Raw genomic sequence first — 144,179 nt, 5'->3', positions numbered from 1 at the left:
GCCATCTCTGTCGTGGGATGTGCGTACTTTTGTGCAGTCCTGTGGGATTTGTGCTCGGGCTAAGCCCTGCTGTTCTCGTGCCAGTGGGTTGCTTTTGCCCTTGCCGGTCCCGAAGAGGCCTTGGACACATATCTCTATGGATTTTATTTCAGATCTTCCCGTCTATAGAAAAAAACAAAAAACTAATCTAAACAATAACTTTATTTCAAAACCATTGGATTAAAAACTAGTACGACACCCCAACTCCTCATGGTAGGAGTGGGTCTATAAAAGCCTGGTTCGGTAGGAGAAGGGCAGAGATGAAGGGAGAAAATGATGGGATAAAAAATCCTATATATATCCCTAACATGTACTCCCTGCCTAACTGCGGAGGTTGGCACCCTCTTGGACGCAATATGGCGCCCCCGCTCCTCGACGGCTTGCCCTAAATGCCCTACAAATCCCTTAATGTGATGATGTCTAATACAATATACCAACACCACACTCACATACCAAATACCAGGTAAAAAATCACCAACGCACAAGCCCAGCCGGGCTGGTCTGACCGTACAGAGCCCTACAACCTATAGTACTCTGTTAATGGCTAAGGCTAGACCGCCCTAAGGAGTCCCTAACCAAGAGTCCCTACCTATCAGCGGAGGTTGGCACCCTCTTGAATGCAAATGGCGCCCCCGCTCCTCGGCGGCTGCCCCTGTTGACCCCTACTAAGTCCCTACAAACGTAGGGGGATCCTACACACAGGGGGTGCCTAAGGGGCTAAACCGGTGACCCGTAGCTCTGAACCCTTCTAGCTTCGGACAGACCATAAAAAATACACACAGCAATACACAAACTGATATTAACAACACTATATATAAAGAGTATATTGCTGAAAAGACGACTTTAACATAGGATGGTAGATGCAAATAACAATAACACCTCTACCACATTGGTATATGTACATGAGTAAGGATATTTTTTCTAAAAGGTATTACCAAAATCATATCCCCAACGTCGATAGCTGGAATATACAGGGAACCTTACAGACACTCACGTTCCATATATGCCTATAGCACGTCTATAATTGGTGAAAATGTCAAATTAATAAAATTAAAAAACCCAATCCACTTATCTGCGGTCAGGTTCTGCCTCTACGCGTTTCCCCCCCATGATATGGTTCCTCAGGAGGCATATGGGAAATTAGACTTCCGTGTGTATAAGTCACATCGGAGATGCATGCTGTGCCCGGTTGTAGGTGCAGGGAGTACACCGGCCAAAACCCCCCCCTTAAATAGTCCCCTCCTTTAGGGTAAAAAACAGGGGCTATAATCCATATAAGCAAACCGCTAATCAAGTCGTCCCATACATGTAATGAAATGTGGTGCCCCACAATACCTGTGTACATTCTCAGCCACCATTACAGCGCGGCCCATCGGCGTTCTCTCACAGCGCATGCGCCGTCCCCAGTCACTAGAGGTCGAAATGCCCGATATGTGACTGCGCATGCGCCCGGCCGCCATTTTCCTGTGTATCGTCTCGCACCAGGAAGAGACTGCGCAGGCGCCTGGCCGCAATTTTACTGCTTATCACCTCGCTCCAAGGAAGGACTGCGCAGGCGCCATACTTCCAATATAGAGCCTCATATCAAAAAGGTCCCTACCTTGCTCCTAAGATGTTAACATTAATCAGGCGCCATATTTCCAATATTGAGCTGCATGTCTAAAGGTACTTACATCGCTCTTAAGTCGCTGACATTAGTCAGTGACCCTGCGCCGCCCAAGCAAGACACAGTTCATCAGTCCTCCAAAAATAGCCGCACTGTTTGTCATTTACGTTAACCGCTGAATCCAGCCCCATTTCGATATATCCCTGCGCTTTAACACAGGAGTAGGGCGGCCCGGTCACGTCCATTCAAATCAGAGTGCCAAAAAATACAGTAGTCAAAAGGCAATAGCCAGCATCATTAGCCCAGACCTATGAGATTGGGCTCTCTTAGCATCCACCGTGGGACCATGCTTGCCTCTATTAATCTCAAACCCCATATGTCCATAATTAAGAACATAGACATAGCTGTATGTACATATTATGTCCATAATTGAGAACATAGACATAGCTGTATGTACATAAAGCCCCAATAGTATCTCAAAAAAATGATATTCTATGATACATTATACATGGGCTCTTATATGGAATTGGTACCACAAGACGTATTCTCTAAAGCTGGGCAAACATAATGTGAAGTAAGTGTGCTTCTACACAGAGTTGTTATCACAAAACTTGATCTATAAAACTGGGAACACATAGTCCATACATGATGGTATATGATTCAGACGACGTACATCTACACCCACAACAAACTAGTCCTAAACCACTGATATGACGATAAATTGGAGTGCACATAAATAGTGGATAAACAAAACACCCCCCAATATTTAAACAGGTTTACTGCAAACCATCTAATAGGCCTGCAGTACTGTAAGGTTGGTATCAGGGAAAAACGGGAGCAAAAGACAAAATCGACGTAAACAATTCACACAAAGCAACCATAGGTTAACCGCTCATTCAGTCCTCCAGGGACCACTGACCCCATCCTAAAAATCCACTGATTTCCTACAGTGAATACAGGTTCTTGATCCCGCGCACCCCGATGATTCCGACCTTCTATGCCCTCCCCAAAGTCCATAAAGGTCTTTCCCCTCTAAAAGGACGCCCTATAGTCTCGGGTGTTGGTTCACTGAGTCAGAATGTTGGTATTTATATAGATAACATCTTACGTCCGTTTGTAACATCACTACCCTCATATGTGCGGGACACGTCAGACCTACTCCAGAAGATTGATGGTATTGTGGTGGAACAGGGAACTATTCTAGGCTCAATAGATGTAGAAGCCTTATACAGCAGCATTCCCCACATTATGGGTTTGAAGGCACTGGAATACTATCTGGGGACTAGGGCCATTTTCTTTGAGAAACACAACAAATTTGTGGTAAAGTTGATGGAGTTTGTGCTAACCCACAATTATTTCCTGTTTGACGGTAAGTACTTCCACCAGCTCAGGGGGACCGCGATGGGCTGCTCTTGTGCGCCCTCGTATGCAAATCTCCTCCTGGGCTGGTGGGAGGAAACCGTAGTGTTCTCTGGAGTAGATGATTGGTGGACCAACAAGATATCGGCTTGGTATCGTTATATAGACGACGTCTTTGTCATATGGAGAGGTACGGTAACGGAGTTCAACAGTTTTGTACAAGGGTTAAACAACAATGATTTTGGTCTCAGATTCACGTCAGAAAGTGATAGGTGTGAACTCGCTTTCTTGGACGTGAAAATCACCATCAATACCAATGGGATGTTCGATACAAGACTGTTTCGAAAACCAACAGCCACGAATGCCCTTCTGAGGTGGGAGAGTCATCATCCGGCTCCCCTTAAGAGGGGTATTCCTCGTGGCCAATACCTGAGAACGAGGAGAAACTGCTCCAGCCCTGCTACCTTCAGGGCACAAGCGTATGATCTGAGGGAGAGGTTTCGGGATCGGGGCTATCCGGATGAGGTGTTAGATCCGGCCTTCAGAAATGCTCTAGGTAGGGAGAGAAGAACTCTCCTACAGACTAATGAGAAACCAGAGGCTGACAACATCACGAGGATTATTGGAACTTATGACAATCAGTCCAACCAGGTTTTTAGTGTCCTCAAAAAACATTGGAGCATTCTACAGCTGGATGAGACTCTGGCAGGTCTCATCCCGGATAGACCCCAGATCAACTTTCGTAGGGGACGATCCTTAAAGGATCGACTTGTACATAGTCACTACAAAAGATCTAAACGCGAAGGTACTTGGTTGGATAGACGCATTAACGGTACATTTAGATGCGGCAACTGTTCCTTCTGCGACTATGTGGCACCAGGCAAAAGCTTTACTAGTGCATCGAGTGGTAGACTCTTCTTTTGCAGGGATTTCGCCAATTGTAAGACTATTGGTGTGGTCTATATGGCTACATGTACATGTCCGAAAAATTATATAGGAAAGACGAAAAGGGAACTTAGAAGGAGGATTGGGGAGCACTTAGGAGACATAAAAAATTCCAGAGATACCCCGGTAGCACGGCATGTATGGGAGACACACCAGGGTGACAGCAGGGTTCTCTCCTTTTGTGTTCTAGAAGTGGTAAAGCAAAATGGAAGGATAGGTGATTGGGATAGGGTTATCCTTCAAAAGGAAACCCAGTGGATTTTTAGGATGGGGTCAGTGGTCCCTGGAGGACTGAATGAGCGGTTAACCTATGGTTGCTTTGTGTGAATTGTTTACGTCGATTTTGTCTTTTGCTCCCGTTTTTCCCTGATACTAACCTTACAGTACTGCAGGCCTATTAGATGGTTTGCAGTAAACCTGTTTAAATATTGGGGGGTGTTTTGTTTATCCACTATTTATGTGCACTCCAATTTATCGTTATATCAGTGGTTTAGGACTAGTTTGTTGTGGGTGTAGATGTACGTCGTCTGAATCATATACCATCATGTATGGACTATGTGTTCCCAGTTTTATAGATCAAGTTTTGTGATAACAACTCTGTGTAGAAGCACACTTACTTCACATTATGTTTGCCCAGCTTTAGAGAATACGTCTTGTGGTACCAATTCCATATAAGAGCCCATGTATAATGTATCATAGAATATCATTTTTTTGAGATACTATTGGGGCTTTATGTACATACAGCTATGTCTATGTTCTCAATTATGGACATAATATGTACATACAGCTATGTCTATGTTCTCAATTATGGACATATGGGGTTTGAGATTAACAGAGGCAAGCATGGTCCCGCGGTGGATGCTAAGAGAGCCCAATCTCATAGGTCTGGGCTAATGATGCTGGCTATTGCCTTTTGACTACTGTATTTTTTGGCACTCTGATTTGAATGGACGTGACCGGGCCGCCCTACTCCTGTGTTAAAGCGCAGGGATATATCGAAATGGTTCTGGATTCAGCGGTTAACGTAAATGACAAACAGTGCGGCTATTTTTGGAGGACTGATGAACTGTGTCTTACTTGGGCGGCGCAGGGTCACTGACTAATGTCAGCGACTTAAGAGCGATGTAAGTACCTTTAGACATGCAGCTCAATATTGGAAATATGGCACCTGATTAATGTTAACATCTTAGGAGCAAGGTAGGGACCTTTTTGATATGAGGCTCTATATTGGAAGTATGGCGCCTGCGCAGTCCTTCCTTGGAGCGAGGTGATACGCAGTAAAATTGCGGCCGGGCGCCTGCGCAGTCTCTTCCTGGTGCGAGACGATACACAGGAAAATAGCGGCCGGGCGCATGCGCAGTCACATATCGGGCATTTCGACCTCTAGTGACTGGGGACGGCGCATGCGCTGTGAGAGAACGCCGATGGGCCGCGCTGTAATGGTGGCTGAGAATGTACACAGGTATTGTGGGGCACCACGTTTCATTACATGTATGGGACGACTTGATTAGCGGTTTGCTTATATGGATTATAGCCCCTGTTTTTTACCCTAAAGGAGGGGACTATTTAAGGGGGGGTTTTTGGCCGGTGTACTCCCTGCACCTACAACCGGGCACAGCATGCATCTCCGATGTGACTTATACACACGGAAGTCTAATTTCCCATATGCCTCCTGAGGAACCATATCATGGGGGGGAAACGCGTAGAGGCAGAACCTGACCGCAGATAAGTGGATTGGGTTTTTTAATTTTATTAATTTGACATTTTCACCAATTATAGACGTGCTATAGGCATATATGGAACGTGAGTGTCTGTAAGGTTCCCTGTATATTCCAGCTATCGACGTTGGAGATATGATTTTGGTAATACCTTTTAGAAAAAATATCCTTACTCATGTACATATACCAATGTGGTAGAGGTGTTATTGTTATTTGCATCTACCATCCTATGTTAAAGTCGTCTTTTCAGCAATATACTCTTTATATATAGTGTTGTTAATATCAGTTTGTGTGTTGCTGTGTGTATTTTTTATGGTCTGTCCGAAGCTAGAAGGGTTCAGAGCTACAGGTCACCGGTTTAGCTCCTTAGGCACCCCCTGTGTGTAGGATCCCCCTACGTTTGTGGGGACTTAGTAGGGGTCAACAGGGGCAGCCGCCGAGGAGCAGGGGCGCCATTTGCATTCAAGAGGGTGCCAACCTCCGCTGATAGGTAGGGACTCTTGGTTAGGGACTCCTTAGGGCGGTCTAGCCTTAGCCATTAACAGAGTACTATAGGTTGTAGGGCTCTGTACGGTCAGACCAGCCCGGCTGGGCTTGTGCGTTGGTGATTTTTTACCTGGTATTTGGTATGTGAGTGTGGTGTTGGTATATTGTATTAGACATCATCACATTAAGGGATTTGTAGGGCATTTAGGGCAAGCCATCGAGGAGCGGGGGCGCCATATTGCATCCAAGAGGGTGCCAACCTCCGCAGTTAGGCAGGGAGTACATGTTAGGGATATATATAGGATTTTTTATCCCATCATTTTCTCCCTTCATCTCTGCCCTTCTCCTACCGAACCAGGCTTTTATAGACCCACTCCTACCATGAGGAGTTGGGGTGTCGTACTAGTTTTTAATCCAATGGTTTTGAAATAAAGTTATTGTTTAGATTAGTTTTTTGTTTTTTTCTATTATTGATACTAATTCTGGGTTATCAGAAATTGTACTTTTTTCAGATCTTCCTGTCTCTCAAAAGATGTCAGTCATTTGGGTGGTCTGTGATTGCTTCTCTAAGATGGTCCATTTGGTACCCTTGTCTAAATTGCCTTCCTCCTCTGATTTGGTGCCATTGTTTTTCCAGTATGTGGTTCGTTTACATGGCATTCCAGAGAATATCGTTTCTGACAGAGGTTCCCAGTTTGTTTCGAGGTTTTGGCGAGCCTTTTGTGGTAGGATGGGCATTGACTTGTCTTTTTCCTCGGCTTTCCATCCTCAGACTAATGGCCAGACCGAACGAACCAATCAGACCTTGGAAACATATCTGAGATGCTTTGTTTCTGCTGATCAGGATGACTGGGTGTCCTTTTTGCCTTTGGCTGAGTTCGCCTTTAATAATCGAGCCAGCTCGGCTACCTTGGTTTCACCATTTTTCTGCAACTCTGGGTTCCATCCTCGTTTCTCTTCAGGGCAGGTTGAGTCTTCGGACTGTCCTGGTGTGGATACTGTGGTGGATAGGTTGCAGCAGATTTGGACTCATGTAGTGGACAATTTGACTTTGTCCCAGGAGAAGGCTCAACGTTTCGCTAATCGCAGAAGCTGTGTGGGTCCCCGACTTCGGGTTGGGGACTTGGTTTGGTTATCTTCTCGTCATATTCCTATGAAGGTTTCCTCTCTTAAGTTTAAAACTCGTTTTATTGGTCCGTATAGGATTTCTGAGGTTCTTAATCCTGTGTCTTTTCGTCTGACCCTTCCAGATTCTTTTTCCATACATAACGTATTCCATAGGTCATTGTTGCGGAGATACGTGGCACCTATGGTTCCATCTGTTGATCCTCCTGCCCCGGTTTTGGTGGAGGGGGAGTTGGAGTATATTGTGGAGAAGATTTTGGATTCTCGTGTTTCAAGGCGGAAACTCCAGTATCTGGTTAAGTGGAAGGGTTATGCTCAGGAAGATAATTCCTGGGTCTTTGCCTCTGATGTCCATGCTCCCGATCTTGTTCGTGCCTTTCATATGGCTCATCCTGGTCGTCCTGGGAGCTCTGGTGAGGGTTCGGTGACCCCTCCTCAAGGGGGGGTACTGTTGTGAATTCTGTGGCAGAGCTCCCTCCTGTGGTCACAAGTGGTACTTCGGCTGGTTCTCTCTGTGAGCTTCCGTTGGTGGAGGAAAGTGGTACTGCGGCTTCTGAGTTTCCTTCCTCAGGTGATGTGGTGAAGTCGTTAGGTGCTGCTCTATTTAACTCCACCTAGTGCTTTGATCCTGGCCTCCAGTCAATGTTCTAATATTGGACCTGTTTCCTCCTGGATCGTTCCTGTGGCCTGCTGCTCTGCATAGCTAAGTTCCTCTTTGCTATTTGTTTGCTGTTTTTTCTGTCCAGCTTGTCAATTTGTTTTTATTCTGCTTGCTGGAAGCTCTGGGACGCAGAGGGTGTACCTCCGTGCCGTTAGTTCGGTACGGAGGGTCTTTTTGCCCCCTTTGCGGGGTTTTTGTAGGGTTTTGTGTTGACCGCAAAGTTACCTTTCCTATCCTTGCTCTGTTCAGAAAGTTGGGCCTCACTTTGCTAAATCTATTTCATCTCTACGTTTGTCTTTTCATCTTAACTCACAGTCATTATATGTGGGGGCTGCCTTTTCCTTTGGGATATTTCTCTGAGGCAAGGTAGGCTTATTTTCTATCTTCAGGCTAGCCAGTTTCTCAGGCCGTGCCGAGTTGCATAGGGAGCGTTAGGCGCAATCCACGGCTGCCTTTAGTGTGGTTGGAGAGGATTAGGGATTGCGGTCAACAGAGTTCCCACGTCTCAGAGCTCGTTCTTGTTTTTTGGGTTATTGCCAGGTCACTGTATGTTCGCTGACCTCTATGTCCATTGTGGTACTGAATTACCTTTCATAACACTTGTCCCCAGGATGGAAAACAGGAGAATTGAGATGCCTTTTATCTGCATGCCTCTTCATCCTATGCTGAGCTAGATCGAGAGTAGACTTGGTCTCCTGCCAGACCCTGGAGAATTCTCTAGACAGAAGATCTGCCGCCGCCACAGTAGAGACAGGAGGAACCGGTAGAGGAAGACCAGGATGTTGTCCGTAGATGACAAAAAATGGAGATTTGGTAGAAGCTTCTCTGGTGTGATTATTATAAGAAAACTCGGCCCATGGTAGTAAGTCAGACCAATCATTCTGATGAGCATTGGTGAAGAGCCAAAGATAACTAACCAGGATCTGATTGGTACGCTCCACTTGGCCGTTGGACTGTGGATGGAAGGCCGAAGAAAAATCAAGCGAAATGTTCAATGACTTACAGAGTGATCTCCAGAATCGAGTGGTGAACTGAACTCCACGGTCAAATACAATGTGCTGTGGAAGACCATGAATGCGAAAAATATGTTGAACAAAAATCTTCACCAATTCAGGAGCCGACGGCAGACCAGGGAGAGCAATGAAATGTGCCATTTTAGAAAAACGGTCCACAACCATGAGGATGACGGTACAACCACAGGAACGAGGCAGATCAGTTAAGAAATCCATTGCAATATGTTGCCATGGAGCAGAAGGCACCGGAAGAGGAAGAAGGAGCCTGGAAGGTGACCACCTGGGTACCTTGTTCTTGGCACAGGAAGGACAAGAGACGACAAAAGCTCGGACATCCTTCAAAAGACTCAGCCACCAGTTGTAGCGAGATATTAGATCAAGAGTTTTCTTGAAACCGACATGGCCTGCTAGCTTGGAGGCATGTCCCCAGAGTAACACACGTCTCCTGTTCCTCTCAGAAATGAAAGTCTTACCCGGAGGTAAAGAGGTCATAGAGACCGGAGCAAGTGTGATGATTCTAGCAGGATCAATGATGTGCGAGGATTCCTCCTCAGTGTCCACCGACAAGAAGGACCTGGATAGAGCGTCAGCTTTGAAGTTCTTTTCTCCAGGCAGGAAGCGAAGTTCAAAGTCAAATTGGGCAAAGAACAAGGCCCACCTGGCCTGTCGTGGATTCAGTCGGTGCGCAGAACGGATGTACGCCAAATTCTTATGATCCGTAAAGATGACAAATGGATGTAAGGCTCCTTCCAACAGATACCTCCACTCCTCCAATGTCAATTTAATGGCCAATAGTTCTCTGTCACCAATGGAACAATTTCGTTCAGAAGACGAGAAACTCTTGGAGAAGAAACCACAGGGCACAAGACGACCAGTAGAGAACTTCTGAGAAAGCACAGCTTCGGCTCCGATAGCAGAGGCATCACCCTCTAGGAAGAAGGGTTTATTAGCTTTCGGGGCGATGGACTAAAGGGGCGGAGGCTTCTTTGAGAGAGTGGAAAGCCCTTTCAGCCTCTGCTGGCCAAAGATGAGGATTCACGCCCTTCTTTATCAAAGAGGAGATGGAAACTGACAAGGAGGAGAAGTGAGGAATAAACTGCCGATAGTAATTCGCGAATCCTAGAAAACGTTGAATCGCCTTAACCCCAAGGGGACGTGGCCAGTTGAGTATGGCAGAAACGTTACCCGGATCCATGCACAGACCAGAATCGGAGATGATGAAACCCAAGAACGGCAGGGACGACTGTTCGAAGGCACATGTCTCAAGTTTTGCATACAGACGATTCTCCCTCAGATGGAGAAGAACTTGCCACACATGTCTCCTATGAGAAAGCAGATCCGGTGAAAACACAAGGATGTCGTCCAGATACACCACAACACAGGTGTAAATTAGGTCCCGAAAAACATCATTTACCAACTCTTGAAAAACTACAGGAGCATTACATAAGCCGAAAGGCATCACCAAATACTCATAATGACCATAATGATCTGGTGTTAAACGCAGTCTTCCATTCGTCGCCGGAAAGAATTCGGATCAAGTTGTAAGCTTCTCTGAGATCCAGTTTAGTGAAGATTCGTGCTCCACGCAGACGATCAAAAAGTTCTGGGATAAGAAGAAGTGGATACCTTTTCTTAATGGTGATGTTATTGAGGCCATGGTAATCAATGCAGGGACGAAGGGAACTGTCCTTCTTGACGAAGAAAAAAACCAGCTCCTGCAGGTGAGGAGGACTTCTGAATAAAGCCTCTGGCCAGATTCTCTTGAACGTATTCAGACATGGCTTGAGTCTCGGAGGGTGACAGAGGAAAAATACGACCTCTAGGAGGAGTAGAGCCAGATACAAGATCTATCGGACAGTCGTATGGGTGATGCGGAGGTAAGACTTCTGCTTCCCTTTTGTTGAAAACGTCCGAAAAAGAGTGATAAGTCGCGGGTAGATTAGCTAGTTCCGAAGCCGAGGGAGAGAAACTAGCAGGCTTGATGGGAAGTAGGCATCTGTTTTCACAAAACTGTCCCCAGGATAGGACATTTCCAGTACGCCAGTTCAGAATTGGTTCTTGATTTCTTAGCCAGGGGAGTCCTAAAAAACCGCATGGGATAAAGACGGTAAAACATAAAATGCCAACTTTTCTCAATGTAGAGCTCCAATTTGAATCTCAATCTCCTCGGTGATGGAAGTAACGACCTCCCACAAAGGCTGACCATCGACCTTAAAAAATAGTGAGGAAAGAATGGTTGTAGATGACGAGGAAAAAGCTAACATATTAAACACCTTCTTCTCCACGGTATTCACGGTGGAAAATGAAATGCTAGGTGAAATCCCAAGAAACAATGAAAACCCTATATTAAGGGTCACCAATCTAACCCAAGAAGAGGTGCGAAACCGGCTAAATAAGATTAACCCCTTCCCGACCCATGACGCCACGTAGGCGTCATGAAAGTCGGTGCCATTCCGACCCATGACGCCTATGCGGCGTCATGGAAAGATCGCGTCCCTGCAGATCGGGTGAAAGGGTTAACTCCCATTTCACCCGATCTGCAGGGACAGGGGGAGTGGTAGTTTAGCCCAGGGGGGGTGGCTTCACCCCCTCGTGGCTACGATCGCTCTGATTGGCTGTTGAAAGTGAAACTGCCAATCAGAGCGATTTGTAATATTTCACCCATTATAACGGGTGAAATATTACAATCCAGCCATGGCCGATGCTGAAATATCATCGGCCATGGCTGGAAATACTAGTGTGCCCCCACCCCACCCCTCCGATCGCCCCCCCACCCCCCCGATCTGGCCGGTACACTGCTCCGGCTCCCCTCCCCCCCGTGCTCCGCTCCCCCCCGTGCTCGTGTCCGCTCCCCCGTGCTCCAATCACCCCCCCCGTGCTCCAATCACCCCCCCTGCACTCCGATCCACCCCCCGTGCTCCGTTCCACCCCCCCGTGCTCCATTCCAGCCCCCCCGTGCTCCGTTCCACGCCCCCCGCGCTCCGTTCCACCCCTCCCGCGCTCCGATTCCCCCCCCGTGCTCCGATCCCCCCCCCGTGGTCCCACCCCACCCTATCATACTTACCGATCCAGCCGTGGTCCCGTCCGTCTTCTCCCGGGCGCCGCCATCTTCCAAAATGGCGGGCGCATGCGCAGTGCGCCCGCCGAATCTGCCGGCCGGCAGATTCGTTCCAAAGTGCATTTTCATCACTGAGATATAATCTATCTCAGTGATCAAAATAAAAAAAATAATAAATGACCCCCCCCCCTTTGTCACCCCCATAGGTAGGGACAATAAAAAAATAAAGAAAAATTTTTTTTCCACTAATGTTAGAATAGGGTTAGGGTTAGGGGTAGGGTTAGGGTTAGGGGTAGGGTTAGGGTTAAGGTTAGGGCTAGGGGTAGGGGTAGGGGTAGGGTTAGGGGTAGGGTTAGGGTTAGGGGTAGGGTTAGGGGTAGGGCTAGGGGTAGGGTTAGGGTTAGGGGTAGGGTTAGGGCTAGGGTTAGGGTTAGGGTTAGGAATGTGCACACGTATTCTGGTCCTCTGCGGATTTTTCCGCTGCGGATTTGATAAATCCGCAGTGCTAAACCGCTGCGGATTTATGGCGGATTTACCGCGTTTTTTTCTGCGCATTTCACTGCGGTTTTACAATTGCGATTTTCTATTGGAGCAGTTGTAAAACCGCTGCGGAATCCGCACAAAGAAGTGACATGCTGCGGAATGTAAACCGCTGCGTTTCCGTGCAGTTTTTCTGCAGCATGTGCACAGCGATTTTTGTTTCCCATAGGTTTACATTGAACTGTACACTCATGGGAAACTGCTGCGGATCCGCAGCGTTTTCCGCAGCGTGTGCACATACCTTTAGAATTAGGCCATGTGCACACGGTGCGGATTTGGCTGCGGATTCGCAGCAGTGTTCCATCAGGTTTACAGTACCATGTAAACATATGAAAAACCAAATCCGCTGTGCCCATGGTGCGGAAAATACCGCGCGGAAACGCTGCGTTGTATTTTCCGCAGCATGTCAATTCTTTGTGCGGATTCCGCAGCGTTTTACACCTGTTCCTCAATAGGAATCCGCAGGTGAAATCCGCACAAAAAACACTGGAAATCCGCGGAAAATCCGCAGGTAAAACACAGTGCCTTTTACCCGCAGATTTTTCAAAAATGGTGCGGAAATATCTCACACGAATCCGCAACGTGGGCACATAGCCTTAGGGTTAGGGTTGGAATTAGGGTTGTGGTTAGGGTTAGGGGTGTGTTGGGGTTAGTGTTGTGGTTAGGGGTGTGTTGGGGTTAGGGTTGTGATTAGGATTATGGCTACAGTTGGGATTAGGGTTAGGGGTGTGTTGGGGTTAGTGTTGGAGTTAGAATTGAGGGGTTTCCACTGTTTAGGCACATCAGGGGTCTCCAAACGCAACATGGCGCCACCATTGATTCCAGCCAATCTCGTATTCAAAAAGTCAAATGGTGCTCCCTCACTTCCGAGCCCTGACGTGTGCCCAAACAGTGGTTTACCCCCACATATGGGGTACCAGCATACTCAGGACAAACTGCGCAACAATTACTGGGGTCCAATTTCTCCTGTTACCCTTGTGAATCTAAAAAAATGCTTGCTAAAACATAATTTTTGAGGAAAGAAAAATGATTTTTTATTTTCACGGCTCTGCGTTGTAAACGTCTGTGAAGCACTTGGGGGTTCAAAGTGCTCACCACATATCTAGATAAGTTCCTTGGGGGGTCTAGTTTCTAAAATGGGGTCACTTGTGGGGGGTTTCTACTGTTTAGGCACACCAGGGGCTCTGCAAACGCAACGTGACACCCGCAGACCATTCCATCAAAGTCTGCATTTCAAAAGTCACTACTTCCCTTCTGAGCCCCGACGTGTGCCCAAACAGTGGTTTACCCCCACATATGGGGTATCAGCGTACTCAGGAGAAACTGGACAACAACTTTTGGGGTCCAATTTCTCCTGTAACCCTTGGGAAATAAAAAATTCTGGGCTAAATAATTATTTTTGAGGAAAGAAAACGTATTTATTATTTTCACGGCTCTGCATTATAAACTTCTATGAAGCACTTGGGGGTTCAAAGTGCTCACCACACATCTAGATAAGTTCCTTTCAGGGTCTAGTTTCCAAAATGGGGTCACTTGTGGGGGGTTTCTACTGTTTAGGCACATCAGGGGCTCTGCAAACGCAACGTGACGCCCGCAGAGCATTCCATCAAAGTCTGCATTTCAAAACGTCACTACTTCAATTCCAAGCCCCGGCATGTGCCCAAACAGTAGTTTACCCCCACATATGGGGTATCACCGTACTCAGGAGAAACTGGACAACAAATATTGGGGTCAAATTTCTCCTGTTACCCTTGGGAAAATTAAAAAATTCTGGGCTAAATAATTATTTTTGAGGAAAGAAAACGTATTTATTATTTTCACGGCTCTGCATTATAAACTTCTATGAAGCACTTGGGGGTTCAAAGTGCTCACCACACATCTAGATAAGTTCCTTTGGGGGTCTAGTTTCCAAAATGGGGTCACTTGTGGGGGGTTTCTACTGTTAAGCCACATCAGGGGCTCTGCAAACGCAACGTGACGCCCACAGAGCATTCCATCAAAGTCTGCATTTCAAAACGTCACTACTTCACTTCCGAGCCCCGGCATGTGCCCAAACAGTGATTTACCCCCACATATGGGGTATCAGCGTACTCAGGAGAAACTGGACAACAACTTTTGGGGTCAAATTTCTCCTGTTACCCTTGGGAAAATAAAAAATTGCAGGCTAAAAGATCATTTTTGAGAAAATAATTTTTTTTTTTATTTTCATGGCTCTGCGTTATAAACTTCTGTGAAGCACTTGGGGGTTCAAAGTCCTCACCACACATCTAGATTAGTTCCTTTGGGGGTCTAGTTTCTAAAATGGTGTCATTTCTGGGGGATCTCCAATGTTTAGGCACACAGGGGCTCTCCAAACGTGACATGGTGTCCGCTAATGATTGGAGCTAATTTTCCATTTAAAAAGCCAAATGGCGTGCCATCCCTTCCGAGCCCTGCCGTGCGCCCAAACAGTGGTTTACCCCCACATATGGGGTATCAGCGTACTCAGGACAAACTGGACAACAATATTTGGGGTCCAATTTCTCCTATTATCCTTGGCAAAATAGGAAATTCCAGGCTAAAAAATCATTTTTGAGGAAAGAAAAATTATTTTTTATTTTCATGGCTCTGCGTTATAAACTTCTGTGAAGCACCTGGGGGTTTAAAGTGCTCAATATGCATCTAGATAAGTTCCTTGGGGGGTCTAGTTTCCAAAATGGGGTCACTTGTGGGGGAGCTCCAATGTTTAGGCACACAGGGGCTCTCCAAACGCGACATGGTGTCCGCTAACAATTGGAGCTAATTTTCCATTCAAAAAGTCAAATGGCGCGCCTTCTCTTCCGAGCCCTGCCGAGTGCCCAAACAGTGGTTCACCCCCACATATGAGGTATCGGCGTACTCGGGAGAAATTGCCCAACAAATTTTATGATCCATTTTATCCTACTGCCCATGTGAAAATGAAAAAATTGAGGCGAAAATAATTTTTTTGTGAAAAAAAATTACTTTTTCATTTTTACAGATCAATTTGTGAAGCACCTGAGGGTTTAAAGTGCTCACTAGGCATCTAAATTAGTTCCTTGGGGGGTCTAGTTTCCAAAATGGGGTCACTTGTGGGGGAGCGCCAATGTTTAGGCACACAGGAGCTATCCAAACGCGACATGGTGTCCGCTAACGATGGAAATAATTTTTCATTCAAAAAGTCAAATGGCGCTCCTTCCCTTCCGAGCCTTACCATGTGCCCAAACAGTGGTTTACCTCCACATGTGAGGTATTGGTGTACTCAGGAGAAATTGCCCAACACATTTTAGGATCCATTTTATCCTGTTGCCCATGTGAAAATGAAAAAATTGAGGCTAAAAGAATTTTTTTGCGAAAAAAAAGTACTTTTTCATTTTTACGGATCAATTTGTGAAGCACCTGGGGGTTCAAAGTGCTCACTATGCATCTAGATAAGTTCCTTGGGGCGTCTAGTTTCCAAAATGTGGTCACTTGTGGGGGAGCTCCAATTTTTAGGCACACGGGGGCTCTCCAAACGTGACATGGTGTCCGCTAAAGAGTGGAGCCAATTTTTGATTCAAAAAGTCAAATGGCGCTCCTTCCCTTCCAAGCCCTGCCGTGCGCCAAAACAGTGGTTTACCCCCACATATGAGGTATCAGCGTACTCAGGACAAATTGGACAACAACTTTCGTGGTTCAGTTTCTCCTTTTACCATTGGGAAAATAAAAAAATTGTTGCTAAAAGATAATTTTTGTGACTAAAAAGTTAAATGTTCATTTTTTCCTTCCATGTTGCTTCTGCTTCTGTGAAGCACCTGAAGGGTTAATAAACTTCTTGAATGTGGTTTTGAGTACCTTGAGGGGTGCAGTTTTTAGAATGGTGTCACTTTTGGGTATTTTCAGCCATATAGACCCCTCAAACTGACTTCAAATGTGAGGTGGTCCCTAAAAAAAATGGTTTTGTAAATTTCGTTGTAAAAATGACAAATCGCTGGTCGAATTTTAACCCTTATAACTTCCTAACAAAAAAAAATTTTGTTTCCAAAATTGTGCTGATGTAAAGTAAACATGTGGGAAATGTTATTTATTAACTATTTTGTGTCACATATCTCTCTGGTTTAACAGAATAAAAATTCAAAATGTGAAAATTGCGAAATTTTCAAAATTTTCGCCAAATTTCCGTGTTTATCACAAATAAATGCAGAATTTATTGACCTAAATTTACCACTAACATGAAGCCCAATATGTCACGAAAAAACAATCTCAGAACCGCTAGGATCCGTTAAAGCGTTCCTGAGTTATTACCTCATAAAGGGACACTGGTCAGAATTGCAAAAAACGGCAAGGTCTTTAAGGTCAAAATAGGCTGGGTCTTGAAGGGGTTAAAATAGATAAATCTCCGGGTGCGGATGGCATACACCCACGAGTACTAAGAGAACTAAGTAGTGTAATAGATAAACCATTATTTCTTATTTTTAGGGACTCTATAGCGACAGGGTCTGTTCCGCAGGATTGGCGCATAGCAAATGTGGTGCCAATATTCAAAAAGGGCTCTAAAAGTGAACCTGGAAATTATAGGCCAGTAAGTCTAACCTCTATTGTTGGTAAAATATTTGAAGGGTTTCTGAGGGATGTTATTCTGGATTATCTCAATGAGAATAACTGTTTAACTCCATATCAGCATGGGTTTATGAGAAATCGCTCCTGTCAAACCAATCTAATCAGTTTTTATGAAGAGGTAAGCTATAGGCTGGACCACGGTGAGTCATTGGACGTGGTATATCTCGATTTTTCCAAAGCGTTTGATACCGTGCCGCACAAGAGGTTGGTACACAAAATGAGAATGCTTGGTCTGGGGGAAAATGTGTGTAAATGGGTTAGTAACTGGCTTAGTGATAGAAAGCAGAGGGTGGTTATAAATGGTATAGTCTCTAACTGGGTCGCTGTGACCAGTGGGGTACCGCAGGGGTCGGTATTGGGACCTGTTCTCTTCAACATATTCATTAATGATCTGGTAGAAGGTTTACACAGTAAAATATCGATATTTGCAGATGATACAAAACTATGTAAAGCAGTTAATACAAGAGAAGATAGTATTCTGCTACAGATGGATCTGGATAAGTTGGAAACTTGGGCTGAAAGGTGGCAGATGAGGTTTAACAATGATAAATGTAAGGTTATACACATGGGAAGAAGGAATCAATGTCACCATTACACACTGAATGGGAAACCACTGGGTAAATCTGACAGGGAGAAGGACTTGGGGATCCTAGTTAATGATAAACTTACCTGGAGCAGCCAGTGCCAGGCAGCAGCTGCCAAGGCAAACAGGATAATGGGGTGCATTAAAAGAGGTCTGGATACACATGATGAGAGCATTATACTGCCTCTGTACAAATCCCTAGTTAGACCGCACATGGAGTACTGTGTCCAGTTTTGGGCACCGGTGCTCAGGAAGGATATAATGGAACTAGAGAGAGTACAAAGGAGGGCAACAAAATTAATAAAGGGGATGGGAGAACTACAATACCCAGATAGATTAGCGAAATTAGGATTATTTAGTCTAGAAAAAAGACGACTGAGGGGCGATCTAATAACCATGTATAAGTATATAAGGGGACAATACAAATATCTCGCTGAGGATCTGTTTATACCAAGGAAGGTGACGGGCACAAGGGGGCATTCTTTGCGTCTGGAGGAGAGAAGGTTTTTCCACCAACATAGAAGAGGATTCTTTACTGTTAGGGCAGTGAGAATCTGGAATTGCTTGCCTGAGGAGGTGGTGATGGCGAACTCAGTCGGGGGGTTCAAGAGAGGCCTGGATGTCTTCCTGGAGCAGAACAATATTGTATCATACAATTAGGTTCTGTAGAAGGACGTAGATCTGGGGATTTATTATGATGGAATATAGGCTGAACTGGATGGACAAATGTCTTTTTTCGGCCTTACTAACTATGTTACTATGTTACTATGTTACTATGACAGAAGCTATTTGCCCAGGAACCTCCAAGGATCTGACAGGAATCCCAAGCTTATCGACCAGCTCAAGTTGATCAAAATTCCCAGCCGCACCAGAATCTACATAAGCCTCAAGAGAGAAGCGACTGGAACCCATGTGTAAAATGACAGCCAAAATTAAATGTGGAGAGGAATCATGACTACCTAGGGAGGCCTCTCTTACCTGACCTAGGCGGAGGCATTTCCCAGCTTCTGGGGACAGGAATGCAGAAGATGAGAAGCGCTGCCACAATAAAAGCATAAACCCTGTGCGATTCTCTCCTTTCGGCGTTGTTTAGCAGGTTTGAGGCGATCTACCTGCATAGGCTCAGGGGAAGAAGAGGAAGAAGCTGAAGTGTTTTGGGAAAAAGAAGTACCTCGAGTAACAGAGGATAAACGAGGAGGTCTCCTCTCTCTGACAACCTCACGAGAATGCTCCGGGAAGCGCAAATCAATGCAAGTCACCAAAGAGATAAGGTCATCCAAAGCAGTATCCTGCCCTGTCAGCTCATCCTTAATATGAGAAGACAGTCCTCGCCAAAAAGCTCCTACCAAAGCCTCATTATTCCAACCTAGATCAGAAGACAGCGTCCAGAAACAGGTGGCATATTTAGCTACAGAAAGGGTCCCCTGATTAAGGATGAAATAGGACTCAGTAGTCGATACCAGATGGCCAGGTTCAACAAACACCTTGCGAAAAGTGTCTAAAAGGAGAGCAAGTTGAGAAAACACAAGATCATCTCACTTCCAAAGAGTGTTCACCCAAGCCAAAGCTTCGCCCTCCAAATGGGACACCACAAAATCCACCTTAGCTCGGTCAGTAGGGTACAGTAGCGGGGATAATTCAAAGTGTGACACTGATTGAGAAACCCGTGACATAATTTAGGATCCTCACCATATCAAGGTGGCCGGCTAGACGGGGCAAGGGCTGTGGAGCGGATGCTTGTACAGGAACAGAAGCGGTATTCTGAAGGGAGAGAAGCCGATTATCGACAGAGGCCATAAAATTCAAAATATGGGACTAAGTGTCCCATTGTTGACTTAACTCTTGCTGAAGAGCCGCCAACTGAGAGGCGTTACCAGGGTCAGTAGACTGTAACGCTGCGAGAAGAGACTCCATGTTCTTGAGAAAGGACATGATTCTAGTCTGGTTCTCCTGTAAAAAAAGTAACTCCTTTTGAGTGGAGGAGACACGAGCGGGGTCCATGGCCTGGTGATACTGTGACAATTCTAAGAGGGAGAACGAAAAGTGGACCCTCTAGACCGCCACGACAAACCCCCCATGGATGAGCAGACCAGATAGACCGCCCCTATACAGGGAGAGTTAGTGGAAAGCCCGTGAGGACCTATCGGCATGGAAGCTGGAGGACCGGGACGGGAGAAGACCAAGAAGAGGCGGAGACGGTAGGACCACAGGATAGGAGACTACTGCAGGGACACAGAACTGGTGTGTATGACAGGGACAAAAGGATAGCAGGAACACTGCAGCAACAGAGACAATGATGAAGCAATGATAAAGGTACTGCAGCGGTATGGGGACTGACGGAGGTATTGCAGTGACACAGGGACTGACGGAGGTGCTGCAGTGGTACAGGGACTGATGGAGGTATTGCAGTGCCACAGTAACTGACGGAGCTAATGCAGTGCCACAGGGACTGCAAAAAATAGTTTTTTTTTTTTTTTTAAATGGACTCGTGAAACATAATGCAGTGCCACAGGGGCTGACAGAGGTAATGCAGTGCCACAGGGACTGATGGAGTTAATGCAGTGACACGGGGAATGACAAGATACTGGAAAGACAGGATTAACCCAAGATCAGAGGGTACGAACTCTTAGAGACCAAGGGCAGCCAGGAGCACTTGAATGAACAAATGATCACCAGGCACAGAGGGACGGCAGGAAGCAGTTCAAATACCTTAAGGCAGCGCGGAACTTCCGGGTACCAGTGTACCAGTCCTCCAGAATGATAGAGAGGATGATAAGGAGCACCAACTTCCGGGTACTAGTCCTCCAGGACCATAGAGAGGACAAAAAGGAGCACCGACAGAAGATTATAGGTGCGGGCACGCAGCTCTGAACCTGGTATGCCCGCGCACACGAGAAGCAGAGGCCGGGAGCGAGTGCAGAAAGGAAGAAGCTGCAGAATGAGTGGCGTGCCGGGACGCAGAAGACAGGTAAGTTTGACAGGGCTGAGGAGGCGGCAGCAGCGGTATGATACAAAGGAGCAAGTGTTGACTGTGCAGAAGGCACTTCTGAGCAGCAACTGGCAGTGTTGGAGCCCATGGTAAATACTAGAAACAGAGTGGAGGCAGAGGCAAAATTGGAGCAAGTTTAAAATCTGTAGTAGTGTGAATGTGGACAAAGCAGGAAAAATTGCCGGACACACTGCAGGGGATCAGCTGACATTACTGAAACCCAATAACACAGGAGCAAGTGTTGACTGTGCAGACGGCACTTCTGAGCAGCAACTGGCGGTGTTGGAGCCCAGAGTAAATACTAGAAGCAGACTGGAGGCAGAGGCATAATTGGAGCAAATTTAAATTCTGTAGTAGTGTGAATGTGGACAGAGCAGGAGAAATTGCCAGACACACAGCAGTGGATCAGCTGACTTTACTGAACCCCAATAACACAGGAGCAAGTGTTGACTGTGCAGATGGCACTTCTGAGCAGCAACTGGTGGTGTTGGAGCACAGGGATTACAGGAGAAACAGAGAGTAGCCAGAGGCCTAATTGGAGAAAGTTTAATATCTGTAGTAATGTGAGTGTGGACAGAGCAGGAGAAATTGCCAGACACACAGTAGTGGATCAGCTGACTTTACTGAAACCCAATAACACTGGAGCATGTGTTGACTGTGTAGATGGCACTTCTGAGCAGCAACTGGCAGTGTTGGAGCCCAGGGATTACAGTACAGGTGGTAGAAACATGAACACAACAGGAGACAAGGATAATGTTGCCAACCAATTATTTAATCTGAAAGACGAATGGCAAATTCCTGAGAGATCCAGGCCTTTTTCATTTTCAGAAAAGTAAGCCGGTCAACGTTATCGGAGGATAGTCGCATGTGACGGTCTGTTAGTACACCACCTGCGGCACTAAAGACGCGTTCAGATAATACACTCGCAGCAGGGAAAGCCAGCACCTCCAATGCATACTGGCTAAGCTCTGAAAGTGGAAGAGCCGTGTGGCTCAGAGGGCAAAACATATAGTCTGTCACCATCTGATGGAAACGTTGCCTCCTGTAGACTGGAGCTGTCTGTGATGGTGTAGACATTTGTGGCGGGGACACAAAACTTTGCCACTTTTGGGCCATGCTAGTCTTGCCTTTTGCTGAGGCGCTGCTTCTGCTCCCTCTTTGTGCAGAGCTCCCTCCACTGCCTCGACGCACTGAGCTGCTTTGTAAAGCATTAGGAGCACTGCTCTCGGGTGGAATGGAGAACATGTTGGAATGCACCAATGTGTCTTGGTACTCCCGCATTTTATGCTCCGGGCTCAGCGGTGTTATGAGGCTTTGTAAGTTGTCCCAGTAGCAAGGATCTAGGAGGGTGTATACCCAATAATCAGCCATGTTGAGAATGTGGGTGATGCGGCTGTGGTTTCTCAGGTACTGCAGCATGAAATCAACCATGTGCTGCAGACTGCCAACTGGCCAAGAAACGCTGTCCCCTGCTTGAGGCGTCATCTCTGCCTGCTCTGCATTTCCCCACCCTCACTCTACATACTGATTATTACTAGAGCATTGTGTACCTCCCTCCTCTGGACAGAAGTCTTCCTCCTCCATTAACTCCTCCTCATCCTCCTCACAAAGTGTCCCCTGCCTAGGACTTTGTGAGGAACCACGTTGCGCAAAATGTCCAGAAGCAGATGGCATTTGTGACTCCTTATCCTCCACCTCTTCCACAACCTCCTCTCTTAGTGCTTGCAGTGTTTTTTCAAGCAGGCAGATAAGGGGGATAGTCATGCTGACTAGTGCATCATCTGCACTCACCATCCACGTGGAATCATCGAAGGCACTCAAAATGTGGCAGATGTCCTTAATAGATGCCCATTCAGTGGTGAAGTGTGAACGGCGTGCAGTGCGACTTGTTTGCGCCTGATGCAGCTGGTACTCCATTACTGCGGCCTACTGCTCACACAACCTCTCCAACATATGTAACGTTGAATTCCACCTGGTGGGAAGGTCACATATGATGTGATGTTCCGGAAGGCGGAATCGGCGCTGCAGAGCTGCAATGTGCGATCTTGCCATGCTGGAATGCTGCATGTGAGCGCACTGTAGGCGGACATTGTGCAGCAGTGGATCAAGATCCGGATAGTCCCTCTAAAAACTCTGCACGACCAAGTTGAGTACATGTGCCAGACATAAGATGTGAGTGAGGTTGCCTAGGCCCAGAGCTGCCACCAGATTTCGGCCATTGTCACACATTACTATGCCTGGCTGGAGATTCGCTGGCACAAACCGCACATCAATCTCCTGCTTGATGGCATTCCAGAGCTCCTGCGCTGTGTGGCTTCGATTCCCCAAAGAGATTAATTTCAATACGGCCTGCTGACGTTTGGCCACGGCTGTGCTCATATCAGTTGTAACAGATAAGCGTTCACGGGTCCATTTGGTGGTAGACTGTGACGGCTCCTGCAGCGCTGATTCAGAAAAACTGGAGCATGAGGAGGAGTCAATTTGTACAGACTGGATTCCTGCAATCCTTGGAGTTGCCAGAACAAGTACAATGCCACACTCAAGATCTGTACCCGGCTCCACAACATTTACCCAATGGGCAGTGAGGGAAAGATATCGTCCCTGTCCATGGTTACTGGTCCACGCATCGGTGGTCAGGTGGGCCTTGCTACTGACGGTGTTTAGTAGCGCATGTTTAATTTTTCCCTCCACATGCTTTTGCAGGGCAGAGAGGGCTTTCCTGCTGAAATAAAAGCAGCTGGGCACGTTGTATTGTGGGACTTCCAATGCCATGTAGTTACAGAAGCAGCACAGACACAGTCTCCACCAGCCTGAATGAGAGCATTTCAAGGGACAGTAGTTTTTCAATGCCAGCATTCAGAGCCTGTGCTCGGGGGTGGTTTGCCGAGTATGGGCGCCATTCTCCCATGCCTGTGCTACCGATGGCTGAAGACTGGCCTGGGAGTGTGAGGATGCTGGGTAACGTGGTGCTGTGGGTGTAATTACATTGTGTGTCTGTACAACAGTGCCAGAGGTACTTCCATGGCGATACTATGAGGAAGCCAAACCAGCTCTGTGTGAGCTGGAAGAAGAATTGGTAGGTGTCGCTGTAGGTTGGCCTAGGTTTTCAGTGTGTCTTTGTAACTCCACCACGTGCTTGGTCCAATATTTGGGGTATTGAGGTTGCTAATAATTTTCCCTCTTTTCACTTTCTGATTACACAGCTTGCATTGGACAAAGCAAATGTCATCTGCAACTGTGTCAAAAAAGGACCAGGCACTGCAAGTCTTGGGAGCGCCCGCTTCGGGTTTTGGAAGAGGCATGCTCCTAATGGGTGCCGAAGTGGAGGCTATAGGCAACAGAGTCTGCCCCCTCCCTCTACCTCCTTTTTTGGCCGTTCAGGGAATCTCTTCCTTAGAGCTGCTCCCACCATCTTCCTGTACCTCACGCCATGATGGGTCAAGGAACTCATCATCAACACGACCCTCTTCACATGACTGCTTCTCCTGGGTAGTCTCGACAGCACAGTATGCACCAGAAAGTGGCACCTGAGTCTCATCATCAGATGCGTACTGAGGTGTGCTGACCGTAGGCACTCGCCCACCCGCCTCTTCAGATTTAGAGAGGCAATGATGTTGCGCATCACTGCATACACTGCTTATTCAAATTCTCGAATTCTGCCTGGCTGGCCCCCTCTTTCCAAGCCAACAGATTAAGAGAACAGAAGTAGAGATGGCTCCTGTACAGGGCTCTCTCACTGCCTGGTCAATTTGGCAGGTGGTGAAGAGACAGATGGGTGCTCTTCAGTGCTCTGGACCTGAGAGGATCTGCAGTTGATGCATTAGCTGCCATTTATTTAACAACGGCTTTCATTTTGTTCGTCCCGCAGCAGTGGGGTATGGCAAACTCCTACAAAGCTGCGCATAAAGGACCGTTCCCTGGTAAAACTGGGGGATGCTGAGTCACTGGCACCCACAGCAGGCACAGAATCCCCATGTCCTCTCCCTGCAGAAACTCCATGCCCATGACCAGGTGCCTTACTCCCTGCCTTCTTCATCTTGGTAGACTGATAAAGATAGGCAGAAAAGTACTAAGGGCTTAGTGTGCTTATTCCTGAACTGCTGCTAACAGGTATATGAAACACTAATTTTATAAATTGTGGACTAGACTTTAATATGAGCTAATGTGGCCTACACAACTGTAAAGTGGAGTGTTTGGAGAACTTTATTAACTTTTTGCTTTTTTCACAAAAAGACATTGAGGCAGTGACACACGCTGAGCCGACTACAACTAGAGGTGGCTGCGGAACACAACTAGAGCGTGAGCTGCACTCAAACACACAGACCTCGCAGACAGCTGTGAACACAACGCTACAAGGCAAAAGAAAGATTCTCATTTCTCAAACAGCGGTTGCTAAAGTAGCCTGGGTAAAACACAATAAAGCAAATCACTAGCTCAAACTATCCCTCAGAGTTAGAACAGCAGCGTCCTGTCCCTAAGTAAATTCACAGCAGAGTGAACCCAAAATGGTGGCGGCGGCTTTGATAGTGCATCATGACATCATTTCAGCAGCCAATCACAGCCATGCCATTAATTAATATGCCTAACATGCATAACAGGATGTGCCCACACTTCTTAGGATTCCTCATTGGCTGAATAAAATCAAACTGGCTCATTGCATTATGGGAACTTCCGATTCCGGTATTCGATATTGTAAAATAATTGGAACTCAGTATCGGAACTCCGATACCGAGAATATCGGCCGATACCCGATATTGCAGTATTGGAATGCTCAACACTAGTAGAGAGTGAAAACAGGTGAAGTTTGCAAATTTTAATGTGAGGAAGTAATTGCCTCTCAACCCGTGGATGTTCGGGTGCAACGGGTTAGACGAACATAAAGTAAAAAGTTCAATTTGGGTCCAAACTTGACCTCAATATTGACACCAGACCCGAGCCTAATAGAAATAAAAAAAGGACTTTAACTGGGAAACCCTTTTCTTTAAAATGTCTGTAAAATGGTCATAGTAAGGGCTAGGGGGCTGCAAAATGAAGCTAAACTGGGGTTAGAGCAGGACAATTGCCCTGCAAACAAATGTGGCTAGGGAAATGATTAAAAGTAAGAAAAAATAAAGAAAATAAAAAATAATAATTTTGAACCGGGAGGCGGAGGTCCAAGTGGAGGAGATGAACTTGGCAGTGTAGGTGGAAGAGGAAGGGGAGGAGTAATGATAATGTTTTATTGTTTTGGTTTTTTTAAATCTAGTTTCCTTCTATGATGGAAACACTGAATGGGTGGATCAGGGAAATGCAATATATACTGCATAGTGTATCTCAACTTCAGCAATACATTTGATAAAGCATCTCATACTATCCTTACTGAAAAAATGACCAAGTATTGAATTGACAAGGCTACTGTTAGGTGGATTCATAACCTGCTCAGTGATTGGACTCAATGAGCGATAATAAATGGTTGCACATCCAATTGGAAAAGTTTTTCAAGTGGGGTACCACAAAGCTCTGTCCTTGCCTCAGTGTTGTTCAGAATTTTAATAAATGATCTAGATAAGGGAACTGAAGGTAAACTAATCACTTTTGCAGACAATGCTTAGCTAGGTGGGATAGTTATCATTAGAGAAAACAGAGAAAGGATTTGAAGGGTTTAGATCAGCTTGAACAATGGGCAGCAACTTAAAAATAGCATTTAACAGGGAGAAATGCAAGATTCTACACCTGGGCAAGAAAAACAAAAATTACATCTATAGACTGGAAAGAATAGAACTAAGCAACAGCTTGTGTGAAAAAGACCTGGATATACTAATTTATCACAGACTGCACATGAGTCAACAGTGTGATGCAGCAGCAAAAAAGGCAAACACAGTTCTAGGATGTATTAAGAGTAGCGTAGAGTCTAGATCACATGAAGTAATTATCCCCTTCTACTACTCCTTGGTCAGGCCTCATCAGGAATGCTGTGTCCAGTTCTGGGCACCACATTATAAAAAAAAACATTGAAAAACTAGAGCAAGTTCAGAGAACAGCTACCATGATGGTAAGTGGATTGCAAAGTACGTTCTACCTGTAACTGTTAAAAGATCTGGGAATGTTTAGTTTGCAAAAAAGAAGGCTACGAGGAGACTTAATAGCTGTCTACAAATATCTGAAGGGATGTCACAGTGTAGAGGGATCATATTTATTTTCATATGCACATGGAAACACAAGAAACAATGGAATGAAACTGAAATGTAGAAAATAAAGTTTGATATTAGAAAAAAAAACTTTTTGACAGTGTGGGTGATCAATGAGTGAAGGAAGCTACCATGACAGGTGGTCAGTTCTTCTTCAATGGAAGTCTTCAAAGAGAGGTTGGACAGACATCTGCCTGATATGGTTTAGTGAATCCGGCATTGAGCAGGGAATTGGACAAGATGATGTCATACTTTGCACTTTTTTGGGTTGAAAGCAATGAGCATCAAACAGGACGTGGCTGTGTTGCTGCGGGTGGTAGTGTAGGAAGAAAGTGGACAAGTTATATCTGTAACTGCTAAGAGGGTTGTGAAGTTGGAGTTGAAGAGTTGAAGCTGGTGTCCATTTTGGTGGACTCAGAGTTAATATAAAATGGACTGAGTCCGGCTCCTAAATTGTCTAATAAATTGGGTACAGTAGTTCAATGCAGTATGTGCTGTAATTTTTTAAAATTAGAATTTGGGAAAGTTATGAAAAGTACTATAAATGTCTGTTCTATTCCTGATGTAGGGACAGGGTCGGACTGGCCCACCAGGACACTGGTGAAATGCCCGTGGTTCCCAGAGAGGAGGAAGAAGAAGAAAAAAATTAGGGACATGGGCCCTTTAAAACTGAAAGCGGCCCAGGTCTGCGCGTGCACACAGACCTGAGTATAACTCCCGACCCACCGCCACGACAAGGGCCGGCGGCACCACCCGGCGAACCCAGGTAAGCACTGGGGTTCCTGGGCAAACGGGGTGGGGGGGTGGGAGACTGTTTTGTTACGGTTCAAAGAATTGTGATGAATAAATAAATGGTCACATGACAATTGAATAAATTAAAATGAATTTACTTAATAAAAGAAAATAAATATAAACAGTCACTCAAAATAGGAAATAATCAATAAAATCATAAGTCATACTTTATATTGGAAAATGGTAGGAGTCAAATCAACCTGCTCTCTCACTGTCCTCACTTATCCAAATCTGTGTCTCTGTGTCTCCTGTCTCAGGCACACCTCACATTGATTTGTTAAAAAACTGTCCATTCAATCTTATCTGAAAGCTTTTGATCTATATCATGGTATGTGTACTGAAGCCTTCAAGCCAAATAGATAAGAACACCACCTGGCATCCCTGGGGGCTTAACAAGTATCTGTCTAATTAACATTTACATGAAACCATCTCATGGGAACAAGTCCATCAATATCTCTATCATTCGTATTAATTAATTGGAGTGTTGAAATCACATAAAACAATGTATAATACAACACAGAGACGAAGCATGTGGCCTATGAGTTGGGAGCCCTGTGCTAGCACTGGCATTGAGGTCCCCTGGCGCCAGCGCTACCATTGGGGACCCCTCTAATACTCACCTCTCCTTGTTCCGGCAGCTGCAGTGTCTTCAGCGCCCTCTGACTCTGTGACGTCTCAGAGCAGAAGATGAGATGATGTCATCACTGCGCGCTATCACTGTCCTGAGCATTGCAGAGACCGGAGAGACGCTGAGTGCATGGGACCTGCAGTGGGAGCGGGAGAGGTGAGGATTTGATTTTTTTTTTCTTTATGTACGCAGCATTATGTGTACTGCATGGAGGAGCATTACATGGGCCCAATGATGTGCTGTGTGGAGGAGCAGGCGGCCCATAATTTACTGTATGGAGGAGCAGGGGACCATAATATACTGTATGGAGGAGCGAGGGGCCCAAAGTTTACTGTAAGGAGGAGCAGGAGGCCCATAATTTACTGTATTGAGGAGAAGAGGGGCCCATAATACTGTGTGGAGGAGCATTGCATGGGCCCCATGATCAGCTGTGTGGAAGAGCTGGGGCCCATAATTTACTGTATGGAGAAGCTTGGGGTCCATAATATACTGTATGGAGGAGCATGTGGGCCCATAATATATTACATGGAGGAACATGGGGCCCACAATATATTGTATGGAGGAGCAGGGGGCCCATAATACTTCATGGAGGAGCAGGAGACCCATAATACTTGTGGAGGACCATTGCATGGGGCCCATGACATTCTTTATGAATGAGCATTATGTGGGGCCCATAATACTGTATGGCGGACTATGTGGTGCCAATAATACTGTATGGGGGATTATGTGCTGCCCATAATACTGTATGGAGGACTATATGGTGCCCATTTATTGTACTATAACTGTATTTTTTATCTGTGCATCAGGAATAGTGGCATGTGTTAAAGGGGAATACTGATCCTTTTTCGCCTGAGGCCCACAAAAACCTGGAGCTGATCCTGGTGGCAACGTACATCAAGAAGAATGTTGGCTGCAGCTGTGACAGGGCGCTCTGCTTTACGACAGGCCGTGCGTTGACGTCAAATAGCAGTTTTGTTAAATGACTCCTGCAGCCTTTAATAGGCCGGCGGCCCTTCAATGTTACTGCTATGTGACATCAGCCTGTCACAGAGCAGAGCACCCTGTCACAGCGGCAGTTGACAGTCATTTTAACGACCACACCAAATTTGAAGCCACAAGAAAACGCTGGGGAACGCAAGAAGGTGAGAAGAATCTCCCCCCTCTCTGATTGGGCAAGGTAGTGGCCATAGGTGCGGACATAGCGGCCCAGGAAGGTAATATTATTAAAGTGAACATAGGGGCCCAGGATGAGGACATTATAACTGGACACTGGGGTCCAGGATGGGGACATTAAATAAAGGGGCCCAGGATCGGGCACCTTATTAAGTAAAGGGGGGACAATTACTGTATGGAGGCCAGGATGAGGAACATACATTTTTGTTTTATGGTGGCAATTGGGGACATATTACTGTAGGGGCCAATCAGGGGACATTACTACTGCTGTAATTTAATTTACTTTTGGGGTTACTGTCTTCACTGGGGGAGAAAAAAAGAGGGTCCTTCTACTGTGCTTGGCAGCACTAGGTCTTTTTTTCTTCATCTGACATAGTGTAGAAGTTGGGGAAAATAGTGGGGAATGTGCTTTAGAAGCGATCACTATAGATAACTGTTATTTTCTGCAGAGACAAGTCCTTACTGGAACAAGTGATTATGGTCTGCCCTCGATGAAGATGAAAGACTTCAATTACAGACGTCACTGGTGAGCCAGTGTGTTACTTGTACTCTTACACTATATACTGTATACTATATACAGAGCTCCTGTGTATAATGTCAATGGTGATCCCTGTATTACCTGTACACTGACACTATATACAGAGCTTCTGTGTTTAATGTCACTGGTGATCACTGTATAACCTGTACACTGACATTGTATACAGAGGTACTGTGTATAATGTCACAGGTTTTAATTACAGTGTTGTTAGCATTTTGGTTTGTATTCATGATCAATATTGTAGTATTCGGTCACTATGTGGTGGTCATTTGTGGTCTAGCCACGGTGTGGCAGTATTTCTCCTTGTATTTGGTATTACTGGGTCCCTATATGCTGGTAATATGTCATATTATTCAGTCATTATATTGTGGTAATATGTGGTTTGGTCATGGTGTGGCCATCTTTGCTCCTTGTATGTAGTGTTTTTTGGTCCCTATGTTGTCTGGTCATGATGTGGTAAATGATGGTCATTTGTTCTCTGATATTAATTAGAAGATTCTTTATTTCCATTAGAGATTAAATACTTTGTACACATTGGCAGAGATGCACTTACAGGGGTTCTCCTGTGAAAAAAATTAATCTCCTCTCCACAGGATAAGCAATACCGTATTGATTGGTGGGGTTCTGACTACTAGGACCCATTCAGCAAAATGTGGAATTTTTTATCCCCTTTAGACTGGAGTGAGATGTCCAACTTGACCACTGATCCATTAATTCCTTCAGTGGCTGCACTTGTGTTTTTCAAGAAGCCCCAAAGAGAAAGAATGAAGCTGCGGTCAGACATCTTACCTGCCGCTCCATTTTAAAATAGGGATAAGTGTCCTATCAACGATAAAACTTCCTTATTCTTCTGATCAGTACAGTTTCTAATGGTTGGACCTGATCGGTGATAACTTGTTTTAACCAAATGACCCCATTAATGTAAACTACCGTAATTATACATCCCAGTTAAGGTGGAGCACAGTAGATGTGCAGGAGCCGCCTGTGTTTTACAGCCGATGCTCCACTATAATCTGGATAATGACTTACAGATTTTTGCGTATAGCTGTTGTGTGGGCCCCTAGAGTCCATTCCCCTGATGGGTCCCAGACACCCCAGTCCGACCCTGTGTAGGGATGTAGGCTATAAGGCTCCTTTCACACATCAGGTTTTTGCCGTAAGGCTAAATCCGGCTATTTTTGGGAAAAAAAAATCCAGCGAAAGCTGTCGTTCGATCTGTTTCTTTCTCATAGACTTGTATTAGCGCCGGATTGCCTCATGCTTTGTTAGCAGCATTAGCAGTTGGTTCCAGTGTCCCCTGATAATGTCATGCATCTGGGTTCAAACTCTTGAGCCTGTGCTTTGTGGTTAGCTTCTCTCTTGTCTGAGCCACATCAAATACATCTTTTCTCCTTGAATTTAGTGTCTGTTATCCTTCCTTCAGTCTTTTTGGGGTAAGAGGTGCTTTCATTTACTCCTTTTGTGTGCCCTACCATATTTTAGGTGCAGCTTTATATACTTCTCCATGCTGATTTTGCTTGCGGGTGAAAGCATCATTTGGATATCCAGCCATATTGCTGAAGTTTAAGCTAGTCCATAAACGACGAGCTAGGGTTTATCCCTTTGTAATTTATGCTTTTTATCCTGCACCTACAGTAGGGAAAAAGTATTTAGTTAGCCACCAATTGTGCAAGTTCTCCCACTTAAAAACATGAGAGAGGCCTGTAAATGACATCATAGGTAGACCACAACTATGAGAATCACAATTGAGAAAACAAATCAAGAAAATCACCTTGTCTGATTTGGCAAGATTTATTTTTCAAATTATGGTGGAAAATAAATATTTTCGTCATTTACAAAAGTTCATCTCAATATTTTGTTTTACATCCTTTGTTGGCATTGACAGAAGTCAAACGTTTTCTGTAAGTTTTCATAAGGTGGGCACACACTGTTGGTGGTATGGTGGCCCATTCATCCATGCAGATCTCCTCTAGAGCAGTGATGTTTTGGGCCTGTTGCTGGGTAACATGGACTTTCAACTCCCTCCAAAGGTTTTCTATGTTGTTGAGATCTGGAGACTGGCTAGGCTACTCCATGACCTTCATAGGCTTCTTATGAAGTCACGCCTTTGTTGCCCTCATGGTGTGCTTGGGATTATTATCATACTGAAAGACAGATCCACGTTTCATCTTTAACCCCTTCAAGACCCAGCCTATTTTGACCTTAAAGACCTTGCCGTTTTTTGCAATTCTGACCAGTGTCCCTTTATGAGGTAATAACTCAGGAACGCTTCAACGGATCCTAGCGGTTCTGAGATTGTTTTTTCGTGACATATTGGGCTTCATGTTAGTGGTAAATTTAGGTCAATAAATTCTGCGTTTATTTGTGATAAACACGGAAATTTGGCGAAAATTTTGAAAATTTCGCAATTTTCACATTTTGAATTTTTATTCTGTTAAACCAGAGAGATATGTGACACAAAATAGTTAATAAATAACATTTCCCACATGTTTACTTTACATCAGCACAATTTTGGAAACAAAATTTTTTTTTGTTAGGAAGTTATAAGGGTTAAAATTCGACCAGCGATTTGTCATTTTTACAACGAAATTTACAAAACCATTTTTTTTAGGGACCACCTCACATTTGAAGTCAGTTTGAGGGGTCTATATGGCTGAAAATACCCAAAAGTGACACCATTCTAAAAACTGCACCCCTCAAGGTACTCAAAACCACATTCAAGAAGTTTATTAACCCTTCAGGTGCTTCACAGCAGCAGAAGCAACATGGAAGGAAAAAATGAACATTTAACTTTTTAGTCACAAAAATTATCTTTTAGCAACAATTTTTTTATTTTCCCAATGGTAAAAGGAGAAACTGAACCATGAAAGTTGTTGTCCAATTTGTCCTGAGTACGCTGATACCTCATATGTGGGGGTAAACCACTGTTTTGGCGCATGGCAGGGCTTGGAAGGGAAGGAGCGCCATTTGACTTTTTGAATCAAAAATTGGCTCCACTCTTTAGCGGACACCATGTCACGTTTGGAGAGCCCCCGTGTGCCTAAAAATTGGAGCTCCCCCACAAGTGACCCCATTTTGGAAACTAGACGCCCCAAGGAACTTATCTAGATGCATAGTGAGCACTTTGAACCCCCAGGTGCTTCACAAATTGATCCGTAAAAATGAAAAAGTACTTTTTTTTCACAAAAAAATTCTTTTAGCCTCAATTTTTTCATTTTCACGTGGGCAACAGGATAAAATGGATCCTAAAATGAGTTGGGCAATTTCTCCTGAGTACACCAATACCTCACATGTGGAGGTAAACCACTGTTTGGGCACATGGTAAGGCTCGGAAGGGAAGGAGCGCCATTTGACTTTTTGAATGAAAAATTATTTCCATCGTTAGCGGACACCATGTCGCGTTTGGATAGCTCCTGTGTGCCTAAACATTGGCGCTCCCCCACAAGTGACCCCATTTTGGAAACTAGACCCCCCAAGGAACTAATTTAGATGCCTAGTGAGCACTTTAAACCCTCAGGTGCTTCACAAATTGATCTGTAAAAATGAAAAAGTAATTTTTTTTCACAAAAAAATTCTTTTCGCCTCAATTTTTTCATTTTCACATGGGCAGTAGGATAAAATGGATCATAAAATTTGTTGGGCAATTTCTCCCGAGTACGCCGATACCTCATATGTGGGGGTAAACCACTGTTTGGGCACTCGGCAGGGCTCGGAAGAGAAGGCGCGCCATTTGACTTTTTGAATGGAAAATTAGCTCCAATTGTTAGCGGACACCATGTCGCGTTTGGAGAGCCCCTGTGTGCCTAAACATTGGAGCTCCCGCACAAGTGACCCCATTTTGGAAACTAGACCCCCCAAGGAACTTATCTAGATGCATATTGAGCACTTTAAACCCCCAGGTGCTTCACAGAAGTTTATAACGCAGAGCCATGAAAATAAAAAATAATTTTTCTTTCCTCAAAAATGATTTTTTAGCCTGGAATTTCCTATTTTGCCAAGGATAATAGGAGAAATTGGACCCCAAATATTGTTGTCCAGTTTGTCCTGAGTACGCTGATACCCCATATGTGGGGGTAAACCACTGTTTGGGCGCACGGCAGGGCTCGGAAGGAATGGCACGCCATTTGGCTTTTTAAATGGAAAATTAGCTCCAATCATTAGCGGACACCATGTCACGTTTGGAGAGCCCCTGTGTGCCTAAACATTGGAGATCCCCCAGAAATGACACCATTTTAGAAACTAGACCCCCAAAGGAACTAATCTAGATGTGTGGTGAGGACTTTGAACCCCCAAGTGCTTCACAGAAGTTTATAACGCAGAGCCATGAAAATAAAAAAAAAAATTATTTTCTCAAAAATGATCTTTTAGCCTGCAATTTTTTATTTTCCCAAGGGTAACAGGAGAAATTTTACCCCAAAAGTTGTTTTCCAGTTTCTCCTGAGTACGCTGATACCCCATATGTGGGGGTAAATCACTGTTTGGGCACATGCCGGGGCTCGGAAGTGAAGTAGTGACGTTTTGAAATGCAGACTTTGATGGAATGCTCTGTGGGCGTCACGTTGCGTTTGCAGAGCCCCTGATGTGGCTTAACAGTAGAAACCCCCCACAAGTGACCCCATTTTGGAAACTAGACCCCCAAAGGAACTTATCTAGATGTGTGGTGAGCACTTTGAACCCCCAAGTGCTTCATAGAAGTTTATAATGCAGAGCCGTGAAAATAATAAATACGTTTTCTTTCCTCAAAAATAATTATTTAGCCCAGAATTTTTTAATTTTCCCAAGGGTAACAGGAGAAATTTGACCCCAATATTTGTTGTCCAGTTTCTCCTGAGTACGGTGATACCCCATATGTGGGGGTAAACTACTGTTTGGGCACATGCCGGGGCTTGGAATTGAAGTAGTGACGTTTTGAAATGCAGACTTTGATGGAATGCTCTGCGGGCGTCACGTTGCGTTTGCAGAGCCCCTGATGTGCCTAAACAGTAGAAACCCCCCACAAGTGACCCCATTTTGGAAACTAGACCCTGAAAGGAACTTATCTAGATGTGTGATGAGCACTTTGAACCCCCAAGTGCTTCATAGAAGTTTATAATGCAGAGCCGTGAAAATAATAAATACGTTTTCTTTCCTCAAAAATAATTATTTAGCCCAGAATATTTTATTTTCCCAAGGGTTACAGGAGAAATTGGACCCCAAAAGTTGTTGTCCAGTTTCTCCTGAGTACGCTGATACCCCATATGTGGGGGTAAACCACTGTTTGGGCACACGTCGGGGCTCAGAAGGGAAGTAGTCACTTTTGAAATGCAGACTTTGATGGAATGGTCTGCGGGTGTCACGTTGCGTTTGCAGAGCCCCTGGTGTGCCTAAACAGTAGAAACCCCCCACAAGTGACCCCATTTTAGAAACTAGACCCCCCAAGGAACTTATCTAGATATGTGGTGAGCACTTTGAACCTCCAAGTGCTTCACAGACGTTTACAACGCAGAGCCGTGAAAATAAAAAATCATTTTTCTTTCCTCAAAAATTATGTTTTAGCAAGCATTTTTTTATTTTCACAAGGGTAACAGGAGAAATTGGACCCCAGTAATTGTTGCGCAGTTTGTCCTGAGTATGCTGGTACCCCATATGTGGGGGTAAACCACTGTTTGGGCACACGTCAGGGCTCGGAAGTGAGGGAGCACCATTTGACTTTTTGAATACGAGATTGGCTGGAATCAATGGTGGCGCCATGTTGCGTTTGGAGACCCCTGATGTGCCTAAACAGTGGTAACCCCTCAATTCTAACTCCAACACTAACCCCAACACACCCCTAACCCTAATCCCAACTGTAGCCATAACCCTAATCACAACCCTAACCCCAACACACCCCTAACCACAACACTAACCCCAACACACCCCTAACCCTAACCACAACCCTAATTCCAACCCTAACCCTAAGGCTATGTGCCCACGTTGCGGATTCGTGTGAGATATTTCCGCACCATTTTTGAAAAATCTGCGGGTAAAAGGCACTGCGTTTTACCTGCGGATTTTCCGCGGATTTCCAGTGTTTTTTGTGCGGATTTCACCTGCGGATTCCTATTGAGGAACAGGTGTAAAACGCTGCGGAATCCGCACAAAGAATTGACATGCTGCGGAAAATACAACGCAGCGTTCCCGCGCGGTATTTTCCGCACCATGGGCACAGCGGATTTGGTTTTTCATATGTTTACATGGTACTGTAAACCTGATGGAACACTGCTGCGAATCCGCAGCCAAATCCGCACCGTGTGCACATAGCCTAATTCTAAAGGTATGTGCACACGCTGCGGAAAACGCTGCGGATCCGCAGCAGTTTCCCATGAGTGTACAGTTCAATGTAAACCTACGGGAAACAAAAATCGCTGTACACATGCTGCGGAAAAACTGCACGGAAACGCAGCGGTTTACATTCCGCAGCATGTCACTTCTTTGTGCGGATTCCGCAGCGGTTTTACAACTGCTCCAATAGAAAATCGCAATTGTAAAACCGCAGTGAAATGCGCAGAAAAAAACGCGGTAAATCCGCCATAAATCCGCAGCGGTTTAGCACTGCGGATTTATCAAATCCGCAGCGGAAAAATCCGCAGAGGACCAGAATACGTGTGCACATTCCTAACCCTAACCCTAACCCTAGCCCTAACCCTAGCCCTACCCCTAACCCTAACCCTACCCCTAACCCTAACCCTACCCCTACCCCTAACCCTAACCCTACCCCTAACCCTACCCCTAACCCTAACCCTACCCCTACCCCTAACCCTAACCCTATTCTAACATTAGTGGGAAAAAAAAAATTTCTTTATTTTTTTATTGTCCCTACCTATGGGGGTGACAAAGGGGGGGGGTCATTTATTATTTTTTTTATTTTGATCACTGAGATAGATTATATCTCAGTGATCAAAATGCACTTTGGAACGAATCTGCCGGCCGGCAGATTCGGCGGGCGCACTGCGCATGCGCCCGCCATTTTGGAAGATGGCGGCGCCCGGGAGAAGACGGACGGGACCCCGGCTGGATCGGTAAGTATGATAGGGTGGGGGGGGACCACGGGGGGGGGGATCGGAGCACGGGGGGGGGAATCGGAGCGCGGGAGGGGTGGAACGGAGCGCGGGGGGCGTGGAACGGAGCACGGGGGGGCTGGAACGGAGCACGGGGGGGTGGAACGGAGCACGGGGGGGGTGGATCGGAGTGCAGGGGGGGTGATTGGAGCACGGGGGGGTGATTGGAGCACGGGGCGAGCGGACACGAGCACGGGGGGGAGCGGAGCACAGGGCGGAGGGGAGCCGGAGCAGTGTACCGGCCAGATCGGGGGGGTGGGGGGGCGATCGGAGGGGTGGGGTGGGGGCACACTAGTATTTCCAGCCATGGCCGATGATATTTCAGCATCGGCCATGGCTGGATTGTAATATTTCACCCGTTATAATGGGTGAAATATTACAAATCGCTCTGATTGGCAGTTTCACTTTCAACAGCCAATCAGAGCGATCGTAGCCACGAGGGGGTGAAGCCACCCCCCCTGGGCTAAACTACCACTCCCCCTGTCCCTGCAGATCGGGTGAAATGGGAGTTAACCCTTTCACCCGGCCTGCAGGGACGCGATCTTTCCATGACGCCGCATAGGCGTCATGGGTCGGAATGGCACCGACTTTCATGACGCCTACGTGGCGTCATGGGTCGGGAAGGGGTTAATGCCCATTGCTGATGGAAGGAGGTTTGCACTCAAAATCTCACAATATATGGCCCCATTCATTCTTTCTTGCACACTGATCAGTCGTCCTGGTCCCTTTGCAGAGAAACAGTCCCAAAGCATGATGTTGCCACCCCCATGCTTCATGGTAGGTGTGGTGTTCTTTGGATGCATCTCAGCATTCTGTCTCCTCCAAACACGTTGAGTTTTGTTTCTACAAAAAAGTTCTACTTTGGTTTTATCAGACGATATGTGTTATGAACTGGTGGTTTAGGAGCAACATGGGACGAGCTCTGAAGGAGGTGGTACCTGCACTGACCGCAGTCCCTAAGCTCAACACAACACTAGAAGTAGCCGTGGGATGCTCCTGTCACTCCCTAGGCACCTCGTCACAGCCTGAGAACTAACTACCCCTAAAGATAGAAACAGGAAAACTATCTTGCCTCAGAGAAAATCCCAAAAGGATAGATAGCCCCCCACAAGTAATGACTGTGAGTGGAGAGGGAAAGACATACACAGAATGAAACCAGGATGTAGCACAGGAGGCCAGTCTAGCTAGATAGATAAGACAGGATAGATTAATGTGCGGTCAGTATTAAAAACTACAAAGATCCACACAGAGTTTACAAAAATCTCCAAACCTGACTAAAGGGGTGGAGGGTAAATCTGCTTCCCAGAGCTTCCAGCTTAACTGAATTAATCCATACTAACAAGCTGGACAAAACATAGAATGCACAGAATGAATAAGTCCACAACATGTGGACAGAAAAGAGCAAAGCAAGGACTTAACTTTGCAGGACTGGTCAGGATATCAGGGAAATCCAAAAGAGATGTGAATCCAACCAGGAACCATTGAAAAGTGGCACTGGCTGAAGGGAAGAGCCAGGCATAAGTAGCCGAGCAGAAAGACAATCAGTGGAAGCAGCTGCAGACTGCTAAATCCAAGGAGCAGCCATACCACTTAAAACCACCGGAGGGAGCCCAAGAGCAGAACTCACAAAAGTGCCACTTACAACCACTGGAGGGAGCCCAAGAGCGGAAATCACAACAGTACCCCCCTTGAGGAGGGGTCACCGAACCCTCACCAGAGCCCCCAGGCCGATCAGGACGAGCCAAGTGATAAGCACGAACCAAATCGGCGGCATGGACATCGGAGGCAACAACCCAAGAATTATTCTCCTGGCCATAACCCTTCCACTTGACAAGATACTGAAGCCTCCGCCTCGAAAAACGAGAATCCAAAATTTTCTCAACCTCATATTCCAACTCTCCCTCAACCAACACCAGGGCAGGAGGATCAACCGAGGGAACAACGGGCACCACATATCTCCGCAACAAAGATCTATGGAAAACATTATGAATGGCAAAAGAGGCTGGAAGAGCCAAACGAAAAGACACAGGATTGATAATTTCAGAAATCTTATAAGGACCAATAAACCGAGGCTTAAACTTAGGGGAAGAAACCTTCATAGGAACATGACGAGAAGACAACCAAACCAAATCCCCCACACGAAGCCGGGGACCAACACACCGACGGCGGTTAGCAAAACGTTGAGCCTTTTCCTGAGACAACATCAAATTGTCCACCACATGAGTCCAAATCTGCTGCAGCCTGTCCACCACAGAATTCACACCAGGACAATCAGACGGCTCAACCTGCCCCGAAGAAAAACGAGGATGAAAACCAAAATTACAAAAGAAAGGTGAAACCAAAGTAGCCGAACTAGCCCTATTATTAAGGGCAAACTCGGCCAACGGCAAGAAAGCCACCCAATCATCCTGATCAGCAGACACAAAGCATCTCAAACAGGTCTCCAAGGTCTGATTAGTTCGCTCAGTTTGGCCATTAGTCTGAGGATGAAACGCTGAAGAAAAAGACAAATCAATGCCCATCCTAGCACAAAAGGCCCGCCAAAACCTAGAGACAAACTGAGAACCTCTGTCAGACACAATATTCTCCGGAATGCCTTGCAAACGAACCACATGCTGAAAAAACAATGGAACCAAATCTGAAGAGGAAGGCAACTTAGGCAAAGGTACCAGATGGACCATTTTAGAGAACCGGTCACAAACAACCCAGATATCAGACATCTTCTGGGAAACAGGAAGATACGAAATAAAATCCATGGAAATATGTGTCCAGGGCCTCTCAGGCAAAAGCAACCCACTAGCGCGGGAACAGCAAGGCTTGGCCCGGGCGCAAGTCCCACAGGACTGCACAAAAGCACGCACATCGCGCGACAAGGAAGGCCACCAAAAGGACCTAGCAACCAAATCTCTGGTACCAAAAATCCCAGGATGGCCAGCCAACACTGAACAATGAACCTCAGAAATTACCTTACTTGTCCATCTATCAGGAACAAACAGCTTCCCCACTGGACAGCGGTCAGGCTTATCAGCCTGAAATTCCCGAAGAACCCGCCGCAAATCAGGGCAGATGGCAGAAAGAATCACCCCTTCCTTAAGAATGCCAACTGGCTCAAGGACTCCAGGAGAATCAGGCAAAAAACTCCTAGAGAGGGCATCAGCCTTAACATTCTTAGATCCCGGAAGATACGAGACCACAAAATCAAAACGGGAGAAAAACAAGGACCATCGAGTCTGTCTAGGATTCAGCCGCTTGGCCGACTGGAGGTAAATCAGATTCTTATGATCAGTCAAGACCACAACACGGTGATTAGCTCCCTCAAGCCAATGTCGCCACTCCTCAAACGCCCACTTCATAGCCAACAACTCCTGATTGCCGACATCATAATTGCATTCCGCAGGTGAACTCTTTCTGAAAAAAAAGGCACACGGTTTCATCAAAGAACCATCAGAATCCCTCTGAGACAAAACGGCCCCTGCCCCAATCTCAGAAGCGTCAACCTCAACCTGAAAAGGAAGAGAAACATCCGGCTGACGCAACACAGGGGCAGAAGTAAATCGGCATTTAAGCTCCCGAAAGGCCTCAACAGCCGCAGAGGACCAATTCGCCATATCAGCGCCTTTCTTAGTCAAATCAGTAAGGGGTTTAACCACACTGGAAAAGTTGGCAATGAAACGGCGATAGAAATTAGCAAAGCCCAAAAATTTTTGAAGGCTCTTCACAGATGTGGGTTGAATCCAGTCATGAATAGCTTGGACCTTAACAGGATCCATTTCCAAAGACGAGGGAGAAAAAATAAAACCCAAAAAAGAGACCTTCTGAACTCCGAATAGGCACTTAGACCCCTTCACAAATAAAGCATTATCACGAAGGATCTGAAATACTATCCTGACCTGCTTCACATGAGACTCCCAATCATCGGAAAAAATCAAAATATCATCCAGATATACAACCATGAATTTATCAAGATAATTGCGGAAAATATCATGCATAAAAGATTGGAACACAGATGGAGCATTAGAGAGCCCGAATGGCATCACGAGGTATTCAAAATGGCCTTCGGGTGTATTAAATGCAGTTTTCCATTCGTCACCCTGTTTAATAAGAACAAGATTATATGCCACTCGGAGGTCAATCTTAGTAAACCAACTAGCCCCCTTAATCTGAGCAAAGAAATCAGAAGGCAAAGGCAAGGGGTATTGGAATTTGACCGTGATCTTATTAAGAAGACGATAATCTATACAGGGTCTCAAGGAGCCATCCTTCTTAGCAACAAAAAAGAAACCCGCTCCCAATGGTGACGAAGACGGCCGAATATGCCCCTTCTCCAAAGATTCCTTAACATAACTCCGCATGGCGGCATGCTCTGGCACCGACAGATTGAAAAGTCGGCCCTTAGGGAATTTACAACCTGGAATCAAGTTAATAGCACAATCACAGTCCCTATGTGGAGGAAGGGAACTGGACTTGGGCTCATCAAATACATCCTGGAAATCCGACAAAAAGTCAGGGACCTCAGAAGAGGGGGAAGAGGAAATTGACATCAAAGGAACGTCACTATGTACCCCTTGACAACCCCAACTAGTACGCTTAGGGCAATCAGAAATAACATGAGCAGAATCACCACAGTAAAAACACAGCCTATTCTGATGTCTGAATTCCTGCCGTTCTGTTCTAGTCAAAATCCTATCACATTGAATAGGCTCAGGACTCTGCTCAGAGGACACTGCCATATGGTGCACAGCTTTGCGCTCGCGCAGACGCCGATCAATCTGAATGGCTAGAGACATAGATTTGCTCAAACCAGCAGGCGTAGGGACGCTCACCATAACATCTTTAAGGGCTTCAGAAAGACCTTTTCTGAAAATAGCAGCCAGAGCATCCTCATTCCATTTAGTGAGCACAGACCATTTCCTAAATTTCTGGCAGTATAATTCTGCCGCTTCCTGACCTTTACACAAGGCCAACAGGGTTTTTTCTGCATGATCCACAGAATTAGGTTCGTCATACAATAATCCGAGCGCTTGAAAAAATGCCCCTGATTCAAGGGAGAATGCCCAGTCCTGAGGGTCACCACGCAGCAAGGATATGATGATTTTAACTTACTGAATGGGATCACCAGAAGAACGGGGTTTCAAAGCAAAAAACAATTTGCAGTTATTTTTAAAGTTCAAAAACTTAGATCTGTCCCCAAAAAACAAATCAGGAGTAAGAATTCTAGGCTCCAAAGCTGGAGTCGGACAACATAATCTTGGATACTCTGTACTCTTGCAGCAAGTTGATCTACACGAGAAAATAAACCCAGAACATCCATGCCAGAGCATAAATCCTGAACCACCCAGAGATCAAGAGGAAAAAAAAGACAAAACAGAGCACAGAAGAAAAAAAATGGCTCAGAATTTTTTTTCCTTCTTTTGAGATGCATTTAATTCATTTTTGGCCACTTGTACTGTTATGAACTGGTGGTTTAGGAGCAACATGGGACGAGCTCTGAAGGAGGTGGTACCTGTACTGACCGCAGTCCCTAAGCTCAACACAACACTAGAAGTAGCCGTGGGATGCTCCTGTCACTCCCTAGGCACCTCGTCACAGCCTGAGAACTAACTACCCCTAAAGATAGAAACAGGAAAGCTATCTTGCCTCAGAGAAAATCCCCAAAGGATAGATAGCCCCCCACAAGTAATGACTGTGAGTGGAGAGAGAAGACATACACAGAATGAAACCAGGATGTAGCACAGGAGGCCAGTCTAGCTAGATAGATAAGACAGGATAGATTAATGTGCGGTCAGTATTAAAAACTACAAAAATCCACACAGAGTTTACAAAAATCTCCACACCTGACTAAAGGGGTGGAGGGTAAATCTGCTTCCCAGAGCTTCCAGCTTAACTGAATTAATCCATACTAACAAGCTGGACAAAACATAGAATGCCCAGAATGAATAAGTCCACAACATGTGGACAGAAAAGAGCAAAGCAAGGACTTAACTTTGCAGGACTGGTCAGGATATCAGGGAAATCCAAAAGAAATGTGAATCCAACCAGGAACCATTGACAAGTGGCACTGGCTGAAGGGAAGAGCCAGGCATAAGTAGCCGAGCAGAAAGACAATCCAGTGGAAGCAGCTGCAGACTGCTAAATCCAAGGAGCAGCCATACCACTTAATACCACCGGAGGGAGCCCAAGAGCAGAACTCACAAAAGTGCCACTTACAACCACCGGAGGGAGCCCAAGAGTGGAATTCAAAACACATATGATATTCTCCCAATACTCTTCTGGATAACCCAAATGCTTTCTAGCAAGCTTCAGACGGGCCTAGACATGTACTGGCTTAAGCAGGGGGACACGTCTGGCATTGCAGGAACTGAGTCTCTGGTGGCGTAGTGTGTTACTGATGGTAGCCTTTGTTACAGTGGTCACAAGTCCATGCAGGTCACTCACTAAGTCCCCCCGTGTGGTTCTGGGTGTAACAACCCTGCCGGCATCACTGCATGGCCTTCCATTCCCCACCTGCCTGTTACATCTACTCACTCACCCAGTGCCATGCTGTGAGATCTGTCTGCTGCTGGTTGCATGCCATGTGCTTCATGGCAGCCTGCTCTGTGTACACTTCCTGGCTGTGTGCATAGCGGGGCGGCGCCAGCCACTCCGGATTCTTATTGAGACTGTGTGCACCTCCCTAAGGTGCTTCTGGCCAATAGTCTTGAGGCCTCTGATACTTAAGGCATCCTCACCCATTGGAGGATGCCTGAGCAAACTATTCCCCTCAGTTAGCATTTGCTACTGAGCTGCCAGGTCGTGTGTTTCCTGTCTCTGAGGGCTGCACTATTGCAGGCCTTCATCTGTGTTCTGTTTGTGTATCCATGTCTGTTCCTGTCTGTACTCTGGTCTATGTCCGTCCCTGCTCCTTCTTTGTCATTAGTCATTTCCCACTCAGCTGTGTATACCTCTGCCTTATCTTTCTGCTCTGTTCGCCACTGTCTGTGGCTCTGCTTCTCTCTGCTCAGTTCTACCACAACCTGTGGCTCTGTGTCTCTCAGCTTTTCTCTCAGCTCTGCTCTCTGACCTTGCTCCGCTCTCTGTGGCTTTTCTCTACAGCTCCGCTCCTTGCGGTTCCACCTGGCACCGCTCCTTGCGGTTCTACGTCTTTAGCTCTTGGCTCCGCCTCCAGCGTCTCCGCTCTTGGCTCCGCCTCCAGCGTCTCCGCCTCCAGCGTCTCCGCTCTTGGCTCCGCCTCCAGCGTCTCCACTTTTGGCTCCGCCTCCAGCATCCCCGCTCTTGGCTCCGCCTCCAGCGTCCCCGCTCTTGGCTCCGCCTCCAGCATCCCCACTCTTGGCTCCACCATCTTCGCTCTTGGCTCCGCCTCCAGCGTCTCCGCTCTTGGCTCTGCCTCCTGCGGCTCCGTTCTTGGCTCTGCCTTCTCCTTCTCTACTCTCTGCTCTGCCTTCTCCTTCTCTGCTCATAGCTCCACCTTCTACTCGTACTCCGCCTCCTGCGATTCAGCTTTGCTTCCACTCTTGCTCTATCTTAATTCTGCAACTTTCCCTACAGGTCTCTACCTGTTCCTTTATATTCTCCAGTCTGAACAGGTTCTTACCTGTTTCCACACATCCATCTGAATACCAGTTCCTACCAGAGTATCAGTCCTGTCTGCCAGTGCCAGCCATGCCCGCCTGTCTGCCTGAGTGCCAGCCGCGCCCGTCTGCCTGCCTGTATCTCCGTCAAGCCAGTCCGCCCGTCAGGGCCTCTGCCATACCCGTCGGTCAGCCAGTGTCACAGCCGTGCCTGCCTGCCCGTGTCTTGTCCCCGGTGGGATCAGCATCCACAGTCCGACTCCACCCTGGAGTGGTACCTGGTAGCTTCCTATTGCACAAGTCTGACCTCACCATCAGAGGCTCCAGCGAACACCTAGGAAGCTACTTAGTTACGCCCCTTCCAGGGAAGTTCGGTCTGTGGTCCAGTGGGGCCACACCCCCAGGTGCCCGCGCCAACCAGTCTCGGCGCGAGCGTTACACTGGGCTTTTTACTTACCGCTCTTGTGATCATTTTGACCCCACAGGGTGAGATCTTGCATGGAGCCCCAGATCGAGGGAGATTATCAGTGGTCTTTTATGTCGTCTATTTTCTTATTAACACTCCCACAGTTAATTTCATCACACCTATTGCAGATTCAGTCTTCCCAGCCTAGTGCGGGGTTGCGATTTTGTTTCTGGTGTCCTTCGACAGCTCTTTGGTCTTCATCATAGTGGGGTTTGGAATGTGACAGTTTGAGGTTGTGGACAGGTGTCTTTTATACTGATAACAAGTTCAAACAGGTGCCATTACTAAAGATAATGAGTGGAAGACAGATGAGCCTCTTATAGAAGAAGTTACAGGTCTGTGAGAGCCAGAAATCTTGCATGTTTTTAGGTGACCAAATACTTATGTTCCACCATAATTTGAAAAATATATCTTGCCAAATCTGACAAGGTGATTTTTTTGGATTTGTTTTCTCAATTTTGGTCTACCTATGATGTCAATTACAAGCCTCTCATCTTTTATAAGTGGACGAACTTGCACAATTGATGGCTGACTATATACTTGTTTCCCTAATGTATCTTCTGTTTTTTTAGGAAATAGGCAGAATATTTTGTAACAGTACCTACTTAGTCCTTTATTTTTTTATTTAGTGGTTTGTTTTACTCACTATGGAATGTCTTTCTTTTTCAGCACACTTCCCCTCTGTAGGTAAGTTGCAATCTTCTCTGCCATCTGGTTCTGCAGGAGGAATGTGAAGTGCTTGATGACCTCTCATGTAGCATAGGTACGAGTTGGTATCATATAGTCTACGGGTAAAGATATCTCAGCTTATGCATGAACCATTAGTCCGGCGTCACACTTGGCGTAAGACAATACGGAACGTATTATACGTCCGTACTACGCGTTCAATACGCCAAAATGTCCCCGAAAGTTACTTCCGTAGTTAATGCGTTGCTTAGGTGTTGTCGCGTATTTTGCGCATGTGCTTGTGCGTGTGTAATCCGTATGTGATCCGTATGGTGTATTTTTCACGCACCATCACAAAATGGACATGTAACGGTTTTCAGGCCTGCAAATCATTTAAACCATCATTAACCACACTATTTAAGCCCTCTACAACAGGTGGACCCCTCCCATCTGCCCTATATGTTCTCTAGCATATTTTGGCTGTGTTGCTTTGACCTTACAAACATGTCTGACCATGTGTATTTAAGCACAACTCAGCGGGTGTTGCTTCACTGGGTGTTGTCTCGTCGCTTTGGCCAGCCATATCCGGTCAATGTTGATCCGCGAAGGAGGAGACGAAGATTGTGGGTACATCCTCTATTGACCCAACGCCAGAGTAAAGGACATTTCCAGAGACTATATTCACCTTTGAGGGCACATCCTGACAAGTTTTACCTGTATAGTCGCATGTCCATCAGGACTTTTGACATGTTGTTGGAGATCTTACGTCCTGGGCTCACCTATCAGGACACCTGGATGAGAAAAGCCATTTCTGCTCAGGAGCGTCTGCTCCTAACCTTACGGTATGTATTCAACATTCGCACATACTGTATGTTTTTTTTTTTTTAAATGTGTTGTGTCCTACTATGTTTCAGTAACTTTACTTGGACATGAAGCCACAAGCACATAAAAAAAATGGTGTTAATATTCTAGTATAGTAAGAATGTTAAATGAACCTTTTTATATTGTAAATAATGTCATAGTAAATTAAATATACACTTGTGCTTCTTCATGTTTTCTTAGTCCTCATGTTAATGTTTTTTTAAAATTTTTCTTGTATTTCAGCTTCCTGTCCACAGGCTTGTCTTATGCGGGTCTACACCTGGAGTTTCTGATTGGGTGGTCCACAATTTCAGGCATTGTTAGGACAACCTGTTCTCAAATATGGCAGAAACTTCAGGAAGTTGTGATGCCTGAGCCCAAACAGGAGGATTGGCTCAAAATCGCCACTGGTTTCAAAAATACTTGTGACTTCCCTAACTGCATTGGAGCTGTGGATGGGAAACATATCAGGGTGCGTAAGCCGCCGAACTCTGGTTCCCAATTCTACAATTATAAGCAGTTTTTCTCTGTAGTTCGGTTAGCAGTTGCTGACAGTAACTACAGGTTTATAATTGTAGACATTGGGGCCTATGGGCGAACTGGAGACTCTAGGGTCTTCAATTTGTCCATAATGGGTCGGCGGCTACGTGACAACCAGTTGAACCTCCCACCACCACAACAACTCCCAGGCTCCAATGCGGAAGCAGTGCCTTTTGTTTTGGTTGGAGATGAGTCCTTCCAACTGACGAGGCACGTCATGAGGCCTTACCCCAGGCGCAACCTTGACCACCGGCGGAGGGTGTTTAATTTGAGACTTGCCAGGGCACGGAGACTGGTTGAGTGCGCCTTTGGGATTCTTGTTGCCAAATGGCGGGTTCTTCAGTCTGCCATCCAGCTGAGTGAGGCTACAATCAATGAAGTGATCAAAGCCTGTGTAATTCTACATAATTTCACAAGAATACATGATTGTTCCTCTCTAAATTTTGAAGATCACCTCATGAGCAATGTTAGTAGGCCTACCCCATATGTCCCTCCTCCGCGTCGTCCACTTTCTGGCCTCAAAGTTCGTGATGTCTTGACAAATTATTTTTTGACTCCTCAAGGTGCTACTCCCTGGCAAGACTATGCAATTTTGCATGTGTAATTAGTTAGATATATAAAGTTTGTGTTAACCAATTTTGAAACTAGGTCTGTTGTATTTAAATATTTCACATATGGTTATGAGCATATCATGTGTGTGTGATGTAAGAATGAATAGAGCGCATCCAGAGTTTGATTGTTATTAACGAAAATTTTACTTATGTAATTTTTTTTGGGGTTGGTTATTGTTTTGGCATAACCATTTTTTTTTTATCTAAATTCCACATTTTTTTGTGGCCAAAAAAATTAGGAACAACATCCACATTCAAGATTGCTATGTAAGCACAAGCAAAAACAATATTGTCTATACAAATCAAAGATAAAAAAATAAACAAAATGGTTAAATTAAAATTAAAAAACCAAACAAAAAGAAAACAAAAAAAATTACAAGTCCTGGTAGGTAGGTGCTGGAGATGTTGATTGCTCAGGGTCAGCATCAGGTGGCCTTTGTAGGCCCAATTGTCCAGCACCCTGTGCGGATGTTGTAGTGACCTGAGGGACATTAGGCCTGCTATGATGCTGGGCACTTTGAAGAGTGGGGACAGGATTTTGGAGATACCCCTGAAGTTGATGACCATATGGGTGGGAATCATACCCCAACCCAAAATGACCATATTGTCCAAACCCAGGTTGGGACCAGCCTCCAGCACTGGGTGTGGACAAGTGGCCGTATTGGGATGGTTGCTGATATCCCGCCATATGGTGCTGAGGTTGCCATTGTGGGTTCGTTGAGGGTTGGGGTTGAGGTGTTGGCTGACGTGGAGGGGGTGCTTCAGATCCTTGTTGAGCATGCATGCCTTGTAATCTCTGAGGCCGCAGAATATTTTCTGGTGACATCTGCCACTGTTCAATCATCTGCAAAAGATTGTATGGGTTATTTGGGGGGGTGCATGCATCAATAAGGATCTGAAAACACCCTCTCACACGAAGCCTCAACTCCCGCTCTATGGACCGTAAGTACTGGTCAAGGCTACATGTAAATCCCTCTCGAACCCGTGCCAAATAGTTCATGACCCCAGCATCCACGTTTCTCCTGCTTTGGAGAAGCTCTCTCCTACAGCGTGAACGCTGTGGTCTGACTGCAGCCTGTGGGGATCGCTCCAGGGCAACAGTTGGGCTGCTGCTATTTCCAGGGTCATCCTGGCTAGGTGGTGGTGCTGCTGCTGCTGATGCTGCTGATGCGAACTGTGGGGCCTCTTGCTGTTGTTCTGCTGCAGCTGGAGCTGGCTGGCCAGATGAGGAGGATCCTGGAGGGATGGAGCCTGAGGGAGCAGCAGATGGACCAGCCACCTCTTCACCTTCACCAACTGGGTCAATGACCAGTTCAGAGTCAGACCCTGTCTCCCTGTCAGTGAGGTTAGACTGAGTTCTGAAAAAGAAAAATTTATTTAGTTTAAATTTTATTTGGAATCATTTCTCCAACTAAAAAAATTAAATAAGTTTGTGATGTTTTTACTTACGGCCTGAGGTCCATGCTGGGGTTCAGAAAGGTTAGCCGGTCGAAATACACGTATTTCCATTTTTTAGGAGGTGCCCCGGCTCCACTTCTCTCCCGCTGCTGCCTCTCCCTCCTATATTGGTCACTGATACTCCGCCACCTTGTTGTAACATCACCCACTGAAACAACAAAAATTAAACACATTGATTAGCCCATTATGCAAAGTGCTCACACAAGGTGTAATTGACTACACAGATTTAAGTGTAGCATAGAAATAGGCATTTGTGGAGCACATTTAGTAATAAATTTGAAAAATTCACACACTTATGAAGCAAGGCCACAAGGACAGAGTCCGCTACCCTCTATCCCAGAAAGCACAATTACTGGGAAACACTGTTACGGTACCTTCACACTAAACGACGCTGCAGCGATCCAGACAACGATCCGGATCGCTGCAGCGTCGCTGTTTGGTTGCTGGAGAGCTGTCACACAGACAGCTCTCCAGCGACCAACGATGCCGGTAACCAGGGTAAACATCGGGTTACTAAGCGCAGGGCCACGCTTAGTAACCCGATGTTTACCCTGGATACCATCCTAAAAGTAAAAAAACAAACGCTTCATACTTACCTTCGGCTGTCTGTCCCCGGCGCTGTGCTTCTCTGCTCTGGCTGTGAGCACAGCGGCCGGAAAGCAGAGCGGTGACGTCACCGCTCTGCTTTCCGGCCGCTGTGCTCACAGTGAGTGCAGGAAAGCACAGCGCCGAGGGACAGACAGCCGAAGGTAAGTATGAAGCGTTTGGTTTTTTTACTTTTAGGATGGTATCCAGGGTAAACATTGGGTTACTAAGCGCAGCCATGCGCTTAGTAACCCGATGTTTACCCTGGTTACCAGCGAAGACATCGCTGAATCGGTGTCACACACGCCGATTCAGCGATGTCAGCAGGAGAGCCAGCGACCAAAGAAAGTGCTGGCCCTCTAGCCCCGACCAACGACATCACAGCAGGATTCTGATCACTGCTGCGTGTCAAACTAAACGATATCGCTAGCGAGGACGCTGCAACGTCACGGATCGCTAGCGATATCGTTTAGTGTGAAGGTACCTTTAGTAAGGGACACCTATTCAAAACATTACTGAAATCCGTTTATCATGTACAACACCATGTATCTACTGGTGTGCTTTCTATTTCTTTCAGGATTAATTCATAAATTCTTGTTTAGAAATTCAAAGTAGTAAGGGCCTGCTGTTTAACAAGAACATTACATTTCAAACATGGGTGTACTTACTTATTTGTCGCTGTGCCTCACGTGGCTGCTGGTCATAATGTGGGAAGAGGGACCCACACACGCTCCTCCATGCTGCCTCTTTTTAGGCCCTGTTAGCATAGTTGGGGTCTCTTTGGTCCCAGATCACAGGCCTCTCTTGGACCAAAATGATCAGCATGTCGACATTTATTATGCTGGCCATGCTGAATCTCACTCCGTGGAGGCGTGCAGCAGACTTCCGGGTTCACTGTCTGGCTTTTTCAGCTAATTAGCATGTCTCACCTGCCTGATTGAGGCCTTTGCACATTTCCGGACATCTGCCAGTGAGTTGCGTATTTCTCGCAAGTCACACGCATGGTCCGTATGCATTCTGTATTATACGCTCTCCCATAGACTTGCATTGGCATATTTTTTGCGCAATACGTTGACAAACGCAGCATGCTGCGATTTTGTGCGGCCGTAGAACGCCGTATATTACGGATTCGTAATTTACGGCTGATAGGACTAGACCCATTGAGAATCGTTGTGCCGTATGTTATGTGAGTTTTACGCACGTAGTTTCTGCGCTCTTACGTACGTAAAACTCGCAAGTGTGACGGCGGCCTCAGGGACTGCAAGGTTAGGATTTCAAGTCTGTTTAGGAAATTGCAGTTTTTAGTGTTCTACTATTTTCCCGAGTGAGTTGCTACATCATCATAACATTTATCCCAAATGTATTAATTCACAGTCACACAATGAGTGGTGATAGTGAAATTCATACAACAGTTAACTGTATATCACTTGAATCTCGATTTCTATACACAAAGTCAGACTATTACTCCTAATTTCAATATGGTGCATCAGAACTGAAGTAGTATGCAACTCTAATAGTTTGATTCTTTAAACCAGATGCAGAGACACTCCCATGAGAAGGAACTAGTTTTCCAGACTCTAAAACTAACCTTCGTAAGGTTAAGTAGTGTAGGTTCACTGTATATTCACTTTACATTTTCAAGGTTTTTGTTTGTGCTCTACTGCCTCATGTGATAGGTTGCTATGTGCATTTATTATCAAATGATATAAGCATGGAAAGGGAAATCTATTTCTGCCAAACTTGTGCAGTGCATCTTTTTATCATTCAATTTTTTTTGCTAAAGAAAAAAAAAATACACATTTCACCGTGCTGTACTTAGTAACATAGTTAGTAAGGCCGAAAAAAGACATTTGTCCATCCAGTTCAGCCTATATTCCATCATAATAAATACCCAGATCTACGTCCTTCTACAGAACCTAATTGTATGATACAATATTGTTCTGCTCCAGGAAGACATCCAGGCCTCTCTTGAACCCCTCGACTGAGTTCGCCATCACCACCTCCTCAGGCAAGCAATTCCAGATTCTCACTGCCCTAACAGTAAAGAATCCTCTTCTATGTTGGTGGAAAAACCTTCTCTCCTCCAGACGCAAAGAATGCCCCCTTGTGCCCGTCACCTTCCTTGGTATAAACAGATCCTCAGTGAGATATTTGTATTGTCCCCTTATATACTTATACATGGTTATTAGATCGCCCCTCAGTCGTCTTTTTTCTAGACTAAATAATCCTAATTTCGCCAATCTATGTGGGTATTGTAGTTCTCCCATCCCCTTTATTAATTTTGTTGCCCTCCTTTGTACTCTCTCTAGTTCCATTATATCCTTCCTGAGCACCGGTGCCCAAAACTGGACACAGTGCTCCATGTGCGGTCTAACTAGGGATTTGTACAGAGGCAGTATAATGCTCTCATCATGTGTATCCAGACCTCTTTTAATGCACCCCATGATCCTGTTTGCCTTGGCAGCTGCTGCCTGGCACTGGCTGCTCCAGGTAAGTTTATCATTATCTAGGATCCCCAAGTCCTTCTCCCTGTCAGATTTAGCCAGTGGTTTCCCATTCAGTGTGTAATGGTGATATTGATTCCTTCTTCCCATGTGTATAACCTTACATTTATCATTGTTAAACCTCATCTGCCACCTTTCAGCCCAAGTTTCCAACTTATCCAGATCCATCTGTAGCAGAATACTATCTTCTCTTGTATTAACTGCTTTACATAGTTTTGTATCATCTGCAAATATCGATATTTTACTGTGTAAACCTTCTACCAGATCATTAATGAATATGTTGAAGAGAACAGGTCCCAATACTGACCCCTGCGGTACCCCACTGGTCACAGCGACCCAGTTAGAGACTATACCATTTATAACCACCCTCTGCTTTCTATTACTAAGCCAGTTACTAACCCATTTACACACATTTTCCCCCAGACCAAGCATTCTCATTTTGTGTACCAACCTCTTGTGCGGCATGATATCAAACGCTTTGGAAAAATCGAGATATACCACGTCCAATGACTCACCGTGGTCCAGCCTATAGCTTACCTCTTCATAAAAACTGAATAGATTGGTTTGACAGGAGTGATTTCTCATAAACCCATGCTGATATGGAGTTAAACAGTTATTCTCATTGAGATAATCCAGAATAACATCCCTCAGAAACCCTTCAAATATTTTACCAACAATAGAGGTTAGACTTACTGGCCTATAATTTCCAGGTTCACTTTTAGAGCCCTTTTTGAATATTGGCACCACATTTGCTATGCGCCAGTCCTGCGGAACAGACCCTGTCGCTATAGAGTCCCTAAAAATAAGAAATAATGGTTTATCTATTACATTACTTAGTTCTCTTAGTACTCGTGGGTGTATGCCATCCGGACCCGGAGATTTATCTATTTTAATCTTATTTAGCCGGTTTCGCACCTCTTCTTAATATAGGGTTTTCATTGTTTCTTGGGATTTCACCTAGCATTTCATTTTCCACCGTGAATACCGTGGAGAAGAAGGTGTTTAATATGTTAGCTTTTTCCTCGTCATCTACAACCATTCTTTCCTCACTATTTTTTAAGGGGCCTACATTTTCAGTTTTTATTCTTTTACTATTGATATAGTTGAAGAACAGTTTGGGATTAGTTTTACTCTCCTTAGCAATGTGCTTCTCTGTTTCCTTTTTGGCAGCTTTAATTAGTTTTTTAGATAAAGTATTTTTCTCCCTATAGTTTTTTAGAGCTTCAATGGTGCCATCCTGCTTTAGTAGTGCAACTGCTTTCTTTTTACTGTTAATTGCCTGTCTTACTTCTTTGTTTAGCCACATTGGGTTTTTCCTATTTCTAGTCCTTTTAATCCCACAAGGTATAAACCGCTTACGCTGCCTATTTAGGATGTTCTTAAACATTTCCCATTTATTATCTGTATTCTTATTTCTGAGGATATTGTCCCAGTCTACCAGATTAAGGGCATCTCTAAGCTGGTCAAACTTTGCCTTCCTAAAGTTCAGTGTTTTTGTGACTCCCTGACAAGTCCCCCTAGTGAAAGACAGGTGAAACTGCACAATATTGTGGTCGCTATTTCCTAGATGCCCAACCACCTGCAGATTTGTTATTCTGTCAGGTCTATTAGATAGTATTAGGTCTAAAAGTGCTGCTCCTCTGGTTGGATTCTGCACCAATTGTGAAAGATAATTTTTCTTGGTTATTAGCAGAAACCTGTTGCCTTTATGGGTTTCACAGGTTTCTGTTTCCCAGTTAATATCCGGGTAGTTAAAGTCCCCCATAACCAGGACCTCATTATGGGTTGCAGCTTCATCTATCTGCTTTAGAAGTAGACTTTCCATGGTTTCTGTTATATTTGGGGGTTTGTAACAGACCCCAATGAGAATTTTGTTACCATTTTTCCCTCCATGAATTTCGACCCATATGGACTCGACATCCTCATTTCCTTCGCTAATATCCTCCCTTAATGTGGACTTTAGACAAGACTTTACATAGAGACAAACCCCTCCTCCTCTCCAATTTTTATGATCCTTTCTAAACAGACTGTAACCCTGTAAGTTAACTGCCCAGTCATAGCTTTCATCTAACCATGTCTCGGTTATTCCCACTATGTCAAAGTTACCTGTAGATATTTCTGATTCTAGTTCTTCCATCTTGTTTGTCAGGCTTCTGGCGTTTGCGAGCATGCAGTTTAGAGGATTTTGTTTTGTTCCAATCTCCTCACTGTGGATTGTTTTAGAAATGTTCTTACCTCCCATCTGAGTATGTTTTCCTGGGTCTTCTTTGTTCAAGTCTAATGTTTTTCTTCCCGTCCCCTCTTCTTCTAGTTTGAGACTAATCAAATGAGAAAATTGAAAAGTATTACCTAAATTTAGTTTTGAACTGTTGGAAAATAGCATGTGCCCAAGGGAAATACAATTTGCTTGACCAGACTGATAAATATAATTAAAAGTAGTCCTATGTTTTATTAATAAAACTTTAATTTCCATATTCTGCGCAATGCTGTGTTTTACAATTAATTATTTGTCTTGGCCTTTTTGGCATAATTTCTAATTGCATCTTCACGATTAGCTTGTGACCTTTATGTATTGCTTTATTTCTCATATATGGCTAACTTGGAAAACTCACATAGAACAAATTGTTAGTGACTAATTAAAAGTTGATGCAGTGATGCTATAATTACAGTGAAACAAAGTTCATAAATAAATATTATTGATATAATTTAATAATCAATTCAGTTTATTTACTTTAATATTAATTCAATTACTATTCTAACACATTTATACAGCTAATTTTGAAGTGATAGTCATTGTTGAGCCAAATGTGCTGTTTTAATTCACTTAAAACATCATTTTCAGGAGCTGTTCGCTAATGTTAAGTCATAGCTTAAAAAACTACTGACAAGCCAAGTAAGTACTATTGATTATCTTGTGACAATAGCACCTTTCAAGTGGTAGGATAGTCTAGGTAGCAAGTGAATAATCAGTTGGTGTGTTGGAAGCAGCTAAACAACTTTGACAACAGCCAAATTGTGATGGCTAAAGAATTTGCATAATGCATCTCCAGAATAGCAGTTATTTGGGATGTTATCAAAAAGCAGTGATTAGTCCCTACTAAAGTGGTGTAAGGAAAAGTGGAAAAATACAACAAAAATAACATTAGAACTATAAGTCAGACAGACAGTTATGTGCAAAAAGTCTGTAACTGAACGCTTCTAATTATAGAAATTTGGTTACTGTTTTTGTTCTGATGTCAAAAGAATTTTGCCATGTTTTTATTTTCCAGAGGGCCAGATGTATTTTGTTTTTACATTGACTTAGATGTAGGTCTTCCTTTTTGTTTGACAAATAATAGGTTTTATTGATATATTGCATAACACACATAAGTAATAATTTAACGGGAATCTGTCAGTAAGATCTTAGCTGTCTATATGGGCATGCAGGTCACAGGAAGCTGAATATAATTATCCTTTGATTTCTATGATCTAATGACTTATTCCAGAGAAATCCATCTTATATGTAAATGACCTCTTCCAGGCTACGGGGCAGATGGTGCCTGGAGATGACTGTGTCCCTAGAGCTTATATTACATGAAGGAGTTTCCAGTGTGAGACAAATAACTAATGTGACGTTCAAAGGGTGATACCAGAAAGTGGACCCACTAGACCGTGATGACGAACCCCCCACGGACCAGCTGACCAGATAGACCGCCCCCTATACAGGGAGAATTAGGGGAAGGCCCATGAGGGAATATCGCCACGGAAGCTGGGGGACCAGGATGGGAAGAGACAAAGGACTGGCGGAGACGGCAGGAACACAGGATAGGTGAGTACTGCAGCGACACAGAGCTGGAGGGTATGACAGGGACAAAAAGCATAGTGGGAACATTGCCGCAACACAGAGACTGCTGAAGCAATGGTGAGGCACAGGAGGTGACTAGATACTGCTACGGCACAGGGACTGATGGGAAAAGTGCAGTCACAAGGACTGGAGAGTTGCTGTAGAGATACAGAACCGGGTGAGGTACTGCTGAAGCACAGAGACTGGTGAGGTACTACAAAGACAAGAACAACCCGAAGTCAGAGAGAAAAAGAACACACAAAGACTACGGGCGGCCAAGGGCACTTGAGGGCACAAATGATTATCAGGCACAGAGGGGCGGCAGGAAGCAGTTTAAATACCTTAATGCAGTGCAGCACTTCCCGGTACTAGTCTTCCAGAGCCATAGAGAGGATGATAAGGAGCACCAACAGAAGATTAGAAGTGTGCGCACGCAGTTCTGAACCTGGCGTGCGCGCGCGAGTAGCAGAGACCGGGAGCGAGCGAAGAGAGGAAGACGCTGCAAAGGGAGAGGCGCGCTGGGACGCCAAAGACAGGTAAGCATGATGGAGCCGAGGAGGCGGCAGCAGCGGTATGACAACTAACACAGAAAACAATTACATTTGTCTATTTGAAATCATGTATTTTCAGTTCTCTAAGCTCTGCTATATTGCAATAATATTGTAAACCTCTCCGCCTGTGTGATGGAAGCTGAAGCTGAGAGTAACCTGCAGATGTGTCAGGTCTAATCTCACCCAGCTCTGCAGTGAGAACAGGAGAGCAATAAGCAGACATTACTCACCCCACAGGCAACTCTCCCCATGTAAAATAAATTCTGGAGACAGAACTATCTTCTAGGCAGCATCCTCCCCATAGCCTGAAAAGATCATTTACATAAAGTGACAAAAAATGATTTCTCAACAAGCCATCTGATATGAGGCATACAGGTATAACGTTTTCAGCAGTCTATAACCTGTATGCTCATATTAATAGTTCCTTTTAATTTATATAACCTATTACCACAGGAAAAATGAAGAAACAAGGCAAGTCAAGTGCCCTTTTTAACACAATTTTCTAATCACCATAATTACTGCAATAATTGTTTCTTTTACAAGTTGTTATTGCTAAAGGAAGGGACTTCAAATCTGTCTATGTTATTTGCTCAGATTGATTTTTATTTAACAGTCTCTTAACCCCTTCCCGACCTTTGACGCCACGTAGGCATCATGAAAGTCGGTGCCAATCCGACCCATGACGCCTATGTGGCGTCATGGAAAGATCGCGTCCCTGCAGATCCGGTGAAAGGGTTAACTCCCATTTCACCCGATCTGCAGGGACAGGGGGAGTGGTACTTTAGCCCAGGGGGGGTGGCTTCACCCCCTCGTGGCTACGATCGCTCTGATTGGCTGTTGAAAGTGAAACTGCCAATCAGAGCGATTTGTAATATTTCACCTATTATAACGGGTGAAATATTACAATCCAGCCATGGCCGATGCTGCAATATCATCGGCCATGGCTGGAAATACTAATGTGCCCCCACCCCACCCCACCGATCGCCCCCCCAGCCCCCCGATCTGGCCGGTACACTGCTCCGGCTCCCCTCCATCCAGTGCTCCGCTCCCCCCCGTGCTCTTGTCCGCTCCCCCCGTGCTCCAATCACCCCCCCGTGCTCCAATCACCCCCCTGCATTCCGATCCACCCCCCCGTGCTCCGTTCCACCCCCCGTGCTCCGTTCCAGCCCCCCCGTGCTCCGTTCCACGCCCCCCGTGCTCCGTTCCACGCCTGCCGCGCTCCGATTCCCCCCCCATGCTCCGATCCCCCCCCCGTGGTCCCCCCTACCCCATCATACTTACCGATCCTGCCTGGGTCCCGTCCGTCTTCTCCCTGGGCGCCACCATCTTCCAAAATGGCGGGCGCATGCGCAGTGCGCCCGCCGAATCTGCCGGCCGGCAGATTCGTTCCAAAGTGCATTTTGATCACTGAGATAGATTATATCTCAGTGATCAAAATAAAAAAAAATAATAAATGACCCCCCCCCTTTGTCACCCCCATAGGTAGGGACAATAAAAAAATAAAGAAATTTTTTTTTTCCACTAATGTTAGAATAGGGTTAGGGTTAGGGGTAGGGTTAGGGCTAGGGTTAGGGTTAGGGGTAGGGTTAGGGTTAGGGGTAGGGTTAGGGTTAGGGCTAGGGTTAGGGCTAGGGTTAGGGTTAGGGATAGGGTTAGGGGTAGGGTTAGGGTTAGGGCTAGGGTTAGGGTTTCGGTATGTGCACATGTATTCTGGTCCTCTGCGGATTTTTCCGCTGCGGATTTGATAAATCCGCAGTGCTAAACCGCTGCGGATTTATGGCGGATTTACCGCGTTTTTTTCTGCGCATTTCACTGCGGTTTTACAATTGCGATTTTTTATTTGAGCAGTTGTAAAACCGCTGCGGAATCCGCACAAAGAAGTGACATGCTGCGGAATGTAAACCGCTGCGTTTCCGTGCAGTTTTTCCGCAGCATGTGTACAGCGATTTTTGTTTCCCATAGGTCTACATTGAACTGTAAACTCATGGGAAACTGCTGCGGATCTGCAGCGTTTTCCACAGTGTGCACATACCTTTAGAATTAGGCTATGTGCACACGGTGCGGATTTGGCTGCGGATTGGCCGCTGCGGATTCGCAGCAGTATTCCATCAGGTTTACAGTACCATGTAAACATATGAAAAACCAAATCCGCTGTGCCCATGGTGCAGAAAATACCGCGCGGAAACGCTGCGTTGTATTTTCCGCAGCATGTCAATTCTTTGTGCGGATTCCGCGGCGTTTTACACCTGTTCCTCAATAGGAATCCGCAGGTGAAATCCGCACAAAAAACACTGGAAATCCGCGGAAAATCCGCAGGTAAAACGCAGTGCCTTTTACCCGCGGATTTTTCAAAAATGGTGAGAAATATCTCACATGAATCCGCAACGTGGGCACATAGCCTTAGGGTTAGGGTTGGAATTAGGGTTGTGGTTAGGGTTGTGATTAGGGTTATGGCTACAGTTGGGATTAGGGTTAGGGGTGTGTTGGGGTTAGTGTTGGAGGTAGAATTGAGTGGTTACCACTGTTTAGGCACATCAGGGGTCTCCAAACGCAACATGGCGCCACCATTGATTCCAGCCAATCTCGTATTCAAAAAGTCAAATGGTGCTCCCTCACTTCCGAGCCCCGACGTGTGCCCAAACAGTGGTTTACACCCACATATGGGGTATCAATGTACTCAGGATAAACTGCGCAACAATTATTGGGGTCCAATTTCTCCTGTTACCCTTGTGAATCTAAAAAAATGGTTGCTAAAACATCATTTTTGAGGAAAGAAAAATGATTTTTTATTTTCACGGCTCTGCGTTGTAAACGTCTGTGAAGCACTTGGGGGTTTAAAGTGCTCACCACATATCTAGATAAGTTCCTTGGGGGGTCTAGTTTCTAAAATGTGGTCACTTGTGGGGGGTTTCTACTGTTTAGGCACACCAGGGGCTCTGCAAACGCAATGTGACGCCCGCAGACCATTCCATCAAAGTCTGCATTTCAAAAGTCACTACTTCCCTTCTGAGCCCCGACGTGTGCCCAAACAGTGGTTTACCCCCACACATGGGGTATCAGCGTACTCAGGAGAAACTGGACAACAACTATTGGGGTCCAATTTCTCCTGTTACCCTTGGGAAAATAAAAATTTCTGGGCTAAATAATTATTTTTGAGGAAAGAAAACGTATTTATTATTTTCACGGCTCTGCATTATAAACTTCTATGAAGCACTTGGGGGTTCAAAGTGCTCACCACACATCTAGATAAGTTCCTTTCGGGGTCTAGTTTCCAAAATGGGGTCACTTGTGGGGGGTTTCTACTGTTTAGGCACATCAGGGGCTCTGCAAACGCAACGTGACGCCCGCAGAGCATTCCATCAAAGTCTGCATTTCAAAACGTCACTACTTCACTTCCGAGCCCCAACGTGTGCCCAAACAGTGGTTTACCCCCACATATGGGGTATCACCGTACTCCGGAGAAACTGGACAACAAATATTGGGGTCAAATTTCTCCTGTTACCCTTGGGAAAATTAAAAAATTCTGGGCTAAATAATTATTTTTGAGGAAAGAAAACGTATTTATTATTTTCACGGCTCTGCATTATAAACTTCTATGAAGCACTTGGGGGTTCAAAGTGCTCACCACACATCTAGATAAGTTCCTTTCGGGGTCTAGTTTCCAAAATGGGGTCACTTGTGGGGGGTTTCTACTGTTAAGCCACATCAGGGGCTCTGCAAACGCAACGTGACGCCCACAGAGCATTCCATCAAAGTCTGCATTTCAAAACGTCACTACTTCACTTCCGAGCCTCGGCATGTGCCCAAACAGTGGTTTACCCCCACATATGGGGTATCAGCATACTCAGGAGAAACTGGACAACAACTTATGGGGTCCAATTTCTCCTGTAACCCTTGGGAAAATAAAAAATTCTGGGCTAAATAATTATTTTTGAGGAAAGAAAACGTATTTATTATTTTCACGGCTCTGCATTATAAACTTCTATGAAGCACTTGGGGGTTCAAAGTGCTCACCACACATCTAGATAAGTTCCTTTGGGGGTCTAGTTTCCAAAATGGGGTCACTTGTGGGGGGTTTCTACTGTTAAGTCACATCAGGGGCTCTGCAAACGCAACGTGACGCCCACAGAGCATTCCATCAAAGTCTGCATTTCAAAACGTCACTACTTCACTTCCGAGCCCCGGCATGTGCCCAAACAGTGATTTTCCCCCACATATGGGGTATCAGCGTACTCAGGAGAAACTGGACAACAACTTTTGGGGTCAAATTTCTCCTGTTACCCTTGGGAAAATAAAAAATTGCAGGCTAAAAGATCATTTTTGAGAAAATAATTTTTTTTTTTATTTTCATGGCTCTGCGTTATAAACTTCTGTGAAGCACTTGGGGGTTCAAAGTCCTCACCACACATCTAAATTAGTTCCTTTGGGGGTCTAGTTTCCAAAATGGGGTCATTTCTGGGGGATCTCCAATGTTTAGGCACACAGGGGCTCTCCAAACGTGACATGGTGTCCGCTAATGATTGGAGCTAATTTTCCATTTAATAAGCCAAATGGCGTGTCATCCCTTCCGAGCCCTGCCGTGCGCCCAAACAGTGGTTTACCCCCACATATGGGGTATCAGCGTACTCAGGACAAACTGTACAACAATATTTGGCATCCAATTTCTCCGATTATCCTTGGCAAAATAGGAAATTCCAGGCTAAAAAATCATTTTTGAGGAAAGAAAAATTATTTTTTATTTTCATGGCTCTGCGTTATAAACTTCTGTGAAGCACCTGGGGGTTTAAAGTGCTCAATATGCATCTAGATAAGTTCCTTGGGGGGTCTAGTTTCCAAAATGGGGTCACTTGTGGGGGAGCTCCAATGTTTAGGCACACAGGGGCTCTCCAAACGCGACATGGTGTCCGCTAACAATTGGAGCTAATTTTCCATTCAAAAAGTCAAATGGCGCGCCTTCCCTTCCAAGCCCTGCCGAGTGCCCAAAGAGTGGTTTACCCCCACATATGAGGTATCGGCGTACTCGGGAGAAATTGCCCAACAAATTTTATGATCCATTTTATCCTACTGCCCATGTGAAAATGAAAAAATTGAGGCGAAAAGAATTTTTTTGTGAAAAAAAAGTACTTTTTCATTTTTACAGATCAATTTGTGAAGCACCTGAGGGTTTAAAGTGCTCACTAGGAATCTAAATAAGTTCCTTGGGGGGTCTAGTTTCCAAAATGGGGTCACTTGTGGGGGAGCGCCAATGTTTAGGCACACAGGAGCTATCCAAACGCGACATGGTGTCCGCTAACGATGGAAATAATTTTTCATTCAAAAAGTCAAATGGCGCTCCTTCCCTTCCGAGCCTTACCATGTGCCCAAACAGTGGTTTACCCCCACATGTGAGGTATTGGTGTACTCAGGAGAAATTGCCCAACACATTTTAGGATCCATTTTATCCTGTTGCCCATGTGAAAATGAAAAAATTGAGGCTAAAAGAATTTTTTTGTGAAAAAAAAGTACTTTTTCATTTTTACGGATCAATTTGTGAAGCACCTGGGGGTTCAAAGTGCTCACTATGCATCTAGATAAGTTCCTTGGGGCGTCTAGTTTCCAAAATGGGGTCACTTGTGGGGGAGCTCCAATTTTTAGGCACACGGGTGCTCTCCAAACTTGACATGGTGTCCGCTAAAGAGTGGAGCCAATTTTTGATTCAAAAAGTCAAATGGCGCTCCTTCCCTTCCTAGCCCTGCCGTGCGCCCAAACAGTGGTTTACCCCCACATATGAGGTATCAGCGTACTCAGGACAAATTGGACAACAACTTTCGTGGTTCAGTTTCTCCGTATACCATTGGGAAAATAAAAAAATTGTTGCTAAATATAATTTTTGTGACTGAAAAGTTAAATGTTCATTTTTTCCTTCCATGTTGCTTCTGCTGCTGTGAAGCACCTGAAGGGTTAATAAACTTCTTGAATGTGGTTTTGAGTACCTTGAGGGGTGCAGTTTCTAGAATGGTGTCACTTTTGGGTATTTTCAGCCATATAGACCTCTCAAACTGACTTCAAATGTGAGGTGGTCCCTAAAAAAAATGGTTTTGTAAATTTCGTTGTAAAAATGACAAATCGCTGGTCAAATTTTAACCCTTATACCTTCCTAACAAAAAAAAATTTTGTTTCCAAAATTGTGCTGATGTAAAGTAATCATGTGGGAAATGTTATTTATTAACTATTTTGTGTCACATATCTCTCTGGTTTAACAGAATAAAAATTCAAAATGTGAAAATTGCGAAATTTTCAAAATTTTCGCCAAATTTCCATTTTTATCACAAATAAACGCAGAATTTATTGACCTAAATTTACCACTAACATGAAGCCCAATATGTCACGAAAAAACAGTCTCAGAACCGCTAGGATCCGTTGAAGCGTTCCTGAGTTATTACCTCATAAAGGGACACTGGTCAGAATTGCAAAAAACGGCAAGGTCTGTAAGGTCAAAATAGGCTGGGTCATGAAGGGGTTAAAATAAAAGTATTTACTGTAAGTATCCCTGGCTTCATGAATTTTGAAGATGTGAATTTTACTGAAGAATAATTAATAGAATCAAGTTATTCAATTCAATGCAAATAACATTTTTGTAAAATGTTTAAGAATTTGCTGAACATGACGAATTCAAAGAATTTGTGTTATGCTTCATACAAATTACCTAAAATGGCTCCACCACTTTGCAGATTGCAGAAGATTGTATCAGCCATTGAAGGATCCTTCTAATGCCTTAAAACTATCACAGGGTCTTACACAGCCAAATAGGAAGGATTATCATAGCCTGTTATACAGTCAGAAGCAGAAAATGCAGCAACAATTTTTTTGTCAACATGGATAGTGAAAGTATGTGACAGATCACAACTTAATGATATAGATTGGAAAGTAAGCAATGAAACATTGAAAAAGCTGTTCAGAGAGTGTGTACATATTTTTTCTGGGCAATTGGACGCTATAGAATATGTTTGACTTTATGTAAATTGGTGTACTAAACTTCTTGTATTTCTCAGTGAAAACAGAGGACACACAAATACTGTATGGTTGGCATCCAGTTGCTGTCCACTTTTTTGTGAACCAAAAAGGTTTTTCCCTTTTAAGGGTATAGAGTGTAGTAGATATATGTTGTATCTGCAAAAAAATGGGAAGACCTAGAGATGAACAACTTTATTTGAGTGGAATTACATTCTCTTCAAATCTTACAAAAATACATATTCTATAAATTATGTCTAGGCCTGCTTTTAACTGACAAAAAAGGCAGGTAGTTAAGTTATTAGCCCCAAAGGGAAATACAAGCAAAGTCCTAGATAAACCCTTTAAGCGTATTTGGCTAGTAAAGGTTTCAAAACCATTCTTAAATGGCTTGGACTGAACCCATCAATAGATAAATAGATTATATCAAATTTAAGGGAATTCAAAACCATTATTACAAAAAAAATTACTTTAATACGAGGACATATAATTGTTTACGAGTTTGCAAAGGACCTAAGGTAGTTACTAAGCAAATAAAGGCCTCTCTTACTTCAGCAAATGACAATGTTTTTTAGTACACCATGAAGAGTATACTGAAAATTATCGGTGTGCTTGGAAAAATTGTAAGTAGAAAGTCACAGTTGCCCATCTGTAATTTGCTAAAGATCATTTGGACAAGTAAGAAAGCTGATTAAAAAAGTTTTGCTGATGAATGTGACCAAAATAGAGATTTTGGTTTAAATGAGAAGCATTATGATTGGAGAAAGAAAAACTTTGCATTACAGCTTGAGAACCTCGTACCAATATTGGTGACAGTATAATGTTTTTGGTCTGTTTTGATGACTATGGGACATTATTGATTGAACAGCGAAATTTCAATTATACCAGAAAATTCTAAAGGAGTATGTCAGGACATGAGCAGAATCTCACAAGATCATGGGTCAAGCAAGACAACCACGCAAATCACACAAGTCTTTCTGTAAAAGAATTGCTAAAAAAATGATATAAAAATTTGTCAATGGCCAAGTCAAAGTCCTGACCTTAATCCTATTTAAAGTTGTGGAAAGACCTGAAGCAAAACAATTGATGAGATAAAATCCACCAAAATAACACAGTTGAAGTTGTTTCACAGAGGAATGGGCTAAATCATATAAACTAATTAGTAACTGGAAATGTTTAGATGCAGTTATTGCTGCACAAGAAAAATCACAACTCAATACTGAAGACAGAGGTTCACATACTTTTCCCATTCAAAAAATGTCAATATCTAATATATTTGATTTATTTGTTTGAGTAGGTTCTCTTCATTTAATTTTAGAACTGCTGTAAAAATGTGATGAAGTTTAAAGTCAAATTATGCAGAAATATAAAAAATATACGGTGCACAAACTTTCAAGCAATTTCATAATTTGGTATTTTTTTTACAAAACGTTCTCTTGTATTCTTTAATATTTTGAAAATGTATAGTATTTTAATATATTGCTTTATTTAGAAACTATTATGAATAATTATGCAAATATAACAATAAAATCAAACACACCATAATTTAATGAACCAATTGCTACAACTTGAGGTCAAAACATTTTCTCATTTAGTATTGGAGTTCAAATGAGACTATTTTACATAGATTGCCCAATGATTAAATTAATGTCAACATTTTATCTTAATGGAAATAATTTTAATAAAGCAGATGGTTCTATATATTAAAAAAAATTGAAGGCATTCAGGCATTTTCCAACAGTTTTACAATAATTAGCCCTGTTCACAAAGCAGGTCAAGCATGGTATTTTTCCTGATGGTACATGTTAGCTGCAATTAAAAAGGGTAATTATCAGACCTTAAAATATTAATATATGAAAGCTAAAAATGACTTGCTTCCTTTTAATATAACAGATATCCTTGTATTACTAAAAGGTTTTTCATAAATCTGGGCAAAAAACAATCTGTTGTAATAACCTTCATTAGGCAACAATGAATTTCTTTTATTTATCGAAAAAAACTCATCTCAAGTGAATTTATATATCTCACTAATTTTATATACTATTCATAATTATATCAGCAATTGTGTTGAACAACAGTAGCCATACGATTTATTTATTTTGATTACCTACAGTGTGCTCTCATATTCTACAGCACTTTACAATATCAACAGTGTTCTCTTTGAAGCTCACAATCTAAATTTCCTTCCAGTACATCCTTGGATCCAATGAAAATTAGGGCTTAATACTAGAGATGAGCGGATCAGTCCATCGATTTCAAGTTAGTTTTACTGAATTCCACGATTTCATGCAACTTAAAAAATGCTGAGATTCAAATCATAGTTTGTAAAAAAAAATAAAAAACTTTCCCAGCACCATTTACCACACAGCTGAAGCCTCAGACAGCAACAGAATATCACTTTTATTTGCTGTGTGGGCATCCCCATAATGTCTTGCAGTTATGACATCTTACACATTATCATACCTTGTACAGTGATGATCTGTTTTTTTGCCTTCAGTAGCGATGAGCGAGTATACTCGTTACTCTGGTTTCCCCAAACATGCTTGGGTGGTCTCCGATCATTTGTGACTGCTCAGAGATTTAGTTTTTGTTGAGGCAGCTGCATGATTTGCAGCTGCTAGACAGCTTGAATACATGTGGGGATTCCCTAGGAATCAGGCAACCCTCACATGTACTCAGGCTGGCTAGCAGCAATAAATTATGCAGCTGCATGGACAAAAACTAAATCTCCGAGCAGTCACAAATACTCGGAGACCACCCGAGCATGTTCGGGGAAACCCGAGCAATGAGTATACTCGCTCATCACTAGCCATCAGTTTGTAAGTTGCTTTGCTTTGGTCACCGCAACATTGCATTAGAATGCAATAACGGGCAATCAAAAGATCGTAACTGCACCAAAATTGTATCATTGAAAATGCCAGCTCGGCGCTCAAAAAATAATCCCTCATCCAAAGCGAGATCACAAAATATGGAGTCGCTACGGTATCGGAATATGACGTTTTTTTTTTTAACAAAGTGTGGATTTTTTTTCACCACTTAGATAAAAAGAACGTATACATGTTTAGTGTATGTGAACTTGTAATGACCTGCATATTTATGATGGCATGTCAGTTTTAATATTTAGAGGAAAATTTAACCGTGAGCACTACTAGAGAAGGGGTGCTAAGGACCGGTTCCCAAACCACATAGATTAATAGTAAGAGACCTAGCATTCAACTTTAGGTAAGATGCAGCAGGAAAAATTTATTGTAGTAAATACAGGAAAACATTTCGGTCAATTGTGACCTTCATCAGTTACAAGAGATTATTAAATAAAAGCCGATAGCGGGAATTATAATCGCTGCACGATCATATATCAAAATTAGTTCAGCGTGGTTCTTGTAGGCAAACATGCTATGAGCAAATAGGAAGATTCCTGGAGCTGCAGTGCTCTCTGACGTGGCATCCACCACTTGAGACAAGTGTGGGATTGGACCTTTTTTTTGCAATTTCAACATTTTTTCCCTGTTTTCTAGTACATGACATAGTAAAACCAATGGTGTCGTTCAAAACTAAAACTCATCCTGCAAAAAAAAAAGCCCTCATATGGCCATATTGACAGAAAAATAAAAAAGTTATGGCTCTGGGAAGAAGGGGAACAAAAACTGAAAGCTCAAAAACGGAAAAACCTCTCAGGGTTAAAAGGTTAAAAACTGATTTATAACGATTGTCAGTAGAATATTATAGCTATTAAAAAATGCAAATATAATTGCAGATTCACAAAACCACAGAAACTTTGTTCAATGCGGAACTTATTGTGCAAATCAAGAAATAAAGTAAGAGGTCAAATCTGCTTTCTTGCCTCCAGCCACTTGTAAAACAATGAATAACAAAGGTTTTGCATATAAATATAAAATTATATTTATGGATCATAAACATTGTGATATTATATTTGCTTTAGCTTCCTGTGACAGCCAACCAGTTTGTTGCTTTAATATGAAGAATGGAAAATAGAATTTGAATGGACGTTTAGCGGAAATCTCCCACTGCGATTTTACTACATGGAAAATAAATTGGCGCCACAGTACAAAGTATAATATTGTACAAATATTAAAAGCAATGGTAAAATGAACTGTGAAATTATACTGAAGAGCAATCGTAAGCATATCTGTAAGACAGTACTCATATAATAATTACAGTAATGCCATAGAACAAGGGCTATAAGCAAAATGAGGTGACTGTTTTGGTATAGTGCATACATTTACACCAGAAACCAGGAATAATAAATGTTATATAAGGATAGTGATTGCACATAGCTAAGATATGACATTAAATTCTGTTTAGTGTGAGTCAAACCATCGTAACCCTTTTTGATCAATCGAACAAAGTAATAAGTGCTTTGCCACTTTGTCTTCTGTCTACTTTGATCTGCTTTCTCATGAGGCCATTTGGAAGGTCCATTATAATCAATTGTCAGCCTTTCCCTGTTCAGAAAAAAAGCAGCAGGCATCAGAAAAAGGGGCTTGCCAAATTACCATAGTCCTTTCATTGTTTACCAGACACAATGGCTTTTATTTGGCAGCAGCAGTTGCTGTTAACTGTAAAGTAAAAAAAAAAACAGTCAGACCACAAATAATGCGAATTATAAACAATCAGAAATAAATCCTAAGAGATTGGCTGTCAATAGAGCAGCAATGTAAAACTCATATAATTCACTAAGAAAGTAAGTGTCGCGAGGCTGAACGCCCAGGTAGCAGACCTGCAGGACAGGCAGGCAAAGAAGTCAGGGAAGCGGTAACAAACCAGGAAATTCAGAGAAGTAGGCGGAAACATCAGTCCATAGGGTAGGCAAAGGGAAAACTGGGTTCAATAGCAAGGAATACAACTAAACCGACGTTTTCAAGGTACCAGCAGGAAAGCTATATCTGGCAGTCATGGACAGACTGCTCAGAGGTTAAATAGCAAGAACACCACACATGGATCCAGTAGAAAAATAATCTTAATTCCTGAAGTATCAAAATAAAAGATGGAAAGGACACCTGTTTGGCAGACCGAGGTTTTAGCTGAACAGTGCTTATACTGTCCAGCAGTCTTAAAGGCGCACTCCCTAGTGAACCTGGCTGGTGTGGCAGGAGTGTGTTTACACAAGCATGTTATAGTAAGCTGGTATCACAACAGAGCCATTTTCCTTCAGGCATATTGTTCAAGGTTTTCTTTATACATGTAAACTTAAAAGCTCAGATAATTTTGCTTTTATTCTGAAAGTTTTTGCTTTTTTTTCTGTTTTTCATGATACATAGGACTTCATTTTTTATAATACGTGTCCTTTTTTCATATTTTTTTTTTAAAGCATATCATAAAGGGACTCACCACACCAATAATCCAAATAGTGTTTCTTGGTTTGGTATATATGGGTGAAAATGAATGAACAGACCATCTGTTTCATGAATATGGAGATAAAGAGCGCCACATCCAAGAAGTAAAATAGCAAAATCTTCCTTATTGCCTAAAATAAATGTATTTTCATAGGTAAGGTTCACAAAATAGCCATGACAGACTGACATGTTTCTGCATAACAATAACGTCCTTACTCATAGTCTTTACAGTTAGTCTGTCAAGGCTATAATGTTTTTGAAACAATCACAAAGGATTACTAATATATATATTTTCCAATGGAGGCAGAGCCAGATACACAATTTGGACTTTATACAGATTACTTGATTTTATTTTTCTTCTTTTATATTTATTTATTTCATACAACCTTAACCACCAGGTTCTCATTAAAACTTCAATTCCAGGTTGTGAATGCTGGGCCAGTCCTTGATACATCATGCATGGGCCACTACTTGTGTGCCATTATAATAGGTTCTACTGCCAACTACCTGTGTTACTGTTCTTACATTTTTCTACCAATAGTAGTCAATGAAACCCATGTTTGTGCCATCTGAGTGTGGCTTGATTAAAAAAAATTGATGGTGTTGCATTAGTAACATAGTAACATAGTAACATAGTTAGTAAGGCCGAAAAAAGACATTTGTCCATTCAGTTCAGCCTATATTCCATCATAATAAATCCCCAGATCTACGTCCTTCTACAGAACCTAATAATTGTATGATACAATATTGTTCTGCTCCAGGAAGACATCCAGGCCTCTCTTGAACCCCTCGACTGAGTTCGCCATCACCACCTCCTCAGGCAAGCAATTCCAGATTCTCACTGCCCTAACAGTAAAGAATCCTCTTCTATGTTGGTGGAAAAACCTTCTCTCCTGCAGACGCAAAGAATGCCCCCTTGTGCCCGTCACCTTCCTTGGTATCAACAGATCCTCAGCGAGATATTTGTATTGTCCCCTTATATACTTATACATGGTTATTAGATCGCCCCTCAGTCGTCTTTTTTCTAGACTAAATAATCCTAATTTCGCTAATCTATCTGGGTATTGTAGTTCTCCCATCCTCTTTATTAATTTTCTTGCCCTCCTTTGTACTCTCTCTAGTTTCATTATATCCTTCCTGAGCACTGGTGCCCAAAACTGGACACAGTACTCCATGTGCGGTCTAACTAGGGATTTGTACAGAGGCAGTATAATGCCCTCATCATGTGTATCCAGACCTCTTTTAATGCACCCCATGATCCTGTTTGCCTTGGCAGCTGCTGCCTGGCACTGGCTGCTCCAGGTAAGTTTATCATTATCTAGGATCCCCAAGTCCTTCTCCCTGTCAGATTTACCCAGTGGTTTCCCATTCAGTGTGTAATGGTGAAATTGATTCCTTCTTCCCATGTGTATAACCTTACATTTATCATTGTTAAACCTCATCTGCCACCTTTCAGCCCAAGTTTCCAACTTATCCAGATCCATCTGTAGCAGAATACTATCTTCTCTTGTATTAACTGCTTTACATAGTTTTGTATCATCTGCAAATATCGATATTTTACTGTGTAAACCTTCTACCAGATCATTAAAGGGAACCTGTCACCTGAATTTGGCGGGACCAGTTTTGGGTCATATGGGCGGGGTTTTCGGGTGTTTGATTCACCCTTTCCTTACCCGCTGGCTGCATGCTGGCCGCAATATTGGATTGAAGTTCATTCTCTGTCCTCCGAAGTACACACCTGCACAAGGCAAGATTGCCTTGCGCTGGCATGTACTTCGGAGGACAGAGAATGAACTTCAATCCAATATTGCGGCCAGCATGCAGCCAGCGGGTAAGGAAAGGGTGAATCAAACACCCGAAAACCCCGCCCATATGACCCAAAACTGGTCCCGCCAAATTCAGGTGACAGGTTCCCTTTAATGAATATGTTGAAGAGAACAGGTCCCAATACCGACCCCTGCGGTACCCCACTGGTCACAGCGACCCAGTTAGAGACTATACCATTTATAACCACCCTCTGCTTTCTATCACTAAGCCAGTTACTAACCCATTTACACACATTTTCCCCCAGACCAAGCATTCTCATTTTGTGTACCAACCTCTTGTGCGGCACGGTATCAAACGCTTTGGAAAAATCAAGATATACCACATCCAATGACTCACCGTGGTCCAGCCTATAGCTTACCTCTTCATAAAAACTGATTAGGTGTGAGTTCTCCTAGCTAAGAAGGCTTAATCACCAGATCCCCATTGAAACTTCAATTCTAAGCTGTAAATATTGGGCCAGAGCCTGAAACCTCATGCATGGCCCATGGCTGACTGCTGATTCACCAAAATTCTAATGTGGGTCAATTCATGCCACTTTTCATGGTGTCTGCGCCTAACTTTAGCTGTTTCAGAAGCTTTTTGTTACCCTTAAGGTGTTGTCTATGCATTTGATTTTGCCTCACATTAAATCTAATGGGGCTCAGGTAAGTTCGGCGAAGAGCTGTCCATTCGGCGAATCCGAACTGAACCGAACATTGAAAGGTTCGCTCATCTTTATCCATGACATGATTTGGCAGAATCTTAACAGCATTGCAAATGATGTAAGGGTGATGCCCCAGGGTCCTGGTCCTTACAGTGACATTGCTTTCCTCATGGGGAGAGTGATGTTACGCTTGGAGGCAAGGAAGGATAACTGTCACCAGGTAAACACATCCATGCAAAATATTCACACTCCTCGCCACAAGGGGGAGCTTTTGATTCTATTCCTAGGTGACCCCCCTATATATATTGTGGTTTGGAGGGAAAGTTAGGGAGCTGCAGTCAGATAGTGCCAGAGAGCAGACTGGAACAGTCTGAGTCATGCAGAACGTATGAGGCGCAGTGCAGCCACGAGAAAGTGGAAAGAGATAATACGGAAAGCAGAACAGATTACAGTGAGCGTGTAGGAGAGCGAAGCACAGGAGAGTGACATCGTGGAGGACAGCTGCGATTGAGCGATTCCCCTCTGAAGCACAGATAACCGGTAGCCAGAACACCAAGGTTGTAAGGGACTCTAAGACTTACAGCAGAGACCGACAGGACAGCTGAACTGCAAGTTACCTGTCCACCTCAATACTCAGGAGGCACAGTGACACATAGAGCCCGGGTCATGATAGAGACCCTGTAAAAACGCTTGATTCACCTGTCATACGGGTTTGCGTCCTATCCTATATGGGGGAGAGAGAGAAGAACTGTGAGGCCCTTATCAGAAGTCATAGGCAGTAAGGGACTACAAGACCACTGCGCTAGAGGAAGGCTTTCATCTCCACCTGGAAAAGGGGACTCCCAACTTGCCTCCATGCCGGCCGGACTCTGCCTATCCTGTGATCTTGTACCCAATACTGGCGGATACGAAAAAATTGTACACACGACTCTGACTTCATTAGGGAAGCTAAAATCTTGGACCATAGGTTTGAACAGAAAGGTTACCCTAAGAAACTTGTTTGGGATGCTTATCAGAAAGCAAATTCTTTGACACTGAAGGATTGCATTGACAGTATTAGGATGAAATCGATGGATCCCCCCCTTCTAGGACGTCATTTGGCAGGTGGAGTTAAATCACCACTTTTAATCAGTCTCATGTAATGGTTAGGAAGCTTTTCTCAAAATATTGGTTCATTCTGAAGGGGGATCCAGTACTTTCAGGTTACTTACCCCCCCATCACTTAACTATATTTCATAGGAATCATACCTTAGGTAATAAGATTGCACCTAGTAACACGACAATAGTTCCATCCATCTTGAAACCTCGTGTGTCTTCTAATCCTGGTTGTTTTCCATGTGGGAATACCAAGTGCCTCTGTTGCATTTCTATTGGGGAGGGTACACGTAATTTCAGATTAAATACAACAGGTAATATTTTTAGAATCAATTCTTTTGTCAATTGTCAAACTACTTACGTAGTATACTTGATCGAATGTGGCTGCGGTCTGCAATATGTGGGCTGCACCACACAAACGATGCACGCACGATTAAACAAACACTGACAGAATATAAAAAATGGTTTTCTGTTACATAGCGTGTCCAATCACTTTTTATTGGTGCACCAAATAAAATTGGAAATCAATGAAATTAATAATTATTGACTACATAGCCGATCATATGACAGACCGTCTAAACAGCCTAATAAAAAAAGAACACTTTTGGATATTTAAGTTGGGCACCTTGACCCCTGAAGGACTGAACCTTGTGATTGAGAAAGTGACTAACTAGATATTATTTTAATTTTTTATGTTGTTTTTTTTTCATGATTATTTTCAGCATTTTGCTTATTTTTTATTCTGGTTTGTTTTTATTGTGTTTTTATCTGGAGGTATTTGCTTTTGTAAATGTTCTAATAAATGGCTCATGCCCCCCCTTTTTTTTCTGCAATGATATATTTGCATATGTAACTACAACTGTTGATTCATCACCTTGGGGTTAAATACTGCTTCCTTTCTATGACTAATAAACATCCACCCGAAGAAGACGGCGTATGCTGTTGAAACACATTGTGGTTCAGCCCAAACTGGTGTCTGTGTCCTCTATCCTGCAATCCTGTGACCGGCTTTTCTTTTTCATTTGCAAGCAACTTCCCCCGCTGGGGGTATCTGGCTGGAGCTTCGGAGATTCGGGTGCCTATCTTCCCCTTCTTGGGACTCCTGCTAGCGCTCCACTCACAAACCGTTAATCATTGTTCCATTTTTTATCCAGGCTCTGATAGTCCATCCTGTTTGACTATGCTCTATCATGTATCAATATTCTCAGAAATAAGAATACAGATAATAAATGGAAAATGTTTAAGAACATCCTAAATAGGCACTGTAAGCGGTTTATACCTTGTGGGAATGAAAGGACTAGAAATAGAAAAAACCCAATGTGGCTAAACAAAGAAGTAAGACAGGCAATTAACAGTAAAAAGAAAGCATTTGCACTACTAAAGCAGGATGGCACCATTGAAGCTCTAAAAAACTATAGGGAGAAAAATACTTTATCTAAAAAACTAATTAAAGCTGCCAAAAAGGAAACAGAGAAGCAAATTGCTAAGGAGAGTAAAACTAATCCCAAACTGTTCTTCAACTATATCAATAGTAAAAGAATAAAAACTGAAAATGTAGGCCCCTTAAAAATACTGAGGAAAGAATGGTTGTAAATGACGAGGAAAAAGCTAACATATTAAACACCTTCTTCTCCACGGTATTCACGGTGGAAAATGAAATGCTAGGTGAAATCCCAAGAAATAATGAAAACCCTATATTAAGGGTCACCAATCTAACCCAAGAAGAGGTGCGAAACCGGCTAAATAAGATTAAAATAGATAAATCTCCGGGTCCGGATGGCATACACCCACGAGTACTAAGAGAACTAAGTAATGTAGTAGATAAACCATTATTTCTTATTTTTAGGGACTCTATAGCGACGGGGTCTGTTCCGCAGGACTGGCGCATAGCAAATGTGGTGCCAATATTCAACAAGGTCTCTAAAAGTGAACCTGGAAATTATAGGCCAGTAAGTCTAACCTCTCTTGTTGGTAAAATATTTGAAGGGTTTCTGAGGGATGTTATTCTGGATTATCTCAATGAGAATAACTGTTTAACTCCATATCAGCATGGGTTATGAGAAATCGCTCCTGTGAAACCAATCTAATCAGTTTTTATAAAGAGGTAAGCTATAGGCTGGACCACGGTGAGTCATTGGACGTGGTATATCTCGATTTTTCCAAAGCGTTTGATACCGTGCCGCACAAGAGGTTGGTACACAAAATGAGAATGCTTGGTCTGGGGGAAAATGTGTGTAAATGGGTTAGTAACTGGCTTAGTGATAGAAAGCAGAGGGTGGTTATAAATGGTATAGTCTCTAACTGGGTCGCTGTGACCAGTGGGGTACCGCAGGGGTCGGTATTGGGACCTGTTCTCTTCAACATATTCATTAATGATCTGGTAGAAGGTTTACTGTTGTGAATTCCGTTCTTGGGCTCCCTCCGGTGGTTGTAAATGGCACTTTTGTGAATTCTGCCCTTGGGCTCCCTCTGGTGGTTTTGAGTGGAACTGCCGCTCCTTGGGTTTGGCTTTAGCAGCTGCTTTCACTAATCGTCTCTCCTGGCTCTGCTATTTAGCCTTGCTCTAGTCTTCAGCCTATGCTACTTGTCAATGTTTTCTGCTGGATTGACATCTCTGCTTGGATTCTCCTGGTTTCCTGACCAGTTCTGCAAAGATAAGTTCTGGCTTTGCTCATTTCGGTCCACATGTTGTGGACTTGTTGTTCTGTGCATTCTATTTTTGTCCAGCTTGTCATTGTGGATTTTTTCTGTTAGCTGGAGGCTCTGGGAGGCAGATTTGCCCTCCACACCTTTAGTCGGGTGTGGAGATTTTGTAAATTCTGTGTGGATTGTTTTGTGGTTTTTATACTGACAACACAGTATCCTTTCCTGTCCTGTCTATCGGGCTAGACTGGCCTCATGTGCTAAAATCTGATTTCATCTCTGCGTATGTTATTTTTCCCTCCTCTCACCATCAATACTTGTGGGGGGCTATGTTTCCTTTGGCGATTTTCTCTGAGGCAGGATAGGTTTCCTATTTCCATCTTTGGGGGAAGTTGGATCTTGGGCTGTGCCGAGGGGTCTAGGGAGCGTCGGGTACCCCCCACGGCTATTTCTACTTGCGCTGCTAGGTTCGGGGTCTGCGGTCGGTGCAGATACCACCTCCTTTGGAGCTTGTCTCATGTTGTTCCTAAACCACCAGATCATAACAGTTTACACAGTAAAATATCGATATTTGCAGATGATACAAAACTATGTAAAGCAGTTAATACAAGAGAAGATAGTATTCTGCTACAGATGGATCTGGATAAGTTGGAAACTTGGGCTGAAAGGTGGCAGATGATGTTTAACAATGATAAATGTAAGGTTATACACATGGGAAGAAGGAATCAATATCACCATTACACACTGAACGGGAAACCACTGGGTAAATCAGACAGGGAGAAGGACTTGGGGATCCTAGCTAATGATAAACTTACCTGGAGCAGCCAGTGCCAGGAAGATGAGGTTTAACAATGATAAATGTAAGGTTATACACATGGGAAGAAGGAATCAATATCACCATTATACACTGAACGGGAAACCACTGGGTAAATCTGACAGGGAGAAGGACTTGGGGATCCTAGTTAATGATAAACTTACCTGGAGCAGCCAGTGCCAGGCAGCAGCTGCCAAGGCAAACAGTATCATGGGGTGCATTAAAAGAGGTCTGGATACACATGATGAGAGCATTATACTGCCTCTGTACAAATCCCTAGTTAGACCGCACATGGAGTACTGTGTCCAGTTTTGGGCACCGGTGCTCAGGAAGGATATAATGGAACTAGAGAGAGTACAAAGGAGGGCAACAAAATTAATAAAGGGGATGGGAGAACTACAATACCCAGATAGATTAGCAAAATTAGAATTATTTAGTCTAGAAAAAAGACGACTGAGGGGCGATCTAATAACCATGTATAAGTATATAAGGGGACAATACAAATATCTCGCTGAGGATCTGTTTATACCAAGGAAGGTGACGGGCACAAGGGGGCATTCTTTGCGTCTGGAGGAGAGAAGATTTTTCCACCAACATAGAAGAGGATTCTTTACTGTTAGGGCAGTGAGAATCTGGAATTGCTTGCCTGAGGAGGTGGTGATGGTGAACTCAGTTGAGGGGTTCAAGAGAGGCCTGGATGTCTTCCTGGAGCAGATCAATATTGTATCATACAATTATTAGGTTCTGTAGAAGGACGTAGATCTGGGGATTTATTATGATGGAATATAGGCTGGATTGGATGGACAAATGTCTTTTTTGGCCTTACTAACTATGTTACTATGTTACTATGTGATGTGTAAGCTGCCAGGCATTATGATCAAGCCTGTGGATGATCAAATCTTCTGCAATGTCTAAAATAGCAAAAAGCAATGTGTTAGTGTTTGCATGAATGGAATTAAAAATTATTAAAGATGTGGTCCATATGTAGCACTGATTTAATTCTGTCTTTATGTATTTAATGAAATAATATAATTATTTTTTTAATATATCTTGATTTAAAATTCACTATGTTTATCACGCCACTCTATCAAATTGCATTTTTTTTTTTTACAAGAAAGAAGCAAAATCGAAATAAATTATGTGGGGTTCACATTCAGAATGGATGTTCCAGAGTGGTGTTTTTCATCCATTAGAAAACACCTACTGATTAGTTTTTCTCAATATTGAAATCAATCAGCTATTGTGATGGATAGACAGTTTTGTGTGTATAATTATTTTTGTGTGTGTTTAGTTAGGGGTTTGAAAGTAAATTGAGGGACTGATGACAGTGAGCTGGGGCACCATATTGATTATTTAGGGTGCCAACCTCTGTAGTCAGGTAGGCTGACAGACTTATAGGGACCTATTAGGGTCAGCCTAGAATACTGCGTCTGACGCCTCTCACTCAGCCAAACCAGGGGCAGAACCTCAAAACACAGTGTCTGCAAATTGAGATTCTGGTTTGGCTTTAATAATAAGTAATGTGACAAGGATCGTTAAAGGGTCGATATTGACTGCAAGGATTGCTACTTCCAATAGGTAGGTGGCACTAGAGTTCTAGTCCTTTTCCTCTCTGAAGAGACAATTTGAATATTTCCCAGAGGATCATTGCAGCTGTAAGTCTTCTCATCTCAACACGCTTAACATGCCACTCTCTGCAAGGAGAAATTATACTTCTGGATCCTGGTCAGACCCCTCTCACTCAGCCAAACCAGATCTCCACTTTGCATTGACGAGGGGCAGAACCCCAAAACACAGTGTCTGCAAACTGAGATTCTGGTTTGGCTTTTATCCTAAGTCATGTGACATGGCTCATTAAAAGTTTGACATTGACTGTTAGGATTGCTACTTCCAATAGGTGGTGTGACGGGGTGTACGGCAGAGCAAGAAGGGACAACAGGCCGAGGGACGATCCAACGAGATTTATTAAAGCAGGGAGCATACAATATCAAATATCCATAATGTCCTTCAAGTCCACGAGAAGTCCACAATAACTCCAAGTAAAGAAACAGATCTGGAGGTGCTTTCCAGTAATCCCGCACCCAATAAACGCAACAATAGTCCTTCCACGAGTCCAACAGATCCACCAAAATCACACGGATACCGATTGCTTCCTCAGACAGCTTTGGTTCCTTCTCTTCCAGTATCCAACACACTGAAGCTTCCTCTACAGTGGCTGGTCTCCTCGCTCGCACCCATTCCCGGATCTCAGCAGGGCACTTGAAGTAAAACTGCTCTTTTAGGATAACCTGGAGGAAGGTCTCCCAGGTTAAGGCCCCCTCTGCCTCCAGCCAGCGATGACATATTTGTTTGAGTCTGTGGGCATACATCTTGAAAGACACTTCCTCATCACAGGCTAAAGTACGGAACTGAGTCCTGTAAGTGTCTGGGGTAAGAGCATAATGTTCTAGAATAGTCTGTTTAATCTCCGCATACTCACAGTTCCCCCGAGGGTCCATAGCTCTATAGGCTGTGGCAGCTCCACCCTCTAAGAGCCCCACCAGATGTCGGACTTGCTCCCTTTCCGGGACTTCTATTAATCGACACTGATGCTCAAAGTCCTGGAAGAAGCCCTCAATGTCGTCTGCAGCCTCATTAAATGGCTTGAAGTCTTTTCGGGACACTCTGGGAAGTTCCCTCATGGTGGGTGCTGGGGTTACAGTCTGGAGCTTCTAGCTGCTTCCAAAGCGATCTGCCTCTCCAGCACTGCCATCTCCTCAGCTCTGTGAATGGCCTCCCTCTCCCTCTCCTGAGCTCTGTGAATGGCCTCCCTCTCCCTCTCCTGAGCTCTGTGAATGGCCTTCCTCTTATCTTCTATGGTGGCCTCTTCTCCCAGAAATGCCATCTCCTCCTCGTACCACACAACCCACTGACTTTTTTGGGTATTTACCTCCGGCTGCTGTCTTTCCTCCATTTGCTGTGAGGATCCTTCCTCAGTGTCATCTTGCAGGCAAATTCCTTCCAAAGCCTCAATTAGCTGCTCCTTGGAGAGTCCTTTAAAACAGACTCCTACTTCACGGGCCTTTGATTGTAGGCTCCCCAAAGTCCAGTTCTTGTACTCTGCGGTGCTGGTTCCCGATGTTGATGGGCCGTAGTCCTCCATTCCTTCTGCTCTGATCCCAGTGCTGCCAACCAGTTTGTGACGGGGTGTACGGCAGAGCAAGAAGGGACAACAGGCCGAGGGACGATCCAACGAGATTTATTAAAGCAGGGAGCATACAACATCAAATATTCATAATGTCCTTCAAGTCCACGAGAAGTCCACAATAAGTCCAAGTAAAGAAACAGATCTGGAGGTGCTTTACAGTAATCCCACACTCGATAAATACAACAATAGTCCTTCCATGAGTCCAACAGATCCACCACAATCACACGGATACCGATTGCTTCCTCAGACAGCTTTTGTTCCTTCTCTTCCAGTATCCAACACACAACTGGCTAGATCACACATGGGTCTCTTGTCTGTGTGCTCCTGGGGTCAGCCCATGTGTGTGTAGGGGAGGAGGGTTCATCAGAAGCTTCTAGAATGGTAGGCTCCGGTGTGTCTAGAAGTTTGTGTATTTGGAGTTATATTCTGTTTACGAAAACAATTCCCCTAGCTGTTGGCACAAGCCTGAATTAAATTAAGGTCCAGGTACACAATTCTTGTGGAAAGGAGACAGGTTACTTACATAATTACATTATAGTCCATTAATGCAATTGTTGGGGAAAGAGACATATTGTTACAGGTGAACTCCCAGCACAAGAAAATACATAAATTACAGCTAATAGAAACCAGAGAACAGTTACATACATCAAATGGCATATTATTCAAATACAGGACAGGGCAAAAGTACATATCATGACAGTTGGCACTAGAGTTCTAGTCCTCTTCCTCTCTGAAGAGACAATTTGCATATTTCCCAGAGGAGTATTGAGACTTAACTCCTCATTTCAACATGCTTAACATGTCACTCTCCACAAGGAGAAATTATACTTCTTGGATCCCGAGTATGTAATGAATTCATTCAATTATTATAATATGGATATAGAACCCAAGCTTTAAAGTCTGAATTTTGCAGTCAATTTAGGCATGCACTCCAATTTTCATCTTTTTCTTTGTGATAATTGTGTTGATTGAACATTCAGAATCAACGTCTGTAAACATTTTCCACAATGTTTTAAGTTTATGTTGACATTATCTTCTCTAAGTAACATCTATATATATAATTGTCTAAGGGTTTTTCTGTCTGTCTGTCCTGGAAATCCCGCATCTCTGATTGGTCGAGGCCCCCAGGCCTCGACCAATCAGTGATGGGCTCAGCATGGTGACGATGATGTCAAAAAGGTTGCCTCAACCAATCAGCGACGGGCACAGTCTGCCGCGAATTCGCCTCGACCAATCAGCGACGGGCACAGTATCGACGTAGATGTCATAATGGTTGCCATGGTGACGATGATGTCATAAAGGTTGCCTCGACCAATCAGCGACGGGCACAGTCTGCCACGAATTCTGGAATCATCATTGTCCATATACTACGGGGACATGCATATTCTAGAATACCCGATGCGTTAGAATCGGGCCACAATCTAGTTAGAAGATAAAAGTTCATTAGCCTTCTTTTCTGCACTTTTTTCCATGCTTTGAAAGTAGAGGACTCATTTTTGTCTCATTTACTTGGGGAAAAAAGTAAATGTAAATATATATTTTTTAATGATTGGAAATTCATTTAAGATAATTTGCAGAAAGTGGATGTTGGGTGCACAGGGGGATTCTCGAACCATGTCTGCTGCGGTCTCCCATTGTACTTCAGCCGCAGTAGAGCCTGGTCAGCGGAGATATTAGTCCCAGCATCTCACTCAGGATGATACTGAGCAAAGGGTTACTGCTGCCTCTCCAGGCACTGCTTTTGTAGCCAGCACTGGTCAGTGGCAAGCAGGCTTTTTTGGGACTTGAACTATTTATTATTAAAATAAATATATTTAATTATATAATTATATTTTGCTCTGAGATTCATTTTTTGTTTTGGGTAATATTCCAGTTTTGGATGTGATAGAGCTACATTATTTACTTGGCCGTATTTTTTTTTTCTGGGACTAAGTCCTGCTTTGCACACACTGAGCATGCCCACGGGAGGACCTTTCATTGGAGGTCGGGAGTCACACGCTCAGGCCCTGTAGCAGCTCCTATTGGTTCTCCAGGAAGGTCCTATAGAGCTGCAACTTTAAAACGTTCGCATGGCCGCACAGCCTTGTGCTAGTATCAAATGTGTATGGCTTAGGCCAGTGGATACTGTACCACTCTTTATACATGTCGTGTGAGACTGTAGCGCTGGCACTGTACACTCAGGCAGGCAGTTAGCGTCACTGGGGGCAATGAGCCTTTGGCTTGCTTGCAAGCACAACCCTAGTTAGGGTTATAGTTTTTGTGTACAGTGTGACTATGTGCGACAACAGAGATCACTTTCAGTTCACACGAGGTGAAGCTTAACCCACATGTGAGCTCAGAGTTCATCCACCATTACTTTTGCAGCAGAAATCTCTGCACGGTGGACACCGGGCTGAAAACGCACCTTGCTGCTTCCTACCTATACTCTCTGCATTCCGCTAGCCGTAACAGTATAGCGCCAGGGTCTGGCTAAGTAATGGCGGATGATCAGCGATGGCAAGGGTACATCCAGCTGCTGGAGGGCAGGTTGGTGGCTCTCGAGCGTGCAACCTCAGTGGTGGATGTTACCACAATAGCTGTTCAGGCTGCTAGCATGCCTGCAGCAACTTTAACCACTGCCACCCCTCTTCCGACCTTATCCCACCTCCCGCTGCCAAAGAAATCTTCTGGTGACAGTAAATCATGTAGGAGTTTCATGAGCCAGAGTGGTATTCACCTCGAGCTCCTGGCTGGACGTTTTCCCACAGAGCGGGCAAAGGTGGGATTATTTCTCTTCTGTCGGACAGGGTGTTGAAGTCAGCTACGCCACTGTGGGAGCGCGATCATCATGTGGTGCAGAGTGCTCCTCGGTTTTTGAGCACTCTGAAACAGGTCTTTTTAGGACCTCATTCACTCATGATACAGCGCTCCAACTGCTGGCACTGACTCAGGGTACGTCCATGGTCAGCCATTTTTTTGTTCACTTCTGGACTTTGTCATCTAAGCTGGAGTGGCCGGATAAAGCCCTCATCCCAGGATTTTGGAGGGGGCTGACTGACAATGTGAAGGACGCTTTGGCCACTAGGGAGATTCCCGCCACACTGGAGGAGCTCATTGCTGTATCAACTCGCATCGACCTTTGTTTTAATGAGCAAAGGTTGAAGCGAGCCCAGTGTAGGTAGAGGTTTCAGCTGGCTCCCACCTTCGCCAAACCTCAGGAATCTCTGGTCCAGGCATCCGAGTCACATGAGGCCATGGAGGTGTCACCAGGGTCTAAGTCACGGACCGCTCATGCACGTAAGGTCTGTCATGTTTGCATGCTGTCAGGACACCTTGCCTCCAGGTGATCTCAGCGGTTGGGAAAACGTCAGTGTCTAGTGATTAGTGATAGTTGGAGGAGGTACACTATACATGGCGATGTTTTCCTCCAATTTGTTCTTCAAGGGGACAATTACCATAGTCCCATCCACTCTTATGGTAGAGCTTTGCGTGGACTCTGGGGCGGAGGGCAATTTAATGTCATCTGCTTTCGCCCAATGACCCACAATACCCCTGGTGATGCTCGCCAAAACAGTGACTGTTTGAGTGGTAAATGGGTCGACACTACCCTCACAGATTACTCACCAAACCATTCCATTTTCTCTTTCCATGTCTCCATCTCATCAGGAGATTATTTCCCTATTAGTAATTCCCAAGGGAATTGATGAGGTCCTGTTGGGGATATACAAAAGAAAGAATTGAGCGGGCACTACCACAATATAAGCTGATTATATGCCCGATGCTACCTATGCGCCTAGTATATCATGCACAAAGAAAGAAAGAAGAAAGAAGCGCAAAAAACGGTGCACACTGAGCCACAATACTATAGAATAATGACAATTTTATTAGAGACCCAAAAAACACAAAGTGCTTAACATTAAAAACATTTAAAACACAGCATAAAACACATGCCTATACACATATAGTGAACGTCCTCCAAATATGGGGACATAATGAAAAGACAGACCCCTAAGGAAAAATAATCCTAGAAAACATGCCTCCGTGAATATACATGCAAGATAAATCTATCTAATACAAGCAGATATCAGCAGGAAAAGTTCCGGCCAAATGTATTAATAAATAAAATAGAAAGAAAAAATTATATTATATGCATTACATAAATAATACAAGAAATAATACCAAGTGTCCCATTGAAAAATGCACTATGCAATATTATAATATCAAATTTTAAAAGCACAGATATGCATTACCATGGGGCACAATACATGAAACTGGTAACTAATACCGCCAGAGTGATTCCTGCCGATACTGCCTATTAAAGAATGCAATAACTATATATTCATACTCACTAGGAGGTAGAGTCTGTCAACTCCCTACACGTATCGCCGCCCTTGGTGGCTTCGTCAGGGGAAGTCCTGTTGGGGATACCATGGCTACGCTACCACTCTCCTCATATTGAGTGGTCCTCTGGGAAAATTATGGGATGGAGTAAATCCTGTGAGGGAAGATGTCAGAGGGAGTGCGTTCAGGTTGCTAGAACTGAGGTACCCGCAGATCTCTCCTCTCTCCCCAAGCACTATTGGCCCTATGCGGACATGTTCTCCAAAAGGGCTGCGGAGACCCTTCCACCTCACCGCCCCTATGACTGTCCTATTGACCTCTTGCCTGGTACTGAGCCTCCCCAGGGTAGAGTCTATCAATTATCTCTTCCGGAGATGGAGGCAATGTCCCAGTACATCCGAGAGAATCTGGCAAGAGGGTTCATTAGGAAGTCAGTGTCACCTGCAGGAGCTATGGGAAACTACGTCCATGCATAGACTACAGGGGTCTTAACGCCATCACCGTTAAGAATAAGTACCCACTACCCCTGATATCTGAGCTCTTTGATAGACTACGGGGAGCAAGAGTAATTACTAAATTAGATCTGCAGGGTGCTTACAACCTGATTCGCATCCGTGAGGGGGATGAATGGAAGACGGCTTTTAACACCAGGGATGGGCACTATGAATATCTGGTGATGCCCTTTGGGCTCTGTAGGCCCCGGCTATTTTCCAAGACTTTGTGAACGACATCTTCCGGAATATGCTCACCACCTCGGTCGTAGTCTATCTGGATGACATTCTCATCTATTCTCCAGATATTGACTCCCACCGGAGAGATGTTTGCAAAATCTTCGACCTCTTATGGGAAAAACTCCCTCTTCGCCAAGTTAGAGAAGTGTGTGTTTGAGCAGCAGTCCTTGCCTTTCCTTGGCTATGTCATCTCTGCCCAGGGATTGGCTATGGATCCTGCCAAGCTACAGGCTGTGATGGACTGGCAGGAACCCCATTCTCTTAAAGCGGTGCATCGCTTTATTGGGTTCATTAATTACTATCACCAGTTCATTCCGCACTTCTCAACTTTGGTAGCTCCCTTGGTTGCTCTCACCAAGAAGGGGGCAAATCCCAAATTGTGGTCTGAGGAGGTCTCCAAGGCCTTTAACTCTATAAAGTCACTTTTCTCTGTATTATGTCACACTTTGCTAGCGCTCCCATTCTACATCACCTCGAAGTAGATAAGCTGTTTATAATGGAAGTGGATGCCTCATCCTTTGGTGCTGGAGCAGTCCTCCTCCAAACAGATGCTCAAGGTCGGAAGCATCCTTGCTTCTTCTTTTCCAAGACATTTTCACCTGTGGAGAGGAATTATTCTATCAGGGACAGGGAGTTGCTAGCTATGAAGTTGGCTTTCTCAGGCTGGAGACACTTCCTGTAGGGGGCTCGTCTTCCCTTCCAAGTTTTTACTGACCACGAAAATTTGGTCTACTTACAGACAGCTTAGCAGCTTGTCCCTTTGGAGAGCCTGAGAACTGTGGCTCCGGTTTCGCTATAGTCTGTGCCCCCAGGCAAGACTTTTGTTCCATCTAATTTGCGACCGGAGGTTCTCTCTTGGTCTCACTCGTCCAAGAAGGGTGGACATTTTGGGACCAAGAGGATATCTGAGCATTTGGCGAGAACGTACTGGTGGCTGCATATGGCCTGTGACGTCGGGGACTATATTCGGGCGTGTGTCTCCTGCGACAAGAATCGGTCTGCTCGGCAATGGCCTCCTGGGCTACCTTACCCCCTGCCGGTGGCAGACAGGCCTTGGGACATGGTCGGGATGGACTTCATGGTGGGCTTACCCAAGTCTCGCAGCTGCACCATTATCTGGGTAGTCACCAATCATTTCTCTAAAATGGTGCACTTGATGCCACTTCCACGGTTACCTTCTGCACTGCCCTTGGCGGCGTTGTTCATAAAATATATTTTCAATCTACATAACATGCCTGACCAAATTGTCAGTGACCGGGGTCCCCAGTCAGCGTTTCGGTTTTGGAGAGAGCTCTGTCGTTTACTGAGCATAGAACTGAATCTCTTTTCTGCATATCATCCCAAGAAGAATGGGTTGGTAGAGAAGGCCAAGCAGACTCTGGTAAGATATTTGCGACATTTTATTTCTGCTAGGCAGGATGACTGGGCATCTCTGCTACCTTGGGCGGAATTTGCTTTGAACAATGCCGTAGCTGACTCCAATGGGCAGACTCCATTTCTCCAGCATCTGCGTGTCCCTGTGCCCATGCCCGTGTCAGCCACCGATTCTAGGATGGCAGACTGGGCGGTGGAGGCACGTGACATTTGGGACCACACACAGGATGCCATCCGGGCATCCAAGGAGAGAATGAGGGCTTCTGCCGATGCACACCGGCGCCCTGCTTCAACCTTTGCTCCTGGTGACTTAGTGTGGCTCTCCGCCCATGACATCCGGCTCCGAGTTTAGTCCACTAAATTTACGCCTCACTACATAGGCCCTTTCAAGGTTCTCGAACATGTTAACCCTGTGGTTTACCGTTTGGCTATTCCTCCACGCCTTGGTATCACCGACATCTTCCATGTATCCCTCTTAAAGCCCGTCTATATGTCCCGGTTTTTCGAGTCATCTGCCGGGACATCGGGTTCGTCCATGGATGAGTACGAGGTGAACTCTATCTTGGGGTGCAAGGTGTTATGTTGCAAAAATACTATCTGGTGGACTGGAAGGGTCACGGCCCAGAGGGCAGAATCTGGGAACCTGTGGAGCCATTCGGGCTCCACTGCTCATTGCAGCCTTTGAGCGCAGCGAGGCCCAAGGAGGAGGGAGCGCTACGAGGGGGTAATGTTAGGTGTTGAGTTCCCACTACTGCACAGGGGGAATCTTGACCCATGTCTGCTGCAGTCTCCCATTCTACTTCAGCCACAGTGGAGCCTGTTCAGCGGAGACACTGGTCCCAGCATCTCGCTCAGCCTGATACTGTGCAAAGAGTTACTGCTGCCTTTCCAGGCTCTGCTTTTGTAGCCAGCACTGGTCAGTGGCGAGCAGGCTTTTCTGGGACTAAGTCCTGCTTTGCACACACTGAGCATGCCAACGGGAGGACCTCTTATTGGAGGTCGGGAGTCACACTCTCAGGCCCTGTAGCAGCTCCTATAGGTTCTCCAGGAAGGTCCTGAAGAGCTGCAGCTATAAAATGTTTGCATGGCCGTACAGCCATGCGCTAGTATCAAATGTGTATGGCTTAAGCCAGTGGATACTATACCACTCTATATACATGTGGTGTGAGACTGTAGTGCTGGGACTGTACACTCAGGCATGCAGTTAGCATCAGTGGGGAATTTAGCCGTTGGCTTGCTTGCAAGCACAACCATAGTTAGGGCTATGGTTTTTGTGTACAGCGCGACTCTGTGCGGCAACAGATATCGCCTTCAGTTCACATGGGGTGAAGCTTAACCCACGTGAGAGCTCAGAGTTTATCTGCCATTACTTTGCAGCAGATATCTCTGCATGGTAGACCCCAGGCTGCAAACGCACCTTGTTGTTTCCTACCTTATACTCAGTGCTTTCCGCTAGCCCTAACAGTGCACAATTTGAATTTTTATCAATACATCCTGTACATAGAGTTTGTATCATAGAAATTGTATTTCTTCAACTGGTGACTGCAGCTTTTTCTCTTTTTACGTATAATAATGTTTGTTGAAGGCATGCCTGTGCTCCATCAGAGGTATCCACTTATTAGAAGACCTCTATTCCTTACATGCTAATTTCAATCACAGTACTTCCCAACAATTAAAGGCAAAACATGTTGTCTAAAGGAACTCAATGATCACTACATTTACCTTCTTATCTCATTAAACCTAAAAGAAAATGACAAGAGATGGGAGGACACCTGGATGTTTGGGTTCGGCAGCTTATGCCGAACAGTTAAAAAAAAGTTCTGGTTTGGGTGCATGAACCTGGACCCCATTCAATTAAATCGGGGGCCTGAGAATCCAGTGTTTGCCACGCTGTCATGTGTATGACAGCACAGCAAACACTGCTTCTGATTGGCAGCAAAATCATTACCGCCGGTCAGACAGTGGCAGTTTTCACACTGTAAAATGACAGCATGAGCTTGTTATTCAGCCATAATCTGCCTCTAACAACCTACATCTGTTAAATTGTTAAATGCTGCTGCAAATCTCTGACATTTACAAAATGCAGACAGAGACTGTGGAGTGCTGATGGGTTGTCATTACAACATGGTGTTTGCTAAAGACCCAATGGTGCTCCTATGAATGCTAACCAATGGCTAGCATTCAAAGTAAACCATGATTTCTACTATACACAACAATACGGTGTTTTTTTTGTGCATGTACACCCACAGAAAAAGGGTGCACATGGAACCAAGCTGTGGAAAAGTATTTATTTATTTAATATAAAAAAATGAAAAACACAGATAACATGTAAGTTATCCAATGGATTCTACCACAACACAGATCACGTTAAGTATAAAGTACAAGTATATACACACACAGAGTATTATTATTATTATTTATTATTATAGCGCCATTTATTCCATGGCGCTTTACATGTGAGGAGGGGTATACATATTAAAAGCAAGTACAATAATCTTAAACAATTCAGGTCAAAATTGGTACAGGAGAGAGGATCCTGCCCGAGAGTGCTCACAATCTACAAGGGATGGGTGAGGATGCAGAAGGTGAGGGTCGAGCTGGTCGTGGAGCGGTTTGGTCGATCGGTGGTTACTGCAGGTTGTAGACTTGTCAGAAGAGGTGGGTCTTCAGGTTCTTTTTATAGGTTTCGATGGTAGGCGAGAGTCTGATATGTTGTGGTAGAGAGTTCAAGAGTAGGGGTGATGCGCGAGATAAATTTTGTATGTGATTGTGGGAAGTGGAGATAAGAGGGGAGTAGAGAAGGAGATCTTGTGAGGATCGTAGGTTGCGTGCAGGATAGTACTGGGAGACAAGGTCACAGATGTATGGAGGAGACAGGTTGCGGGTGGCTTTGTATGTCATGGTTAAGGTTTTTGTACTGGAGTCTCTGGGTAATGGGGAGCCAGTGAAGGGATTGACAGAGGGCAGAGGCTGGGGAATAGCGGGGGGACAGGTGGATTAGTCGGGCGGCAGAGTTTAGAATAGATTGGAGGGGTGCAAGATTGTTAGAAGTTACAGAGCAGGAGGTTACAGTAGTCGAGGCAGGAATTGATGAGGGCATGGACTAGGGTTTTTGCAGATTCTTGGTTTAGGAATGTACGGAACCGTGAAATATTTTTGAGTAGAAGGTGGCAGGAAGTGGAAAGGGCTTGAATATGTGGTTTGAAAGAGAGATCAGTGTCAAGGATTACCCGGAGACAGCGAGCTTGTAGGACTAGGGAGAGTGGGCAGCCGTTTACTGTAATGGATAGGTTTGTTCAGGGGGTCGCGTGAGATGGGAGAAAGATGATGAATTTTGTTTTGTCCATGTTAGGTTTTAGAAATCTAGTGGAGAAGAAGGATGAAATAGGGGACAGACATTGAGGGATTCTGGTTAGTAGGGTGGTGATATTTGGTCCAGAGATGTAGATCTGCGTGTCATCAGCATAAAGATGATACTGAAAACCTTGAGATTCTAGGAGCTGTCCCAGGCCAAAGATGTAAATGGAGAAGAGCAGGGGCACTAGAACTGAACCTTGCGGGACTCCGACAGATAGGGGGCGAGGTGAGGAGGTGGTGTGTGAGTAGGAGACGTTGAATGTCCGTTCTGTTTGGTATGATGAAGCCAAGGATAGGGCCAAGTCTGTGATGCCAAGGGATGAGAGGGTCTGTAGTAATAGGGAATGGTCCACTGTGTCAAAGGCAGAGGACAGGTCCAGGAGGAGGAGGACAGAGTAGTGTCGCTCGCTCTTGGCGGTAAATAGGTCATTGGTGACCTTAGTTAGGGCAGTTTCAGTGGAGTGGTGTGACCGGAATCCAGATTGTAAGTGGTCAAAGAGGGAGCAGGAAGAGAGATGGGAGGACAGTTCAAGAAGGATGTGTTGTTCCAGTAGTTTTGAGACATAGCGGAGAAGTGATATAGGGTGTTAGCTAGATACAAAGGATGGGTCAAGAGAGGGCTTTTTGAGGATAGGTGTGATTGAGGTATGTTTAAAGCTTGAAGGGAAAACACTAGTTGTTAGTGATAGGTTGAAGAGATGGGTTAGGATTGGCATGAAGACTGTGGCGAGGTTTGGGATGAAGTGGGATGGGATCGGGTCAAGTGCACATGTGGTGAGATGCGATCTTGAGAGTAGAGTGGAGAGTCAATCTTCTGTAATGGTGGAGAATTTGGTTTTGGAGATGGAGCGCTGGGTAATTGGGAGCAAGGGCTCTGGGGATTGTCCACTAAAACTGTCTCTGATGTTATCAATCTTCTGCTTGAAAAATGAGGCAAAGTCTTCAGTTGAGATAAGTGGGGAGGGAGGAGGTGCTGGAGGATGGAGGAGAGAATTGAAGGTGTTGAATAACTGTTTAGGGTTGTGAGACAGTGTTAAATAACTGTTTAGGGTTGTGAGACAGGGAGGATATGAGAGATGAGAAGTAGGTTTGTTTCGCTGTGACGAGTGTGGTCTTGAAAGTAGTGAGGGACTGTGTGAATGCGATGAAGTGCTAGTTGGAGTGGGATTTTTTCCATCTCCGCTCAACAGCCCTGGAAGCTCGCCTCAGTTCTTTGGTCAGGCTTGTGTGCCAGAGCTGTCTGTCGATTTTGCGAGCTTTGGTATGTGTGAAAAGGGCAAGAGATTCCAAATCTACAGCTATTGTGGTGTTACATAAAGTGGCAGCATCATCCGCATTGTGTAGGGAACTTATGTCTGTGAGAGGGAGGTGTGATTCAGAGATTGAGTGTAGATCAAGGTGTTTAAGATTTCTGCAAGGGTTTGCAAGTTTGTGGGGTGGGGATTGTAGACAAGGAGTGGAGAGGAAAGAGAATGTAAGTAGATTGTGGTCAGAAAGAGGAAGAAGTTAGTTAGAGAGGTTAGATAGGGAGCAGAGGTGGGTGAAGATGAGGTCCAGCGTGTGACCATCTTTGTGAGTGGCTGCAGAAGACCATTGAGTGAGGCCGAAGGAGGAAATGAGAGATAGTAGTTTAGTGGCAGCTGAGAGGGAAGTGTCAATGGGGATGTTGAAGTCGCCCATGATGATAGTGGGGATGTCCAAAGAAAGAAAATGAAGTAGCCAGGTGGTAAAGTAGTCAAAGAATGTGGTAGCTGTCCCTGGGGGGTGGTAAATGACAGGCAGCTGGAGGTTGGAGGGGGGGGTGGGGGTAGATGCGCACAGAGTGCACCTCAAAGGAAGGGAGGGTAACAGAGGAAGGCAGTGGGATTGGGGTGAAGGAGAAGTTATCTGAGTTGAGAAAACCAACTCCTCCACCATGCTTGCTGCTGGGGCGGGGTGTGTGAGAAAGGTGGAAGCTACCATATGAACATCCAGGAGGAGATGCTGTGTCAGAGGGGGCAAGCCAGGTTTCGGTGATGGCGAGGAAGGAAAGTTTGGTAGTAACAAAAGATTGTGAATGTATGGGCAGATGCTTGTCAGTCACTATTAGCGGATATGGAGAAAACGCCAGAAACCTGCCTATACAACAGTTTTCGCACCACACGTCACCTGTCGGGCTCCCTTTAGGTGGGGATTGGCAGAGGAAAATAAAGGAGAAATATCTTCATTTAGACTGGAGGAACCCAGGATAAAATATTGCACTGTATGTATTGGATATCTTGCGAGCCTCATAAAGATTCACAGTAATAAATAGTGATGGGCGAGCACTAAAATGCTCGGTTGCTCGTTGCTCGGGTCGAGCAAATTGGAATACTTGGGTACTCGGCCAGAACAACGAGCCCAATGTAAGTCTATGGGAGACCCAAGTATTTTTACCGTGATCCCCTCCGGGGGCCTTTTAATGTCTAAAAACATCTGAAAATGATGGAAACACTGACTCCATTTTTACAGGTGCACCAAAAAACATACAAAAACTAAACCAAAATGGATTTTGCTTTGAAATATGTTTAAGGTACATCCTTTCCAGGGTAATGACTTGTATATAACGCAAAATAATTAACCCCAGGTCAAAATGTTCCTCCACCACTTGGGCTATATTCACACACTGCGTTTTTGATGTGTTTTTCAACTTTAACATTGCTTTCAACCAATACAAATGCATTCACTGGGAAATGTCATTGCAACATTTAACAACCCTAGTTGGCCATGTGGTGTGTGACACATTAGGAGACACATCTTGTTTCATTTATGAAGGAGGGACTGTTAAAGTCACAAAGCCTATTTTTAGAGGGCATCAGGCAGCATTAATCTTCTTAAAGGGCAGCAATGCTCAAATGACACAGGGACATCATGGGGATCGCCCCTGGAAGCATTCCTACTCCTAGTTCACAGCTTTAATCATTTTTTCCGAGATTCATGCCATTTTTCCCAGTGCCACAAAAAACACATGAAAATGAAACCAAAATGGGGTTTGCTGTGAAATATGTCAAGGTACATTCTTTGCAGGTTAATGACTTGCCTGTAAGGCCAAATATTTAACCCCAGACCGAAAATTTCCTCTCCCAATTAGGCTTAGTTCAGACGCTACATTTGTGAAGCATTTTTCAACTTTAACATTGCTTTTAACCACTACAAATACATTCACTGGGAAATGCCATTGAAAAATTTAATACCCCTAGCTAGACATGTAGTGAGGGACACATAAGCAGACTCATCTTATTTCATGAACGAAGGAGTGACTCTTAAAGTCACAGAGCCTATTTTTACTGGTGCATCAGGCTGCATTAATCTTCTTAGAGGGCCATTATAAAACAGTGGGTCTCCTAAGCTGTTGTAGCCTATGCTGTGAGTGGATGGGCTGCCAAGAATTAAGACGCACCACAATACCCCTTTCATAAGCTGTCTAGGAGGGCTTCCTGAAAAATGTTGCATTGAATGCAAGGCCTGCCCTGCTACCAATTCATATATACCCCTTACGCCTTGGAACCCACATACTCGATGGGCCATGAAAATCCACTTCAGAATATGCATTTTGTGCCCCATACTCCTTTGTTTTATACATTGTCAGGAAGGCGAGCCCTGCTGCATAGTCAGTTATATGCACCCTATTAGGCCTTGGAACCCACAAACTGGATGGGCCCATGAAAATCCACCTCACAATATGCATTTTGTGCTCCATACTCCTTTGTTTTATACATTGGCAGGAAGGCGAGCCCTGCTGCATAGTCATATGCACCCCATTAGGCCTTAGAACCCACATACTGGATGGGCCCAGGAAAATTCACTCGTATTTTTTAATGCCATGATGGTTCCCTCTTTGCACAATTATTTACAGGAGAATTTGGCAATTTTATTTGACATGTTTTTAACACTAAGGTTCAGATACGGCTTCAAAAAAGGCTAATACTTGCAATACAAGGCAATTTTATTGCAAACTACAAAATTCAAGGAATAGCATGATTGAATAGTGTGAGTGCGAACACTTTTGTATGTGTTAACATACACAGCTTATTAAGTACATATAAGAATTAAATAAATATAGTGATTGCGTATGTATGAAGATTAACTACATACAGTATACTTAGATCATAACCAAGAGGCTTTTAAACATCATCTGTCTTGAATATGAGAGAAGCAACACCAAGACAGAGAACCCCTGGGAGATTACCTACACTGCATGGGCGTCCCCAATTATGCAGGTATCAGTTTTGGCATCTGTCTTAGTAATGTATGTTTCTCTTGTCATATATAGTGAATAACACTATGTAGAAACTCTAGTTTCACCCACACCTTCAAGTGGCCACTTTTCAAGGTTGGATGAAACTGAGATAACATGAAGTCATCAGACGAGGGGCCATAAACCCTTAGAAAATAAAAGCCACAAGAATTTAGATCAAACCACCCCCGGAATAATTTCAGTAAATCTTAATGTTTTACAATGACAAACAGCAAACATATAGAGGCTTAGAACTGTTTGTGAAGTGAAAAAACAAACATTTATCAAGATTGTGTCACTATGAGCATTGTCTGTCATATCTCTAAATGTTTTACAAGAAATGCAGCTATGTGATTGTCTGAATGCATTCGGTATACAGTGTTTCAATCTTGTTTACAAATCACCATTTGTATATTCTCCATTTGTACATTTGAGACAGACAAAGTTAAAGGGAACCTGTCACCCCCAAAATCGTGGGTGAGCTAAGCCCACTGTCATCAGGGGCTTATTTACAGCATTCTTGAATGCTGTAGATAAGCCCCCAATGTATCCTAAAAGATAAGAAAAAAAGGTTAGATTATACTCACCCCGGGGTGGTCCTGGTCCGGTCCGATGGGTGTCGTGGTCTGGTCCGGCGCCTCCCATCTTCATCAGATGATGTCCTCTTGTGGTCTTCACGCTGCAGCTCTGGCACAGGCATACTTTGTCTGCCCTGTTGAGGGCAGAGCAAAGTACTGCAGTGCACAGGCACCGGGAAAGGTCAGAGAAGCCCAGCGCCAGCACATTGCAGTACTTTGCTCTGCCCTCAACAGGGAAGATAAAGTACGCCCTGCGCTGGAGCCGCAGTGTGAAAACCAGAAGAGGACATCATCCTATGAAGATGGGAGGCCCCGGGCCGGACCGCGACGCCCACCAGATCGGACCGCCCAGGTGAGTATAATATAAACTCTTTTTCTTCTCTTTCAGTGACATCAGTGCTTATATACATAATTACAGAATGCTGTAGATAAGCCCCTGATGCCGGTGGGCTTAGCTCGCCCTCGATTTTGGAGGGTGACAGGTTCCCTGTAAGGTTCGCAAAGAAAGAAACTAATATAGTGGAAAAATCTATATTTTTAATGAACTACTGAGGCAAAGTAACAGCATTGCTTTAACAAATTTATATGAAGGGTATTGTGTCCAATGTTAGCAACCAGGCAACTCAAAAAGGAGCTTTTCATGTGAGCTCTTTAAGGTACACAGATGTCTAGTGGCAGCTAAACAAGTGACATTACGGGAGACAGAGTTAAGAAGGAGGCCCAATGGAATGCCATGCCCAATTCCCCAATGAGGGGTCCTTTTTGGACTGATTACAACAGTGCCATCAAAGCCCCCTAGCCCTAAATGCCCCGTACAGACCACGTTCACCCTGGTGATCTACTGGCAGGAACAGGACATATTGCAGGAGACCGAGTTAAGAAGTAGGCCCAAAGTAATGTCATGCCCAATTCTCCAATGTATTGTCCTTTGTGGACATTAAAATATAGTGCCATCACAGCCCACTTGCCCAAAATTCACTGGCCTATAACAGTACAGACCACGTTCACCCTGGTGATCTAGTGGCAGGTACAGGTCACATTGCAGGAGATCGAGTTAAGAAGTAGGCCCAAAGTAATGTCATGCCCAGTTCCCCAATGTGGGGTCTTTTTTTGACTGATTAAAATAGTGCCATCACAGCCCCCTAGCCCTAAATGCACTGTCACCCTTGTGATCTACTGGCAGGAACTGGACAGATTGCAGGAGATCGAGTTAAGAAGTAGGCCCAAAGTAATGTCATGTCCAATTCCCCAATGTAAAATTCTTTTTTTTTTTTAATAAAAGAGTGGCATGACAGCCCCCTCAGCCAAAATGCATGTTCACCCTGGTGACCTAGTGGCAGGTACAGGACAGAAAGCAGGAGACTGAGTTAAAAAATAGTGAAAGATAGAGGCGTGTGCACTACTATTGATGGTGCCCAGGTAGGTTCCCACACCATGTGACACTTCAAAGAAAAGAACCTGGCACTCAACTTAATGCTCGTGAATATTTAATCGTAGTAGCCAAAAAAACGTTTTGGTCCTTTATCTGGACCTTCATCAGTTATGTACTAGTAATAGAATGGTTGATTAGTGTGACAACGGTGTCACGCAGGGCACAGCTTGATCTGCGTCTGATGCTGCGCAGATAGTGTATAGGCACACTATGTGGACTTAGAACGTTGACATGTACTGTGCTGAAGTCCTGACGCGGAATCCTCTGGATACTTGCCCGAGTATCACTATGCTCGGTGTTCTCAGCGAGCATCAAGTATTTCTGGGATTATTCGGTGGGAGCTCGGGTCTCCTCCTTTTAATTTTGGCACTTTTTAGAGCGCCAATCAGCGTGCAGTGATTTTCTGACATGCACTGTAATACCGATGCCATCTTTGTTGTAGTATTACAGTGATTGGCTGGCCGCACAGCGTCATAAGGTCTATAAGAGACCTGGCAATGCCCTGCTCTCCGCATTCTGCTCCGGACTCAGTTAGCGTAGGGAGAGCTGCTGCTGAGATAGGGTCAAATTCTTACATTTATTAGTTAGTGTTGGTCTACTAGTGTTCAATCCACAAATCCTGATAACTCAAAAGTCCTTTTTATGGCTAATATGGGGGTACATAAATTGCAGCACTAGGTAGGCAGGGGAGTCTATGTGCACATATCCATATCAGTGCAAGTCATGCAGGTATATATACAGTATATATATATATATATATATATATATATATATATATATATATATATATGTAGCTGCAGGTATCCGTGGCATTTGTTTTTTGCACCTTATACCTGCTAATTTTATTTGAAAGCAATTCATAGCCCCATTTTTTCTACATTTATTTGCTTGGTCACACTGCAAACTACAGCCAGGTCATTGACAAGAGCATGAAAGTCTAACAATTGAATTTTTTTTGTCCCAGGCATCACATGTGAGTGCGCAGAAATATCTGACCTTTTTTTGGTACTATATTATTTCTTGTAGTGTCTTTCAACATTTTCAGGCATGATATTGATGCCCAAAAGATCTGTAGCTGGCCCAAAAATATTAAGCTACAGTTCTTATATTTATCACAGTGATTTGTATGCCACACATATCGCATATAATTGTGCTAAATATTTAACAATTTTAGTACTCAAATTTTTTTTTATTGTCATAGCCTACTTATTGACACAATTTTGGTGGGCCCCAAAAAATCAAGGCCACATTTTGATCAGTCTGTTATCTCCATCTGATGCCTGGCCTATCTGTGGTCTCCAAATTCTTGCTTTTCAGGCATACATTGCATTTTTTTGTCTGCTAGCCATGGTCTGTACAGTATTTTGCGGTTAAAAAAATGTAAAACAAAAAAACAGGCCACAAATTGAAACAGTTTGCTATCTCTGTCAGACGCCCTGCGTACCTGTGGTGTCAAAATTATCACTTTGCAGGCATATATTGCATTTTTTTGTCTGCTGGCCATGGTCTATACAGTATTTTGCGGTTAAAGAAATGTAAAACAAAAAAACAGGCCAAAAATTGAAACAGTCTGCTATCTCTGTCAGACACCCGGTGTATCTGTGGTGTCAAAATCCTTGCTTTGCAGGCATACATTGCCTGTTTCTGCCTGCTAGCCTTGGTCTATACAGAATTTTGTGGTTTTAAAAAAACAGGCCACATATTGAAAACAGTCTGTTATCTCCATCAGACTCCTGGTTTATCTGTAGTGTCAAAATCTTTGCTTTGCAGGCATACATTGCCTTTTTTTGTCTGCTAGCCTGGTCTATACAGTATTTTGCACTAAAAAACATTTTTAAAACAAAAAAAACAGGCCACATATTGAAACGTCTGTTATCTCACTCAGACGCCCGGTCTATCTGTGGTCTCCAAATACTTCCTTTTCAGGCATAGTGATCACATATAAGTTTTCTCAAAATTAATACATTTCTATTGAACTTTTAAAATATTTCAGTAGTCCATTTAAAGTGGCCAAGGCAAGGGCAAGGGACGGGGAAGTGGACGTGATGCTGATGGTGCATGCAGAGGACAAGTCTGTGGCCAAGCTGAAAGTGGGCCACAACAAAGACCCACATCTTCACGCTTGACCTTCCTATCCCAGTTTCCAAGGGACCACAGCACTCCACTATTGAAACCAGAGCAATGTGAAACAGTTGTTGGTTGATAGCGAATAATGCTTCCAGTCACTTAGCCACCACCACCACATATTCCACATGGTCAAATCTGAGCCGTGATTGTGGACCTCATATTACTCACACTGACCCTCCTTCCTCCCACCATGCTAAGTGCCCGGAGACAACTGATCCCACACTTGGACACTCTGAAGAGCTGTTGAGTTTTCCCTTTAAAGATTCTGGACTCTTGGCCAATGAACTTGAAGTGGGGCAAGATGAGATCGCATGTAGCGATGCCCAAAGCTTTGACCAGCCCCGGTTACACGAAAGCGACGGTGGAAAGTGTCACAAGAGGTGGATGATGAGATAATGCTCAGTCGTTAAGATAACAGAAAAATGACTGGCACATCCAAACTAGTGTGAATTGGTGCATAGCAGGACCAGCTACCTCCTTATGCAATATACAAAAAAAAAGGTTGCACTCTATCATGCCAAAGCATGTTGAATATGAAATACCTAAAATATGAATAGCAAAATGGCTTTTTGAACATTAGGAAAAATATTTATGAGATGCTTTGCACAAAATTGGCCAAATATGTTAGCTTACCGACTGAGCACTCTTCTCTTCACCATGTGGTTTTTAATTACATCTAATCACACTTGGTTCTGGCCAACCCATATATGTAGGCTCTACTGAGAGAGGTGTCCACATTCACCCATGCATAGAGACATTAGCCTTAGGTAAGTGTTCACATTTGGACAGGGAGGTCAGGGACCCATCAGCTTAATGAGGCCACCTTGACGATGGTTGACGGGCTCACACTATTTGGCCAAATTCTGTGCAAAGAGTCTCATAAATATTTTTCCTAATGTTCAAAAAGCTATTTTGCTATTCATATTTCAGGTATTTCATATTCAACATGCTTTGGCACGATAGAGTGCAACCTTTTTTTGTATATTGATAGCAGGGCAGGCCTTGCATTCAATGCAATATTTTTTCAGGAAGCCCTCCTGCTACGCTCGTGAAAGAGGTGTTGGGGTGCATCGTAATTCTAGACAGCCCAGCCACTCACTGCATAGGCAATAACAGCATAGAAGATCCACTGTTTAATAATGACCCTTTAAGAATATTAATGCCGCCTGATGCCCTCTAAAAATAGGCTTTGTGACTTTAAGAGTCCCTCCTTCATAAATGAAACAAGATGTGTCTCCTTATGTGTCACACACCACATGGCCAGCTAGGCTTGTTAAATGTTGCAATGACATTTCCCAGTGAATGCATTTGTATTGGTTGAAAGCAATGTTTAAGTTGAAAAACGCATCAAAAACGCAGTGTGTGAATATAGCCCAAGTGGTGGAGGAACATTTTGGCCTGAGGTTAATTATTTTGCGTTATATACAAGTCATTACCCTGGAAAGGATGTACCTTAACGTATTTCAAAGAAAAATCAATTTTGGTTTAGTTTTTTTATGTTTTTTGGTGCACCTGTAAAAATGGAGTCAGTGTTTCCATCATTTTCAGATGCTTTTAGACCTTAAGAAGACCCCCGGGGAGAATCGTGGTAAAAATACTCGGGTTTCCCATAGACTTACATTGGGCACATTGCTTGGGTCGAGTACCCGAGTATTCCAATTTGCTTGCCCATCACTAGTCCTGGTCCCTTTGCAGAGAAACAGCCCCAAAGTATGATGTTGCCAGCCCCATGCTTTACAGTAGGTATAGTGTTCTTTGGATGCAACTCAGCATTCTGTCTCCTCCAAACATGACAAGTTTTGTTTCTGCCAAACAGTTCTACTTTGGTTTCATCAGACCATATTCTCCCAATACTTTTCTGGATAATCCAAATGCTCTCTAGCAAACTTCAGAAGGCCCAGGACATGTAGTGGCTTAAGCAGGATCTGAGTCCCTGGGGGCATAGTGTGATACTGATGGTAGCCTTTGTTACGGTGGTCCTAGCTCTATGCAGGTCGTTCCTTAGATCTTGCATGGAGTCCCAAATCGAGAGAGATTATCAGTAGTCTTGGATGTCTTCCATTTTCTTATTATTGCTCCCACAGTTGATTTTATCACACCAAGCTGCTTGCCTATTGCAGATTCAGTGTTTACAGCCTGGTGCAGGGCTACAATTTTGTTTCTGGTGTCCTTCGACAGCTCTTTGGTCTTCACCATTGTCGAGTTTAGAGTGTGACTGTTTAGTGTTGTGGACAGGTGTCTTTTATAGTAATAATAAGTTCAAATAAGTGCCATTACTACAGGTAATGAGTGGAGGACAGAGGTACTTCTTAAAGAAGAAGTTACAGGTCTGTGAGATCCAGAAATCTTGCATGTTTTTATTTTAGGTGACCAAATACCGTATATACTCGAGTATAAGCCGACCTGAGTATAAGCCAACCCCCCTAATTTTGCAACGAAAAACTGGGAAAAATTATTGACTCAAGTATAAGCCTAGGGTGGAAAATGCAGCAGCTACCGGTAAATGTCAAAAGTAAAAATAGATACCAATAAAAGTAAAATTATTTGAGACATCAGTAGGTTAAGTGTTTTTGAATATCCATATTGAATCAGGAGCCCCATATAATGCTCCATACTGTTCATTATGGCCCCATAAAATGCTCCATATACAAATATGCCCCATATAATGCTCCATGCAGTTCTTTATGGCCCCATAAGATGCCCCATATAATGCTCCATTCAGTTCTTTATGGCCCCATAGATGCTCCATATAATGCTCCATGCAGTTCTTTATGGCCCCATAGATTCCCCATATAATGCTCCATTCAGTTCTTTATGGCCCCATAAGATGCCCCATATAATGCTCCATTGAGTTATTTATGGCCCCATAGATGCTCCATATAATGCTCCATGCAGTTCTTTATGGCCCCATGTAATGTTCCATATAATGCTCCATGCAGTTCATTATGGCCCCATAGATGCTCCATATAATGCTCCATGCAGTTATGGCCCTATAGATGCTCCATAAAATGCTCCATGCAGTTCTTCATGGCCCCATATAATGCCCCATATAATGCTCCTTGCAGATCTGTATGGCCCCATATAATGCTCCATATAATGTTCCATGCAGTTATGGCCCCATAGATACCCCATATAATGATCCATGCAGTTATGGCCCCATAGATGATCCATATAATTCTCCATGCAGTTATGGCCCCATAGATGCTCCAAATAATGCTCCATGCAGTTATGGCCCCATAGTTTCCCCATATAATGCTCCATGCAATTCTTTATGGCCCCATAGATAACCCATATAATGCTTCATGCAGTTATGTCCCCATAGATGCTCCATATAATGCTCCATGCAGTTCTTTATGGCCCCATAGATGCCCCATATAATGCTCCATGTAGTTATGGCCCCATAGATGCCCCATATAATGCTCCATGCAGTTCTTTATGGCCCCATAGATGCTCCATATAGCCAAAAAAAATGACATACTCACCTCTCGTCGCTGCCCACTGCTCCTCAGCGTCCCGTCTCTCCGCACTGACTGTTCAGGCAGAGGGCGGCACGCACACATATACGTCATCGCGCCCTCTGACCTGAATAGTCAGTGCAGACGACGTGGAAGACGAGGCGGCGGTGGAACGAGAGAACGTAAATATGACATACTCACTTGCTCCCAGCGCTCCGGATGCAGTCCCCGCATGTTCTATGTCTCCAAGAGTGGCAGCTTCTTCCTATATTGAGCGGTCACGTGGCACCGCTCATTACAGTAATGAATGTACGGCTCCACCCCTATGGGAGTGGAATCCATATTCATAACTTTAATGAGCGGTATCAGTGACCGCTGAAAAGGGGAAGAAGCTGCCGTGCCCGAAGACCGTGGGACATGCGGGAACCACGTCAGGAGCGCTGGGAGCAGGTGAGTATTTGACAGGCGTTGCTCCCTCTCAGCCACCGACCCCCCCGTGGTCTTCAGGGTTGTCATCTTTGGGGTCGTCGTCTTCTTCAGGGTGGTCTTCAGGGTTGTCATCTCCAGGGTCGTCATTTTCGGGGTCGTCGTCTTCTTCGGGCTGGTCTTCAGGGTCATCGTCTCCAGGATCGTTGTTTTCGGGGGCGTCGTCTTCTTTGGGGTGGTCTTCAGGGTCATCGTTTTCAGGGTCGTCGTCTTCTTCGGGGTGGTCTTCAGGGTCATTGCCTTTAGGGTTGTTGTCAGGGAGATCCAGAGTGATTACCAAAAACCATTTCAAAAAGCTTGAACTTGGAAATGTAGCGGAAGGTACAAGAAAGCCGAGAAACTGCCGAGAACCAGCTGACGGTACTGTAACCCAGATGGGTAGCTGAAGGTAAAAGAGCCGATGGAACTACCAAGGACCAGCTGATGGTACTGGAACATGATTACTAAGCAGGAGGTACCCGTGCCAGAAAGCACTACCAAGGACCAGCAGACGTTGGTGGAACTCGGATACCGAGAAGGATGCATCTAAGCCAAAGGCTCTGCCTGAAACCAGCTGACGTTAGTGGAACCAATGGGGACATATTCAAGATTGACTTCCAAAGAACCAGCTAATGGTACTGGAACTCAGATAGGCAGCAGAATGTCCACATGAAAAAAAAGTTGCAAGGCTGCGAGCCATCCGGAGTTACCGAAACCCACAGTCCTATAGGGGGAGCTTGTCTTATTGGCACTACGGAACCAGCCTTCATTGCCAGATCCCGCAGCCGACATAGAAAGCACCTAAACTGCAGGCACCATAGAGTCGGCTAACCCGACCGGAACCCGACAGGACAACATATTGGAGGCAAATTGACGTTGACACTACCCGGAAACAGCTGGCGTGCTGGAACCAGGCTGAGCAGGATGGAGTACCCATGCCAAAGACACTGCCGAGAACCAGCTGACGGTACTGGAACCCGGATGGGTAGCAGAAGGTACAAGAGCCAATGGAACTACCGAGGACCAGCTGATGGTATTGGAACCTAGTTACTAAGCAGGAGGTACCCATGCCAGAAAGCACTACCAAGGACCAGCAGACGGTGGAACTCAGATACCGAGAAGGATGCACCTAAGCCAAAGGCTCTGCCTCGAACCAGCTGACATTACTGGAACCCAGGGGGACATATTCAAGATTGACTTCCAAAGAACCAGCTAATCGTACTGGAACTCAGATTGGCAGCAGAAGGTACACATGAAAAAAAGTTGCAAGGTCGCGAGCCAGTCGGAGTTACCAAAACTCACAATCCTACAGGGGGAGCTTGTCCTATTGGCACTACGGAACCAGCCTTCATTGCCAGATCCCGCAGCACACATATGAAGCACCTAAACTGCCGTCACCATAGAGTTAGCTAACCCGACCGCAACCCAACAGGACAACGTATTGGACGCAAAATGACGTTGACACTACCCAGAAGTGTCAAATGTGGTGCCAATATTCAAAAAGGGCTCTAAAAGTGAACCTGGAAATTATAGGCCAGTAAGTCTAACCTCTCTTGTTGGTAAAATATTTGAAGGGTTTCTGAGGGATGTTATTCTGGATTATCTCAATGAGAATAACTGTTTAACTCCATATCAGCATGGGTTTATGAGAAATCGCTCCTGTCAAACCAATCTAATCAGTTTTTGTGAAGGAGGTAAGCTATAGGCTGGACCACGGTGAGTCATTGGACGTGGTATATCTCGATTTTTCCAAAGCGTTTGATACCGTGCCGCACAAGAGGTTGGTACACAAAATGAGAATGCTTGGTCTGGGGGAAAATGTGTGTAAATGGGTTAGTAACTGGCTTAGTGATAGAAAGCAGAGGGTGGTTATAAATGGTATAGTCTCTAACTGGGTCGCTGTGACCAGTGGAGTACCGCAGGGGTCAGTATTGGGACCTGTTCTCTTCAACATATTCATTAATGATCTGGTAGAATGTTTACACAGTAAAATATCAATATTTGCAGATGATACAAAACTATGTAAAGCAGTTAATACAAGAGAAGATAGTATTCTGCTACAGATGGATCTGGATAAGTTGGAAACTTGGGCTGAAAGGTGGCAGATGAGGTTTAACAATGATAAATGTAAGGTTATACACATGGGAAGAAGGAATCAATATCACCATTACACACTGAATGGGAAACCACTAGGTAAATCTGACAGGGAGAAGGACTTGGGGATCCTAGTTAATGATAAACTTACCTGGAGCAGCCAGTGCCAGGCAGCAGCTGCCAAGGCAAACAGGATCATGGGGTGCATTAAAAGAGGTCTGGATACACATGATGAGAGCATTATACTGCCTCTGTACAAATCCCTAGTTAGACCGCTCATGGAGTACTGTGTCCAGTTTTGGGCACCGGTGCTCAGGAAGGATATAATGGAACTAGAGAGAGTACAAAGGAGGGCTACAAAATTAATAAAGGAGATGGGAGAACTACAATACCCAGATAGATTAGCGAAATTAGGATTATTTAGTCTAGAAAAAAGACGACTGAGGGGCGATCTAATAACCATGTATAAGTACATAAGGGGACAATACAAATATCTCGCTGAGGATCTGTTTATACCAAGGAAGGTGACGGGCACAAGGGGGCATTCTTTGCGTCTGGAGAAGAGAAGGTTTTTCCACCAACATAGAAGAGGATGCTTTACTGTTAGGGCAGTGAGAATCTGGAATTGCTTGCCTGAGGAGGTGGTGATGGCGAACTCAGTCGAGGGGTTCAAGAGAGGCCTGGATGTCTTCCTGGAGCAGAACAATATTGTATCATACAATTATTAGGTTCTGTAGAAGGACGTAGATCTGGGGATTTATTATGATGGAATATAGGCTGAACTAGATGGACAAATGTCTTTTCTCGGCCTTACTAACTATGTTACTATGTTACAGAAACAGCTGGCATGCTGGAACCAGGCTGGGAAGGAGGGAGTACCCATGCCAAAGACACTTCTGAGCAACAACTGGCTGTGTTGGAGCCCAGGGTAAATATTAGAAACTGAGTGTAGCCAGAGGCCTAATTGGAGCAAGTTTAATATCTGTAGCAGTGTGAATGTGGACGGAGCAGGAGAAATTGCCGGACACACAGCAGGGGATCAGCTGATGTTACTGAACCCCAATAACACTGGAACATGTGATGACTGTGCAAACGGCACTTCTGAGCATCAACTGGTGGTGTTGGAGCCCAGGGATTACAGTTCAAGTGGTAGAAACATTAACACAACAGGAGACCTGGATACTGTTGCCAACCAATTATTTAATCTGGAAGAGGAATCGCAAATTACTGAGAGATCTAGACCTTGTTCATTTTCAGAAAACTAAGCCGGTCAATGTTATCGGAGGATAGTCGCATGCGACGGTCTGTTAGTACACCACCTGCGGCACCAAAGATGCATTCCGATAATACACTAGCAGCAGGGCAAGCCAGCATCTCCAATACATACTGGCTAAGCTCTGGCCATGTATCCAGCTTAGAGACACAAAACTTGAAGGGGGAAGAGCCATGTGGGAGAACGCTGAGAGGGTAAGGCATGTAGTCTGTCACCATCTGACGGAAACGTTGCCTCCTGCTGACTGGAGGGGACTGGCAGGGACACAAAACTTTGCCACATTTGGGCCATGCTGGTCTTGCTTTGTGCTGAGGCGCTGCTTCTGCTCCCTCTTTGTGCAGAGCTATCTCCACTGCCTTGATGCACTGAGCTACTTTGTAAAGCACTAGCAGCACTGCTCTTGGGAAGAATGGAGAACATGATAGAATGCACCAGTGTGTCTTCTTGGCACTCCTGCATTTTATGCTCCAGGTTCAACGGTGTTATGAGGCTTTGTAAGTGGTCCCAGTAGTGAGGATCTAGGAGGGTGTACACCCAATAGTCAGCAGTGTTGAGATTGTGGGCGATGCGGCGGTCGTTTCTCAGGCACTGCAGCATGAAATCAACCATGTGCTGCAGACTGTCAACTGGCCAAGAACCACTGTCACCTGCTTGAGGCGTCATCTCTGCCTGCTCTGCATCACCCCACCCTCGCTCTACACACTGACCACTAGAGCATTGTGTACCTCCCTCCTCTGGACCGATGTCTTCCCCCTACATTGACTCCTCCTCATCCTCCTCACAAAGTGTCCCCTGCCTAGGCTTTTGTGAGGAACCACGTTGCGCATACCGTCCAGAAGCAGATGGCATTTGTGACTCCTCATCCTCCACCTCTTCCACAACCTCGTCCCTTAGTGACTGCAGTGTTTTTTCAAGTAGGCAGATAAGGGGGATAGTCATGCTGACTGGTGCATCATCTGCACTCGCCATCCACGTGGAATCATCGAAGGCATGCAAAACATGGCAGATGTCCTTCATAGAGGCCCACTTAGTGGTGGTGAAGTGTGAACGGCGCGCAGTGTGACTTGTTTGTGCCTGATGCAGCTGGTACTCCATTACTGCTGGCTGCTGCTCACAGAACCTCTCCAACATATGTAACGCTGAATTCCTCCTGGTGGGTAGGTCACATATGATGCGATGTTCCGGAAAGCGGAATCGGCTCTGCAGAGCTGCAATGTGCGATCTTACCATGCTGGAACGCCGTAAGTGAGCACAATCTATGCAGACCTTGTGCAGCAGTGCATCAAGATCCGGATAGTCCCTCAAAAAACTTTGCACGACCAAGTTGAGCACATGTGCCAGACATGGGATGTGAGTGAGGTTGCCTAGGCCCAGAGCTGCCACCAGATTTTGGCCATTGTCACACACTACCATGCCTGGCTGGAGATTCGTTGGCACAAACCACACGTCACTCTCCTGCTTTATGGCATTCCAGAGCTCCTGCGCTGTGTGGCTTTGATTCCCCAAAGAAATTAATTTCAATACGGCCTATTGACATCTGGCCATGGCTGTGCTCATATCTGTCGAAACAGGTAGGCGTTCACGGCCTTGGAGTTGGCAGAACACGTACAGTGCCACTCTCAAGATCTGTACCTGGCTCCACAACATTTACCCAATGGGCAGTGAGGGAAAGATATTGTCCCTGTCCATGGTTACTGGTCCACGCATCGGTGGTCAGGTGGACATTGTTACTGACGGCGTTTAGTAGCGCATGTTTAATTTTTCCCTCAACATGCTTTTGCAGGGCAGGGACGGCTTGCCTACTGAAATAAAAGTGGCTGGGCACGTTGTATTGTGGGACTGCCAATGCCATGAAGTTACAGAAGGTGTCAGTCTCCACCAGCCTGAATGAGAGCATTTCAAGCGACAGCAGTTTTGCAATGCCAGCGTTCAGAGCCTGTGCTCGGGGGTGGTTTGCCAAGTATGGGCACCTTTTCTTCCATGCCTGTGTTACCGATGGCTGTAGACTGGCCAGGGAGTGTGAGGATGACAGGGAATGTGGTGCTGTGGGTGGAATTACACTGTGTGTCTGTACAACAGTGCCAGTGCCAGAGGTTCTTCCATGGCGATCCTAGGCCTTGGTCGTCAGTGTGTCTTTGTAACTCCACCACGTGCTTGGTCCGCACATGTTTCCACATATTTGTGGTTTTGAGGTTGCTGACTCTTTTCCCTCTTTTCACTTTCTGATTACACAGCTTGCATTTGAGAAAGCAAATGTCATCTGCAACTGTGTCAAAAAAGGACCAGGCACTGCAAGTCTTGAGAGCGCCGGTTTTGGGTTTTGGAAGAGGCATGCTCCTAATGAGTGCCAAAGTGGAGTCTACTGGCAACAGAGTCTGCCCCCTCCCTCTCCTTCCTTTTTTGGCCATTCAGGGAATCTCTTCCTCAGAGCTGCTCCCAGCACCTTCCTGTACCTCAAGCCATGATGGGTCAAGGACCTTATCATCTACACTACCCTCTTCAAATGACTGCTTCTCCTGGGTAGTCTCGACAGCACAGTATGCACCAGAAAGTGGCACCTGACTCTCATCATCAGATGTGTACTGAGGTGTGCTGACCATAGGCACTGGCCCACTCACCTCTTCAGATTCAAAGAGACGAAGCTGTTGCGCATCACTGCATACTACCTCTTCTTCAAATTCTCGAATGCTGCTTGGCTGGCCCCCTCTTTCCAAGGCAACAGATTCAGAGAAAAGAAGTAGAGATGGCTCCTGTACAAGGCTCTTTGACTGCCTGGGCAATTTGGCAGGTGGTGAAGAGACAGATGGGTGCTCTTCAGTGCTCTGGACCTGAGAGGATCTGGAACTAATTGAAGTTGATGCGATAGCTGCCATCCATCTGACAACGGCTTCAATTTGTTCGTCCCGCAGGAGTGGGGTACATCGAGCTCCTACAAAGCTGCGCATAAAGGAATGTTCCCTGGTAAAACTGTGGGATACTGAGTCACTGGTGCCCGCAGCAGGCACAGAATCCTCATGTCCTCTCCCTGCAGAATCTCCACGCCAACGACCACGTGCCTTACTCCCTGCCTTCTTCATCTTGGTAGACTGATAAAGATAGGCAGAAAAGTACTAAGGGCTTAGTGTGCTTATTCCTAAACAGCTGCTAACAGGTATAAGAAACACTAATTTTATAAAGTGTGGACTAGACTTTAATATGAGCTAATGTGGCCTACACAACTGTAAAGTGGAGTGTTTGGTGAACTTTATTAACGTTTTGTTTTTTTCACAAAAAGACACTGGATGTGCCCAAAGATGTAAAATCTATAGTGTCACAAACTTTTTGTAGCTATTACTATGCAGGTAGGTAGCTTACAATGCAATAGATGAGACTCCAAAAAATAGGCTAATACTAATCTGGCTGGGGCTGCAGGGCACAAGCCAGCAGAAAGGCTCCTCTATCTATTCCTATATAGTGTTTTCAAGCAATCTAGCTGGATACGGATGGAACCACACTAATAGGAGAAATCAGGAATAATGAGCAGCACTAATGCAAAAAAGGACAATGTATGAGGCAGTGACAAACGCTGAGCGGACTACAACTGGAGGTGGCTGCAGAACACACTACAGCATGAGCTGCACTCAGAAACAGAGACCTCACAGATAGCCGTGAACAGTGCTGCAAGGCAAAAGTAAGCTTCTCAATTCTCACACAGCAGTTGCTAAAGTAGCCTGGGTAAAGCACAATAAAGCAAATCACTAGCTCAAACTGTCCCTTAGAGTCAGAACAGCAGCGTCCTGTCCCTAAGTAAATTCACAGCAGAGTGAATCCAAAATGGCGGCGGCGGCTTTTATAGCACCTCATGACATCATATTAGCAGCCAATCACAGCCATGCCATTAGTTAACATGCTTAACATGCATAACAGGATGTTCCCACACTTCTTAGGATTCCTCATTGGCTGAATAAAATCAAACTGGCTCATTGCATTATGGGAACTTCCAATTCCGGTATTCGATATTCTAAGAGTATCGGAACTCGGCATCGGAATTCCGATACCGAGAATATCGGCCGATACCCTATATTGCAGTATCGAAATGCTCAGCACTACTCCTAGGTCATCTGGTCCAACCCCCTGCTCAAAGCCGGATTCACTAAATCATCCCTGACAGATGTCTGTCCAGCCTCTGTTTGAAGACTTCCATGGAAGGAGAACTCATCATCTCTCGTGGCAGCCTGTTCAACTCATTGATCACCCTAACTGTCAAAAAGTTTTTTCTAATATTTAATCTGTGTCTCCTCCCATTCAGTTTCATCCCATTGTTTCTAGTCATTCCCTGTGCAAATGAGAATAAAGTTGATCCTTCTACATTGTGACAATCCTTGAGTTATTTGTAGACAGCTATTAAGTCTCCTCTCAGTCTTCTTTTTTGCAAGCTAAACATTCCCAAATCCTGCAGCCGTTCCTCATAGGACATGGTTTGCAAACCAGTCACCATTCTGGTCGCTTTTCTCTGATCGCTTGCTGTTAACCATGAGTTCTTTTCTTGCTATGTGCATACTTTCTGGCTGTATGCTTAGGGCAGTGGCGCCTGTTCTTCCTGATTTTTAAAGAGACAGTGTGTGCATTTCTAATGGGTCACCAGCCTATTCCCATGTGGCACCTGGTACTTAAGGCATCTCCACCAATGAGAAGATGCCTGAGCAACATGCTCTCTGTCTGTGTCCAACTACTGAATTCCTAGATCCTGTCCTGTTCAGTCACTGACAACTTGGGGTTTGTATACTCAGGTCTGTACCAGTCTCATTTCTGCCACCCACGGGGATGGATACCCAGGTCCGTACCTGTATCTTACCAGTCTTGTGTCCACCACCCTGGAGACTGTATACCCAGGCCTGAATCCTGTATCCTGAACTTGTTCCCATTAGGGTTGAGCGACCTTGACCTTTTTAGAGTCGAGTCGTGTTTCGCGAAACCCGACTATCTTAGAAGTCGAGTCGAGTGGAATCGGCCGATTATGGCGAAAAGTCGGGTATCGCCCGAAACACGAAACCCAATGCAAGTCAATGGGGGAGCATAGTCGGCAGTGAGTGGAGGCCAGGAAAACACCTACACTGCCCATTTTAATGGCAAAAACATCCATTCTTGTTACAGAAGCTTGTCAATCGTAATTTAGCTTATAATAATTGGAAGGCATTTGAAATTGGGGGTCATTTGGCTAAAGTTGTGGGGGGTAGGGCTGGTTCAAGTAATTAGTGGGCCCAGTAAATCTGGACCACATCACGGCAGTGGAGCAGGGAGAGGTAAGTATTTCAACTTTGCAAGTGCTGTGATCCTGAGCAAGCAGGGGGGGCCCACTCGTTGGCATTGGCACTGGCACAGGGCCCCTCAAAGTACAGCGGTGTGTTTGCACGGCGGGGGCGCCTCCCACCGGCAGCAACACTTTGCGTACTATGAGAGGCCCTGTGCCAGTGACATCGCCAACTAGTATTCCTCCCCCCACCTGATGAAGGAACCTGCACTTTCATCTGCACCTTCCTCTTTGTCCCCGTGTAAGGTGGTATGGTATGCTGGAAGAGGAACCTGACTTTCAGCAGGGTCACAATCTTGCTGTGTAGCATGAACGGGGAATTTTGCGTTATGGGTCAATGTACCAGCAGACTCATCTATCACTGGCTGGGCAATGGGCAGGATGAGGAGGAAATACAGATATAGGCCCAAAGAATAAAGTTGGCTAAATGCAGTTCAAAATTGGTAACACAGGACTAACCAGGGGGCATTGCAGTGGAGGACAACTGGAATGAGAGGCTGACACAGAGAGTAGGCCCAAATCAGTAAGTAGTCGAAATGCAGTTCAAAATTGGCAACCGTAGTAAACAGGCGGCACAGCTTTGTTCAGTGGAGGAGAACAGCAAGGAGTGGCAGACACCGATAGTAGGCCCCAACCCAACTAGTAGGCCAAATGCAGTCTAACATTAACAACTACTTAACGAGAGCCTGAAAATGGAATTTCAGGACAGGAAACCAGGAGAACAGCAAGGAGTGGCAGACACCGATAGTAGGCCCCAAACCAACTAGTACGCCAAATGCAGTTGTTCCATTTAACCACAATTTAATGAGAGCCTGAAGATAGAAGTTCAGGATAGGCAACCTGGAGAACACCTTGGAGTGTAACACACCATCTCTCTACACCCCATACCCAATTTGTAGGCCTAATGCAGTGTAGTTTTCAACAACTACTAAACGAGAGTCGGAAGATCGAAGCAATGTGGACGAAACCTGGGGAACACCTTGGAGTGTAACACACCATCTCTCTACACCCCATACCCAATTTGTAGGCCTAATGCAGTGTAGTTTCCAACAACTACTAAACGAGAGCATGAAGATCGAAGCAATGGACAGGAAACCTGGGGAACACCTTAGAGTGGAACACACCATCTCTCTACACCCCATACCCAATTTGTAGGCCTAATGCAGTGTAGTTTCCAACAACTACTAAACGAGAGCATGAAGATCGAAGCAATGGACAGGAAACCTGGGGAACACCTTGGAGTGGAACACACCATCTCTCTACACCCCATACCCAATTTGTAGGCCTAATGCAGTGTAGTTTCCAACAACTACTAAACGAGAGCATGAAGATCGAAGCAATGGAGAGGAAACCTGGGGAACACCTTGGAGTGGAACACACCATCTCTCTACACCCCATACCCAATTTGTAGGCCTAATGCAGCGTAGTTTCCAACAACTACTAAACGAGAGCCAGAAGATCGAAGCTCAGGAAAGGCAACCTGGAGAACACCTTGGAGTGGAACACACCATCTCTCTACACCCCATACCCAATTTGTAGGCCTACTGCAGCGTAGTTTCCAACAACTACTAAATGAGAGCATGAAGATCGAAGCAATGGAGAGGAAACCTGGGAAACACCTTGGAGTGTAACACACCATCTCTCTACACCCCATACCCAATTTGTAGGCCTAATGCAGTGTAGTTTCCAACAACTACTAAACGAGAGCCGGAAGATCGAAGCTCAGGAAAGGCAACCTGGAGAACACCTTGGAGTGGAACACACCATCTCTCTACACCCCATACCCAATTTGTAGGCCTAATGCAGTGTAGTTTCCAACAACTTCTAAACGAGAGCATGAAGATCGAAGCATTGGCGAGGAAACCTGGGGAACACCTTGGAGTGGAACACACCATCTCTCTACACCCCATACCCAATTTGTAGGCCTAATGCAGTGTAGTTTCCAACAACTACTAAACGAGAGCATGAAGATCGAAGCATTGGCGAGGAAACCTGGGGAACACCTTGGAGTGGAACACACCATCTCTCTACACCCCATACCCAATTTGTAGGCCTAATGCAGTGTAGTTTCCAACAACTAGTAAACGAGAGCATGAAGATCGAAGCAATGGAGAGGAAACCTGGGGAACACCTTGGAGTGTAACACACCATCTCTCTACACCCCATACCCAATTTGTAGGCCTAATGCAGTGTAGTTTCCAACAACTACTAAACGAGAGCATGAAGATCGAAGCAATGGAGAGGAAACCTGGGGAACACCTTGGAGTGGAACACACCATCTCTCTACACCCCATACCCAATTTGTAGGCCTAATGCAGTGTAGTTTCCAACAACTACTAAACGAGAGCATTAAGATCGAAGCAATGGCGAGGAAACCTGGGGCACACCTTGGGGAGGCAGACACCGTTAGTAGGCCCTACCAAAGTTGTACCCCCAATGCAGTTTTAAAATTCCTAGAGGCTGAAAACAAGACTATTGACGCTCAGCTTTTTTCAAAGGAACACAGCTGAATTGAGTGGCGCAGACAGACACAGGTAGTAGGACAAACCAAAAATGTGGCTCACTGCAGCTTAAAAAAGTTACAGGGGTACACAAGCAGCAGTGCTCTGGGCAGTGGAGGACAATTTCAATAGTGGACCGCAGACAGACTTTGTACGCCTACTATTAAAAAAAGGATGCTCTATGCAATTAAAATAGGTTCCAGGGGTCCACGGGCAGCAGTGGTGTGGTGAGTGGACGAGTATTGGAAGGAGGGACCGCAGACAGGCGTAGTAGGCCTAACATAACAAAATTAAGCTGTAGACACTGTAAAATTGGTTCCAGGGTTACACGGGCAGCAGTGGTGTGGTCAGCGGAGGAAAATTGGAATTAGGGACTGCAGACAGACTTTGTAGGCTGTCCCCTGTGGACCATGCATCCAACACATTAACCCAGTGCGCCGTAATGGACACGTAACTTTTTGTGGACATGCCTACTGGTCCATGCGTCTCTTGTCAGGTGCACCTTTCTACTGTTTGATTGCCTGAGTGCTATGACAATGCAGACTTTTTCATGCCGCTGGAGGGCTGGGATGGCTTTTCTCGCAAAAGAAATGTCGACTGGGTAGCTTGAACCGTTGCACAGCGTAGTTCATCTGGGCTTTCTAAATATAAAACAAAGAAAAAAAGGAGGCTACATGCACTTTCAGCTGGGTTCCAGGGGTACATGGCCAGCATTGGTCTGGTCAGTGGAGAACTATTGGAAGGAAGGACCGCAGACAGGCTTCGAAGGCCTAACATAATAACAGATGGCTGTAGGCAATTTTAAATTGGTTCCAGGGGTACACGGGCAGCAGTGGTGTGGTCAGTGGAGGCCTAGTGGAAGGAGTGACCGCAGACAGGCATCGAAGGCCTAACATAATAACAGATGGCTGTAGGCAATTTTAAATTGGTTCCAGGGGTACACGGGCAGCAGTGGTGTGGTCAGTGGAGGCTTAGTGGAAGGAGTGACCGCAGACAGGCATCGAAGGCCTAACATAATAACACATGGCTGTAGGCAATTTTAAATTGGTTCCAGGGGAACACGGGCAGCAGTGGCCTGGTCAGTGTAGTAGTAGTAGAAACAACGGACCGCAGACAGGCTTCGAAGGCCTAACATAATAAAATTGGGCTGGCTGTAGGCAATTTTAAATTGGTTCCAGGGGTACACGAGCAGCAGTGGTGTGGTCAGTGGAGGCCTAGTGGAAGGAGTGACCGCAGACAGGCATCGAAGGCCTAACATAATAACACATGGCTGTAGGCAATTTTAAATTGGTTCCAGGGGTACACGGGCAGCAGTGGTGTGGTCAGTGGAGGCCTAGTGGAAGGAGTGACCGCAAACAGGCATCGAAGGCCTAACATAATAACAGATGGCTGTAGGCAATTTTAAATTGGTTCCAGGGGAACACGGGCAGCAGTGGCCTGGTCAGTGTAGTAGTAGTAGAAAGAACGGACCGCAGACAGGCTTCGAAGGCCTAACATAATAAAATTGGGCTGGCTGTCGGCAATTTTAAATTGGTTCCAGGGGTACACGGGCAGCAGTGGTGTGGTCAGTGGAGGCCTAGTGGAAGGAGTGACCGCAGACAGGCATCGAAGGCCTAACATAATAACACATGGCTGTAGGCAATTTTAAATTGGTTCCAGGGGTACACGGGCAGCAGTGGTGTGGTCAGTGGAGGCCTAGTGGAAGGAGTGACCGCAAACAGGCATCGAAGGCCTAACATAATAACAGATGGCTGTAGGCAATTTTAAATTGGTTCCAGGGGAACATGGGCAGCAGTGGCCTGGTCAGTGTAGTAGTAGTAGAAAGAACGGACCGCAGACAGGCTTCGAAGGCCTAACATAATAAAATTGGGCTGGCTGTCGGCAATTTTAAATTGGTTCCAGGGGTACACGGGCAGCAATGGTGTGGTCAGTGGAGGCCTAGTGGAAGGAGGGACCGCAGACAGGCTTCGAAGGCCTAACATAAAAAAATAGGGCTGTTGGCAATTTAAAATTGGTTCCAGTGGTACAAGGGCAGCAGTACAATGGTCAGTGGAGGCCTAGTGGAAGGAGGGACCGCAGACAGGCTTCGAAGGCCTAACATAAAAAAATAGGGCTGTTGGCAATTTAAAATTGGTTCCAGGGGTACACGGGCAGCAGTACAATGGTCAGTGGAGGCCTAGTGGAAGGAGGGACCGCAGACAGGCTTCGAAGGCCTAACATAAAAAAGTAGGGCTGTTGGCAATTTAAAATTGGTTCCAGTGGTACAAGGGCAGCAGTACAATGGTCAGTGGAGGCCTAGTGGAAGGAGGGACCGCAGACAGGCTTCGAAGGCCTAACATAAAAAATAGGGCTGTTGGCAATTTAAAATTGGTTCCAGTGGTACAAGTGCAGCAGTACAATGGTCAGTGGAGGCCTAGTGGAAGGAGGGACCGCAGACAGGCTTCGAAGGCCTAACATAAAAAATAGGGCTGTTGGCAATTTAAAATTGGTTCCAGGGGTACACGGGCAGCAGTACAATGGTCAGTGGAGGCCTAGTGGAAGGAGGGACCGCAGACAGGCTTCGAAGGCCTAACATAACAAAAATGTCAATACAATGGTATTGTCAGTGCCAGGCATTGAAGGATGTCAGCGCATAGACTAAACATTGGTGGAGCTGTGAGAGATAATTTTGCAAGTGGTAGAGCACTGTTTGAGCTGGGGGGGGAACTGTCTTGTGGCTAGCGGTACAGGCCCAGGGCCTCTGATATTACAACGGTGTGTCTGACGTTGGGTGCGCACCACCACCGCCAGAGACACTTTATTGTACTATGAGGGACCCAGTGGCAGTGCCGTCGACCAAAAGCGGGCACACCCACCTCTTCAGACAAACAGCACTCTCACGGGTGCTGGCGCCAAGTGGCGATACCACGGCCCCGTGTGGGGAGTTTGGCCATTTAGTGAGCTGTAAACATGTCGTATGCTGGACAATCAGGTGCAGAAAATTACGAGATTGGAAAACTCATTCAGAATAGTCCACAGGCAAGACCTTTTCATATGAAAGCTAGATGTCAGCCGGGCAAGGTGGGGCAAAAGATTTCGAAATCCAGTTGTGGTTCATTTTAATGAAGGTTAGATCATCTACATTTTGGGTAGCCAGACGAGTCCTTTTTTCTGTTAGTATTGAACCTGCAGCACTGAAGACTCTTTCTGATAGGACACTAGCTGCTGGGCAAGCAAGCTCCTGCAATGCATATTCTGCCAATTCTGGCCAGGTGTCTAATTTGGATGCCCAGTAATCAAATGGGAATGACGGTTGAGGGAGAACGTCGATAAGGGATGAAAAATAGTTTGTAACCATACTGGACAAATGTTGTCTCCTGTCACTTTGAATTGATGCTGCAGTACCTGTCCTGTCTGCGGTCATAGCAAAATCACTCCACAACCTGGTCAGAAAACCCCTCTGGCCAACGCCACTTCTGATTTCTGCCCCTCTAACACCTCTGGTCTGCTGGCCCCTGCAGCTCGTGTGAGAACGATCACGGGCGCTGTGTGCAGGGAATGCCAGAAGCAAAAGGTCAACAAGAGTTGATTGTTTGGTTGCTAATATTATTTCCAAGTTGTCATGTGGCATTATATTTTGCAATTTGCCTTTATAGCGAGGATCAAGGAGGCAGGCCAACCAGTAATCGTCATCGTTCATCATTTTAGTAATGCGTGTGTCCCTTTTGAGGATACGTAAGGCATAATCCGCCATGTGGGCCAAAGTTCCAGTTCTCAAATCTGCGGTTGTGCTTGGTTGAGGGGCAGTTTCAGGCAAATCCACGTCACTTGTGTCCCTCCAAAAACCAGAACCCGGCCTTGCCGCGCCAACAATTTCCAGTGGCCCCGGAAAAGCTTCCTCATTAAAAATATAATCATCCCCATCATCCTCCTCGTCCTCCTCCTCCTCTTCGCCCGCTACCTCGTCCTGTACACTGCCCTGGCCAGACAATGGCTGACTGTCATCAAGGCTTTCCTCTTCCTCAGCTGCAGACGCCTGATCCTTTATGTGCGTCAAACTTTGCATCAGCAGACGCATTAGGGGGATGCTCATGCTTATTATGGCGTTGTCTGCACTAACCAGCCGTGTGCATTCCTCAAAACACTGAAGGACTTGACACATGTCTTGAATCTTCGACCACTGCACACCTGACAACTCCATGTCTGCCATCCTACTGCCTGCCCGTGTATGTGTATCCTCCCACAAAAACATAACAGCCCGCCTCTGTTCGCAAAGTCTCTGAAGCATGTGCAGTGTTGAGTTCCACCTTGTTGCAACGTCTATGATTAGGCGATGCTGGGGAAGGCTCAAAGAACGCTGATAGGTCTGCATATGGCTGGATTGTACGGGCGAACGGCGGATATGTGAGAAAAGTCCACGCACTTTGAGGAGCAGGTCAGATAACCCCGGATAACTTTTCAGGAAGCACTGCACCACCAGGTTTAGGGTGTGAGCCAGGCAAGGAATGTGTTTCAGTTGGGAAAGGGAGATGGCAGCCATGAAATTCCTTCCGTTATCACTCACTACCTTGCCTGCCTCAAGATCTACAGTGCCCAGCCACGACTGCGTTTCTTTCTGCAAGAACTCGGACAGAATTTCCGCGGTGTGTCTGTTGTTGCCCAAACACTTCATAGCCAATACAGCCTGCTGACGTTTGCCAGTAGCTGCCCCATAATGGGAGACCTGGTGTGCAACAGTGGCAGCTGCGGATGGAGTGGTTGTGCGACTGCGGTCTGTGGACGAGCTCTCGTTTCTGCAGGAGGACGAGGAGGAGGAGGAGGGGGTGCGAACGGCTACTGCCAACTGTTTCCTAGACCGTGGGCTAGGCAGAACTGTCCCAAACTTGCTGTCCCCTGTGGACCCTGCATCCACAACATTCACCCAGTGTGCCGTGATGGACACGTAACGTCCCTGGCCATGCCTACTGGTCCATGCATCTGTTGTCAGGTACACCATTGTGCTCACAGATTGCCTGAGTGCATGGACGATGCGCTCTTTAACATGCTGGTGGAGGGCTGGGATGGCTTTTCTGGAAAAAAAGTGTCGACTGGGTAGCTCGTAGCGTGGTACAGCGTAGTCCATCAGGGCTTTGAAAGCTTCGCTTTCAACTAACCGGTAGGGCATCATCTCTAACGAGATTAGTCTAGCTATGTGGGCGTTCAAACCCTGTGTACGCGGATGCGAGGCTAAGTACTTCCTTTTTCTAACCATAGTCTCATGTAGGGTGAGTTGGACTGGAGAGCTGGAGATCGTGGATCTAGCGGGGGTGCCGGTGGACATGGCAGACTGAGAGACGGTGGGAGATGGTATTGTTGCCGCCGGTGCCCTAGATGCAGTGTTTCCTACTACGAAACTGGTGATTCCCTTACCCTGACTGCTTTGGCCTGGCAAAGAATCCTGCACAGATACTGCAGGTGGTGCGGAAAATGGTGGCCCTATACTGCCGGAAGGGATGTTGCGTTGATGACTAGCTTCATAGGCCGAGGGTGCTACAACCTTAAGGGACGTTTGGTAGTTAGTCCAAGCTTGCAAATGCATGGTGGTTAAATGTCTATGCATGCAACTTGTATTGAGACTTTTCAGATTCTGCCCTCTGCTTAAGGTAGTTGAACATTTTTGACAGATGACTTTGCGCTGATCAATTGGATGTTGTTTAAAAAAATGCCAGACTGCACTCTTTCTAGCATCGGATACCTTTTCAGGCATTGCAGACTGAGCTTTAACCGGATGGCCACGCTGTCCTCCAACAGGTTTTGGCTTTGCCACGCGTTTGGGCAAGATACGGGCCCGGCAGATGGAACCTGTTGCGATGTTGATGCCTGCTGCGGCCCCTCCTCCTCCGCTTCAGAACTGCTGCCGCCTGCACCCTGTTCCCCCAATGGCTGCCAATCGGGGTCAAGAACTGGGTCATCTATTACCTCTTCTTGTAGCTCGTGTGCAACTTCGTCTGTGTCACCGTGTCGGTCGGTGGTATAGCGTTCGTGATGGGGCAACATAGTCTCATCAGGGTCTGATTCTTGATCATTACCCTGCGAGGGCAATGTTGTGGTCTGAGTCAAAGGACCAGCATAGTAGTCTGGCTGTGGCTGTGCATCAGTGCACTCCATGTCAGATTCAACTTGTAATGGGCATGGACTGTTAACTGCTTCACTTTCTAAGCCAGGGACGGTATGTGTAAAGAGCTCCATGGAGTAACCCGTTGTGTCGCCTGCTGCATTCTTCTCTGTTGTTGTTTTTGCTGAAGAGGACAAGGAAGCGACTTGTCCCTGACCGTGAACATCCACTAATGACGCGCTGCTTTTACATTTACCAGTTTCACGAGAGGAGGCAAAAGAGCTAGAGGCTGAGTCAGCAAGATAAGCCAAAACTTGCTCTTGCTGCTCCGGCTTTAAAAGCGGTTTTCCTACTCCCAGAAAAGGGAGCGTTCGAGGCCTTGTGTAGCCAGACGACGAACCTGGCTCCACAGCTCCAGACTTAGGTGCAATATTTTTTTTCCCACGACCACCTGATGCTCCACCACTACCACTACCCTCATTACCAGCTGACAATGAACGCCCCCGGCCACGACCTCTTCCACCAGACTTCCTCATTGTTTTAAAAACGTAACCAAACTAACGGTATTTGTTGCTGTCACACAACTTACACGGTGAGCTATAACTTCAGTATGATTTAGCTACCCCTTTACAGGTGGGTGAGACCACAACGAAAATCAGGCACAATGTTACACACTCTGTTTTTGGTGGCACCAAATGAGAGAGATGCCACACACGCAGGACTGTCACTGAAGCACAAATGTTAATATTAATCTCCCACTGTTTTTTTTTATTTTTTTTATTTTTTTTTCAGGGAGACTTTAGAAACAAAATAAAATAAAATGATTTTTTTCAGGAAGAATTTAGAAACCAAATAACATAAAATGATTTTTCCAATGACAATTTAGAAACCAAATAAAAAGAAAAAAAAAAGGCTTTCTATGCCCCACTGAGTGAGAGATGCCACACACAGGAGTCAGGAGTGGCACACAAGCCCAGAGGCCAATATTTTTCTCCCAATGATTGATGTAGTGATTTTTTCAGGTAGATTTTGGAACCCAAATCAAGCAAAAAAAAAATAGGCTTTCTATGGCCCACAATTGGAGAGAGAGAGAGAGATGGCACACCCAGGAGTCAAGACTGGCACACAAGCAGAAAGGGCAATATTAATCTCCCACTGATTTTTTTTTTTTTTTCAGGGAGACTTTAGAAAAAAAAATAATAGAATAAAATGATTTTTTCAGGAAGAATTTAGAAACCAAATAAAATAAAATGATTTTCTCAGGGAGAATTTAGAAAACAAATAAAACAAAAAATAGGCTTTCTATGGCCCACTGAGTGAGAGATGACGCACACAGGAGTCAGGAGTGGCACACAAGCCCAGAGGCCAATATTGTTCTCCCAATGATTGACGTAGTGATTTTTTCAGGTAGATTATGGAACCCAAATCAAGCTAAAAAAAAATAGGCTTTCTATGGCCCACAATTGGAGAGAGAGAGAGAGATGGCACACCCAGGAGTCAAGACTGGCACACAAGCAGAAAGGGCAATATTAATCTCCCACTGATTTTTTTTTTTTTTCAGGGAGACTTTAGAAAAAAAAAATAATAGAATAAAATGATTTTTTCAGGAAGAATTTAGAAACCAAATAAAATAAAATGATTTCTTCAGGGAGAATTTAGAAAACAAATAAAACAAAAAATAGGCTTTCTATGGCCCACTGAGTGAGAGATGACGCACACAGGAGTCAGGAGTGGCACACAAGCCCAGAGGCCAATATTGTTCTCCCAATGATTGATGTAGTGATTTTTTCAGGTAGATTTTGGAACCCAAATCAAGCTAAAAAAATAATAGGCTTTCTATGGCCCACAATTGGAGAGAGAGAGATGGCACACCCAGGAGTCAAGACTGGCACACAAGCAGAAAGGGCAATATTAATCTCCCACTGATTTGATTTTTTTTTTTTTTTCAGGGAGACTTTAGAAAAAAAAATAATTAAAAAAAATGAATTTTTCAGGAAGAATTTAGAAACCAAATAAAATAAAATGATTTTTTCAGGGAGAATTTAGAAAACAAATAAAACAAAAAATAGGCTTTCTATGGCCCACTGACTGAGAGATGGCACACACAGGAGTCAGGAGTGGCACACAAGCCCAGAGGCCAATATTAATCTCCCACTTTTTTTTTTTTTTTCAGGGAAAATTTATAAACCCAATAAAAAAAATTATAAATAGGCTTTCTATGGCCCACTATCTGAGAGAGAGAGATGGCACGCTTAGGACTGGCACACAAGCCCAAAGGCCAATATTAATCTCCCCTTTTTTTTTCAGGGAGAATTTATAAAACCAAAAAAAAAAAAAAAATAGGCTTTCTATGGCCCACTATTTGTGAGAGAGATGGCACGCTCAGGACTGGCACACAAGCCCAGAGGCCAATATTAATCTCCCACTTTTTTTTTTTTTTTTCAGGGAAAATTTATAAAACCAATAAAAAAAATAATAAATAGGCTTTCTATGGCCCACTATCTGAGAGAGAGAGATGGCACGCTTAGGACTGGCACACAAGCCCAAAGGCCAATATTAATCTCCCTTTTATTTTTCAGGGAGAATTTATAAAACCAAAAAAAAAATAAATAAATAGGCTTTCTTTGGCCCACTATTTGTGAGAGAGATGGCACGCTTAGGACTGGCACACAAGCCCAAAGGCCAATATTAATCTCCCACTGATTGATTTATTGATTTTTTCAGGTAGAATTTAGAACCCAAATAAAGCAAAAAAAAAAAATAGGCTTTCTATGGCCCACTGAGTGAGTGATGATGCACACAGGAGTCAGGAGTGGCACACAAGCCCTGAGGCCAATATTTTTCTCCCACTGATTGATGTAGTGATTTTTTCAGGTAGATTTTGGAACCCAAATCAAGCAAAAAAATAAATAGGCTTTCTATGGCCCACTGACTGAGAGATGGCACACACAGGAGTCAGGAGTGGCACACAAGCCCTGAGGCCAATATTTTTCTCCCACTGATTGATGTAGTGATTTTTTCAGGTAGATTTTAGAACCCAAATCAAGCAAAAAAATAAATAGGCTTTCTATGGCCCACTGAGTGAGAGATGGCACAGACAGGGATGGCACTCTAGCAGAAATGCCAATCTTAATCTCCCAAAAAAAAAAAAAAAAAAAAAGGAACTGTCCTTCAATTACTATCTCCCTGCAGTAATCTCAGCCAGGTATGGCAGGCAACAATAAGGAGTGGACTGATGCACAAATTAAATAAAAAGTGTGGACAAACAAACAAGATAGCTGTGCAGAAAGGAAGGAACAAGAGGATTTGTGCTTTGAAAAAAGCAGTTGGTTTGCACAGCGGCGTACACACAGCAATGCAGCTATCAGGGAGCCTTCTAGGGCAGCCCAATGAGCTTCAGCGCTGAGGAAAAAAAAAATGTAGCTTCCACTGTCCCTGCACACCGAAGGTGGTGTTGGACAGTGCAAATCGCTACAGCACAAGCAGTTTGGTGGTTAATGGACCCTGCCTAACGCTATCCCTGTTTCTGACGAAGCGGCAGCAACCTCTCCCTAAGCTCAGATCAACAGCAGTAACATGGCGGTCGGCGGGAACGCCCCTTTATAGCCCCTGTGACCACGCAGACAGCAAGCCAATCACTGCAATGCCCTTCTCTAAGATGGTGGGGACCAGGACCTATGTCAACACGCTGTCCACACTCTGCGTTTACCTTCATTGGCTGAGAAATGGCGCTTTTCGCGTCATTGAAACGCGACTTTGGCGCGAAAGTCGCGTACCGCATGGCCGACCCCGCACAGGGGTCGGATCGGGTTTCATGAAACCCGACTTTGCCAAAAGTCGGCGACTTTTGAAAATGAACCACCCGTTTCGCTCAACCCTAGTTCCCATGTCTGACCTTGTATGAATTACAGTAAGTCCTATACCTGAACCAGTTTGTATCCTTGTCTGGAGCCTTCTCTACCACTCTGTATCTATCCTTGTTCCTACTCGTTTAACTCACAGTATCTGTACCAGAACGTCTCTCTGTTCTGTTGTCTCTCCACAGCATTTGTGACCTTGGTGTACAATTGTTACTTCATTGTAAGTACCTGTGGGAATCTGGTCCTTTCTGCTTCTGCGCTGCACATAAGGATCTGCTCCCATCCCACATCTGCAGCTCTGCTCCCGACCTGCATCTGCTCTCTGCTCTCATCCTGCATCTCATACTTGCCTGTGTTCCAGTCCTTCTTGAAACTGTTCCTAGTCTGAAATGTATTTTATTTGTTCCTTTATCCACTCATACCTTCCTGCCAGTGTCCCAGTCTTTTCAGAAACAGTTCCTGTTCCTCCAATCTGAACTGTGCCCGCATGCCTTCCAGAGTGTCAGGCATGTCCGCGCGCCTGCATGTCACCTGTGCCCACCAGTACTTGCCTGTCCCTGTGGTTACAGTGTCATGTCTCCAGGTGGGGTCAGCTGCTACTGCCAGAAACTGCCCTGGAGTGATACCTGGCAGCTACCTTCTGAACAAGCCTGACCTTACCATTAGAGGTTCCAGTGAACACCAAGGTAGCTGCTTAGTCTTGCCCCTCAACGGTGAATCTTGTTTGCAGCACAGTTAGGCCACAATCCTCATTCGTGCCATCGAGTCTGGGCATTAGCGTTACATCCATTTCACAATATGGTCACCATTTGACTAGTTAATATTATTAGTGTGTTTTTATTGTTTTTAATCTGATAGTTGAAGTTTATTTTACCTTTAGGAATTTTGATATCTAGTAAACTGTATGCTTGCCTTATTTAAGTGTGCACACAATTTTTGGTTTTGCCTTTTTTCTAAAATTGTAAGTCTCTATCAACATTACAACAGTAATGCCCAAGCACAACTCAGGACCACTGGTCTGAGCAGTTTTCTTTTATTTATCTAGGCATGACCCCTGAGCCCAGTGATTGCCTGCATTGATGAAAGGAGGTGAAAGGTAGAGCCAAAGAAGCAGGAAAGAGTAATGATAATTTTCTTATTTTCAGAAATAATCATACATTTTAGAGTGCTATATTTTGAAACTGTAAACAGACTTTAACTTTGCTTATGCTTATATTACTAGTTGTTTGATGTGTGCTGGCATCCTTCTGTGCCATTACTGAAATTCAGTATGTAGAGGCATGTTCAATGAAAATGACCATTTGATTAGCAGTGTGATTTAATTTTACGGCAGGAGGAAAATTGAATGAAACACTGCATGGATCTCTGTTTGGCAACAGAAGAGCAATGAAAGCCCATAGAGTACATAATCCAAAAAAAAAAAGAAATGTATTTGAATACTTAAAAATAGAAATTGCATCACAAAGTTAGATAAATTCAGAGGCTGTTAAGCACCATTGCAGGGATTCACATATAAACAAGCTAGGAGAGTCCATACATGTTTAGGTAAATATATAAAGTATAAAACTAAATCTCAAGCCCCATTGTAGTGAAGTACATATGGGCAAAACTTTGCAAGCGCTAAACATAAAAAGGGCATAAAATTAAAAATACATGTAATATCACTGCTTGCTGAAGTGTCCTTGCCATCCCAGATACAGTATTATCCAGTAATGCTTCACAACATATCCCAAAAGGTTTAAATCTAATTTGACATTTATTTGTTCTTATATTTAGAATGCAGGTAGATCTGGAAGAACCTGACATTTTACTGCATAGTGGGCCAAGTAACATTAAAAGAATCTTAAAGATTGAATACTTGTGTTTTTCCAGCAAATGACAGGGTTGATCAGTTACTGTAATGGTTCCAGCGAAGGTGATTTAATGCTACTGTTTAAGTTCGGTGCTGAGAAAATGTTGACTGTCTACACTCTAGTCTTTTGAATCTACTTTTGGATAGTGGCACCCTTACTGTAATATATCATCTCTGAAAGCTGTTCTGATAATGTATTGCTGCAAAAAATGGAGTTGTCTCAGAGTAATGTCTCTAAAAGTATTTTCTGTGCTATGAAAAATGCTGCAATGCTGATATATCGCTTCATCTACAGGAGGTTGAAATTTCATCTTGCATAGAAAAATATTGTTAATAGGTCACCCTCGTAGTTTTAATCTATTAGTGGAGAGAAATTTAAATAAACCCAACTGGTTGCCAGAACATATTCTCCACACTTATCTCCCATCTGCGTTTTAACAGTTTATATAATTAAAAAGTTATTTAGTTGTTGTTTGGATTTATATCTTGCTCTATTTGCTAGAATTTGCATATTTTCTAAACTCTGCTAACACTTTCAATTAAAGTCAATTGAAAAAAAAAAGATTTATATCACACAGAGATTGATACCAGGCTAAAAATATATATTTCAGACTTTTGTGCTATGGAAAAGTTTTGTAAAATTGTACTGAAAGCAAATATCAAGCAGGAAAGATCAAATATGAAATAATAAGATTTTTTTCTGTTTCTGAAACCTGTATATTTGCCGGTGAGACTGTATTTATTGTACAATCATATGCTTTGGCTATTGAATCCACATTTTTATTTTTTTACACAAGAAATATTATTTGATTAGAAATTTGTCATTCAATTTATGGAATAACTACTTGAGTCAATTTAATACATCAACCAGTGAAAGACTTGGCCATTTAATACCACTTTTCTTGACTAAGCAGATTTTCACATATTTTTGCATGTGGTTTAAAGAGCTGTAAAATGTTTTCTCAATCATATATTCAAGTATTTTTTTACCATATGTGTCTTTCATTGTCAATGTTATATTCTCATTTTTTTCTCATTTTTTAGAAAAAGGGATGACTAAAATATATTTATAACATTTGATCACCATTCTATAACAATCACTTTTTATATATCAGACTTTTTTTTACAGAGACGTGGCTATTAACAGTGATTTGGATTAATAATGGCATTATTTTTTATTTGTTTATTTTTTACCTATTTTTTACTTATTTGGTCATAAAATATCGTTGGGAGGTGGAGGATAATTTCGATGTTTAATATTTACATTTAATGCTTTCATGTAAATTAATGTTAATGTTAATATAATACATTTACATTAAATTTAATTTTCATTCCTTTTCTAACTGGGGCTGATATATTAGCCCCAGTTACAGTGGAAATGCAGCCTGGATGCATTGCAGAACTGACTGCGTCTCTTATTGCCTAGCAGCTCCTGCTCCTTCCCTATACTGTACACAGCTATCAGATGACCACTGTGTATAAAGGAGGAAGTGCTCATTTAGAACTGTATATACAGTGATAGAGAAGGCAGGGGCAGCACTAATCTGTCTCTGTCTTCACAAGGGGGACTCTGGCTTTCAGATGGAACACTTTTCCAGCAGCTACAGTACATAATTGCGTGTAGTTGAACTACTATGCTGTAATGTTTTAGAATGTCACTGTAGAGTAGGAGCTGTACCATCCTGATGTTTAAAGTCTATGGGTGTTCCAGAAGAGGTTAAGTTTCATAATTGTTTACTTAGTAATATCTTGATTTTATGAGAAGGCAGCTGTTTCACAAGCAAACTTTTCTTGCTGGAGATTGTCATGGCCACACAGTTTGGTGGGTGCAAAATCAAATATTATCTGAACATTTTATTATTTTCCTACATGGACAGAGGTGGCCTTGTTTCCTCTGAACATATGGTTACGTGATGCCTGTCTTTTGTGCTCTCACATATATTTTGTTTTTGCGAGTAGAGTCTAGTGAGTGCAGCTAGGTGAGGCGTTTTAATATAGTTTAACATTACATTTTTGGTCATGTGATCTCATTGCATTCATATCCTGTAGAGGAGTTGGCATAACTCCTGTGCTTAGGGGCGTGTTTTCTGTGACACATTAGAGTATCATTCCGTGGTAACATGGGGATGAACTTAGGACATGACTGTGCGTCACATGACCATGTGGAGATGCAGTATCATGTGATTGCTGTCACATGATGTTGCGCTATGACACACCCAGCCTATTTATATTGGGTGAAGACTCACATCACCCATCGCTACTCTCTTCTCCTGCTCCTTGAAACTTGTTTGGAGATCTTTGGGATGTCCCCACAATCACAATTATATCATGTGATAGTATTGGCATTGTTAGATATTGTAAATCCTGTACATCTGATCTGAAGTAAATAATAAGGATACTTGTATGACACACAAGGTCCTAGACAGATGCTTAAGGGTATGTCTTCTTTCTGCTCTGTGAATGTTACATATATGGGTGATTTATAATATTGGAACTATGGCACTCCTAAAATACTGTAAGTGAAACTCGATTTTCCATATGTCACAGTATGTGTATATTTTTGTGATTTTATTGTATTTTGATGACTTGATTACCTGACAGCTGGATGGCTATCATGTCAACCAAGATAAGCTCAGAAAGATGAGGAAAATGTGAAGCCCATTTTTTTCTGGCATATAAATAGCCTCAAACATGCTACTACCACACTATGCCTGTATATTTATCATTGTATCTCTGGCTTGGATAAGACCAAATACAGCAGAAAAGTTGCCTTGTCTTCATTTAATTTCTATTTTTGGTATATGATTTTCAGGATGGAATGATACTTGTCTTTTTTTCATGCAAGCTTTCTCTTGTGCCTTGGATCTCTTTGAATTCCTTCCTTCAATGTGCTATCACTTTAATGTTTGTTGCTCTATTTCATGCTCATTTGATATGTGGCCTCCGTGTATAGTCTGTTTTACATATGATTTTAAAGAGACATGCCCACTTTTAGCCAACATAAAAAGCCATCTGATTGTTCACTTGACTGCAAACCATTTTCTTCTGCTACCTGCCACTTGACATTGAAAAAAAAAACACAAAAATTGAGCTTAGCTTGAGTTGGTACACATGCAGAGGTTAAATGCATGTTCACATTGGCCACAAAACATAAAAACCTACAAGAGAAAAAAGTAAGCGAAAACCCTGATGTAACTAAGTAAAAAAGCAAAAGTGCATTTAAATAACACAGAGTTTTTAGTAATACTGTTTTTTGATCAAAAAATAGCACAAAAGCCATCCCACCTCGTCACGGTAACTCTGATCGGGACAGTCCTACACTGTCTAATATTAAAACCTTACCATGTGTCAATGTTGACCTCAGTGTGAATAAGGGCAGACAAATGGACTGGGCCCAACCAGTGAACACCAGACTGGGGAAGCCTTATATAGTCTCTAGCTCAGAAACAGGGAGGCTGTACACCGGCTTGCACAGAATGCAACAATACAGAGAAAAAAAAACACAAAAATTGAGCTTAGCTTGAGTTGGTACACATGCACTTGACATTGTATTGTTTGTGTTTGCTCAAACAGTATGCTTCCGTGTTAGTTGTAAAATGCCTAATCACATCATGACGTGTAACACCCAAGGAAACAGGTTGTTACAGTGGCATTGCTTTCCTCACAAGGAGAGTGATGTCATGCTTGGAAGTGAGGAAGGATACCTTTAACAGGTATTCAACATATACAACACTGTTCTGACTCCAGGCCAGGAGGGGGAGGTTTGAACCCGGCTTCAGGGTAGCTTCCCTTGATATGCCACCATGAGCACCCCTTTAAGGCTGACCGGACTCGGTACCAAGTACCCCTAGGCCCTTAGCAGGGGTGCTCTAAAATCTTGGCATCACGAACAGGATGGACCGACCCATTAAACTGGGTCTTGTGTGCCTAAGAGACTGTGCTTTATTGAGAGACTATTGAACTGCTAATTGCCACCAAAATTGATGACATTACAGCACCTTGTGGCGTGCAGGAAGAGAAGGGAATGCTGTCATGGGTGGAGCTTGGAGAAATGGAATGAAATCTATGGCCGCCCCTAACCAATGTTACTATGTGAAAGAAGTATGCCCATCAACTTGAGAAAATCCAAAAAATACGTTAAACCGCACCCTATACCCCTACGGCCTTCACAGGCTTGGTGGCGCACGTCACTGCCAGGGGGTCAACCCAGCTACAAAGTTCAATCCATATCAAAAAAGAAGACAGCGCCACAACGGTCAGTGAAAAATAACTTACAGATTTAATCTGCCATCTGCGGCGACGTTTCGGTACAATGACCTTTATCAAGCACAGTCTGACACATGTTCCAACCACCATTATATACTTCTAGCACCACCCCTCATTATGTAACCCACAATAGGAGTGTAACACCATAATAGTAAACACAAATGAATACACATAAATACAATTACATATACAAAAAATACATTACAAACACATAGAGAGAATGCTGTATCATCTAACAAAGACATACTAGCCCTGATCGCTAAAAAGCCAAAGAACCAGCCCATTAAAGTGCAATCTAGATCCCCCACATAGCGATATAAACAAACCACAATCCTCCAATAGATCTACAGCATACCCCGTAACTAGGATACAAGCCAACCCTCCGAATGATGTCATGACGGCCGTAGTCCAATTAGAAGTCGATCGTAAATCATGTGAACACAGGGATAGATGAGATTGCTGCGCAAGTCCAGTTCACTCCTGCAATAGATCTCCACTGCGCATGACGGCCACACTATCCAGGATATAGCTCCACCCCCGAGTGATACCATGGTGACCGTCGTCCAATCAGATACTCGGTTGTCCTTCACATGATCGCAGGGATAAAATGAATAACTATACAAGTCCAATACGATATCTCCTGCGTATAACATAGACAACTTCCAAAAAAGGGGGTCCGCAAGTGTAACAGCACTGCGCAGATTCACCATCTTCAAACAGCGGTTGCTTGATCAGCTATATAAGGACGGTAACATCCATGTCCCACAGGGCTTCCATGCGCTGGCGATTGTAGATACTCCTCCAAAGTATATGGCAATCCGGCAGTATAAAAGTCTATTAATTCAAAGCTGAAACTCATGAAATGATTAGGAATAAAACAACTGTATACGATATAGCACAATTCCCTTAAGCATTATATCTAAACTATAACAACACTACGCCGATTCACCATCTTCAAGCAGCGGTTGCTTAATCAGCTATACAGGGACAATAACATCCATGTCCCACAGGGTTTCCATGCGCTGGCGATTGTAAATACTCCTCCAAGATATATGGCAATCCGGCAGTATAAAAGTCTATTAATTCAAGGCTGAGACTCATGAAATAATTAGAAATAAGACAACTGCATACCATACAACACAATTCCCTTAGGTATAATATCAAAACTGTAGCACAACATAACAGCACATATACCCCAGACCCAACCAACCGAAATATCTTGACAATAATTCAGAATATCTGCATCATATAAAGTAGAATCTTCCAACTCACAATAGAACTCTCTATATATGCTAATTGGTCTCCCCAGTGTAGGCCAAGCACAGTGAACTAAAAAAGTGCACCATACCTGGCCACACCAAAGAGTACAACAGCTCCCCTCAAACAAAGGAAAAATCATACAAAAACGAACACAGAATATCAAATATCGGGGGAATTGTCAATCATATTTATGACAGCACACTCAAATAGCTGGTCTAATGGGGCCCATCATTGTTAATACAGATACATCATATATATATAAAATCACAAAACTTAACTAAATATAACAAATATATATAACAAATATGGTTAAAAACAATATACCCGAAGAGTACTGCAGGAAATATAAAAAGATCACTAGAGACAACAACCTTGTTGATACTCCAAGTTCATCCCCCTAGGGTGTAGGGTATCCAGCTCAAAAATCCATCTTAGTTCTTTCCTTTTCAAAAGGGTAATGCAATCACCACCCCGGCGCATCATTGGTACATCATCAATCACCCTATACCTTAGTTGATTGACCGAATGTCCCTTATCATGAAAGTGTCTTGGAACAGGTAAATCCAACAGCTTTGTTCTAATCGTGCTTTTGTGCTTGCTAATTCTCGCCCTGACCTCCATTGTGGTCTCCCCCACATAGAAGAGACCACAAGGGCAGGTCAAGACATACACAACATAACTGCTCCTACATGAATACCGTCTCTTAATATCGTATCTTTTACCGGTATAGGGGTGACAGAAAAAAGCCCCCTTGAGCATGTTACTGCAGCTAGCACAACCCAAACACGGAAAATTGCCAAGACTAGGTTGGCTCAGTGTCGTCTGTAAATCTCTTTTTGAGCTGCCGATATCAGAAGAAACCAGTTCATCCTTCAAGTTCTTATTCCTCCTATATGAAAATAACGGAGGTGTTTGAAACTCAACAACATTAGAATGACCCTTAGTCAGCAGGGACCAATGTTTCCGTATAATACCCGAGACCCTTGAACTCATGCCACTATACGTACTCACAAATGGAATTCTTTTCTTTACCTCAATCTTATCTTTTGAAACCAAAAGATCCTCACGTCTGGTAACCAAAGCCCGCTGCTTATATTTCTCAAGGTCAACCCTAGGATAGCCCCTTGATAGAAATTTACGACACATTTCCTCCAATCTATCGTCAACAGAGTTTTCACAGGAAACAATCCTCCTCACCCTCAATAGCTGACTCCAAGGCAAGGACTCAATCATCCTGCGTGGATGCTCACTGGAGAAGTAAAGAAGATTGTTCCTATCCGTTTCCTTAACATACAAATCAGTATATAAACAACCCCCAGCTTTGTAGACACAAGTATCTAGAAACTGGATCCTGTCCCGAGAACATTCTATGGTAAAGCCAAGGCCAGGGTGGACACTATTCAGATGGAGCAGAAAGGAATCGAGCTCATCCCTATCCCCATCCCATACCAGGAAAATGTCGTCGATGTAGCGTCGCCAGCCCCTGACACGGCACCAAAAATGCGAACTGTATACGTATTCATCCTCCAGGATGGCCATGTAGATATTAGCATATGTGGGGGCCACATTGGACCCCATGGCCGTCCCGCGGCGCTGCAGGAAGTAGTCATCACCGAAGAGAAAAAAATTCCTCCCCAGGATGAACTCCAGCAGCGCCAGGATGAACCGCATACAGCTCGGGGCCATGTCGGAGCCGGCGAGAGCCACAACGACGGCATACATACCCCTGGCATGTTCGATGGAAGTATAGAGAGAAGACACATCAAAGGAAACCAACCACGTGGAATCAACCACATGTATTCCTTCAAGGGATTTGATGAAATCACTAGTGTCCCTTACATATGAAGGAGCGGACACAGCAAAATCCCTCAGCAGCCGATCAAGAAAAATAGCCACCTTATTACTCAGAGACCCCCTGCCCGACACAATCGGTCGACCAGGAGGTCTCCGCAGATCCTTATGGATCTTAGGTAATGTATATAATATAGGGACTACCGGATGCTCAACCTTTAGAAACTCTGCCAATTTGACATCAATAATGCCCATACTCAAGGCCTCATCAATGATTGCCTCCAATTCCAATTTAAATTCCTGAACAGGATTCACACGTAGCTTCTCATAGATATTACCATCAGAAAGTTGTGACCTTATCTCACTGACATACTGTGAAGTGTCCATCACCACCAAAGCCCCGCCTTTATCGGCTGGCTTGATGGTGATGGATTTGTTCCTCCTCAGTGAACTTGGAGTATCAACAAGGTTGTTGTCTCTAGTGATCTTTTTATATTTCCTGCAGTACTCTTCGGGTGTATTGTTTTTAACCATATTTGTTATATATATTTGTTATATTTAGTTAAGTTTTGTGATTTTATATATATATGATGTATCTGTATTAACAATGATGGGCCCCATTAGACCAGCTATTTGAGTGTGCTGTCATAAATATGATTGACAATTCCCCCGATATTTGATATTCTGTGTTCGTTTTTGTATGATTTTTCCTTTGTTTGAGGGGAGCTGTTGTACTCTTTGGTGTGGCCAGGTATGGTGCACTTTTTTAGTTCACTATGCTTGGCCTACACTGGGGAGACCAATTAGCATATATAGAGAGTTCTATTGTGAGTTGGAAGATTCTACTTTATATGATGCAGATATTCTGAATTATTGTCAAGATATTTCGGTTGGTTGGGTCTGGGGTATATGTGCTGTTATGTTGTGCTACAGTTTTGATATTATACCTAAGGGAATTGTGTTGTATGGTATGCAGTTGTCTTATTTCTAATTATTTCATGAGTCTCAGCCTTGAATTAATAGACTTTTATACTGCCGGATTGCCATATATCTTGGAGGAGTATTTACAATCGCCAGCGCATGGAAACCCTGTGGGACATGGATGTTATTGTCCCTGTATAGCTGATTAACCCCTCTGTGACCTTAGACGTACTATCCCGTCGAGGTGCCCTGGGCTTATCTGACCCTGGACGGGATAGTACGTCATAGCCGATCGGCCGCGCTCACGGGGGGAGCGCGGCCGATCGCGGCCGGGTGTCAGCTGCTTATCGCAGCTGACATCCGGCACTATGTGCCAGGAGCGGTCACGGACCGCCCCCGGCACATTAACCCCTGGCACACCGCGATCAAAGATGATCGCGATGTGCCGGCGGTGCAGGGAAGCACCGCGCAGGGAGGGGGCTCCCTGCGGGCTTCCCTGAGCCCCCCGCAGCAACGCGATGTGATCGCGTTGCTGCGAGGGTCTCCTCACCTCCCTCCCTGCTCGAGCCCCGGATCCAAGATGGCCGCGGATCCGGGTCCTGCAGGGAGGGAGGTGGCTTCACAGAGCCTGCTCAGAGCAGGCTCTGTGAAGCCTGCAGCGCTGCAAGTCAGATCAGTGATCTGACAGAGTGCTGTGCAAACTGTCAGATCACTGATCTGTGATGTCCCCCCCTGGGACAAAGTAAAAGAGTAAAAAAAAAATTTTCCAAATATGTAAAAAAAATAAAAAAAAATATTCCAAAATAATGAAAAAAAAAAAAAATATTATTCCCATAAATACATTTCTTCATCTAAATAAAAAAAAAAAAACAATAAAAGTACACATATTTAGTATCGCCGCGTCCGTAACGGCCCGACCTATAAAACTGTCCCACTAGTTAACCCCTTCAGTAAACACCGTAAGAAAAAAAAAAAAAAAACGAGGCAAAAAACAACGCTTTATTATCATACCGCCGAACAAAAAGTGGAATAACACGCGATCAAAAGGACAGATATAAATAACCATGGTACCGCTGAAAGCGTCATATTGTCCCGCAAAAAAAGAGCCGCCATACAGCATCATCAGCAAAAAAATAAAAAAGTTATAGTCCTGAGAATAAAGCGATGCAAAAATAATTATTTTTTCTGTAAAATAGTTTTTATCGTATAAAAGCACCAAACCATAAAAAAATGATATAAATGAGGTATCGCTGTAATCGTACTGACCCGAAGAATAAAACTGATTTATCAATTTTACCAAACGCGGAACGGTATAAACGCCTCTCCCAATTGAAATTCATGAATAGCTGGCTTTTGGTCATTCTTCCTCACAAAAATCGGAATAAAAAGCGATAAAAAAATGTCACGTGCCCAAAAATGTTTTCAATAAAAACGTCAACTCGTCCCGCAAAAAACAAGACCTCACATGACTCTGTGGACCAAAATATGGAAAAATTATAGCTCTCAAAATGTGGTATTGCAAAAAATATTTTTTGCAATAAAAAGGGTCTTTCAGTGTGTCACGGCTGCCAATCATAAAAATCCGCTAAAAAACTCGCTATAAAAGTAAATCAAACCCCCCTTCATCACCCCCTTAGTTAGGGAAAAATAAAAAAAAATGTATTTATTTCCATTTTCCCATTAGGGCTAGGGTTAGGGCTAGGGTTAGGGCTAGGGCTAGGGTTAGGGCTAGGGTTAGGGCTAGGGCTAGGGTTAGGGCTAGGGTTAGGGCTAGGGCTAGGGTTAGGGTTAGGGCTAGGGTTAGGGCTAGGGTTAGGGCTAGGGCTAGGGTTAGGGCTAGGGTTAGGGCTAGGGTTAGGGTTAGGGCTAGGGTTAGGGCTAGGGTTAGGGCTAGGGTTAGGGTTAGGGTTAGGGCTAGGGTTAGGGCTAGGGTTAGGGCTAGGGTTAGGGTTAGGGCTAGGGTTAGGGCTAGGGTTAGGGCTAGGGTTAGGGTTAGGGTTGGGGCTACAGTTAGGGTTGGGGCTAAAGTTAGGGTTAGGGTTTAGATTACATTTACAGTTGGGAATAGGGTTGGGATTAAGGTTAGGGGTGTGTCAGGGTTAGAGGTGTGGTTAGGGTTACCGTTGGAATTAGGGTTAGGGGTGTGTTTAGATTAGGGTTTCAGTTATAATTGGGGGGTTTCCACTGTTTCGGCACATCAGGGGCTCTCCAAACACGACATGGCGTCCGATCTCAATTCCAGCCAATTCTGCGTTGAAAAAGTAAAACAGTGCTCCTTCCCTTCCGAGCTCTCCTGTGTGCCCAAACAGGGGTTTACCCCAACATATGGGGTATCAGCGTACTCAGGACAAATTGGACAACAACTTTTGTGGACCAATTTCTCCTGTTACCCTTGGGAAAATACAAAACTGGGGGCTAAAAAATAATTTTTGTGGGAAAACAAAAAGATTTTTTATTTTCACGGCTCTGCGTTATAAACTGTAGTGAAACACTTGGGGGTTCAAAGTTCTCACAACACATCTAGATAAGTTCATTGAGGGGTCTAGTTTCCAATATGGGGTCACTTGTGGGGGGTTTCTACTGTTTAGGTACATTAGGGGCTCTGCAAACGCAATGTGACGCCTGCAGACCAATCCATCTAAGTCTGCATTCCAAATGATGCTCCTTCCCTTCCGAGCCCTCCCATGCGCCCAAACGGTGGTTCCCCCCCACATATCGGGTATCAGCGTACTCAGGACAAATTGGACAACAACATTTAGGGTCCAATTTCTCCTGCTAACCTTGGAAAAATACAAAACTGGGGGCTAAAATATAATTTTTGTGGAAAAAAAAATATTTTTTATTTGCATGGCTCTGCGTTATAAACTGTAGTGAAATACTTGGGGGTTCAAAGCTCTCACAACACATCAAGATGAGTTCCTTAGGGGGTCTACTTTCCAAAATGGTGTCACTTGTGGGGGGTTTCTACTGTTTAGGTACATTAGGGGCTCTGCAAACGCAATGTGACGCCTGCAGACCATTCCATCTAAGTCTGCATTCCAAATGGCGCTCCTTCCCTTCCGAACCCTCCCATGCGCCCAAACGGTGGTTCCCCCCCACATATGGGGTATCAGCGTACTCAGGACAAATTGGACAACAACTTTTGGGGTCCAATTTCTCCTGTTACCCTAGGGAAAATACAAAACTGGGGGCTAAAAAATAATTTTTGTGGGAAAAAAATTTTGTTTTATTTTTATGGCTCTGCATTATAAACTTCTGTGAAGCCCTTGGTGGGTCAAAGTGCTCACCACACATCCAGATAAGTTCCTTAGGGGGTCTACTTTCCAAAATGGTGTCACTTGTGGGGGGTTTCAATGTTTAGGCACATCAGTGGCTCTCCAAACGCAACATGGCGTCCCATCTCAATTCCTGTCAATTTTGCATTGAAAAGTCAAACGGCGCTCCTTCCCTTCCGAGCTCTCCCATGCGCCCAAACAGTGGTTTACTGCCACATATGGGGTATCAGCGTACTCGGGACAAATTGGACAACAACTTTTGAGGTCCAATTTCTTCTCTTACCCTTGGAAAAATAAAAAATTGGGGGCAAAAATATAATTTTTGTGAAAAAATATGATTTTTTATTTTTACGGTTCTGCATTATAAACTTCTGTGAAGCACTTGGTGGGTCAAAGTGCTCACCACACCTCTAGATAAGTTCCTTAGGGGGTCTACTTTCCAAAATGGTGTCACTTGTGGGGGGTTTCAATGTTTAGGCACATCAGTGGCTCTCCAAACGCAACATGGCGTCCCATCTCAATTTCTGTCAATTTTGCATTGAAAAGTCAAACTGCGCTCCTTCCCTTCCGAGCTCTCCCATGCGCCCAAACAGTGGTTTACTGCCACATATGAGGTATCAGCGTACTCAGGACAAATTGGACAACAACTTTTGAGGTCCAATTTCTTCTCTTACCCTTGGAAAAATAAAAAATTGGGGGCAAAAATATAATTTTTGTGAAAAAATATGATTTTTTATTTTTACGGTTCTGCATTATAAACTTCTGTGAAGCACTTGGTGGGTCAAAGTGCTCACCACACATCCAGATAAGTTCCTTAGGGGGTCTACTTTCCAAAATGGTGTCACTTGTGGGGGGTTTCAATGTTTAGGCACATCAGTGGCTCTCCAAACGCAACATGGCGTCCCATCTCAATTCCTGTCAATTTTGCATTGAAAAGTCAAATAGCGCTCCTTCCCTTCCGAGCTCTCCCATGCGCCCAAACAGTGGTTTACTGCCACATATGGGGTATCAGCGTACTCAGGACAAATTGGACAACAACTTTTTGGGTCCAATTTCTCCTGTTACCCTTGGTAAAATAAAACAAATTGGAGCTGAAGTAAATTTTTTGTGTAAAAAAGTTAAATGTTCATTTTTATTTAAACATTCCAAAAATTCCTATTAAACACCTGAAGGGTTAATAAACTTCTTGAATGTGGTTTTGAGCACCTTGAGGGGTGCAGTTTTTAGAATGGTGTCACACTTGGGCATTTTCTATCATATAGACCCCTCAAAATGACTTCAAATGAGACGTGGTCCCTAAAAAAAAATGGTGTTGTAAAAATGAGAAATTGCTGGTCAACGTTTAACCCTTATAACTCCCTAACAAAAAAAAAAATTGGTTCCAAAATTATGCTGATGTAAAGGAGACATGTGGGAAATGTTACTTATTAAGTATTTTGTGTGACATATCTCTGTGATTTAATTGCATAAAAATTCAAAGTTTGAAAATTGCGAAATTTTCAAAATTTTCGCCAAATTTCCGTTTTTTTCACAAATAAACGCAGGTACTATCAAAGAAATTTTACCACTATCATGAAGTACAATATGTCACGAGAAAACAATGTCAGAATCACCAGGATCCGTTGAAGCGTTTCGGAGTTATAACCTCATAAAGGGACAGTGGTCAGAATTGTAAAAATTGGCCTGGTCATTAACGTGCAAACCACCCTTGGGGGTAAAGGGGTTAAGCAACCGCTGCTTGAAGATGGTGAATCGGTGTAGTGTTGTTATAGTTTAGATATAATGCTTAAGGGAATTGTGCTATATCGTATACAGTTGTTTTATTCCTAATCATTTCATGAGTTTCAGCTTTGAATTAATAGACTTTTATACTGCCGGATTGCCATATACTTTGGAGGAGTATCTACAATCGCCAGCGCATGGAAGCCCTGTGGGACATGGATGTTACCGTCCTTATATAGCTGATCAAGCAACCGCTGTTTGAAGATGGTGAATCTGCGCAGTGCTGTTACACTTGCGGACCCCCTTTTTTGGAAGTTGTCTATGTTATACGCAGGAGATATCGTATTGGACTTGTATAGTTATTCATTTTACCCCTGCGATCATGTGAAGGACAACCGAGTATCTGATTGGACGACGGTCACCATGGTATCACTCGGGGGTGGAGCTATATCCTGGATATTGTGGCCGTCATGCGCAGTGGAGATCTATTGCAGGAGTGAACTGGACTTGCGCAGCAATCTCATCTATCCCTGTGTTCACATGATTTACGATCGACTTCTAATTGGACTACGGCTGTCATGACATCATTCGGAGGGTTGGCTTGTATCCTAGTTACGGGGTATGCTGTAGATCTATTGGAGGATTGTGGTTTGTTTATATCGCTATGTGGGGGATCTAGATTGCACTTTAGTGGGCTGGTTCTTTGGCTTTTTAGCGATCAGGGCTAGTATGTCTTTGTTAGATGATACAGCATTCTCTCTATGTGTTTGTAATGTATTTTTGTATATGTAATTGTATTTATGTGTATTCATTTGTGTTTACTATTATGGTGTTACACTCCTATTGGTGGGTTACATAATGAGGGGTGGTGCTAGAAGTATATAATGGTGGTTGGAACATGTGTCAGACTGTGCTTGATAAAGGTCATTGTACCGAAACGTCGCCGCAGATGGCAGATTAAATCTGTAAGTTATTTTTCACTGACCGTTGTGGCGCCATCAACTTGAGAAGTCCGCCTCCTGTTCTAGGATGGCAGGAAGAAGAGAAGGAGCCACCCATGAAGACAGGCGTGGCGGAGTGAAACTGTGGAAAACAAGACCAAGGAGGAAGTGCAAGAAAGCAGCATGGCGGAGGGAGGGGAGCGAGCACCGAAGCATGGGGTGGAGCAGGAGGACTCCCCCAGCCTGGACCCGCAAGAACTGTACCAGCCACTGAGGTTGGATCCAGACCTCCTGTGGAAGGAAGTGGAGGAACTTACCTGGCAGCTTGTACAGATGCAGCTGGAGGCTGTAGCCGGGTGGAAAGAGGCTTTCCTCGGAAACCTTACCGGGCGACCACCAGTGACCTTATCCGGCCCGGAGCAGGAAAGAAGATCTGGCACTCCAGAAGAAAAAGTAAGGGATGCGATCCTTACCCAGGTCCAACGGCTAGGCACGAGTCACCAAAACTGCTGTACACCCCCTACTAGGGTTTTGGGTCCCTCGGTGAGATGTCATCGTACACTGAGGCTACCCCAGCCTCAAGTCCCGCTGCAACCCCTGCACCAGGTGACACCCTGGTGGGCCCCCTACTGACCCCACCGATGCCGAGGCCCAGATGAGCAGATCGTCGGCAGTACTGGAACCAGGGAGATGGCAGCTTGGGTCATAAGACAGCCCTGCTAGTTCCAACCGATAACTATACTGAACCCATGGTATTTAAAGAGGGACCCGCGGAGGAGGACATGATAGCTCTCCAAGGGGAAATCCCCATTATAACATGGCAGGAGCATTGTAGACAGCGGGAGGAGTAGGAGAGACCCAGCAGGCAGCGTATGAGGAGAGAAACCTGCAGTCAAATGCCCAAACTCACAAAATCCCTCAGGCAGAAAGGGAACCACTATGGCAAGGAGAAGTAGTAGTCTTCAACCAAAAAAGAGGCTGGGGTTTCATTAAAGAAACAGGGATGATAAACGATATTTTCATTAACCAAAGAGACGTTGAATCCTACTTAATGGAAGGACATCCTGACAGAGACCTGTACCCCGGTGATAGAGTAACATACACCCGCCATATTGGTGACAAAGGCTGGTATGCTCTGGACTACACAAAATGTATACCAGTACAGAAGCAGCCAAAGCATGCAGACCAGGTTGCAGCATCAGTTCCTGAGGGTGCAGCAATAGGAGAGGACAGGCCAGTCACTAAATGTCATAGGTCCACCCAGACACCAGTGGTGTCATACTTACCGATCCAGCCGGGGTCCCGTCCGTCTTCTCCCTGGGCGCCGCGATCTTCCAAAATGGCGGGCGCATGCGCAGTGCGCCCGCCGAATCTGCCGGCCGGCAGATTCGTTCCAAAGTGCATTTTGTTCACTGAGATAGATTATATCTCAGTGATCAAAATAAAAAAAATAATAAATGACCCCCCCCCTTTGTCACCCCCATAGGTAGGGACAATAAAAAAATAAAGAAATTTTTTTTTTTCCACTAATGTTAGAATAGGGTTAGGGTTAGAGTTAGGGGTAGGGTTAGGGGTAGGGTTAGGGGTTAGGGGTAGGGTTAGGGGTAGGGGTAGGGGTAGGGTTAGGGGTAGGGTTAGGGTTAGGGTTAGGGTTAGGGCTAGGGGTAGGGTTAGGGGTAGGGTTAGGGTTAGGGTTTTGGTATGTGCACACGTATTCTGGTCCTCTGCGGATTTTTCCGCTGCGGATTTGATAAATCCGCAGTGCTAAACCGCTGCGGATTTATGGCGGATTTACCGCGTTTTTTTCTGCGCATTTCACTGCGGTTTTACAACTGCGATTTTCTATTGGAGCAGTTGTAAAACCGCTGCGGAATCCGCAGAAAGAAGTGACATGCTGCGGAATGTAAACCGCTGCGTTTCCGTGCAGTTTTTCCGCAGCATGTGTACAGCGATTTTTGTTTCCCGTAGGTTTACATTGAACTGTAAACTCATGGGAAACTGCTGCGGATCCGCAGCGTTTTCCACAGCGTGTGCACATACCTTTAGAATTAGGCTATGTGCACACTGTGCGGATTTGGCTGCGGATTGGCCGCTGCGGATTCGCAGCAGTGTTCCATCAGGTGTACAGTACCATGTAAACATATGAAAAACCAAATCCGCTGTGCCCATGGTGCGGAAAATACCGTGCGGAAACGCTGCGTTGTATTTTCCGCAGCATGTCAATTCTTTGTGCGGATTCCGCAGCGTTTTACACCTGTTCCTCAATAGGAATCCGCAGGTGAAATCCGCACAAAAAACACTGGAAATCCGCGGAAAATCCGCAGGTAAAACGCAGTGCCTTTTACCCGCGGATTTTTCAAAAATATCTCACACGAATCCGCAACGTGGGCACATAGCCTTAGGGTTAGGGTTGGAATTAGGGTTGTGGTTAGGGTTGTGATTAGGGTTATGGCTACAGTTGGGATTAGGGATAGGGGTGTGTTGCGGTTAGTGTTGGAGGTAGAATTGAGGGGTTACCACTGTTTAGGCACATCAGGGGTCTCCAAACGCAACATGGCCCCACCATTGATTCCAGCCAATCTTGTATTCAAAAAGTCAAATGGTGCTCCCTCACTTCCGAGCCCTGACGTGTGCCCAAACAGTGGTTTACCCCCACATATGGGGTATCAGCATACTCAGGACAAACTGCGCAACAATTACTGGGGTCCAATTTCTCCTGTTACCCTTGTGAATCTAAAAAAATGCTTGCTAAAACAATTTTTGAGGAAATAAAAATGATTTTTTATTTTCACGGCTCTGCGTTGTAAACGTCTGTGAAGCACTTGGGGGTTCAAAGTGCTCACCACATATCTAGATAAGTTCCTTGGGGGGTCTAGTTTCTAAAATGGGGTCACTTGTGGGGGTTTCTACTGTTTAGGCACACCAGGGGCTCTGCAAATGCAACGTGACACCCGCAGACCATTCCATCAAAGTCTGCATTTCAAAAGTCACTACTTCCCTTCTGAGCCCCGACGTGTGCCCAAACAGTGATTTACCCCCACTCATGGGGTATCAGCGTACTCAGGAGAAACTGGACAACAACTTTTGGGGTCCAATTTCTCCTGTAACCCTTGGGAAAATAAAAAATTCTGGGCTAAATAATTATTTTTGAGGAAAGAAAACGTATTTATTATTTTCACGGCTCTGCATTATAAACTTCTATGAAGCACTTGGGGGTTCAAAGTGCTCACCACACATCTAGATAAGTTCCTTTCGGGGTCTAGTTTCCAAAATGGGGTCACTTGTGGGGGGTTTCTACTGTTTAGGCACATCAGGGGCTCTGCAAACGCAACGTGACGCCCGCAGAGCATTCCATCAAAGTCTGCATTTCAAAACGTCACTACTAGGGTTGAGCGAAACGGGTCGTTCATTTTCAAAAGTCGCCGACTTTTGGCAAAGTCGGGTTTCATGAAACCCGATCCGACCCCTGTGCGGGGTCGGCCATGCGGTACGCGACTTTCGCGCCAAAGTTGCATTTCAATGACGCGAAAAGCGCCATTTCTCAGCCAATGAAGGTAAACGCAGAGTGTGGGCAGCGTGATGACATAGGTCCTGGTCCCCACCATCTTAGAGAAGGGCATTGCAGTGATTGGCTTGCTGTCTGCGGCGTCACAGGGGCTATAAAGGGGAGTTCCCGCCGACCGCCATGTTACTGCTGCTGATCTGAGCTTAGGGAGAGGTTGCTGCCGCTTCGTCAGAAGCAGGGATAGCGTTAGGCAGGGTCCATTAACCACCAAACCGCTTGTGCTGTAGCGATTTCCACTGCCCAACACCACCTTCGGTGTGCAGGGACAGTGGAAGCTACATTTTTTTTTTTCCCCCTCATCGCTGTAGCTTATTGGGCTGCCCTAGAAGGCTCCCTGATAGCTGCATTGCTGTGTGTACGCCGCTGTGCAAACCAACTGCTTTTTTCAAAGCACAAATCCTCTTGTTCCTTCCTTTCTGCACAGCTATCTTTTTGGTTTGTACACACTTTTTATTTAATTTGTGCATCAGTCCACTCCTTATTGCTGCCTGCCATACCTGGCTGAGATTACTGCAGGGAGATAGTAATTGAAGGACACTCCCTGTTTTTTTTTTTTTTTTGTGGGAGATTAAGATTGACATTTCTGCTAGAGTGCCATCCCTGTCTGTGTCATCTCTCACTCAGTGGGCCATAGAAAGCCTATTTATTTTTTTGCTTGATTTGGGTTATAAAATCTACCTGAAAAAATCACTACATCAATCAGTGGGAGAAAAATATTGGCCTCAGGGCTTGTGTGCCACTCTTGACTCCTGTGTGCATCATCACTCACTCAGTGGGCCATAGAAAGCCTATTTATTTTTTTGCTTGATTTTGGTTCTAAAATCTACCTGAAAAAATCACTACATCAATCAGTGGGAGAAAAATATTGGCCTCAGGGCTTGTGTGCCACTCCTGACTCCTGTGTGCATCATCACTCACTCAGTGGGCCATAGAAAGCCCTTTTTTTTTTTTTTTTGCTTTATTTGGGTTCTAAATTCTACCTGAAAAATCAATACATCAATCAGTGGGAGATTAATATTGACCTTTGGGCTTGTGTGCCAGTCCTAAGCATGCCATCTCTCTCTCTCTCAGATAGTGGGCCATAGAAAGCCTATTTATTTATTTTTTTTTTATTGGGTTTATAAATTTTCCCTGGAAAAAAAAAAAAAAAGTGGGAGATTAATATTGGCCTCTGGGCTTGTGTGCCAGTCCTGAGCGTGCCATCTCTCTCACAAATAGTGGGCCATAGAAAGCCTATTTATTTTTATTTTTTTGGTTTTATAAATTCTCCCTTAAAAAAAATGGAGATTAATATTGGCCTTTGGGCTTGTGTGCCAGTCCTAAGCGTGCCATCTCTCTCTGTCTCTCAGATAGTGGGCCATAGAAAGCCTATTTATTATTTTTTTTATTGGGTTTATAAATTTTCCCTGGAACAAAAAAAAAAAAGTGGGAGATAAATATTGGCCTCTGGGCTTGTGTGCCACTCCTGACTCCTGTGTGCGTCATCTCTCACTCAGTGGGCCATAGAAAGCCTTTTTTTGTTTTATTTGTTTTCTAAATTCTCCCTGAAAAAATCATTTTATTTTCTTTGGTTTCTAAATTCTTCCTGAAAAAATCATTTTATTCTATTTTTTTTTTTCCTAAAGTCTCCCTGAAAAAAAAACAAAAAAAAAACAAATCAGTGGGAGATTAATAATGCCCTTTCTGCTTGTGTGCCAGTCTTGACTCCTGGGTGTGCCATCTCTCTCTCTCTCTCCAATTGTGGGCCATAGAAAGCCTATTATTTTTTTGGCTTGATTTGGGTTCCAAAATCTACCTGAAAAAATCACTACATCAATCAGTGGGAGATAAATATTGGCCTCTGGGCTTGTGTGCCACTCCTGACTCCTGTGTGCGTCATCTCTCACTCAGTGGGCATAGAAAGCCTTTTTTTGTTTTATTTGTTTTCTAAATTCTCCCTGAAAAAATCATTTTATTTTATTTGGTTTCTAAATTCTTCCTGAAAAAATCATTTTATTCTATTTTTTTTTTCCTAAAGTCTCCCTGAAAAAAACAAAACAAACAAACAAATCAGTGGGAGATTAATATTGCCCTTTCTGCTTGTGTGCCAGTCTTGACTCCTGGGTGTGCCATCTCTCTCTCTC

Source organism: Ranitomeya imitator, chromosome 5 (assembly GCF_032444005.1).
Source record: "Ranitomeya imitator isolate aRanImi1 chromosome 5, aRanImi1.pri, whole genome shotgun sequence".
In the NCBI taxonomy this organism is placed as follows: domain Eukaryota; kingdom Metazoa; phylum Chordata; class Amphibia; order Anura; family Dendrobatidae; genus Ranitomeya; species Ranitomeya imitator.
Note: the sequence above shows the minus strand (reverse complement) of the source record.